The sequence below is a fragment of the Pituophis catenifer genome, unplaced genomic scaffold (assembly GCF_029215685.1).
Source record: "Pituophis catenifer annectens isolate HBS135680 unplaced genomic scaffold, rPitCat1.0.hap2 SCAF_7, whole genome shotgun sequence".
NCBI lineage: Eukaryota > Metazoa > Chordata > Lepidosauria > Squamata > Colubridae > Pituophis > Pituophis catenifer.
The window spans coordinates 64,416,586-64,524,589 of record NW_027256887.1 but is presented as its reverse complement, the minus strand read 5'-3'; the positions used below and the strand labels follow the sequence as shown (position 1 = coordinate 64,524,589).

Here is a 108,004-nt window from a genome sequence, read left to right as displayed (position 1 = left end):
TTGTTCTACACTCATTTAAAAAAGAGATATAAACATCTAAACTAAGGTACCAACTAATTTGAAGTGCTGCACTTTATTTTCAGATGCATCCTTTTCATTATTTTAAAAGGTATCCTTAATCATTATAACTGTTATTCTAATAGGATTATGAGGAATTGACCGATAAATTAAATTAGTATCATGATATCCTTCCCAGTGTGTTACCTAGGGTTTCTGAAAATTATAGTTCAGCAATATCTAGACTATCAGAGATTGTTTATTCTTTAAAAGAAATTTCTGTATTTGAATATGGCTGTATTGATTTTCATTACATTACTAATACTTGTTATCAACTAAAATATATCAAATTTAAAAAATCAAGCTCTAAAATATTGCTCTTCCTATTTTATACCGTATATCAAAATGACCAAAGGTTTTCAGTTAAAATGGATTATTTCATTTCTGCTATTTATGAGTACCAGTTTGGCAGTTAGAAAATAGAATTGGACTGTGCCACCTTTCTAAAGGAATCAGATGACCATTTCCTACAGGTATATTGAAATGGACTACAGGTAGTCCTTAATCCTAACCCTAACCTTTTGTTTAACAATGGTTCAAAGTTATGACCATCTCTGAAATAGTGAATTGTGACCCGTCCTTAAAATTACTACCATCACACCCCCCCCCCACCCCCCACAGTCATGTGAACTGGCTCACATTTGCAACAGGTTGCATCGTGATTTACAACCTTCCTAGCTGGCTTCTGACAAGCAAAGTCAACAGGAAGTTGGAGTCACATAACTGTTATTCCTTTAACAGTTGTGTGATTCATTTAATGACCATGTGATTCGCTTAACGGCAGTGGTAACATGGTCATTAAACTGGGTCCAGTCATGTGAAGTCTCACTTTACGGCCACACACACTGGAAATTCCAGTCCCAACTGTGATACTAAATCAAGACTGCCTTTTTGCCACTTGCAGTTCTTGGCTGATGGGTTTTGCAAAACAGCAGCATTACACACTATAATAATATCCAAGAGTTTGTTTTTTTGGAGGGGGGGTGTTTCCAATTATTTGCTAGGGAAGCATAAAGACATTTGCTTGATTGAAAACTTTCCATTATCTAGCACAGAGCTTCGTGTTCAGATCTTATTACCAAGTTAACACATGACGCTAAAGTTTAATGAAGTTTGTTGAGTTTTGAATTAAAGTGATATAACACATCCATTATGACTTATGGAAAGCAGAATAGAGTCGGTTGTTCAACAAGCCATGTTAGCAAATTCCCAGCGTTGCGTGCGAAGAAGTCACTGTTTGCCTCAGATGATTCCATTTAATATAACAAAACATTTTAAGTGCATAGTCGAACGTGTGATTTATATATAGCCCTTAGCCGCAGATAACAGATACAATGCCAGTACTGGCCTCCTTTAGTTTATAGTTGGGATTCTGCAAGAACTCTAGGAATGTTTTTTGTTTTGTTTTGTTTTTTAATTTTATTTTAATGCAGAAGGATAGGGCTACCATAATCATGCTGGATTATTTTATATCCAAACACATATTCCCCACTATCCTTATCTTATGTGCTGTTTGTGAGAAACCCTAGTCTTTCATCAGAAATTCTTCACAGCAAGACAGTTCTTATCCATCTCTAGCAATAGGTACCTGTCTGCATCCTGTTTAGTACAAAGCAGAGGCACGTAATTTGCTCCATTAGGGCAGCTCCTCTCACTTTCACTGTATTCCAACACATGGTAGAGAAGTACACACAGCAGATGGTAGTACATGGATAATCTTTATTGTTAGAGGAGCACCGGCAATCCATTACTGACTGTAGTGGAGACACATGCTAAGGCACTTATTATATAAAAAAAAGGTTTGCAAATTTGGTTTGGTGACAGCAACAAGGATAGGAGGTTCCTGCAGTGAGAGCAATAACCATACAGTATAGGATATTCTTATTTTAATTTGTCATTTACTTAGAAGTTTAAATGCAGCATATACAATATGGTTAAGTATACAGATAAATCCAGCAACCAGTGTATGGTGTAGAAAAGTAAAGACTATCTATATAATTGCAGTCCCCATAGAAAGGCAGTGATAAAGACCTTTACTGTATTTTCTTAATTACTTATAAACAAGAGATACCAAGGTCTTCAACATATCATCTGTGCAGATTAAACGTTTTTTTTTCTTATTTAATATACTCTTAGTCACTGTGCAGAATAACTAAACCTATCCCCTGATTATAGAGCTAGAGGCTTGGACATTATAGTAAAGAAGCACTTCCTTGCCCATACTCCATTCAAACCCACTAAGTTCTGTTTCTTACCATTAAATATATTTGGTCCCAAACAGGTTCTCCAATAAGAACATAGGAAAACTTGATGCTTTCTTGACTTGCCATTAACTATTGGTTCATTCCATCTTAGACATAAAGCCTGAGACACCATTGCACTTCAGAACTGTCCAGGTATTGGTTACAAGGAGGGATCGAATTAATAAAGTCTCTTGTAAGAGAAGCTTCCTTCTCCTTCATCCATTCCTGAGACTTTGTGATCTACATGATTTCAAAGACATTTGGAAGGCATGCTGGGAATCCTTGCTTTTCCTATTCAACATGACCTTACACTGCTAAGTGGACAGACTGAAGAAGTCAAAACTATGAGGTCACCGAACATGATTGCCAAAAGCAAACAAAAGAGGAGGAATAAAGGGTGGTTCCTTGCCTCTATCACAAACTCGTTATTAGAAGAAAATAGTTGATTTATAGCAATAAAAAGTACTCTCTTTCCCACCAAATTACAAACATTTACTGGCAGCTGTGGGAAGAACAATCAATGTTATAGGCATCTGTAGTGCCCAGTCTCATATCAGACTACAGACTCTTTGGCATTCAATACAAAAGAGTGTGATGCTGGGAGAGATGACACTAATGTCTGATGGCTCCAAATAGTCCAAGAAACATTGCAACACTATGATCTGCTTTCCCCAGCATACTTTAGAACGGTTTTGTGACAAAGGGAGGGTAGGTCATTTGATAATGGGTAACCTGGAAGCAATTCTATTCAGTAGCTTTGGCATCACCACCATCTGTCTTGCCATCCAATTCTTCATCAGATATTTCACCTGGTCCCTTCCTGGGAATCCGGCGTGTCATCACAAAGGGCAAATCTCCTCGTCTATTGGAGAAAGTAACACAAGTTAAATGGGAACACTGGTATTCCATTCTTAGGCAATCTACTCATTCAGACATTAGCATGCTCAAGGTAGAAACATTAAGTCAAGTTCATGTGAACAGCAATTTTACCTAAGTTTGCTTTTCAGGGAAGTAACCTCCCGGTTCATGGCATCAGCGGTTTCAGTGATATCCTCCAGTTCTCGTTGCAGCTTTCTGCGAGCTGCGTTGGCTCGTTGTGCTTCTTCTTCTGTCTCTTCCAGTTGACGCTTAAGTTGCTTCAAGCGTGCATTTATCTTATCTGCCTGTAGTGCAAAAAAGAGAAATCATCAGGGTCATAGTTTATTCACATGCAGGTATCAATCCTGACTTGGAATTTTTGATATGCTGCCTATAAACTAAGTGTGAATTCTTTAAAAGAGGTGCCTAACAAAACACTTCAAATTATTAAGTCATGTTTTTGTCCATTCTGACAAAGTTGCCTCACAATCTGAAATGGCATAAGTACTTCTTTTGAAGTACTAGTACACTTCTAATATAGAATAGTCCTGAACACGACTATGCAAAGTCAATTTCATTATTATTTTGAAATCCTTCCTTTCCCCTAATAGCTCACAGTACTACACAAGGACAATCTGTAACAAAGTAAGTGTTCTATGGGTATGTTTGGCCAAGATGCTAGTACCTGGCCCAAAGTCATACAATGAGAACTTGAACAAAGTTTCCTGATCCTAATGTAACATTCAGTTGTATCCGCTTTGAATACACTAGGTTCCTTCTTCTCTTAGAGATTGATCTATGATTCCAGGATTTAGAAGTTAAGCAATACAAATGATACCTCAATCCTAAAATTGAGAAGTTCCATTACTAGACATCCTGATTACCCAATCACATACAAGACTGACAAAAATGTATTAACGCAGGAATATTTGGTCGTAGCAAAAAGGTTGTAGAAATCAATAAAGGGCAATACTGCTAATATATTAACTTGCTAAACAGTTGAACTTTGTAGTGTGGTAGATAATGGTTTCTACCATGCAGCTTGGATTATCAAGCATCGGTTCTGAAAATGCACATACCTGATCTTTGTATTGTTCAGCATTGCGTCTTTCATCTTCCACTTGCAGAACAACATCCTTCAGTTTCTTCTCAGTACGTCGGACCTGCTTGCTGGCAGCCTGGCGTTCCCTTTAAAGAAAGCAGATAGGTCATGCATGTCTGCTTATTAACTGCACAAGTAGACTAAAGTTTAAAAGACTGAAAGGCTTTGAAGTTGGCACTGCAACAAGCTGCAATATCTAAGTGAAGTTTCAGTTAGGACCAAAACAAATAGAAAATGGGATGCCACTTGGTTACTCTATGAAGGCTTTCTGTAGTCTGAGCTGTGTGCTTGCATCATCAAGCAAGATGAAGAGCCCTGGTGGCGCAGCAGACTAAAGCACTGTTATTAACATCAGCTGCCTGCAATTACTGCAAGTTCAAATCTCACCAGGCTCAAGGTTGACTCAGCCTTCCATCCTTCTAAGGTAGGTAAAATGAGGACCCGGATTGTGGGGGCAATAAGCTGACTTTGTATAAATATAAATAAGCCGCCATGAGTCTCCGGAGAAGGGCGGCATATAAATCAAATCCCCCCCCCAAAAAAAGAGCACCCTGCTGCACTACACCGAACAGTTATGTTTGTCCTGCATGGCAAACAAGCTAACAGTAAACAATAGCCTAATCCAGAAACCACTACCACCAACACTGACAGAGCAAGCCACTAGTATATAAAATGAGAGCAAATCTGACTCCTAGCACTGAAAATGTTACCTAGTTTGGCATCTACAAGCTACCAAGCTCAGAGAGTACAAAAAATTTACAATTCGACCTTGAGCTATAAATATTCTCTTCCATTGAAACAACTTTTTCCTAATCCAAAAACTGCTAAACAGGAGAAACATAACAGTTTAATGTACAGTGGAACAATTGAAGGGGCTAGAAACTGGAGTCACTGAGGGCCAGTACACAATTTTCCATATACATCTACTTCAAAGATTAATTTTGTATTCTAGATAACTTGAAAGACCTCAGCAGTCACACTGACTGATCTGCCTTTCACTCAATCCTTTTCTAAGGACATCATTTCCAGGATTTAACGAAGGATAGAATAATCAGCACCTAAAGTTTAGGTGGTATGTGCAAAAGGCTGCTGAATTTTGACCATGTAAATCGCTCTCAATAACTCCAGCTTCTATCTCCTTCCATTGTTCCTCTAGGTAAAGACAAATCATGTCTTTGATTTGTCTTTAAGTGTTTTTAATTGTTTCGTTATCGTTTTTAATTAATGGGGCCAAATTTATATATCTTTTTAATTGTATTTTAATATTTGTAGTCTATGTTTTTACTTGGCTGTCCACCGCCCTGAGTCCTCAGGGAGAAGGGCAGTATATAAATTCAAAAATAAAATAAAATAAAATAAATGTACAGGGCTATTAAACTGCAACAACTGGAGAGTGAACTTGTGGAAGATTATCAATACCTACTTTGTCTCAGTGTCGAGCTGTTCCTCCAGCTGTACTATTTTTGCCTCAAGAGCAGTGATAGAAGACTTGTATTTAGATTTCACAGCACTCTCCATTTCCTGAAGTTTTGCCTTTAGTTCCTTATTCTGACGCTCTGCTTGCTGCCGAGCATTTTCATTTTTCTGGGCATTACTGCGTTCTGCATTCAGATCTGTATTTATCTGATCAATCTGGGAAAGAGAATAAGAGGTATGTTAACATCATGTATGTGAATATTTCTTCCTCCACATCCTTTAATCTTTCCTTTCCCCATTTTTGTCACTTTTACTAAAATCTTATCCTTTATGTTGAAATGATGCAGGGCAGGAGAGTATAGAAAAGTAATCTGTGTTCAGTGCCAATAAGGAAAATTATATACATATAATTATATAGATTATATATATTACACGTGTAATTTTCTTTTACTTTTATAAAGTAAACATTTATCAGAAGCTGCACAAGTTATCACTGCTTGATATCTAAGTAATATCTTGCTTATTGATAGTTTGTTGAATATATCACAATCAGCTGATATTGCATGATATATTAAGCCATTAACCATGGTTTAAAAGCCACTAATTTAGTTTTCACACAGCATTCTAAACTCAAACTAATTGAAACCCCTCAAGCAAATACCTGAAGATTTGCCTTCTTGAGACGATCATTCACCAACTCTGTATTACTCTGCTCTTCCTCCAATTCTTCTTCAAGCTGAGCTATCCGAGCCTCCAAGCGACGTTTTTCTTCCAAGGCCAAAGCTCTGAGATACAAAAGGAATATATTCATATACAACATTTTAAAGAAAAACATACTTTATCTTGTATAAGCAATTCTCAAAAAGTTATGAGCTAATCCCTCTACCTCCAGAAAAAGAACATTTTACATACTTTTTGGAGTATAAGACGCACTCCCCCCCAGAAAAAAAAACCATGGGTGGAAATGTCTATGTGTCTTATACAGCAAATATTGCCGAAGCCGCACCCACCCGCCGGCCCCCACCCTTTGGCCTCTGCCTCCCAGCAATTTACCTCCTTACAGCAAGCAGCAAACTGCATGGTCAACTTCAGCACAGCCTGATTTAGCACGAGCAGCTGTTTGGTGGTTGGATCTGCCTCCCAGAATACCTCCAATCAGCTGTTCCAGGCTGCAGGGATTGCCACCGCCCATCGTCATCACCTATTGCCACCTCCGCGCGTCCCATTTTCAGCCTCCATGCATCCCGTTTTCGGCCTGCATACGCCCCATTATCGGCCTCCGCGTGTCCCATTTTCAGCCTGTTCCAGGCAGCGGCGATAGGCGGCAGTAGCAAACACGCTGCCTGGAATGGGCCAAAAATGGGTGGCATGGAGGCCAAAAATGGGGGGCACGGAGGTGGCAATAGGTGACAGGGTGGCGATGACGGCGATAGGCAGCAGCAATCCCCACAGCCTGGAACAACTGATAGGAGGTATTCCGGGAGGCAGATCCAACCGCCAATCAGCTGCTCGTGCTAAATCAGGCTGTGCTGAAGCTGACCACGCTGTTTGCTGCAAGGAGGCAAATTGCTGGGAGGCAGGTTTTTTTTTCTTGTTTTCCTCCCCAAAAGCTAGGTATATCTTATACTTCGGAGCATCTTTTAGTCCAAAAAATACGATATATCTAATTATCAGCACTTAAGATACAGGCACTATGGAACATCGTTTGCAGAACAGCCTTATTGCTCCGTGAAAGAAAGAAAAAAGTGTTATTACTCACCCTTTACCACTACTGTTAGCAATCTCATCAGCCAGTTCATCCCTCTCTTGTTGAGCCTGGCGCTTGGCACGTTCAGCAGCTGCAAGTTCCTGAAATCAGAGTAAGGTGTACACAAACTCCTTGTGAAAATCAAGCTTTAAAAATCAAATATTCAACCGATATCCTTCTCCCTTATATCTAAAAATTATCCCAGCTGGTGCGTCCCACCGGAAGGGTATCTGTAAATTTTTCAATTCCTTAACAAGAAAACCAAATTCTTTTCTAGCTTTCAACATTTTAGGAGGTAATTCTTTAAAAATTTCAAGTCGTGAACCCCCCACTTGTACAGAAGTATGAAAAGATTTTTGCAGGATATCATTTCTAATTTCTCTGTCAGTAAAGTATATGACCACATCTCTGGGCAGTTGTCTTTGTCTGGCCACCCAAGAGTTCACTCTGTAAATTTTATCTATTTTATGAAATACCAAATCAGGATTAGCTTGTAAAATCTTAGCCAAGGCTTCAGAGCAAACTTGTCTCAAATCCTGTCTCTCCTCCTCTCGAATTCCCCGAAGCCGTATGGCGAATTCCATCGCCCGGAATTGTATCATAACAATCTCATCTTCAATTCTCTGCATTTTATTGTCAACTTCATCAGTTTTATAATCATTGTCTTTCATCTTAACATTAACTTCTGATTTAAATTCTTCAACTTTAAAATCAACTTTCCCAATAAATTCTGCCAGGCCAGACGCCACTTCTGATATTTTTTTGGTCACCTTATTTTGATTCTGTTTCACCATGTCTTTAACTTCATTAATTTCCTGCATAAATTCCTGATGTGATTTTTGAAGTTTATCATCTATCTCCTGTTGAGATTTTTGAAATTTATCATCCAAAGTTTTAGAAATAAATTCTTTTAAATCTCCCACATCAAATTCTTTTTTCTGAGTTTGTAGCTGTTGAGCAGGGGGAAGTTGCATTTCATGTTTGTGTGTGGGGGATCCCCCCCCTAATGCCTTCCCTTCCTGCTTCTTTGAAGCCATCCTGGCTCGTGATCTAGTTTTTCTAAAGAGGGAAGTTCCTTTTCCTTTCCCTCCTGCACAAAGACTTCTAAAAAAGTCCCCCAGATTTGATCAAATAAGAGTTAAAATAAATACCGTGGAGAAGGCACAACACTTTTACAGTACTATTCTTAAGGAAAGAACACCATCTCCACGTACATCTACAGTTTTGGAGATTAAGGAGAGTGAAGAGAGGCAATTGAAAGAACAGTCTAAGCAGGAATTAGAAATAGTGCAAGGTGCAGAAGGAGGTTTTCTGAGTGAGCCCTTGTTGGATTCTTCTCCAATTTTGGATTTGATTCAGTTGACTGAAGTTAAAGATCAACGTATAACTAGAGCTCAATCCAAGCTACTTAAACAAAAGCAACAACAACAACAGGAAAGACAAGACAAGAAGGCAGTTAAGAGTACCGTACAAGAGAGTGGCGCTATGGGAGGAGCGAGATCGAAGCTCTCGGATGAACTTCAAATATTTTGCTCTGCGCTCCAGAAAGAGGCTGATGACCTTTAAGTGTCTATCTTGGAATGTTAATGGGTTGAATTCAGCACAGAAAAGGAAGAAATTATTTACATATTTGAAACAATTTAATAATGATATAATATGTTTACAAGAAACGCATATCACAACTCAAGATCAAAAATATTTGATAAACCCAAAACTAGGAGCACATTATATATCTTCAACTTCGCAGAAAAAGAATGGTGTGGTTATTTATGTAAATAAAAAATTAACAGCGAAAGTTATAGAAGCAGATCAAGATGGTAGGTTTGTAGCAATTGAATTGCTCACAGCAAATGGCCAAATTCTTTTGATTGGAATTTATGCTCCCAACCAACAACAGGACTATTTTTATAAGATGTTACATACTAAAATATTGCAATGGGACTATAGATCTATTTTAATTATGGGAGACTGGAATGGAGTAATTGATTCTAAACTAGATAAAAAGAGCTTGGCAAAGTCTAGAATTAGACTACCACAGACTTTTTTTGATATGAAAGAAGATATGGAACTAAAAGATGTTTGGAGAATACATAATCCAAATGAATTGGATTACACTTTCTTTTCTGATAGACATAGATCCTTTTCTAGGATTGATTTTATCCTGTTGTCAAATGATCTACTTGTTAAGACAAAAAGAACAAAGATTTTTCCAAGAACTTTGACTGACCATAGCCCTGTATGGATAGAAATTGAGATGGATAAGGTTGAGAGACGTTCTTGGAGATTAAATGAGAACTTGTTTAGATATGAAAAAAATACAATAGAACTTAAAAAGCATTTGAAAGAATTTTTTGAAATAAATTTGAATAAAGGTACCCCAATTGAAATTGTTTGGGACGCAAGTAAAGCTTATATGAGAGGGGTACTTATCTATATGAATTCTAAACATAGACTGCTCCGACAAAAGAAAAGATCTGAGTTGGAAATGGAAATAAAGAATAAAGAACAGTTACTTATTAAAAACCCAACAGATGAAAGAATACGAAGTGCTATAAAACTTTTGAAAGACCAATTTCAAATGCTTATGGCGGAACAAGTTGCAACAAGCCTACAATACGCGAAGCATAACACATTTTGCAACGCTAATAAACCGGGCAGATGGTTGGCTTACACATTGAGGAAAAAACAAAGTGCACGGATTATTGATAGTATTGATATTGGAGGGAAAGAAATCTTTCAACAAAAATTAATTAAAGAAGCTTTTGTGGACTATTATACTAAACTATATGCCAAAGAAGAGGTGCAGAATGGACTTATAGAAAAATATTTAAATGATAAGAGAGTTACAAAAATTACTGATCAACAAAAGGAAAGAATGAATTATCCTATAACAGAGGAGGAGATAACAGCAGCAATTAAACAGCTAAAAACAGCCAAAGCTCCTGGCACGGATGGTTTGACTGCAGTGTATTACAAAACTTTACAAGCTGAAATGGCGGGACAACTTAGAGATTTATTTTGCAATATTCAACAAGGGGGTAAAATACCCCCATCTTGGACAACTGCTTATATATCTTTGATACCAAAAGAACAAGTTGGTCCTAAAAAACCAGAGAATTATAGACCAATATCTCTTTTGAACACAGACTATAAAATTTATGCGAAGGTATTAGCCAACAGGTTGATGCCAGTAATCCAAAAGGTGATTCATGAGGACCAAGCGGGATTTATTGAGGGCAGATATATGAAGGACAATGTAAGGCAAGTAATAGACTTATTGGAATATCTTGATAAGAATAAACAGATTCCTGCAGTGCTGGTTTTTTTGGATGCAGAGAAGGCCTTTGATAGAGTGGATTGGAATTTTCTACTAAAGACTTTAAAAAAGATGGGCTTTGGGGACCAATTTATACAGGCGATCTCAGCAATTTATCAAGAGCAAAAAGCACAGATTATTATTAATGGAAGTTTGACGACAGAGTTTAAAATTGAAAAAGGAACAAGACAGGGATGTCCGTTGTCCCCACTTTTATTTATTTTAACATTGGAAGTCTTGCTAAATACAATACGGGACTCTAAAATTTTGAAAGGCATAATGATAAGGCAAGAGGATTATAGAATAAAGGCATTTGCAGATGATCTGGTTGTTACCCTATCACAACCAATGGAATCAACAATCCTGATGAACGACATTATACAAGACTATGGTAGAGTTTCAGGTTTTAGACTGAATTCAAAAAAGACTAAAATGATAGTTAAAAATATGACACAAGATCGTAAACATGAGCTTGAAAGGAGGGCAGGTTTTGAAATTGTACCTAAGGTAAAATATCTTGGAGTTCAGGTTGCAGAATCAAACATGAAATTGTTTCAAAATAATTATGAGGTGTTGTGGCGAGAGGTCCAGAAAGACATGGAGACTTGGAAAAAGCTGCAACTGTCTTTACTTGGAAGAATAGCAGCAGTTAAGATGAACATTTTGCCAAGATTTCTGTTTTTGTTTCAAATGATTCCGGTGCTTAAAAGTGATAAACAACTGAAAGTTTGGCAGTCGGGTGTGAATAAGTTTGTCTGGAACGAGAAGAAGCCGAGAGTGAAATTGAAAATTATGCAAGATGTTCCAGAAAGAGGAGGCCTTAAACTCCCAAACCTACAGTTATATTATGATGCAGCAGCTTTAACTTTAACAAGTGATTGGTTTGGAAGTAAAAAGACTGGAATACTGAATGCAGAAAGTTTTGATCTTGAATTTGGATGGCATGCTTATTTATTTTATGACGACAAAGTAGATAAAGTATTTAAAAGTCATATACTTAGAGACTCTTTGATGAGAGTTTGGAAGAAGCACCGACTCAAATGGGATTACAAAATACCGTTATGGCTGGATCTTGGTCATACTATGTGGAATACAAATATAATGTCACTCGGGGGGTTTTTATATAAAGAGGTTCTTTTCACAGATGCGGGCAGATGGCAGTTGAAGACACTACAGATACTGTTGGATGAAGGAATTAATTTAACTTGGCTACAATATAATCAACTACAATTGAGATGGAAAGAGGACCAAAAAACTGGTATTATGTTGCATGAGGAAGAATTGGTTAGACATATAAGAGAGAAAGGTCCAATGCATATTAAAAGGCTTTATAATGTTTTGCTAGAAAGGGATTCAGAAACTGAATTAGTTAAAGATTGTATGATTAAGTGGGCACAAAATTTTGAAGAACCAGTGATGTTGGAAACATGGGAAAAAATTTGGGTTCAGAATGTTAAATTTACACAGTCGCAGAACCTGAGGGAAAATTTTTATAAAATGTTTTATAGATGGCATTTAGATCCTAAAAAGTTGTCATGTATGTACCCTAATGTTCAGCCAAAATGTTGGAGATGCGAATGTTTGGATGCTACGTATTATCATGTTTGGTGGACCTGTAGGAAAGTTAAGGCTTTTTGGATAAAAATATGGTGGGTCATGCAGAATGTTTTGGAGAAAAAAATTCAATTCTCTCCACAACTGTTTTTATTGGGTATAGTTAAGGGTTTTACACGGGGTGAAATAAAACTAATATTGCATATGATAACAGCAGCAAGATTGTTGATAGGTAAATATTGGAAGAATGAAGCTTTGCCTACTATCGAGGAATGGACTTTGAAGATGGCTAGTTTTGCAGAGATGGCGAAGATTTCAGCATATTTAAAGGATTGTTCACAAGAGACTTATGAATGGGAATGGAAAAGGTGGATAGAATATGTTCAGAACAAATATCAAACTAGAAAGTATCAAATAGCTTTTATTTGAAAATAATGTATTAGAAATATCTTAATGTAAAGAGACAAAGAGGAAAAATTATATAAGGGGAGGGATGGGTTCAAGTTTATATATCAGTGTTATTAGTTATGAGTACATAATAAGGAAGTCTGGGGGGCGGAGGGTTAGGGAGGGTTAGGGAGGATGGGAAGTTTGGGGAGGGAGGTGGGGGGGTGAAAAAAAAGGGGTGAAAATGTAATTGTAAAACTTTTGTAATTAAAAAAAAAAATCAAATATTGTAATCTAATTGTAACTAGGATAATCATATACTTTTATGTGTCAGAATAACCAATAGTCACTTACGTATAATATTTATTATATATATTTATTAAAAGACACACACACACACACACACACACATATATGTATGTGTATGTGTATGTGTATGTATATGTATATGTATATGTATATGTATATGTATATGTATATGTATATGTATATGTATATGTATATGTATATGTATATGTATATGTATATGTATATGTATATGTATATGTATATGTATATAATCAGAAAGGTTTTAGAATAAGATGCAATGGTTTGGTAGATAAAATAAATTGGCAACCTTTTAAGAAACCAAACTAATTTATTAGTAAAAACCTAGTATTAAAAAATTGACTGAACTAGCAATTACTTGCCAAAACAGCATCTAAAGCTACCAGGCATGCAATCACAAATCAACCAAAACATCCATGTTTATGTATGTATGTATGTATGTATGTATGTATGTATCTATCTATCTATCTATCTATCTATCTAATCTGATCTATCTGTCCATCAATCTCTGGAAAGAATCAAGAAAAATCTGGAGAAACAACTATTTTTAACAGCTCAAAAGTCTCCTGAATTCCTACTTTAACATCAATCTATTGATAAATGAACTCATTAGGTCACTGAATTTACTTCCTAACCGATGGAATGCAAGTAACAGTGGACTGGCCTGGAAGTTAACTTCATCCCAGCTTGCAAAGAATAGTGTGAACATACACGATATAAAAATTGGTATGTTTGTGCTTGTGGCATGCTGGCTAAAATATGCCAAAACTGACTGGTACTGTCCTTGACTAAATGAAGCACAGATACAACTAAGTCTATACCTTACCTATGTTACTAAAATAGGCAACATGAAAGCCTTACTTGACCATAGCAGGGGAAGCCAATGACTTATGGGTTAATTTGGTAAGATACATAATCTTATATAATGTTCAATATAAGAGGAATAAATGGTAAAAAGTATGGATTAATAGATGAAATAAAATTAAAATAATAAAGAGAAAGGATCTGATAAACGTGAATGAAGGTGGTCTGATCTTGCAGAGTAGTATTGATACGCACACAGAAGTGATGGTATAAGATTGATTATGAATTAAAGGATAAAATGTATGTTACAAAATATGTTAACTAGGTTTCTTTAGTTTGTGTGTAATGTAGTAATCCCTACATTAATGATAGTTGCATGCTATGCTGCAATGACTGGTGATAATGGAAGAATCAGATACCGTTTTTGTGAGAAAATGCGCAGTGTTCTGAATGAATGTGATCAATGGGGAAATTATTTTGCTTGACGACATGAATGACATCTGCTTGATGATGGATGGAAATGAGACAAGTACAAAAAATGATTTGGGACTCTAGAATAAATCAAAATGTGATTGGTGTTAACTGCTTCAAATACTGCTTCCAAAATGAAATCTATTCATACCTACACATATGGCAAAGGAATAAATAAAAATCCAAATGAATAATTGATTCAATTACCGGTACGTTGAAAGAAAATTAGTGAAGAATACAAGAATAATAATTTATTGTGAATGTGACATGGATGATTATTTGGTAGTGGCACGAATAGGAAAAAAAATGGACATTGCTATATGTATATATGTAAACACCTCGGCTAAATTAAAGAAACAGCGTCCAAACCACAGCGGATCGCTGTTGACAGATCGGCAAGGCGGCTAGCAGCCCCTTAGCGCCGCAATTTAAATCGGCAAGGCGGCTAGCAGCCCCTTAGCGCTGTAACTTTAAGCAAGAAAAATTTACTTCAGTACAGACAGCAAATTAATCAGACAGCTTCCAAACCTCTGCAGGTCGTTGTTGATTGAACGGCAAGGCAGCTAGCAGCCCCTTAACGCCGTAATTTAAATAGCAATCTTTTTTTTTTAAAAAAACAATTGTAAAGCTGTCAAGACAGAAGCCATTAACGCAGCCCTCTAATAAGTTATAATAATAATGATGAATTAGACAGATTATCTGTAGGACAAAAAGCACTCTAGACCTATTGAGTCAACTGAGTGAAAAAGACTGAGCATGTGCAGAAGGAAGGGGCGGAACCACACTGCAGAGGGAGATAAATATTTGACAAGCACTCAGTAAAACAAATCAAAGGAGTGAAGGTTCCCATAACTGAGGAATGTCGGCACAACGATGCATGAAAATGAATAAGGATTGAATTGCAAAAGAAACGTAAGGAAGACCAGGGAACAGAATGAGAAGGGAGAGGAAACTGTGACAGATACTATGACATCCTCAAAAAGAATGAACTGAGATATTTAAAGGACAAAAAGCAATGTAACGAAATAATTTTATGTAAGTGGTGGTAACAAAGGAGTTTGTAGGGACAGAAATATATGGAGAGTTATAATTAATGGTGCTAATAAATTATTTTTAACTGTTCTATTTTCAGGGTTTTTTTCCAGGCATGTATATTCTATTAGGGTTTATTAGGGTTCTCCCCCTCCAAAATATTAGATTACCTCCTGCATTTGAATCATTTCTGCTTCCATATTCTTCAACTTCTTTTCATTCTCTTTAGCCTGTGCCAAAATTTCTTCTCTTGAGCTACGTGTGTCATCCAGTTCCCGCATGCAATCCTTCATCTGGGCCTAAAAGTTACAGATAAATTCATGAGTATATGAAACTTATATAACAAATTTTATATCAGTTTATATAAATTTATAACAAAGTACACAGTGAATCTGATTTATAACAAATCAGATTCACTGTGTACTTTGCCCAAGAAAAGTCTTAACAGGCCTCCAAGACTTCAGACATCTAATATATTTCAACTCCGCAACCCAACGATTTTTAACTAGGGCAGCCAAAGATTCAATGTGAGAATTTCTACACATAATGCATTCTCTCTGTGAAATACTTAAAAGGGATGTTATCAGGTCAGTTCAGCCTAGTTGTCAAGGACTGGTTAAACTCTTCTACCTCTGAAGGAAAGACAAAAGCCGAATAAGGACAGAGTGGGTGGAGACCTCAAACACTAGCGGGCACACTGCTCACCTCTACACCCTCATGTTGTTCACCTCACCAGATGCCTCCTCTACAATTACAGTCCCCCACTGACATATGTACTAATGAGAAAGACCAGGATGGAACTGATTGTTGGCTAATGCAGGAAACACCCCTGTCTAAAAGGAAACAGACTTTTCATAAAACCCATCTGAAGATTTGTACATCTAGACTTCTTTCCTAAATCAAAATAGCAACTGCTAAGCCTTGAACAATGTTTGGACTGCTTATTTCACTTCATTGCTTGTGACACAGCAACAAAAAAAAATCAATATTACACAAGCGGCAAATCTCACCTGTAACTTCCGGAGCTGTTTAATAGTTTCCTCACGACTCTTATTAGCAGAGTCTATATGGGCCTCCAAATCTTTGAGGTCCATTTCCAGCTTCTTTCTGGCAGCTACAGCAATAGAGCGCTGTTTCCTTTCATCTTCCAGCTCCACTTCCATTTCTCGCACCTGAAAGGAATCAAAGCATAGACAATTTACATATTAATACAATCAAGGTCCCACATCCTAATGCAAGGGGACAAAAAAAATTAATGCTTACTAACTCATCAGAGAGTTCGTAAGTAATCTTATTGCCTGGCTAAAGTTTTCCACTAAAGGTTGCGAACAACAGTTCAGGAATTTTCAAGATCTCTGAAATGCTACCTGTCTTGTCAGTTGCTTTCTCTTTTCTTCATTTTGTTCATCTCGGGCCTGGAGGTCTCGTTCAAACTGTGCCTTCATGGCTTGCTGGTTTACTTCTAAGCGCAATTTGGCATCTTCTGTGGCTTGCAGTTCATCCTCTAGCTCTTCCAACTGAGTCTTCATCTCTTCTACTTGTTGCTCCAGAGCCCTTTTTGACTTTTCTAACTCGTGAACCTATAGCATACAGATACAAAATTAGCTTCCCTATATTGGCACAGCCATTGTTTTTATTGTCCAGTATTTTAAAAACTAAGGTATAAATCATTTATTTAGTTAAAACATTTATACAGCCGTCCATCTTATACCAAACTCTGGGCAGCTCACAATAAACAAAAAACCATATAATAATTAATTATAATTTGCAATAAAAAATTGCAAGACCACAAACAATAAAACCTAGCAAAACTTGGCACCATAGCTGAACTCTCACATGCAGCCCACAACAGGGTCATCTCATCAATCTTGCCCTATCCCGGTATTTTTTTTTGGGGGGGAGGGGGAGGGTTTGGGGGGGGATGATGCCTTAAATGCTTCTCAGAAGGTTAAAAGGGTAGAAGCCTTCCGACAGTGGGGAAGGATGCTGCAGAGAACAGGGGCTGCCTCAGTAAAAGGATTCTTCCTAGGTCCCATAAGATGCAACATCTAAGGGATAGAACCAATCTGATAGGATGGTAGATGTTCTTAGGGAGAGGCAGTCTGACAGATAAGCTGGTCCTGTGCTACATAAGGCTTTAAAGGTAGTAAGTCACTTATTAACAATTCTCTGCCTCTCTTAATACTCCTAGTCTTCTCTGGCTATTTTACTTTAAAAACAAAGAGAAATTAGCTTGATCAGGAGTTCCTGCATCTAGGTTCTTATCTCAGACAATTAACACATATGGAAATTAAAGCACTAAATAAATATTAGCACTTATACATATATAAGCAGGAAGCAAGGAAGCCTATATACAACCATTAAAACAGTTTCTGGCTTGGCATCTCTTTTTATAACCTTACTGAAAGTGCGAAGTAATCCAATTTAACTGCTAAGGCTTCTTATCACAAGCCTGTATTATGGTAATCACTTTCACTCAAATACTGTCAACTTACACTTTTGCCAACATCATCTTTTGAACTCATCAAATCCTCCATTTCTGTCCGGAACTGCTTATTCAGCCGCTCTAGCTCTGCTTTCTGCTCTATGGCTTCCTCCAAGGCTCTAGCCAAGGAAAGGGCTTTTGTTTCCTTTTCTCGTGCTTCAGCTTCAGCACGGTCCCGTTCTTCGGCATATTTGGAAGATATTGTTTTCTCCTCTGCTAACAGCTGGAAAAGAAACAACGATGGGACTATAAGATTTCCAAATGATATGTCTGGCTATCTGGAATGGTTGTCCCTCCAGGTATCACCAATGAAACAATATGAGCACCTTGTACAGGTTAGTCATCAATTCCAGATATGGGTTAGGATGAAAAGTTAACTGATCAACTGTTGCCCCAAAATACAGCAGTTGGCACCCTTTTACAACTGAGTTAGTACAAGTGTAGCTCATAGTTCCCTTTTCAAACCAAGAAAATGTGATAAAATAGTGGTAACTTTTCTTTGCAAGAGACAAATATAGTAAAATACTTTACTGCATAGACGCCTCCAGTCCTTCACTGAACAAGTATCAGGCCAAAATACGATGATATGTACCTGATCAAATTTCTTTTGCTTTTTCTCCAGGTTAGAAACTATTTGCCGCTGATGATCCAAATCCACAGCAATATCATCCAGCTCTTGCTGGAGCCTGGTCTTAGTCTTTTCCAGCTTGTCATAAGCAGCTGCTTTTTCTTCATAACGTTGGCTCATAGCCTCCAAATCTTTCTGAAGCTTCTTCTTGATTTCTTCTACTGATTCCAGACAGACTATGCTTTCATCCGCCTTCTTCTTCATTTCTGCAATCTAGATAAGGAAAGAATATTGTTTAACTAACTAGAAAATAAGAGATGGGATTTTAACACAATTTTGCAAAAATAAAAAGGAATGTAAAATAGGCCTCTAAAAAAATTGTAAGAAAATTGAAGAGGTGGGCAATTTTTTAAAACAGTGAAGAGGCATGATAGCATTCTCATGTAAGATGCAGCAGTATGGGCACAAAATACCATACAGCTTGCAAAGGTAGAGATCCAGAGTAGCTCTATATAAAACAGAAAAACTATTCAAATCATATTCCATTCCCACCCAACATATTAATCCAACATTTTACACAACAGAACAACGTATCTCTAAAAGCTTGATTTGGATATAATTTGCACAATCCAGCAATCCTCAAGGTCATACATTTTTCCTCACACTCCAACCCTAGCAGTATTAAAAAAAGAAATGGAAAGATTCTACTTCCATATCAGATTAATAGCATTATATTTTATTTTTTACCCTAAAAAACTCATGTACAAAATATTTACAAATATCATTTACAAAATATTAACACAGTTCCTGTTTGGATCTGTCCAGCTTCAGGCTAATTTAATATTAATAGATCTAGTCTATACATTTGTTCTATAGTACCTGGAACTGAAGGGCAGAAATCTGTTTTCCCAGGTTCCTCTTTGCTTCTTCTTCTTCCTCTAGTTGGTCTTTGAAGCTATTCTTCTCATCTTCCATCTGTTTCAGCTTGGTGCTAAGGCTCAGTTTTTGACGGGTTTCCTCCTGAAGCAGTTCCTATAATAATCAATAAACTGAAGAGTCATAAAAGTACTTTTATTTTACAGCTTAACTAGAAAGGGGATCCCCTGTTTCTTTCCTGGGTCCCAGCTTGAAATAAGAACTAAGGATCAAGAATGCTGCATTTTCTTTCAAAGTACAGAACAGAATTTGATTTAGAAAAGGTGCAGTTTTTCTGTTTTAAAGACATTCAAAGTTCAGTATGAATCATATGATCCTATTGCAGAAAAAAGAGTGAGTATTGAAGTTGGCTACGAAATGCAGTCTGCATTTCTCAGTCAAGCTAAAAGATCTGTCATTGGTAAATAGAAAATGTAATGATATTTTAAAATGTCACTGTGGTCAATCATAAAAAAAATATATTAGGCAGCTTACCTGTGTATCCTGCAGTTGTGATTCCAACGTAGAGAAATCTTTTGCTAATTTAATAGATTTGCTATCAGACTGATTCAAAAGGCCAGTGACGTTGTCTAACTCAACCTAAAAAAACATTGAAACCATCCATTATCAAAAGGCTTGTCATTTATTACTGGGTATCATCTTAATATAGCAGGGGAGATACATATAGCAAGCAGCTTATTTATATTAGATACTTATTATCCATCTAAACTGCAAACACACTATTTTATTTATTTACAGGACTTATATGGCCACCAATTCTCCTATGATAATTCTAGGCTGCTCAAAAGAATTCATAAAAAACATAAGTTAAAAACAAAAATGCTCTTTCCCTCAAGTGCCAGACCAATCATTCTCACAACTCTACACCCATCCTAGCCCAATACTTGAGAGAAGGGGTAGGTCTTCACAGCCCTCTTGAAGGCTAAAAGAATAGGGATCCCTCAGAGGTCAGGTGGGAGGCTATTCCAAAGGGCTGGAGGGATGGCTGAGCAGGTGTGCCTCCAAAGTACAATCAGGTAACAGCATTTAGGGAAAAAGCCTGGAACATACCCTAACAAACCTAATAGGAAAGGCAGATCCTCTCAGAGAGAGGCAGTCCCACAGGTAACCTGATTCTGTGCCTCGTAGGGCTTTAAAGGTGGTAACTACATAAACTCTTGCAAAGCTATTTAGTATATTTGATATAATCTGGAACTAGGGGTGAAGCAATAATTCTAGGGGTTTCAACACAGGTTTCTCCGCCCCTCCCTGCATTTGCAAGATAGCTAGATATCAAGAACCCAAAAAGGAATTTGTATTGAATCCTTACCTGCAACTTGTTAACTCTTTCAGTGAGTTCGGTCCGGACTCTCTCCCCTTCTGTGAATTTTACTTGCAGCTCTTGGAATTGAGTGTCAACCCTCTTCCTTTTGTGCTCAGAGTCTCCTTTGCTCTGCAGAAGTACTTTCACCTCATTGGAGAGTTCAGCACATTCACTCTCCAGGGATTGTTTTGCCTTTTCAAGATTCACTTTCACCTTTAGAAGACAAGAACACTTTATAGTGAGGCATGACTGCTCTAGAAATCTTAATTTCACTAATTCAAAATAAAATGTTGATGCAGGAGTCAGAATGCTGATATGGATTTGGACACTACTGGAAGAGTGAGCCTGTAGGTTTTCAATTCTGTGTTAATGAGATTTGTGTTACCATGAACTGAAGCTTCCTGCATGCTCACAATGTCTATGCCAATAAAGCCAACTGAAAAGATTCTGCAGATTTACCAGTTATAATAAGAAAAAATATTTATATAATACTCAAAATACCCATTCCCTCATAGGTAAAAGACAATCTGAATTAACATTAGCTTGTCTAATTATCATCTATCCTTAAATCAAGTATCTCTCTGTTGCTTTTCAGATATTGAAATGAGTGACCCATTTTCAAAACATTATGCGACAGCTTCACCTTTAATCTCTACTGCATCATTTCTGAATATAATTCATGCAATGGGCAATCTATTCTAAAAACAGCAAACTGCATCGGTGCTGTGCTCAGATTCAGGTACTAAAACACAATCTTGGCCCTTATCAGGATATTTAACTAATGAATTTTTTTTAAAAAAAACAAACAAACCATTACATACTCGTTTAGTTTGTTCTAGCTGTTCAGCCAGCTCTTCCAACGCCTGGCCATGCTTCTGCCTCATCTCCTGTATCTGAGCCTCATGAGTTTTTGCCTCTTCATCCAGGGTTTTCTTTAGGATAGTCACTTCTTGCTCACGTTTTGACCTATCAGGAAGTCACAAACACCTCTGTTAGACAACCATTAAGAGAGTTACATTATTTTTATCCCAAAGTTAATATAGAGATTGAAATGTAGCATATAAAGAGCTGCCCAGAGTAGCTTGTTGATATATAAATTGGATGGATGGATGGATGGATGGATGGATGGGAGGGGGGATATCTAAGGGAATTGCACAAGATGACAAAGTTTTCGGTTAGGAAAACTGCAAATCTTAAAACCCAAGTTGGGGGGGGGCTGTATTTTTTTTAATGTATTTAAGAAACAGATTGTTACAATCACCTGAGTTCCTGCTGTGCTGCAGTTGAGTCTAGGGTATCCTCTAGCTCAGTCTTAAGAGCCTCAAGCTCTTCACCCAGATCCCTCTTCTGCTTCTCTGCTTTGTTTCGAAAAGCTCGTTCAGATTCCAAATCTTCCTGCAATTCTGTTATTTGGGATTCAAGTTCACGGATCTTCTTCAGAGCCATGTTCTTCTGAGCAGCCTCCTCTTCCACTCTGCACAGTTCAAAGGCACAAACAACATGCTACATTATTTCATGGTTTTCTACAGAGAAGGTATCTTCTTAATACACATTTACCTGGAAGAAAATCCTTCTGAACTCACTAGAATTTACTTCTGAATAAACTTGTATAGAATTGTATGGTAAAAGAAACTAAGTGCTATTCTAACAGGTTATTAACGTGTGAACTTGTTACATCTATAATTGGATTCTATTTGAAATGCTTAGTTTCATTTTTCCATACCAGAGAACGTATCAATACTGGTTAATTTGAGAAGTCTAATTACTAGAGTGCTTTAAACTGATGCCAACTGATAGGTCATGAGACGTCATGACTCAATTTGTTTTTTAAGTTAGAGGTCTGCTATCTCCATCCCACCTCCAATTAGAAATACAACTAAGTTCACCTGGCCAAAGCTGCTTGAAGCTCCTCTTCTTTCTTTGCCAGCTGCATTTTGAGTTCTGCTATTTGAGCTTGCAGTTCAGCTATTTGATCGTGCAGATCTGTGGAGTCTCCCTCTAATTTTCTGCGAGTCTTTTCCAATTCTTGACGGTGCTTTTCTTCTCGGCGTAATCGCTCTGAAGGAAATAATAGATTTGAATGCATCTCAGATTTCAGAATACTATTCAAATATACGAATAGCCAAAGGATAACAACTTACACTTGTATGTGGCAGAGATGATGGCCTATAGCACAGTTCCCAGTTCAGGCTTCCACATTAAAATTAAATCCAAGAGTGAGAAATAATTGCCCTTGGACCTCTTTGGGTTAATTCATTCCTATCCATAAAACATCGAGGCTAAAGCAGACATTATCATCTTTATGGAGATGGTGAAAAACCATCACTAACATTCTGAATGTTAGATTGATACTCAATTTTGAAAATGTTTAACCCTTAAGCCAATATAATTAATAACTACAGACATCTCTCTTTTAGGGTTGCTAGCTGCAACAGAAACCTCAATATTCAGACACCACTGTATACACAAGAAGAATGTTATTCCCCCAGGAGGAGAAATTAAATTAGCCCTTCTTCCTTACTTGTCTATTTTAGACATTGTTTTTATTCAGAGCACAGCTTGCCTGAGTGTGTAACCTTCAACCAAGCAGCCACTGAATGGTTCTATCTGACTGATCAATATGTCACATACAAATACTCTATGACTGTGACATTAACTCTTTGAGATTCAGCCTCCAATAAAGATGTAACCACTTTTGTATGGCAAGTAAGAAATTCTGATGGGGAGAGGCTGAAGAAATCCATCTCTTAGAGGCTCTTTCTCCTACCTTCCAATTCTGTTATCATAGCTTCATGTTTGTTCTTGAGTTTAGCTAAGCTCTTTGATTTTTCTTCTTCCTCTGTCAAGTTAGTAGTGAACTCTGAAATCCTTTCTTCCAATAATTTCTTTTCCTAAAAAACAAAACGTGCATGATAAAAACATTTGCCATCATAAATCCTTCAGGATATCATGGTGATAAGTTATTTATTAAATGAAACTTTTTAAATGAAATTAATTGCACCCAAGCTGTTTCCTAGCACTATACTGAAATGCCTCAATAACTGAAAATCAGAAATATTATATAGCCACCATAATTTTCTAGATCAAGTATGGACTACTTTAGGGGGTCAAAGGGCATGTATTTTGTTTTTAATACTTTTTCAAGAACATAGCTGGTGACGCCAAAGTCAAAGGGATCAAAAATTTCAGAATATTGAGGAAGGTTAAGTGTTGATAGGGGTTGCAAGGCAAAATAAACACCCAAGGATTTTATTTTATCCTTTTAGCGAAAAAATAATATGGGGGGAAAAATCACATTGCCAAATCTCAATTGTAATCTAGAGAGGACAGACTGGAGCTCACAAAAATGTAGCTAGGGCAGCATATAGCACACCTGGATCCTTAATGTTTATTTAGTGCTAGGAGGCCTGAAACCAAATAATTATTGACTTCTTTTTTTTAAAGAAAGCCAACATTTAACCACTGAAAGACCCCTTTTTGCTATTACCTAGTTTCAATATTTAGAAATAACTGTACATAACACAACATATTTAGACCAGGACAGGGATCTTCTGCAATTTTTGCTGAAGCTCTATATTTCCACAAGAAAGAACTTCCCTGCAATTTATTGACTAAGACACCTCCCAAAAGCATTAAATACACATCAAAATTATTTAAAATTAACTGTAAAATTATCTAAACAAATAGAGGTTGCATAAAAACAAAATTCAAGCAATCTTTCAAAGTATTTTACTTGCCATGATCATGTTTTTGAATAATTGCCTTATACTTTTGAAAAGAGCCAAAACAATAAATATAAAACGTATCGTGAATTTATTTTTCCCCGAAAGAGCAACATTTGTTAATCATCATCTTGATATTCACATACTCTTCTCACCAGTGAGCTATAGCTGTGCTGTAGTTAGTCCCTGTACAGTTTCATTCTTAATGATGTTACTGGCTCTAGTATCAAAATTGATATTTCTAAAGAACTAAGGGAAGTAACAGCAATCATTGATAAATATTCAATCAACCAATTACTGAAGCAGCTTTTTCCAACTTCAGGCTTATGGAGAGTTTGTGTCGACACAGATCCTACCTCCCAACTTAACACTTGGATTAAAATCATAATTTGATACCCTGTCAAATCATTTAATGAAGCATTCCAAAAAAATGAATAGTGGGGGAAAAAATCTTCCTTTTCATTCTATATTAAGTGTACTCCTAATTGAATATGACCATGCAACTATAGTTTGATTATCTGCAATAATTGCATCGGGGGATGTAAGGAATCAGATATCAGAATATCTGTTCAAAGTGTTAATTGCAGAAATTACAAGCATTTAAGACCTTTCACATTTAAAGCCTTTCCCCATATCCATTTGGTACGTACAGAACAAAGTTATCTGTATTAACAATTTCCAGTTATTTAAACACTACTAGAGATTGGCAAAGGAAACTAGAAGTAATATGAATTCTCACATTCATGATGAAAATGATATGGTATGTTTCATCTTTTTTGCCACTTCACCAGATAGTAAAATTTTGTTTACCTTGGCCAATTTGCAGTTCTGATCTTCAAAGACTATCAAGTCTTCCTCCAGTTTCTTTAGTTTTGCTTCAGTGGTAACTTTCTCCAGCTGTAGTTTTTGCCTAGCACTTTCTTCTTCTTCCAGCTGCTCTTCTAGCTCCTGCACGAACAAGGAAACCACGGCATAAAGTATCCAGGCCAGCCTTAGATGCTGCCATCCCGTTCTAAGAATTTTAAGTTCATCTTTTTTTTTCAACAACTAGAATGTCTGAATGGAAATAACAAAACCTATAATGGAGGCATGACTTTACAGAACCCACTTTTGTCCATCACCCAAATTTTGCTCTCTTTTGTTATACTGTCTTCTTTCACCTCCATGACTACATCAACCATTAGGTATTGCAGTATGTCAACACTCCTATTCTGTACATTACCTGAATGTTTTGCTGCATCTTCTTTTTCTCAGTTTGTAGATGCTGGCACCGTTCCTCCTCTTCCTCCACCCTAGATTCCAAGTCATGGCATATCTCCTCCAGCTCTTGTTTTTTAGCTGTCAGGCGGGCTCTGATCTCCTCTGCCTCAGCACAGAGCTCTATCTCTGCTTGTAGCTGCTCTTGTAACTGCATTTTCTCTGTCACGAGCTAAACAAGAAAAATAATTTATAATTTTTGCTAAAGTTTCTGCAAGCAGAGCAATGGCAGGTTTTATTCACACCACGGATAGGCGATTCAGTCTTTTTATTGTCCATGCCATTAGCACAGTAGTGTAAATTCAAGTATTTCCATTCCTATGTTATTGGATTTTAAAAATTGGAAGCAAAGAGTTTTAAAATAATGTAGCATAAAAAGCAGCATCTTATTTCATGGTTTACTACACTGGTTTACCTCCTCAATTTTCTTTCATAATTAATTTTATGCTTTATATGATATTCATATGCAGCTTCTATTGATCCGTATCAGCAGCTATTCTAAGATTTCATTACTTCCTAGAAACAATTTTGTCCTTCATTTTAATATTGTTGTAGCACACCAGTGGCCAGTAGAGCTGGCAGCAGAGTCGGACAGTGAGGAGGTTGGGGAGGAACATGGGCCAGTCCTGGGGGCTGGGGAAAGCTTGGACGAGGGTTCTGCATCAGAGGCAGAGAGGGAGCAAGACAGCAGCAAGGCAGAGGAACAGCTGGAGCCTGTTCCCAGTGTGCGCATGGACAGAGCTGCCAGAAGACAAGAAAAAACTAAGAAAGCAGGGTCGACTTGGGAGTAAAGCCACACCTTGGAGGTGATTGGCCCCTCCCATAGGAAACAAAAGAGGAGTGAACAGGGAGTGGGTTTTTGCAGGAAACAATTTGTTCGTTCGGTCATTTCAAGAGTGAAAAGTTCTGTTCGTGACTCTAAGAGACTCTGTGCCAAGTTTTGCCTTACACTACATTTGGAAACTAGTTATCTGGCAGTTTTCCAAGCGAGATAAGGTTTGTGTTGATAAATATTCCTCTGAAAGACTGTTTGCCAAGCCTTGCTAACTGTGAATGAAAGGAATTCACAGTCATGTAAATGAAAGGGGTTTTGCCGGCAGAGTGCTCCTGGGGTCTGGGGGAAGGCAAAAACACAATTTTTTCAAAAAATGGGTGAAAAACGGGCCTGTTTTTGCGAAAAACAGGGCACGCAGAGGGTTTGGAAGGCCTGCAGAGAATGCTCCTGGGGGCTGGGGGAAGGCAAAAATGCCCTTGTTTTTGTGAAAAACAGTTTTTTGCAAAAACGGGGACATTTATGCCCTCCCCCAGCCCCCTGGAGCACTCTGCAGGCCTCCCAAACCCTCTGCGCACCCTGTTTTTGTGTAAAACTGGCCCATTTTTCACAAAAATGGGACGAGCGGAGCGGGCCTTGAGGAGGCCAAAAATGCCTGTATTCGGTGTATAAGACGCACCAACATTTCCACCCTTTTTTTAGGAGGGGAAAAAGTGTGTCTTATACTCCGAAAAATACGGTAAGTTTATAAAATGCTACCCAAAGTCATTTACAGTACTTTAAAGAATATGAACAAGTAACAAAGTAGCACATCAGAAGGCTAGCCACTTATTCACCTGTGTATGGAGAGTTTCCATTTCAGTCAACCTGCTTTCGGCAGCCACCTGCTTTTCCTTCACCTTCAGCAACTCTTCATCCTTGGCCAGCATTTCTTCTTCTTGCCTGCTCACTTGCAGCAGTGGCTTTACCTGCCGAGAGACCATTTCAGGAGTAAGTTATTTCACAGTTACAGATTTATCTCTGGAGGAGTATTTGGCCTAATCTGTACAAAGCTTAAACACTGGACAGAGCAACTAGTGAAAAATGGATGCCTATCTAGTGCTGTGGCTGGCCTTCCTATTCCTGAAGTTTCTTCCAAGTCATACCTTTGTAAACAGTCGCCACCATTGCCAGTTGCGAAGCTTTAAATAGGCAGCACAGTTCCTCTGCAGCACCTTCATTGCTGTTAATTGTTGCTGGCGTTTGGCAAAAGCCCTGAAATGGAAAAAAAGAAGTGACCTCAGATTCTTTCATTCTTACTAATTAGTAGAGCTGTCACACAATTGCACTTTTCCTTCCCCATCCTTGTGTTTAATTCTCAATCCTTTCCTTTCCACCATGATAAAATTTTATACACGCACACATACACACTGGTTCCATTTACCTATCTTAAAGATCTTGTTTGCCAATTTTCAAAGTTGACAAAATTCAGAATACCAGTAATTTGTTGCCAGCTAATGACATTAATGAGAAGGGATTGTGCATTAATGTATACGTACTTTCTAGCTAAGTAGCCTCTACAGCATGCCTGGAACCCAATGATGACATCGGTGATCTTCAAGTCTCTTTCTTCTTCAAGGTGAGCAAGGACACCTGCTCGGAAAAACACTTTGCTCTGTCCAATTCGATAAAGATTTGGGTCTAGTTCTAAGGCTTTGATCTAAAATGAAAGAGAAGAACGTTAAGTTGTCAATATTGAAAAATCTATTCATTTATCATCAAGCTCAGTCTTTAAACAAGCCAAGGGGACTTTGCACAAGCCTCTCAAATATTCAAGTATGCAGTCAAATACTCAGCAATCTTCAGCTAATTAGCATAGAACTTTGCTAACTGAGGCAAACTCCTTAAAAAAGAAGTTTCAGGACATATAATCTTCTGTTCTGAAACTATCAACAAGCAGAACATACACCTTAAAACAGCTTCTTCTTTTTTCTTTAGAAAAACTTAATTTTAGAAATGATCCATGAGCAATAAGAGATTCTGCTCATTGTCACCCATGCCCTCTCGCTTGGATAACCTCAACATGTTCTAATGGAGCTGCCCTTAAGAAGCATTTGGAAGCTTCAGCTACACAAGCTGTAAATAGTGTGGCCTATTCAGCACACATAACATCACTGCTTCAGGAGCTGCATTGTTGTTGCCAGTGTTTTTCTGGATGCTGGTGGTCACTTTTAAAGCCCTTCATGGCTTGGGACCAGACTACATGAGGGACTGTCTTATTCTAACTGATTCTAGCCCTCTAATCTGGTCTGGCACAATGGACATCCCACCAGTCAAGGAATGTCAGCTGGTGGGGACTAGGTGATGCCATAGCCTCTGCCTCTGGAATATTCTCCTTCTTAGAGATTAGAATGGCTCTAACCCTGCTGACCATTCAAAAGATCTTGAAAATTTGGCTATTAATGGTCTGGGGTCCTTAGTGTGTGAAGGGCCCCATTTCCTGGTTATATTGACACTGACTGATTATAATATTGCCTGACTATTTTAATTCCTTGTTTGTATTGTGTTTTAACTGTTCTGTTTAATGATTGTTTGCCGCCCAGTGTCACTGGTTTGAGGTAGCTGGCTACTTTGAATGAATGAATGAATGAATGAATGAATGAATGAATGAATGAATAAATGAATGAATGAATGAATGAATGAATATCATTAACTGGGATTAATTCAATAGATAAAGTATTACATGCATTTTCCACAAGTTGGGGCCCTCCAGATTACTTTAAATGGTCATGTACTTAGGAAATTTTATTTTCTCTGGAACACATCAGTTGGGAGGACTGATTTAGAAATTTTAAACATTCAAATTTCAGACTATGCCAGATAATGAAGGAGTAAATTTAGCTTCTCTGGTATACTTATTACAACTTTATTTCAAACAGGAGACTTACCATGAGCACACAAGCTTGTTTTCCATCCATGAAACCTTTAGGAATGGAATTTGGAGTCAAAATCTCATATCTAGGAGGAGAAATAATATAGTTCTGTCATTAAATTGTATTCAAGTGCACAAAACATAAGCTAGGAATAACAAGACTTTTTTTCCAATGGTATTCTGGAAGAAGATCCAGTTTTTAATTACAAAAAAAAAAAATGAAGCAAAGTTGTTTTATCAAATACATGTCATAACTGACATTACAGCTTTTGAGGTCATACTTAGTAGCACAAAAAGACATGTTAATAGGATGTGTCTGCAGGTATGATCCTGCTTATACCTTCCCCCACTGAAGGGCACTCAGTATTCACATATCTCTGATACTATTAAATGCTGAACAGAGATTGTATATTACCATAGAACAGAGGTCTTCAAACTTGGCAACTTGTGGACTTTAACTCCCAGCTATGCTGGCTGGAGAATTCTGGGAGTTGAAGTCCACAAGTCTTAAAGCTGCCAAGTTTGAAGACCTCTGCCATAGAATGAACAACAAACCATTATTTAATGCGGTAGCCAAGACATTCTAAAAAATGAACACAGAAGCCAACAATCTTGAGTTAATAATCCACCATACAATCTGAAACTATGACTCAGTTTTACCTTTGTCTGAACTCCTGGAAGACAACTCTGTTAGGGAAGCCTTGCCGGCAGATACGGATCCCTTCCAGAACTCCATTGCAACGAAGCTGATCCAATACTAAGTGTGGATCCAATTTTCCAGACTGTGAATAAAGGACACATATTAACAGAATCTCTGTATTTCACATGGTTACCAAGACACTGCAGCCAAGTATCTAAACTGTGTGTTCCGATTTACACTTTAGAGAACATCTCTGGCTAAAATCATACTAAAACATCAAAAGCAGATTACTGTAATATTTATTAAAATGGGCCTCCTTGAGGGATGGGATGGAACATATGACTTCAAGATGGTTTCAATAAACTTACTTTCAGGCCCAAATTAATGTGTTTTTCTAAGTTATCTTTTTTTTTTCCTACTAACTGTTTCATCACATACTGACAAAGTCACGCATTCCTCCCCACCTATCCCTGAATCCCCTATCTCCGCATCTGCACCCATCTGGGGTTCAGCAGCTATGTTTCTTCAGTTGTGACTTTTTAGTTACCAAATTATCTCTCTGGGTTCCAATATCAACTGCCTTCTGCTGGATGAAGAAACCATGTTTCTTTTGGACATTTTTTAAAATAAAAGTATGTGTATTTCAGCAACTAAAAGGTATGGAAAATGTTACTTCTTGCTTTTGGTGCCACATTTTTTTCTTGCTCTATTGATTTATAATTCTATTTCTCAGCTTCATACATCTTATGTGCACATGTATATCCCATTATCTATTGTCATACAAAACTTTGCAGGCTATATTCAAGTAAAGAGAGATCTTGTCTGATATGTATATTCCCTGTTTCCCATAGAAACACTTTTGACATTTAGTACTCCTTTTAGAAATTTTAGGAACGGCAACTATGTTCAAAACAGAAATACAATTATCAATATGCCAAAAAGAATACCAATATTTATACTCCTCATTAAATCACTTCTAAGCCTCATATATGGTCCATATATGGTATTACTTCTAGTATCCAAAATTTGAATTTTACCTTCTTCTCGTGATTAGGGATGATACAACGGACAAAGTTGGGGTTGGTATTCCTCAGAGTAGCCATCAGTTTGGCTAGTTGTTCTTTATACAATTGTCCTACTGTTCGGAACATGCCTTTCCTGGTTTTAAAGGCTCCAGGTAATGCTGAATCTGAGATGCCAGCAACCTGATCCAGTCCAACTATGCGGTCAACTGTAGGAAATACACAGGACTATTAGATTGTTCTCCCCAATTTTCATGATTAAATGCATAACTTAACAAGGATGCAAAAGGAATTTGCTTCATCTCTTTATAGATATAGAACTCTGATTCATAATTTATATTGGAACAACAACAAAAACAGAAAGCAAACAGTCACCAACAAGTACAGGTTGGATCCACCTCATGCCTGACAGATCCAGCTGGCAGATTAAACTGCAATATTAGGTCAAGGAATAAAACAGAATTTGAGACAACAGGGTTGACTTTAGTTAAAATATTGTTACCATGATTGCTTTAACAAGATGCCAAAAATGACTCGAATAAAGTTTGTCTTTAAAAGTTAAAGGTGTTTTTTTTTTCCATGCAAACCACTTGAAGTACTGGTATCAAGTAATTCTAAATTATGACAAACAGTCAAACATAAGCTTATCGCTGGGGAATAGTTCCATATACTTAAACAGGTTGGAAAAAAAATCAAAAGCAGTGTGTTTAAATTTCTTCTGTAGTACAAAACTTATATCACTACTATAATTTGTTTAATATGTAGAATTTATGAAACTGTAACCAAATATTCCAGGTGGTATGGAGAATGCATTTTAGCTGATGTATGCACGAAGAGAAAGTTTTTCAATACTATGTATAATGCCCTTGCACTAAGCAACCAAACCCGTTCATTCATTTTATTTTCTTGCTGTCAGTGTACCAGAATGCTAAGATGATTACAAGAATATATCATGCACTGACTGCTTTAATAGGAAAAAAAGTATTTTTTATAGAATTAGTCAGGATGATAGGCATTGTAGAAGACTGAATCTTTTGGAATTGGACAAATTAAAAAAATGGAACTAATCAAGTCACTGATGGTTGATAGCAGCCAAGGCAACTCTTCTGTTCTCAATCATATGAGAAAAATTATTAAAATCAGTAAAAATACCCAAAGGAAGCCTTTAAAGTTGCTAATAGTGAAATGAGGAAATGACAAGAAGCATGATTTCGTATGGCTTGGTTATAAATTAAGATATTGGTTTTTTTCTCTTAAAAGTAACTATTCAATTGACTCAAGAGGAAGAAAGTTTTCAAAACTGATGTAAAATAATGACACTTGTACTATTATTGAGACCTGGCCAAAATGCTCTTTGGAAGAATTGATGTCCAAGTAACTATTTGGAGACAGAAAATATTTAATATTTCAAAAAAGAAATTTACCAAAGATGATCAGCTATATTATTTTGACCAGTTACAGTAGTTCTTAGTAGCCATTAATGTATTTCATGCACTTTATGCACACAATGATCAGGTTGGAGCACATATGGTTGCCAATCTTAATGGTGTCACTGGCTTCATAATCAGTATTTAATGATTTCAAATCAGAAACCGCTTCCGTTGGCGAGAGAATTAAGATATTATCTATATATGTCTGTTCTATCTGCAAGATCACAACTTGCTTAAAAATCAGTTTTTTCAATGTTCAAGAGGAAGCTACTAGCAAAAAGCAGAGGAACTGAATGAGACAGACAAGCAAAAACAGGAAAAAATAGGAAGATTTAATGGAAGCATTTCTTGCATGGTTCTAGAAGGAATCACACACAACACAATAGCTGCATTGCTCAGTCACCTGGTTCTAGATGAAGAATAGGAAAATGTTGATAGAAATAGGCTCTCTGAGCGTTCTGTATCTCTGCAACAGAGACGTCAAAGAAAAACCCAAGAAAAGAGACAGTAATAGTAAGATTTAAAGCAAGAAATATTCTGTAGAGAAAGATATCTAAGAACACTGGAATAGGCAAAAATAGACTTTTGGTCCCAAATTTGGATGGGGTGTTCTGAGGAACATATGCTTGAAAGTTATTCTGCTGCCTGATGAACTGGAAAAGGGTCAAACGTATTTCAGTAACAGGAGAAATACCATATTGTCAAACATTTTAAGAGAAATGAAAATGGCAACTGTCAATTTTAAGGGGAGGCTGCTCAAACTCATGCTTCCAAACAAAGGACAACACTCTTAAAGAAAACAAGAAAAGCAATATGATTACATACCATCTTTCCACAGGTCAGATACAAACTTATCAGAGGACTGGTGTAGCAGAGTAGCAACATTATCATTGAGAGGGTCCATGTTCTTCATCAGCCACTCATCAGCTTTATAATCAACCTAGACAAGACATTTGTTGCCGGTATTAACTACACATTATCAAATTGCCTCAGTAATGTCGAAATAGACATGGCTAAGAATCTCTCTGTTTTGAGATTAAACACTGGTCTAGATCCATTGCACAAACAATGAACTCTATGTGAATGACCTAAAACCCCTTAAAAATGCTGGAAGCATCAAGTTAACAATAATTACTAGTCAAAGGCATAGAATCCATAAAAGTCATGATTCACACAGCTTTCTGCTCTTCCAAAATGCAGGCTCACAACATGTTTTAGCCATTACCCTGAGAAAATAAGACTTGTTTCATGGCAGGATTTTATATTAGTGCGCTACCACAAAAATTTGTGGTCAATATGCTTCCTATTACCTTGTGGGATAAGTGATTATGCACCCTCTTCCACTATTGAAGAACTCTCCTCCCACCCCCAAATCCTCAAAAGTATCAATCATCTTAGATTACTGCCACTGCAGATTTAGAAGCATTTTAGTCTCTCTTTACACTTGGAGTACTTACTCTGCCAGCATAGTGTATAATGCAGAAGTCAGCTTTATCTTTCAGCTGTTTTGGTTTCTGGAATTTAGGATGAGAGCCCTGCTCTTGCACCACCTTCTCCACAAAGCTTTTGTCTGTAGCCTTTGGAAACCAGCACTCTTCATCCAACAGGGCCAAAATGCCGGGTGGACCAGCCTAATTTAAAAAAAAAGAACAGTAATAAACATTCCTGCCAAGATCTAACACTTCAGGATAAAAGGCACAAATGCTATTTTCATTTGTACCCAAGAGTGGCTTCCTGTATAGGTCAGAGTTGTTTTTCAGCACCCCTTTCACCAAATCTTGTCTTAATTTTTCATGTTGTCCAACCTAAGGTGCTTTCCAATTAGAAGAATTGAACTCTACAACCTTAACATTTTTTCTCCGTCCCTACAATATTATTACGCTATTGAACATACACATATATGTAGATATACATGCATACTGGCTCTCCTTATTGATCTGGCTACTCTCTGCTAACAATCAACAAGATGCCTCACTCACTGGTTTTTCTATAAGATCAATGCAAGGCTGTAAGTCCAGGCCAAAGTCAATGAAGTTCCACTCTATGCCCTCCCGTTGGTATTCTTCTTGTTCCAAAATGAACATGGTGTGGTTGAAGAGCTGCTGCAATTTTTCATTGGTGTAATTAATGCACATCTGTTCAAATGAGTTCAGCTATTGCAGATAGAAAAGAAAAGGCATGTTTAAATTATTAACTGTTACCTATTACCACATTCAGCAAATGACTGCCAACTTCCACTCTGTTCTTTTGTTTTCTCTACAGAAAAGAGCATTATTTTTACATGCTTAGCCGTACTTTTTTCTACTTGAAACAGCATTTTTTACCATCTACCATGTTTCCCCAAAAATAAGAACCTGTCTTATATTTTTTGAACCCCAAAATAAGCACTTGGCCTTATTTTTAGGTGAGGTCTTATTATTTTGGGGCACGTGAAGCAATATGGGGCTCCTCCTTGCCATCTTACCTGATTTCCAGCTCTGCATTTAAATATTTTCGAGAAGGGCTTATTTTTTGGGAAGAGGGTTATTTTAGCGCATGCGCTCAAAAGCCCAATTGGGCTTATTATCAGGGAATGTCTTATTTTCGAGAGAACAGGGTACTGCCATTCCTCACAATCAAGATTGTCATTTTTATTGACACATTATTTCATAGCAACAAATCTATCCCCAAATGCAACATTTCTGCTACAAAATGAAGTTTTTTAAGCAAACATTTTTCTTTAGTATATTAAATCTCACAAACATAATCTCCCAGAAAAGCAATTTGCACTTTATTTTCACATTTTAAGCAAATTTATCCAGTTTCTTCAAAAGAATCATTCCTTCTGACTTTCCAGCTGTACCATAATATTTTGTCCCTTCTCTCCAAGATTAAAGAAAATATATATCATAGAGGCATTACATCATAGTGCTTAAAGTTAATGAAGGTGGACCTCTTTAGCATTTCAGGAAGGTTTGGAGGCAAAATAGGTAATGAAACATCCTCTTACTGTCGGAGACCATAAAAATGCAAAGGTAATTCCAATGAGTTCTTCGGGAACCAGTATGTAATTTATGATTCTTTTATGTTTCAGCCTAAAGCATCTACTCCAAGTCCTCACTTATTTAGGCATATATTATTAACTTAATTCAAGCATATTTGATACATTTTTAAATTAGTAACTGAATATAAATTTGACTGTTAAGTTCTATAAAAACACTTTTCTAATAAATTCTCTGTTGCAAAATGTATCAAATATGCTTACTTCATGGAGATTTTTAGATTATGTCAGATGGATTAATTAAACAGCTGTTCCGTTTCACTTACTTCAAAGATTTCAAATCCGGCAATGTCAAGGATTCCTATGAAAGAAGCTCCCTGCCTCTTTGTCTTATCCAATGCCTTGTTGATGCGCATCACCAGCCAACGGAACATGCGTTCATATGTAGCTTTGGCCAGAGCTTCAATAGCAAAATCAGCCTGAAAAAAGGTAAGAATATTGTACACTCCAGATAGCAAAAAAAGAAAAGAAAACTAACCCTCACCCTCCAATAAATGAATCTATGTTTGCAGATCTGAATTTCTGAAGTTATTTCAATTTCTTTCCAGTCCTTCTCTACATGCAACATCCAGGGCCTATTTAGTGCAGTGGACTGGTTAAGGTATTGGCCTAGAAACTAGGAGACTGTGAGTTCTAGGTCTCTAGGTTAGGATGAAAGACAACTTATATTTAACAGCATTATTTTTAAGTATTGCGGTCACAGACTAATTAATTAAGATGGACAGCCAGGTTCATTCTTTCTATTTACTTTTCTACATCTAAGTGGCTTATTTCTACAAAAAAAACTGGTTTTAAGTATGTTGCATCTGCATAATACACAAAATTTGTACCTATCAGAGATCAATTTGCCAAGTTCAAATGCAAGAGCCAGTCAGTCCTTGTCCAGTTGCCTATGAGCTGCTGAGAATAATATTACAAAGCAATTCAATCTGCTTCTGAAGATGTGGATAAAATTCAGGATACCAGAAAAGTAGACCACGGACATTCAGCTTGAAAGTTCATTGCTATCTGATTAATGCCAGCTGAGAAAGCTGACATCATATATTGTATAATACATACTTGTTCTTTAGTCTGAGCCTTTTGGACATAATCTCGGCCCACTTTGATGCGAGGGGTGAGAATGCCTCTGGTGAAGTCTGTAACATTGATTCCTAGAAGGTGAGAAACTTTCTGAGCAGCTACAAGAGAGAAAAGCAAAAGGAGCTTAGTATTTTAACTTCTTATATTCTATTCAGAAAAGATGAATACTTGCAGCAAACTCTCCTAATCCCTAATGACAGCCAGCCCATCTGGGAGACTAGAACTGGACAGAAAGGATTCATCTATAAAAGGGAACAAATGACTCCTATACATCGTCTGAGGATTGTATATATCAAGACTCATTTCAGATTGAGCTACTCCAATGAAGAACAATAATTTCTCATAAAAAAATATTACGCTCAAATAGCAGAAACCACAGTCTTAATACAGTACATATTCAAGTCCCCCAAGACAAGAGTTTCACATCTGATGGTAGAGTCCAAATGTGGCATTTAAACTTAAACCATTTAAACTGGTTTTGGTCTAAACCTGCAAGCAAGATTAATTGTTCTTGGCTCCCAAATATATATCAGCTCTTATAACACAAAATAAACTTCTGAAAAACATTCTCCTGCTATAAGGGATCCGCTCATTAAAATTAAGATGACTTTTAAAGCATGGACATCTTTGTTTTCAGCATACATGGAAGCTTGAGAAAAACAGGTGAAGCTATTCCAATAAATATGTGAAAGGTGTTGTACTCATGAAAGGGCCAGAGCATTTCTTCCAAATAGTTTTTAATGAATGTGTTGTTTAAATAGAGATGTGATTTTTGAGGATTTTTGCTGAGAACTTCTCCACTGGAGAACCATCTCTAATTTTTTTTCTGTAAAATGCTTACAGAATATTATCTTCTATTCATTAAAAGCATTCATGCAGTCTGACATGGAGAATTCAAACTTAACCTCTTCACTGATTTCAATATTCAGAGGAAAATACCAGCTGATCTCATTTAATGATGAGACAACCATAACAATCATTTAATGATACACCCAGGACAATTCCTCATTGTTTTTAAATGGGCTCAATTTTACAATATGAAGTATACAAAGAAAAGAAAACATCGCTCCCTAATCGATATCTAGGGAAATGTATTTACCTGTATTGTCTGGCATGGAAGCCTGATCTGTGTTACGTTCTTTCTTGAAAATAATATTCCCAAGCTGAAGAACACCAGAAATAACCCTTAGCAGTCCTGGGGTGGGAAACAAAGCAGCAATACAAATTTCTTAAGAAGTGCTCAGTTAGATTTTTTAATCTAAAAAATTTCATTCTCTTGATAGTTATACCCATGTGACCTGTTCATGGTAATTCCATTCTCCTTCCCATTCTGTTTTATCTTATCACACCAGCTGGCATTTTGCGGCAACTGAGCTGCCTCAATTCTCAGCAGATTGTTTTTGCAATCCACCCATCTCTTAGATCCACCCTTTACAAAATCTTGTTCTTTTACAATCATTGAGATTTTTCCAGGCCTATTTCCACTTCTAGTCTGTAGAAGTTTAGCAACAAGCAAAAGCATTTTCCTTTCAATAAAAAGCACACCTTCTGAACAAAGAAACACAGGAGTCAATAAAAGAAGCACCTGAGCTACAACAGGAATTTTCCTGTGCCTCATTTATTATGCAAAATTTGTTTCCAATATAGAATTGCAGTTATATAGCTCCCCACATGAGGTACTAGTGAGCAGTTTCTAATAATCTCTCTACAAAACATATTCTAAGATAGAAATAACAAGACCTTATTGGAACATTTTGTGCATGAAATGTCCCAGTAATTAGCCAACAGATTAGTTCCATTTCCCTTTTTAAACAAATACTTTTTTGATGGGTAGAACTTTTAGCCTAAATGGCTTCCATATGTTGCAAGTTTGCCTGTTTGACTAATGCAGTTCCTAATGCAACTCAAGGGTTGAAACATGGCAGAAATAGAAACATACATCCTGTCTTCTCAATTACCCATGAGAATATCTCAAACTTTTATTAGTGTTCAGCAAACATTGAACAGCTGTTAAGAGTGACAACAAACCTGGAGTTTTAGCTATGCTTTCAAGCAAATATAATAAAAAGTTTGCGGTAACCAGCCCACCCACATACAGCTTTCAATTTTCTCCCTCATGAAAATAATAATTATAAGGCTGCCTAAATCTATATTGTGCCACTTTTTATTATTTTTATTTTTATTTTTTATTTTATTTTATTTTATTTTTTTATACCGTCCTTTTCCAGCAGGACTCAGGGCGGTGAACAACCAAGGTAAAAATATAGCATACAAAATTTAAAACAATTTAAAAAGATATTATATAGTTTAGGCCCACAATTTAAAAACACCCCAATAAAATCAATACGAATTAAAACCAAAAGATGGGATCAAGCCAGCCCGGCTGGATGAAATAAGTGAGTTTTAAGGGCCCGACGAAAAGTCCGGAGATCCGGGATCATACATATCTCTGGGAGTAGGTCGTTCCAAAGGGCGGGTGCCGCCACAAAGAAGGCTCTCCCCCTGGGGGTCGCCAGCCGACATTGTCTGGCCGACGGCACCCTGAGAAGGCCCTCTCTGTTAAAATATGCTTGATGAAGGGACCACATAATAACAAGCAGTGCTTCAAAAAACTGGTGATTTTTCTCTCCACAGGTAAATCACAGCAAGTACTGAAAGTATTAGACACACTGAAAAGTTTGGAAATGAGAGGAACCCCACTAAAAACAAGCAGTGTTTGTTGCTAATGAGTGGTAAACCAATTGTAGAGAAATGTGTGTTATTTCTTAGAGTGGGCATCTTGTTTATTTTATTATTGCAAATTATTTTATTTCTATATTAAACCTAATCCCCCTCATTCCATGTTTAAATGAAAACAGATAACATGTTTTAGTTGACTTCATATAAGGCTGTATTCATTATTTTCTATTATTCACCTATTATTGATACTTGATTACTTGTAATTGTTCCTATTTTGTTTTTTCAACTGTTGTAAGACTAATTTCATTACATGATATACATACAGGCAGTCCTTAACTTATAAGAGTTAGTTTAGTGACTGTTTGAAATTACAATGGCATGGAAAAAAGTGACTTATAACAGTTTTTTTACACGACCGTTGTAGCATCCCCATGGTCACATGATCAAAATTTGGATGCTTGGCAAACTGGCTCATTTTTATGATGGCTGAAGTGTCATGTAATCACTTTATGCAGCTTTATGACAAGCAAAGTCAATGGAAAAGCCAGATTCACTTAACAACCATGTTACTAATTAAACAATTGCAGTGATTCACTTAACAACTGTGGGAAGAAAGGTTGCAAAATTGAGCAAAACTCACTTAACTGTCTCACTTAGCAACAGAAATTTTGGGTTCAAATCTAGTTGTAAATCGAGAACGACCTGTATATAATTGTCACAACACTTGTTTTTGTGGAGCCGTTTCTAGAATTCCTTACCCATCTGCTCATCATCTGGAATACCCATTATCCTCATTGCCTCCATTGTCTCCTGAAACATGTCCTTGTCTTGCTGGCCCGGAATTGTAACATGTCCATTGGAAAGGAAACGGTACTTATTGTAGGGCTCTAAAAGCAAGTCATCTAAAACAGTAAAAAGGTAATGAAATCATCATTATTGGGTTATATCTTGTTTGGATAGACATTCAAAGGCAAGACTTTAGATTTAAATCTTCCCTGACAAGAATGGCATTATATATCACTACTCGAAAGTAAGATGGCTTGTATTAGGTTTCCTATAGCAAAATTTAGTTTCATTAAGCTGTTTTGTGGTAAGAGATTTCTTCAATATTAATTACATTTTTAGTAAGGAGCAAATTTTCAACTATGCCATAATTGAATATTACTTTTTTTTCCCTATTGCTCAGTCAAATAAAAGACAATAATTGGACCTAATAACAAGCAACTATATCCAATATTTACAAAATGGTGCAGGTACTATAAATAGGGAAACTATGGAACAGAAAGTCAGCAAGATGAAAGGGGTGAGGACACATTTGATAAATCAGAATGCCTCGGTCAAACAGCAAAATGATTATAGTCCAAATACTCACTCTTCAAGTGCTCTCCTGCTCCAGTCAGCAGGTAGTAGAAAATATGGAATGTCCTTTCTTCTTTAGCCTGTCGTATTGCTCTTGATTTCTCTAACAGATCTTTAGGAATGTTAAGGAATGTAGGAAATCCTAAATGTTACACATAGATAATCTCATAACTGAAGCACTTGTCAAGTAAAGTATCAATGGACATGCCGCTTTAAAAAAACTCCAACATTCAAAAACTGAGCTTCTACACTGGGATGGACTACTATAAAAAGATACAACGGATAAACCAGCAGGAAAGCGGCATACTACAGTCAGGGGCGGGGGGACGGGGCAGGGAGAGAATGTAAAAGCTTTGAGGAAAGATTGTAAGCCAGAGTCCTTGAGACAGATGGGCCAGACTGGTACTTATCACAGCACTTCGGCATAAACACTAGAGTTAGAATTATCTTCATTTTCAATCACCATGTTATTTTTTAAAAGATACTCAAAAGATTTTTCAATGTTTGTATAACTTTGACAGATTATTTTTTTTAAGATATGCCCCAAAGCTTTAATTTAAAAAAAGTTATCAAACATATTTGCCATATTTGGGATTTTCTCCAGGCATGAGTCTTTGTAATCTCACCCACAATAGTCTTAAGTATAATTTTCACAAATAGACAATCGTGAACTGCAGGGGGTGGGGGGGGAGAGAAATATCTAGAATTCAAAAGAAAAATGTTTTCATTTACAGAAAGCACAGGGCTAAAATTAGAAATTTTCCAATACTTCCATCTTAAGTGATTATGATTTTCCACAAAGCAGAAATTCCCACTCTTTAAGACAATCTGCCTCTTCCAAGTAAAATCTCAAAATGCTGTCTAGCTACATTTTTATTTTTATTTTTGTAAGCCATTATACAATTTCATTATGTCTGTATCAGTGTTACTGGTGAAAAGGATACAAGTCTCAATGTTGGCTCCAACAATGTATCCATTTACATCGAAGTTGATTCTAATGAACTTTCCCTTAAAGGAAAAAAAGGCATAGGAGTTAAGCAACTGCCACTGAAACAATGCAAGACAGTATCATATCATTCTTCTAAATTCCCACAAATCAACAACCCATTCCACAGGATAGCCTCAAAGGAACCTGATCAGAGAGTTTCCCTTATTGGCAGTAAGTAGTTCCTGGAGTTAGTTACAGAATAGCAAGGACAAAGATCGTATCTGCTTTATACCATTTTAATCAGCCTAAAATACTCCTCGTGGCAATAGGAAGAAATGTACAGTAATAACTCTGCTTTTTATTGTTACTTTCTAGTATATAGATGCATATATTTCTATCTTCAAAATGTTTCTAAAGTGAAGCCTATCTTATTTTAAAAGGAAGCTTAATCCTCACCCAATTTATAGACATTCCCTTTATAATCTATTATATATTTGAGGCAATCAATCTTTTCCTTAACAGAGGGCATTATTCAACAATGATGCAATGAAGCAAAAAAAACAAACAAACTTACAAATCTTGAAGAGTTGTCATTTTTAACAGTTTTGGCATTTCCAAAAGCCTCCAATATAGGGTTGGCCTGAAGCAGCTGCCTCTCTAGCTCTCCCTAAAATAAGAAAATCAAATATAAATCTCTCAATTGGTTACTTTCCAGGAGCTACTAGCCAAGTATGTCATTATCTCTTGACTTCAACCTATATTGATCTTCAGAAGCTATAAATGTGAAGAGTTATTCATCTATTACCAAGATTAATACTTCATAATCACCAATAATTTTATCAAGATTAAATTTTAATTAAATTTTATTAAGATTAAGACACAGTTAAGACAAATTAAATTATATTATTGAATCGGGGGAGGGGGTTGGTTTATTATACACAGGTTAATTGTAAGTTTAAAGATTTATTGAGGTTTTGCCTTGTTGGTGCTTTGGATATTAGCCTTCAAGATGTCTAAATATTCTTTAATGTCCATAGTGTGTCTCTAAGTCCTCCCATAGACTAGAGTCAGCGATGGGTTGTCCCCGGTTCTGACCGGTTCTATAGAACCGGTAGTAAAACTGTTGGGAGGCTCCGCCCACTGACCCTCATGTCATCAGAAGCGATCTGCGCATGCGCAGAAGGTGCACACGCGATCCCGTTGTGAACCGGTAGTAAAGGTAAGTAGAACCCACCCCTGACTAGAGTGCCTGGTGAACAGAATTCTATTATTGTCCAACTACTGGCTTTTTTAACCAAACAAAACAGGAGTAAAAGCTGCTACTAGACAACTTGGAAGATTATATGGGTATATCAAGGAAAGACTGTACATTGAGAAAAAGAAATCAAATGACTGGAATTAGGGGTCTTGTGTATCACTAATGCTTTTGAGGAATCCTGCATAAGAAAAATGTATTGGTTGGAAGAAGTGAGCTATTTCTGGATCATGTGTTTTTGTGGTAACTGTTTATCTTTTAACAATTTTTTTAATAAACTGAACATTTTGCAATTTGATTCCCTATGGCAGCATCCAGTTTGGTGACAATTTTGTAGTAGCACCTATTATAAAAATTCCTACTTTATTTACTGATCTAGCAAACTGAAGACTCATACTTTAGAATCAGGCTTTAAAATAGGTCTATTTTTGACCTATGTGTCTATGGTTTTAGGGGCCATGGTTTATTCCAAGAGCCAGATATAAAGCTAACATATAAACATTCTGAACAAAAACTCACTTTTATAAACTTAACTACAATTCAGTATCAGGTCACTGAAAAACCTCAAAACAGTTTTCTCAGAACAAAAATAGAAAAACCAAATTGCTGTCAAAAAACAGGCGTGCCAAAGCTTTAGTACTGCGATCCAGAATATCCAGGAAATCCTTTTTCTTATGTGGTAAAACAGGAATATCATATCCAGACAGCTCTAAATAGCAGCAATGAAATAACTTTTAACTCTTTGTTGCTATCTTATGGACAGCTGGGTATTTCAAGCTCATATATGATAGCTCTAAGTATAGGAATCAATGAGGGACAAAGAGCCATATTTAAGGGTGAGTGAGGTATTTTCAAAGATAAGGCCATTTGAGCAAGGAGTAGGGAATGATTAATTTTACAAAATAAATGTTTCCCACTTACGCGCATGCTCGAAGATGGCGGTGCTGGGTGAGCTCCCGATCTGATGATGGGGGCTATTTGGCCTTTTCGAGGGGTGTAGGGGCGCTAAATCCTCTTGCGACCCCGAGCCCCAGTGAGGAGAGCCCCTGCCCAACCTGGGGAGGATTTTTGCTCCCCTTGTGACATCATGGTTGGAGCGAGGGGCTAGCGGTTTGGGAGAGGCCCTGAAGGGTGCTTGGGACGCCGAGGACGCCGCGGAGCGCCGCAGGGTTGGTAGCGGCGGCGGCGGCGGCGGCGGCGACGCTGTGAGACCTTCCTGGGCGCTGTGGGACTGCCTGGAGCCCCGCGAGGTTGTGGCGGCGGTGAGGGCGCCGTAAACAACTGAGGGCGCCGAAGAACAGCTGAGGGCGCCGAGAAAGCATCGGCGGTGATGGCGGCGGCAGCAGCAGCAGCGGGAATGGCGGTAGCAGCGATGGTGGGAGCAGCTTGGCGTGGCCGCAAAGAGTCATCTAGCTGCGGTCCTTGTTTTTTCCATCATTTTTTCCATCGGAGAAGAGGGGCTGGAGGGGGACGGTGGCTCCGGCGGTGGTATGAACTGCCGTGGGGCGATGCCCCCCCCTCCTCCCCCTCCCCCCCCCACTCAAAGCAGCAGAACCAAGGCGGTGCTGGCGGTGGAGGCCAGTTGGCGGCGCTGGTTCCCCCCCCCATGCATCTGTTATGGTGCTGGGGTGGGGGGTGACACTGGCTCCGGTGCGACGTCTGCCACAGAATGCTGCAGTGGTGGCTTGCTGAGAGTGGAGAGGAGAAGCCGAAGTGAGGGGGCCTGGACTTACAGATCGGCAGAGGAGGAGATGTTACCCTCCTCTGGGGATATTGTTTCCCCCCCCCCTCCTTCCCCCTGCCTTCCCCCCCCCCTTTTTCATGGGGGGTGGGGCTTACGAACTACTATGCTCTGGACATCCTGGCCCCCCCCCCCCACTATGTTCCACTCATGCCCTCGCTGGTAGGAGAGACTGAACACCATTTGAAAGAACTGAGGGATTTTTGTATCCCAACGGGGAGGATAGAACATTGTTCCCGTTAACCCTTGTAACGGGACCGGCCATCGTGAGAGGATGGTTGGCTATTAGCCTCTGTTGGAGAAAAAGAACATTGGACCTTCTCCCTGTCGTGAGAGGACAGTGGAGTCCAGCTCTACAAATGGACATTTTTGTGATCTGTATGTTCAGTCACCCCTTTGGACTATGATAGACCCCCGGACTGGCCTTTTTCCCATCTTGGTTCGGTTGATGCTCCAAAAAGCCGACCTTCTTGCGCTGCGAGACTCCCCCCTCTCGCAGGCCTGGCCCTCCACATTATCGAGGGCCTATCTTGATGACGGGCTTTGGAACCCCGAGAGATGGCATGTAGCGAAGAGGGGGTTGAGGGGTTTTTTAGGAAAATTTTTTAAAAAAATTTTAAGGGGACCCGGGAGGGAGGGGGGGGGGTTGTAAAAGCGGACCTGGGGGGGTCCAGATAGCAACCGAGCGGGATGATGGGTCGATTAGTTGCAGCAGGAGGGTCGCGAAAGGAAATTCAACCGGGAAGCAGGGGGATGACAGGAAGGGCTGTGAAATTGAAATAATGAGTGGGAGGGGCAGGTATGACGGACGCAGGGGGCCATATCAAGTGTCGGGGGTGCGCATACGCTGTTTACGAGCGATTGCGCACTCCGGCCCCCGATGCGTGACTCGTGTCCTGGGTTGTGTAGAGTCTCAGGCCCTGGGTCCGCGGCTGATGTTGTGTAATGCCAGGTCGGTGGTTAATAAAGCCCCCCTCATTTGTGACCTTATTTCGGAGGGGGGTGCGGACCTGGCAGGTATCACGGAGACCTGGTTGGGCCAGGAGGGGGGGGGTCCCCCTCGTTGAGATGTGCCCGCCAGGTTTCCGTGCATTTCATCAGCCAAGGGCCCAGGGGAGGGGTGGGGGAGTGGCGGTGATTATTAGGGAAAGTCTTTGTCCGAGGGAGACCACTGTTCCTCAGATAGCCGGATGTGAGTCCCTCTGTGTAAAGTGGGGCCGTGGGGTGCAGATGGGCTTGCTGACTACGTACCTGGCTCCCTGCCACGTGGCAGCGACCCTGCCCGAGCTACTCGACGTCATTGCCGGGGTGGCGGTTGATACCCCCAGACTTATTGTCATGGGGGATTTCAACCTTCCATCCGCGGGTGAGGCGTCAGAGGTGGCTCGGGAGTTCATGGCTTCCATGACGGCCATGGACCTGACCCAGTTAGTTCAAGGCCCCACTCACATAGGGGGACACACTCTGGACCTGATTTTTGTCTCTGGTCAGTGGTTGAATGATCTTGGTAGAGGGGACCTAGATATTAAACCCTTGTCATGGACAGATCATTCGCTCCTCCAACTAGACTTTCCTACCGCCGCCCCCCGCCGCAGGGAGACGGAGCCAACTAGATGGTTCCGTCCCAGGCGCCTGATGGAACCCGAAAGGTTCCTGACGGAGCTTGGGCCGTGTCCTGAGACCCTAGCACACGACTCGACTGAAGAGCTGGTGGCCGCCTGGGAAAGGGCGGCCGCTGGAGCTTTGGACCGCGTCGTGCCTTTGCGGCCTCTGACCCGATGCCGATCTCAACTGGCTCCTTGGTTTTCTGAGGAGCTGAGAGAGATGAAGCGTCGGAAAAGACGCCTAGAGAGCATTTGGAGGACTAGCCAATCCGATTCCGACCGGACACAGGTGAGGTCTTATATCAAGACCTACCTAGTGGCGATAAAAGCGGCAAAGTCTAACCACTTTTCCGCTCTTATCGCATCTGCAGAGAACCGCCCAGCCGCCTTGTTCAGGGTGACCCACTCCCTCCTCCGGGGGGGAGTGCGGGAAGATCCCTTGCAGGGTCGTGCTGAGGATTTTGTGCAATTCCTGCACGATAAAGTCGCTCGGATTCGGGATGGCTTGGACTCCGACTGGATGAGTCCACGGGAGGAGACGAGGGCAGGTCTTGAGAATGTTATCTGGGAGGAGTTTGATCCTGTGACTCCCGAGGATGTGGACAGGGTTCTGGGTAAGATTAGTGCCGCCACGTGTTTATTGGACCCGTGTCCCTCCTGGTTGGTGCTGGCCTCCCGGGAGGTTACACGAGGCTGGCTCCAGGGGATTATAAGTGCTTCTCTGAGTGAGGGTGCCTTTCCTGCCGCCTTGAAAGAGGCGGTAGTGAGGCCCCTCCTCAAGAAGCCTTCCCTGGACCCGGCTGAATTAGCCAACTATCGTCCAGTCTCCAACCTTCGTTTTGTGGCGAAGGTTGTTGAGAGCGTGGTGGCACGACAACTTCCCCGGCACCTGGATGAAGCTATCTATCTAGACCCGTACCAGTCGGGCTTCAGGCAGGGGTACAGCACTGAAACGGCATTGGTCGCGTTGGTGGATGATCTCTGGAGGGCTCGGGACAGGGGCTGCTCCTCTGTCCTAGTCCTATTAGACCTCTCGGCGGCTTTTGATACCATCGACCATGGTATCATGCTGCAGCGGTTGAGGGGGTTAGGAATAGGGGGCACCGTTTTGCGGTGGTTCTCCTCCTTCCTCTCCGACCGCTCGCAGTTTGTGTTGGCAGGGGGACAGAGGTCGACCTCGAGGCATCTCGCATGGGGAGTGCCACAAGGGTCGGTCCTCTCGCCTCTCCTGTTCAACATTTATGTGAAGCCGCTGGGTGAGATCATCCGTGGTTTCGGGGTGAAGTGTCATCTGTACGCTGACGATACTCAGCTGTACATCTCCACCCCAGACCACCCCAACGATGCCCTTGATGTGATGTCCCGCTGCCTGGAGGCCGTGCGGGCCTGGATGGGGAGGAACAGGCTCAGACTCAACCCCTCCAAGACCGAGTGGCTGTGGCTTCCGGCGCCCCGATATGGTCAGCAGGTGCCATCGCTGACTATTGGGGGTGAATCTTTGCCCCCCACAGAGAGGGCTCGCAATCTGGGTGTCCTCCTGGATGCACGGCTGTCTTTAGAAGAGCATATGACGGCCGTGGCCAGGGGGGCCTTTTATCAGGTTCGCCTGATTCGCCAGTTGCAGCCCTTTCTGGATCGGGACGCCTTGCGCACGGTCACTCACGCCCTTGTCACCTCCCGGTTGGACTATTGTAATGCTCTCTACATGGGGCTCCCCTTGAAGAGCACTCGGAGGCTCCAACTGGTCCAGAATGCGGCCGCGCGGGTGGTTATGGGTGCAACCCGTTGTGCCCATGTGACACCCCTCCTGCGCGAGCTGCACTGGCTCCCAGTGGTCTTCCGGGTGCGATTCAAGGTGTTGGTTACCACCTTTAAAGCGCTCCGTGGCATAGGACCCGGGTACCTTCGAGACCGACTTCTGCCACCAATAGCCTCCCACCGACCAGTTCGCTCCCACAGAGAGGGTCTCCTCCGGGTGCCATCAGCCAAGTTATGTCGGCTGGCGACACCCAGGGGGAGGGCCTTCTCTGTGGGAGCTCCAGCCCTGTGGAATGAATTGCCCCCCGAAATACGAAAGATTTCCGACCTCCGGGTGTTTCGCTGCGCTCTGAAGACCCTGTTGTTCCGCCAGGCAGGGCTATTAACATAATGTTTTAAATTGGGGTATTTTAAATTTCTGGGATTTTAATTGGAGCCTAATTATTTAATGATTTTAAATTTTAATTGTTGTCGTGTTTTTTGTGTTTTTAAATAGGCTGTACACCGCCCTGAGTCCTTCGGGAGAAGGGCGGTATAGAAATAAAATTATTATTATTATTATTATTATTTTAAGTTTGTATTCTTTTCTTCATTTTTATCTATTCCAGAAGTCTGCAGAAATTAAGGAATCCTTTTTTATACAATGCCTAAATGTTTCATTTTGATTCAATCCTAAATTCCAATTATTTAAGATTTTTAAAATAATATTGTAACATGATCTTGTAGTAGCATTTTATAACTGACACATTAATCACCCAGACGTGCAACTCTGGTGGTATACAGTAAAAGAAAGTGAACTCACAAATGTAGTAGTAGATGGTTGCAGATTATTTATTTTGCAAATGCTACAATGCCAATTTAAACTTCTACTTATTCAGAACCTTCCTCTCTTTCAAAACCCGAGGCAATTTATAACATCAGACTTATGTTTGACTAATGTTATCGCTCTCACATTCTAACATTCATTCTCAAAATGCAACAAGAATATTAATGGTGAAACATTAATGTTCCTGTTGCATTAATACTTGTTGTACCATTACTGCAGTAAAATCACTCTATTCAAGCAATTCAGGTGATATTAATAAGCCCTAAAAATTTTATTGGGAGAAGGCAGTGGCAACAACAGTGAATGCAGGATATTATTCAGCCATGGGAATTGATAAAATTTAGGGACACATTGCTGCTATCCATCAAAGAGCATGATATCAAGTGGGCTAAAGAAAGCAAAGTCATAAAGTCTCAGATGGACTTCAAAATGTTTATTTTGTCAGCAATGTTGATTTTCGTCTGTTTTGCCTTTCCCGCTCATACACCCAAAGGTTGTCCTTCCCCTATTCATTGTCTTCTTTGATCCAGCAATTGAATCCCAACTCTTGCTTCTGATTGCAATCTGTTGCTATGGTGATGAGCAATATCACAAAATGAAACATTACCACTTCCATTCTTCTTAACATCTTAAAATCTATGTTTACAACAAAGAGCAGATCCATTACAGGAATGCAGCATTTGGCTAAAAGAAACAACAGTTTCCATCGGATGCCTTGAGTATTTCATGTAGTTATTATTTTGTAGCTATTATTTTGTAGTTCTTTTTCCACTTTAAGAAAATAATGGCCAAGAGATGTGAATTAATCCAGGACAAGTCCACAGCATAAAGGAAAACAGGAAAGAAGGGTCTTTTTAAGGCATTACTACTTCCTTGAGTAATCAGCAAATGGGAATCTAAAGACAGTCCATATCTTCCTATACATATATTAGGACTGTGCAGCAAGACAAAAAAAAATGTTTGGGAGCATCCTGTAGCATCTGCTTGAAAATTCTTAAAGTACCATATCTATGTCTTTTCTTGAAGCCATGCAACTCTGCCTCACAGTTGCAATTTAATTTCAGGAAAATCAAGGCAGAACATGTTTCATGGTACCTCTATGCACCCCCAAGTACTTTTTGTTTTCAAATCCAAAGTGTTGCACAGTCATACTAAATGTGCTGTCTTGTTGAGCTTTTGGAGTTAGGGTGGAGGTGGGGGAGAAAATTGCAAGTTGTTCTCCATGTTTTGAGACAGGTTATTTTTGTGCTATATCTCTCATTCACCTCTTAGTTACTCTGCTTTGGTTCCTTTTCTTACCTAAGATAATAAATAATGAATGAAGAGGATGACAGTATACTATGGACACAGTAGCACTATTTTAAGAAATATCCACTCATATCGTAAGAATAAGAGCCTGTTCATAGATTTTCCTATTTGCGAAGAAAGAAATCAGATTAATTCTTTCATGAAAACCTAGTACCACAGAGTGAGATCTATCCCAAGCTATTATGGGATTGATTTTCCCTTCTTAGTAGGGGGAGAAAAGACCTTCATCTTCCCAGATTTTTCTTCATGGACTACCATAGGACTGATATAATATTCAGAAACGATCTTTATAGAGTCAGTTTCAATTTTTCATGGTTATTCATGTCTTAGAAATGGTTTAGTTTCTGCATCAGTATAGCCTTTTCAACTATATAGAGTTATTAATACTTTTAGCACATTTTGTAACATAATCTATTCAACTTTACTTACTGTTCATATTTAATATTCAATATTTGTTTGCATTTACTTGTGAATGTTTTCCTAAATTTTTATGAGAGATGTGAAATACATAGGATAGTTGTATTCTATTTTTGTATATTCAGGAAGTGCAGTACTTTTTCTTTTAATTGCAATCTGAATTATGCAGTGAATCTAGTTTTGCACAACAAAATATTACCTTAATGCCAATAAAATCTAGACTTGGGAACACTGCTATACTTCTAGTCCAACTTCCTACTCTGTTAGACCATATTCTTAAGCTTATGCCGATCTCTCTGCCTTCAATAATTTCAGAAGATCTTACAAGCAGAAATCTTCTTAATTTTTCCACAAAGCAGTTTCAACTATTTCCTCTAGGAAACAATCCATGAACAGTATCACTCTTGGGAGATCTCAAATTGTTAACTTCTGACCTGGAAAAAGCTTTCAAAAGCTTCACCAGCCTACTCATAATTCAAACCAGTTGAAAGATATTGAAAAGTTCAGGTGCCATGAGGCAATTTTTGGATTAAATCATTAAATCGACACAATCTGTTGAAGATGAAAATACTGATTTTTCTCTTCCACTAGGGCAGATATCTTAGCTAACAATCTTTAACAAAAATTATGATCTCTGAAACTTAGAAACATAGAATGTTCAAAAAATATTTTAAGTATATTTGCTGGCAGTGAGGAGAAAAAACAGTCACGAGAAATCTACCTTTTTTTTCTTCCAAAAGCCACTCATTAGAATGTGCATATGCACACGCACTCCATGCAGAGATACTCATAGAACTAGTCTATAGACACGCATCATGCCAGTGTATTTAATATCAAAATCAAGATTTTACAGAATGGAAATATCAAGTGTACTAGAAAATTATAATGGTTTGCAAGATTAATTCTGAGAAAGAGGCTTGGAATTGGAACATCCAGTCTATGCAGGAGCAGTTTCTTTTCAATATTTTTCAGCATCTTGCACCCACAGCTAGTATACCGGGTGGGGCTGGAAATCCTGGAAAAAATTGGGTCCATACTGTTGGCCAAATCACCACTGATACCAGATACCCTGTACTATTTTAGAAGGACATCTATATTGCTGCTTAGAATGCCTTACTTAGTGCACGTAAGAAATTGTATAAGGCAGATCAAATGTGATTACTAAGTTTAGATAATAAGCAATCGTGTATTTATTGTAAAAAAAAAAAAACAACCTACAGCCTTTCATTCAGCTCACCTAAAAAAAGCCAATGTGAATTGTGAATAAAATAGTTCTAGCAGCAAAAAGTGTGATACAGGTGGAAGTGAAAAGCTGCTATAAATCACACAATGGAGCAACACACACACATTCTTGGTGCAGATCGTGCAGTCAAACGTGCAGCTCACCTACGAAGTACCAAGGGATGAATTCTGACATAATCCGCCAAGAGAAGGGGAAACAGTAAGTGAGACAATATTTCACAGACTCTTATTGGCACAAAAGATACACATTGTCACAGAATTTATATGACTATTCATAAAAATAAAGAGTCTAGCAATGAAATATCTTTACTGAAAGACAAATAAAAAACCCATAATTGTAACTGGTGACTTCTACATGAAGTAGTTCACTAACTGTACAATGATAGCAAAATGAAGACAAAGCTTCTATTGCTCAATCTATAGATAAATATTCTTTCTAATTCTTTCAGGCTTGGAATAATTTACATAGGTTGCAAATTCAGATAAGGAACATCACAAAGAATCAGTGAACACTCCAATTGGTAATAAAGGATCAAGTTGTGTAAAAGTATCTCAGGTAAAGAAGTCAAATTATGTTTTCAATTCAAGTAGGTGAGCAATATCTTAACTGAATAACAGAACTTACTTGATCTTTTTTGCTCTTGTGTGATGAAGCAACATGAGCCAAATACTGAATGACCTTTTTAGTATTTTCAGTCTTACCAGCACCTGATTCACCTCTGGAAGAGAGAGAGAAAGAGAGAGAAAACCCTAGTTAAGACATATTGCATACATGAAAGCTCACACTCAAATCCAACAGGTCTAGTTTTTAAAAATAGGACTCTAGTTTTCCCAACCTGGTATCTATGATGGATAACAACTTTCAACTAAGGCTTTTGGAGAAAACTTCTTAAATATTTTGCTAATATGAACATCACCAACAAAATTTTGGTTTCTAGCTTCCCAAACCATTTTTAAAGAAATTAATGCTTTGACCAATAAAAAGCCTTAAACACCTTCTCCCGAACTTTATCTGTCTTTATTTCCATTGAACATAAACAGATATATGACTCCATGCATACATACTTTTTGAAATATTAGTTAAAGCAAAGACATTATGGCTTTTTTGGTAAATGCTTCTGCTGGCCAACTATGCTTTAATCATTTTTCTCCATTTTAAACAACCAATCACTTAAATACTTACGTGCAGAGAATGGATTGGTCCTCTCGATCTGAAATTAAAGAAAGGAAAGAGGTGACTGAAACAAAATCTCTTCTTTTGCTGTTATCTCTCCACACACACAACTTGACAATGTTCATGCATCTACCCGCAAAGTCTACAGCTAAGTTTTTATGTTTTTTCCTGGTGAAATTTAAAGGTGAAACAGAAAGGCTATGAGTTAAAAACTGAATGGATTATAGAATCGTATGATGTTATAATATTCATGTAAAATTCATTTAAAAGTATAACTTTTTTGCCACCTTGCATTCTCTGTAGAATTCCTGGTACTGAGGGGAGGGGGGGGGCCTCTATCCCTTTTTTGTTTTTGCATCTCTCTCACAACTAAACTTCATATGGCATCATGCAATACAGATAGTCCTTGAATTATGACTGTAATGGAGACTGCCCATTACAGTCATAAATTGTGATGGTTGTAATCATGTAACCAGACCTGATTTTATAACCTTTTTTGCAGTGATCATTAAGCAAATGCCATGCTAAGTGAACTCATTGTTCACTATGGGACACTTTTGTAGAAAACCAGAAGTAAACACTGATTTTCAGCAAAAACGTAAATTGCAGTTCCATGATACAGGATGCTGAAAAGATCCATAAATCGGGTCAGCTGCCAAGTGCCCGAAATGCAGTCATCTAACCAAGGGAAACGGGGCAGCGGTCAGAACTTTGGAACTGAGTCGTAAGTACCTTTCTGGGTTGTCCATTGTAACTTCAAATGGTCGCTAAGCGACCAGCCGTAAGTTGAGGACTATCTGTACCGATTACAAAGCCAAGTTTCAATCCAGAGCTCTTAGATAATCTGGCTGAACTTTTTTATAGCAAAATAAAAAGTAAAGACATCAAATCAAGCTTGACTCGTCCATGCAATCTTACTTCACAGCAACATAGAGCTGCTTTCTTTATACGTGTGCAGGTGTGTGTTTACCTCTAACTTTAGCATATTGTTTCCTGATCACCTTTCACTCAAACATTAATCAGCCTTAACCTTGCTTAGCTTTTCTGAGATCAGCCAAAGTCAGCCAGGTGACTGATAAAAATATTAACCAGGCTCATTCCTGATCATTTTCCAAGTTCAAACATGTTTACCCATTTGCTAAAATCCAGCAAAATATTATTTAGTCATTGCTAAAAGATAAAGTTTCATAATTTGTAATTTGGCATCTCAACATATTTGCATGTGCAAATTAACCCTAAAGTATGTACTCAGCTTGTTTGATATTTTGAATATCAAACCTAAGAGTTCTCAAGAGTTCAAGTTGAAGCAGGATCTCTATGATCACATACACGATAAGATATAGATTCTATAGATGATAACTACAGAACTCTTTATGTAGAATTTCTCTATCATATATAGATCTTATTCATTCTATACAAAATTATTCTATACAGATCATACTTATTCTTCTATATATTAAGCAGAAGGATTTTCTATGACTGGACAGTTAAATGGAAAATCAGACCACCTACGAATAATTCATCTGTATTTAGTAGCACAGAAACCTAGCTGAATCCAGGGTGGATTTGATTTAAATCGAGTTGATTTAAATCACAATTTAAATCATGATTTAAATCACTAAGGAGCCTTGGTAGTACAGTGGTCTAAAGCACCCTGTTATTAAGACCAGCTGCCTGCAATTACTGCAGGTTCGAATCTCGCCAGGCTCAAGGTTGACTCAGCCTTCCATCCTTTCTAAGGTAGGTAAATTGAGGACCCAGTTGTGGGGGCAATAAGCTGACTTTGTATAAATATACAAAAGTATGAAGGCTATTGCTTAGCACATTGTAAGCCGCCCTGAGTCTCCGGAGAAGGGCGGCATATAAATAAATAATAATTAAAAAAAAGTAGTAAAAAGCCTTGATTTAAATCAACTCGATTTAAATCATAATTTTTAAAGAACAACTGTCATCTCTGCTACTCCTTTGACCCACTGTTGACTCACCAATAGTCCCAGTGTTGCAGAATATACAGCCTCATGCTACATAACTAAGCTCCATTTCATGCTGAATAAACTAAATTATTTATGTATCTTAAATAGAAAACTATCTTACGATAGACTTTTACCCCAAAAGTTTTTTATTATAATAAATTCAATAAAAATAAAAAAAAATCTGATTTAAATAAAAAAAATCCGATTTAAATTAAAAAAAACTGATTTTTTTTTTTTTTTTTTAAAAATCATTGATTTTTATCCACCCTGGCTGAATCTATATTTTACAAGCCGTTCCAGAAAAATTACTAGGAAACTATTCTGAGTTATTTTTTTTCAAGCTGCAGGAGTTTAAATATGTTTTTTCAACATTACAGTTAAATCCTGCTTCTATAGTAGAGGTAAAACGAAGCTGCACAGTAATTTTATATTTATAGTTTCATTGTACACCAATATCTTCAGCAATGTCTACTGAAAATTGTAACAGCCCCCATACATACAATTGTAGGAGATGATATACTACATGGACAAAACTTTTTTTATTTCAGCACAAGGAAGAAACAATGGCTCACCAGCTGATTAATTAGCTATTGATTGGGGAGGATTACAATTTTCATTTTTTCATGCCACAAGGCTACTTAGAGGCCAGTCAGAAAAATCCACATGACTTCCAAGTATGGGCTGTTTCTTCCAGCAATTCATTCTTCACCTCATACCCTCCCCTCTGATCTTCAACTTTTATTAGTTGCTTGCTCCATACACTCTAAAGAATGTACCTGCATGTATGGGCAGATCACATGGCTGAATGCAGACACTACCATAAAAGGAAACATCCTTTTTGGAATCCAGGAAAAAGAATTTACTCAGCCCTTGTAGAGCATACATCATTAGGATAGCTGGGATTCTTTTGCATACTGACAATTGACAACTGTGGTGCAGTCTCTTATTTCCTGTTGTTCAGTATTAAGAGATGCTTTTTCCTGCACCCCCCCCCCCCACAATAGAAATGCATTCTCACACAGCTGGCATATAATGATCTTAGCCAGTTACTGAACATTCCAGAATATACATTCGTTTCTAAATCCAGACACTATTCTGTTCATACCAGCATCAAAGACACCCAAATAGTTTGGCTAACTGATAATGCAACAGACTCTGCTCCTTCTCTGCATTTGGAATAAGACCAGGACACTGCAAAAAATTTTCAGTTTGGATTGTGTGTGTGTGTGTGTGTGTGTGTGTGTGTGTGTGTGTGTGTGTGTGTTTGAGTGGGTGAGGGAGATTGCTGTATTTTTGTGGAGAAGGAAGAGAAAAACATACATCCAAATCATCACAATAAGAATATTTACAGAATGTAACTGAATTGAATGTACAACAGCTTTACTAGGGAGGAATGCTGCTCCCTTGTGACTGCTTCTTGAAAGAAAGGACACATTACTCTGGCTGTAAAAGAAATTTCATATTTCAGCACACAAGTTAATACCCAATAACTGTAAGGCTACTAATTCCCTTTGCAGCATTAAGTAACATGCGTACTTTCCGGCTTACAGAAATTCAAGGAGTAATACAGGTTTTCAAAGTACACAAGTCATCTTATTCTAGGCTATAGAGAGACTTGTAGGCTCACTTGCCAAAGCTCATCTTATTAAATAGATAATTAAGGAACAACTGTACAAATTACTGCATCACGCAACCTTAATTGCACTTTTACTGGTGGAGTCCGAACAGTTGAATATATAAGTGCTGTAAAAGTCATGCATCATAAAGACCCAACAGTTTCATTGCTATCATTTTAAATGAATGTGATTGAGTTACTCTCACATTGTAAACGTTTGCAGTTGAAAGAGCTTATTTAAACCATAAAAGAAGAGTGGAGGTGGGGAATGAAAGCAATATGTAGTTGGGTGCTTCACAAGCCAATTAACAAACATCCTTATCACCCACTTCCTCTGCATGAGCAACTCTTGAGTTGACTCTGTTTAGCTCCATAAAAGGAGAATATAGCATTCAGAGAATGGTGACATCATCTCTCCAGCCAAGAGGAAGTGGAACAACAAACAAGGCAAAAGTTTTTATTCTTTGCTTATGGCCGATTCATCAACACTGATATTCTTACTACTGAACCCTCATGCAGGCATACACAGACGAACATCTACAAAATTGTCTATGTTTGTCATGTGGAATTCCTGTCGGCACTGAAAGGGTGGAACATCATAGGATCAAAACAGAGGAAGACAAAAACTTTCTGGAGTATTTCCTTTTTTTTTTAACAATTTTGAAAAAGAGAAATGAAATAGCAAAGCAATTGTCACTTCTCTGATATTTCTTATATGGGGTGATTTTGATGGGGCTGGTAAAATAAGCAGAGATCAAGGAGATGTGAAGGATAATGCTTCAAGGACTACTTTAGCTGATTTGTCTATACTTGAGAACGCTGCTACGGCTAACAAGTTGTATAATTTATAGTGGGGCTTGCAAAGGTTTACCCAGCTAATGCATACCATTTCAAAATTAGTATTAAGCTATAAGCATAATTCAGGCAAGCACCGAGTAATAGAAGGTCAGTGTTTGTTCTTGTCAGTCCTCATTAATAATACATGAAACTTCCAAACAGATGGAAATTTTACAGAGTATAATCTCAGTATTTCTGGATGTCACTAAACTGAAGCATACTATGCTAACTATGAACAGATAATTTGGAAAAAGGCCAAGCTAAATCATTTTTAACACAGCAGCTCATTCAGTTTCCCATTAATTGTTCTAAAGCTGTACTCGCATGAAATAAATTATTTAAAAGCCACTATCATTCCTCTTTGAATGTGTCACAGCTCTGTTATATTTTGTGGTTTCATTAGACAAAGAACACAGCTGTTAATCATGAAGACCTATGACAACTAAAATGCATTTCATGCGCGTTGAAAGGCCATCTATAGTTTAGTCTTGATCAGCACTCAGACAAAATAGATTTAAAACTGTAAAAGTTTTTTTTTCTTATTGTATGTCTCACTGTCTGGCACATGCAATGTGCTAAGACTCTTCAAGATTTTTTCCTTAAAAAAGAACTATTCTAGATGTAAAGTAAAAAAATTGGATGGACAGAATCCCACTGTAAATTCCCCAAGGCAGAATAATAAATATCAGACACCCCTTGGATCTATGCAATTTTCCTATTCTCCCTTGTAAAATCCTAGAAAGAACAAATAAATCCATCCAGTTATTGGTTTGGGGGTAGGAGTAGGGCAGTCACTGTCAGTACAAATACAGTTGGCAGACGTGTATAGATCAGAGTCTCTTTTTTAAAAAAATCAGACTACAGAACCTCTTTAAAAAAATTAGAAAATTGGCTACATTTGAGTGAATTTTTTTTTCTGTTTGCTCTTAAGTCTCTCACAAAACCCCATCAATTTCTCATAGGTTGTTAAGGTTTCACACTTTCCATTTGAAAAAGCTTGTTTTAGATGACCAAGATGCACCGAGTAATAGCTAAAGTACCTTCAGTGTAATACTTTCAGAAAACAGATGTATAAACTACATAAACTTAAAGCAGAAGAGCTGTTGTGATTTTAATTTTCTTTTGAAATTATAGTTATATTGTCATAATACACTCAGTCTAACTATATAGAAATTGACATTATTTTATAAAAGAAATATCAGTGAAGAAACACAAAAGTCATGGATTTTGACAGTTATAAAATGAATTTGTTTTTAAAAAAAAGTCCTTAGACAAAGGCTATTGCTGCAACTTGTGGTAATACCAACAGTTCAGCAAAATCAGAATTGGGACACTGCAATCTTGCTTGCACAAAATTTTATGCCCCACCCCTACCAGTTACAGTTTGGCTCTGAGGCAGAAAGTTTCTTCTTTGCAGAATCACCCAGATTATGGAAAGAGATGCTGACTTTAGAAAACGCTGAGTGTAACTTCGATTTTAACTGAGGTGAGATAGGCGCCAAGTAAACCAAATAGACAAATAAACCAAGGGGTCTCAGATTCTGCTACAGTGCCTGCCAATTAAGAAGCCCTAAACCAAATGCTGAATTTAATCTATGTATTTAACATGCAAAACTTTATTCTCTGATAGAACGTTTTCTTCCAAAGTGCTGACCATTTAACAGTCAATTTTTTCTGCTCCATTAACTGAGGGAAATAAGAGCATCTTTTGCTGACAGTGTGTCAGTCATTTGCTTGTCTTTTTAAAAATAAAATAAAAAATAGAAGCATGCTGAAAACCATGAAAGTTTTCCTGCTTGTCAGGCTCTGAATGGAATCTAGAGCACAAAAGCTAATCCTCAATGCCCTGAGTTCTTGCAGAGTTGCTGGCATTTCAACACAGATTCCTCCCATACCAGTGGCCACTGCGTGAAATTTCTCCATGGTTTAAGTAAATTCAAAGGAAAAGAAGAATGCTGCTTTCCAGGGACCAGAAGGTTGATTAAAATAAAGAACTAAAGTTTATAGCAGAAGCTACAACATGCTGTTTCCACGCATTTGTTGACGTTTTACAGGCCCAAGTCTCTGAGCAAATTATTTAGTTAACTGAGCATAAAAATGGTTCATGTGCACAAATATTTTTTTTATTTTAAGGTACATTACCTTGCATCATACTTCTGTAGGCTGTATCTGTGATAGCATAGATATGTGGGGGCATCTCATGCCTTTTTTTGCCTTTGTACATTTCCACAATCTCTTCTGAGTAGATTGGCAAATTCTTGTAGGGATTTATGACAACACAGAACAGGCCTGAGTAGGTCTACAAAATGAATTGCATGAAGATTTATTTAATAATTTATTTGCACACTTCTAAGACTGCCCAACTCTAAAACTCTGGGCATTATACAATAAATACAATCATAAAATAAAATTGTAAAATCCAAACCCTGGAAGAAAAGAAACACTGGGAAACAAACACACAGGACCTGCCACCCCCTGTAACCTAAGTCTTGCAGAAAGACCCAGTTTTTCAAGGCTTTTTTTTAAAACCTGGAACCACACTTATTTTAGTGGAGACAGTGTTTCCCGAGAATGCACATTTCTTAGTTCCATTAGGTGGCGCTGCCTGATGGATGAGGCCTGGAGCATGCTGACTCTGCCTGATTGTACAAGCTGGACAAAACTCACAGAAGAGAGATGATCTTAACGTTTGTATTATGTATATTTTACTTTCTGGCTGTTCACCGCCCTGAGTCCTTCGGGAGTAGGGCGGTATATAAATTTAATTATAAATAAATAAATAAATAAATAAATAAATAAATAAATAAATAAATAAATAAATAAATAAATCTTTAGAACAAGCGCGGGAACGATGGCCCTTTTATGATTTGTGGACTTCAACTCCCAGAATTCCTCAGCTGTCATGGCTGGCTGAGGAATTCTGGGAATTGAAGTCCACAAGTCATAAAGGGGCCATTTTTCCCTGCCTCTGCTTTGAATCAAGAGTGCTCAACCTTTTTTTGTTCATGGCTCTTATTTGAGCCTATTTACTTCCATGACACACATCCCTCCTCAGTTGCTTTTATCTGGGAAAAAAAAGATAATTTATAATTTGCACTGTTTATACATCTATAACTGTATCATATGAAGACAAAATATTTATTCATCTAAAAATTAGAAGTGAGGGTTATTAGACATTGATCATACGTCTGGAAGTTCAGTTTGGATGCCCCTGCAAAATATGGCACATATTAAGAACCAAAGTATTAGATAACCGGATCTGTATTATGAAGGGCTTTACAGGTAATAACCAGAAGTTATTAGAAGTTGAATGCAATTTCACATGCACTCAGAATGCCTACCCAGAATATATGGTCTCTACAATGTGCCCTACATGACCACACATTTATTTCAAATAATCTTACTATTTACTGGGTATTAGCAGATTTAAATTAAAGTTGTTAGAATACTACTGATAAGAATGTGAAATATTTAATGCATGTTTTACATGAAGATTTGGTGATCAGGATTGTCACTGTATTGTGCTAGAACAAGATATAACAGCAAGATTCAGAGCAAACTTTATTGATTTAAGTGTACATTATCTAGCTTAACCATAGCCAGATGATCCATGTTAAAGTCAATAAAAAACCAGCCAACTACAGCTAGTCCTTGATATGTAACAGTTCATTTAGTGACAACGGCACTGAAAAAAGTGACTTATGACCATTTTTCACATTTATGACCCTTGCAGCAACCCCATGGTCACATGATCAAAATTCAGATGCTTGGCAATTGGTTCATATTTATGATGGTTGCAGCCCGCCAAGTAGCCTGAAATAAATTCAAGACTGATGCCCCAAAAAAGGTTGCCAAACTCCTCTAACACCTCCAGGTATCACCACCATCACCACCTGCTCTAGCAATTATTTTGCTTCACTAGCTGCCAAACAACTGACCAGCAAGTCAGGTATTCTTCCATGATCCATGTGTTGTGGTCTGCTGGCGGCCTGCGGATCTGGCAGCAGAGTCAAAAAGTGAAGAGGCTGGGGAGGAACATGGGCCAATCCTGGAGTCTGGGGAAGGCTTGGACGAGGGCTCTGCATCAGAGGCAGAGATGGGCCAGGGCCATCTGGGAGTTATGTGCGGTCTCCAGAGCCTCCAGAGTCAGACATCAGCGAGGCAGAGGAACAGGGTGAGTCTGTTCCCAGTGCATGCATGCGCAGAGCTGCCAGAAGGCAAGAACAGTTAAAACCAAAGGGTCGACTCAGAGGAGTAGGGCTTGGAGATGATTGGCCCCTCCCATAAGACATAAAGGAGGAGCAAAGGCATGTGGGCCTTTGCAAGAAACAACTGTTCTTGGGTGCTGGTCGGTTTCAGGACTGCAGCTCCGTGTTGAATCTGTGTTCCATGTGGGCTTGCAAAGTTAATTGCCAATTAGGTCTTGGCAGCGTGTCAAGGGAGATAAAAGTGGGTGTTTATCAGCATATCAGAAGAACTGTGGCAGACTTCTGTCAGACTCTACAACTATTTGGGACTCATCTGTGAATGAACAGACTGAGAATGAACAGGTTCTGAATGAGCAGAATTCACAGCCGTTGAAATAAGAGGGTTTTTGGGGCTCATTGTGTGCTTTTATTGTATCAGGAAGCCTAGGTCAGAGCACCATGCACCAAAAAAAAAAAAAAAAAAAAAAAAAAAATACAGGTAGTCCTCAACTTACGATCACAACGAGCCCAAAATTGATGTTGCTAAGGGAGAAATTTGTTAAGTGAGTTTTGCCCCATTTTACAACTTTTCTTGCCACGTTCGTTAAGTGAATCACTGCAGCTGTAAGTCACATGGTTGTTAAGTGAAGCTGGCTTCCCCGTTGACTTTGCTTGTCAGAAAGTTGTAAAAGATCATCACATGACCCCAGGACACTGTAACCATGATAAATGTGAGTCAGTTATCAAGCATTTTAATGCAAATCATGTGACCATGGGGATGCTGCAACGGTCTTAAGTGTGAAAAACGGTCATAGGTCATTATCATTTTCTCCAGTCTAAGGCTAGGGAATAATATCTAGAAAATTGCTTTTCAACACCACACCCAAACTATTATTCAAATTCATTCTTCATTAATGAGGAGGAATTAATCTGGAAATGAGAGGAATTTTCTGACAATAAGAATGCCTAATCAATAGAACAGCTTGGTTCCCAGTGTTGTGGATGTTCTATCACTGTAGGTTTTCAAGTAACATTTGTCCAAAATAGCATAAGGATCTAGGATGGGGGTTGGACTATAAGACCTCCAAGGTTCCTTCCAGCCTTATGATTTGGATTCTAATCCATGAGATGATGGAAGAAGAAATATATTTTTAGCATTATATTCATGCCAATTCTCACATAAGCAATTATATATTCTTGTTTCCATAGCAGCAATCTCATGAGGACTATTACCATTTGACTTATGAGCAAATGCCAAGTCACCTACTCAAAATCTGTTCTAAGCAAACTCTGCTGGAGGCCTGAAATTAAGAAAAACTAGAATAGCTGAATTGTTCTGAAATTCTTTGTTCTGCATTAAATAAGTTCATTAGATCAAAGTAGATTTCAGAGAAGACATATATCCACAAAGCTTTCTGTGCAGCCGAATTTGATTATGTAAAAAGAATATTTTTCTACCTTGATATAAACAATCACTACCACCAAGGTTTTAAATACAGGAAATGCCTACAAGATAAAATTCATTTTAGGATCAAATGTAATAATTTCTAAAACATTTTCCAAAATGCTTCAGTCACAAAATGCTTTTCAAAACATCAATCATAAATAAGTGTGCCATCCCATTTTAACACTGATAAAAAATTAAAATAATCTCTCAGAGAAAAAATATTACTTACATAGATTAGCCCTGAGTAGTATCGCTCTTTTAGATTATGTAACACTGAGGCCTCATTCAAGCAGGTCAGTTCAGCCATGTCTTCCACTTTAGAGAACTTGGGTGGGTTCATCTTTTGGATGTCATCTTTGTTGACTCTCACTTTCTTCCCATTCTCAGCAAGCTCCACAATAGCTTCATCTCCAGCTTCCTCCTTCAAGCTAGCAGGCTCAAATCCATTCTTCTCTGATGGTACCCATACCAGTTTCTTGGCAGCCCAATCAGCTTGAGCAAGCGGATTGTTGATGACATTTCTATCCACATATAGGTATTTGTCAACATCTCTCTGAGCCATGGTTGTTTAAGGTAAGGGACCTGTTAAAATAATTAATATAATTATGCAAAAGATTATATTATGCAATCCTTTCACACGCATGTTCTATAGCTGTTGAATTCCTAATATTTATATGTTTGGACATCTCATCTTACATAACAAACACAAAATCATTTAATGTAAGGAAATAGGATCCATAATCATTTTTGTTTAAATAATAGAGGCAAGATCACTTAATGTAAGAAAACAGTATCCATAAATACTTAGGGTTCTAATGTAGTAATCTGATCAAAGCATTCATGTAATCCAAACCTACTGGCCAAAAGGTGAAAACAGCCATATACTGTCTCCTTATAGCTCCTATGAGCTATAAACGGGAAAAAGTGTTCTGTATAAAAACAATGTGATTTTTCAAGAAGCTTATGGAAGTCAAAAATTGGGAAGACTAAGTTAACAGCCCCAATGTTTAATAACATACCAGTAAATACATACATACTGGTATGTATTAGTACCAGTACATACCAGTAATACAACCAATCATATTCTAAATAATGTGACTAAACTAAAGCAAGACTTGCTTGATCCTATAATAAGACAAATATATTTCTTTTATGATACGTTTTGACCCTAGATACAGCTTAATCCAGAGGTCTTCAAACTTGGCAGCTTCAAGGCTTGTGGACTTCAACTCTCAGAATTCTCCAGCCAGAATTCTGGAAGTTGAAGTCCACAAGTCTTAAAACTGTCAAGTTTGAAGACCTCTGGGTTTAATCTAACAAAACCCCACTTATTTTAGTGACTAAGCTTGCAACTTAAATATGGAAACATTTATTAGCTATGAAATGAGAGATTGTGTCTTCTTATTGAAAATCAGATTACAGATGCAATTTATACAAGAATAAATTAGGGGTTACAATCACTTATTACAAGCTGAAGTAAGTTTGAATATACTATCAAAAAGACTTTCTAATACGTTTATTTAAAAATTCCAGATGACAGACTTGGTAATTCTATCCTAGAGACAGGTCATGATAATAACTATGGGCCCATTTTATGTATGAAAGACTTAAACTTAGAATGTAAAGGGGGCAAAGGGTAGAACATATAAATTATCAAATAAAATTCAAAAATTAAAAAAACATTATCTATCTCTGAAACACAAAGGGGAAGAATCTAATAATTCTGAAGGTAGCCTGCTGTTATTTATTTATTAAACATCTTTCAATGTTACTGTTATCAAAACAACTCTTGGCAGATTACATAAAAGTATAATAACAGATGGATAAAGAGGTTCCAAAAAACACTCGTTCAGGCTGCACTGAGTGAAAGGAACTGAGCCTCAGCCAGTCCCCGGGGGAGGAGTCAACAGACCTTTTTAAAGTGACATCCACTCAGTATTCAGGCAAGCTGAGGGATATTACCCACGCTCTTGGATTCTTCCAAGCAGCGCGCCAGAGAATAAAGTCTATTTAAAATACATCATTTATGCATAAGTGAAACCATACAAAACATAGCAAAGAAGCAACTATAATCTATAAGTCTGAAAAATTACTAAATATTTGAAGGAAGAGTAAAAGGGTTGAGAGTAAAGTGACGATAGGGAAAGTTTTAGTTGAACAGAGTTGAGAATCTAAAAATTTAAGAAACAAAAGATAATGTATGAATCATTATTTTGTACAATGAAGATCTACATATATTTTTCCGCTTATCTCATGCCTTTAATTTCTTTTGTTTATAGAGCAGTGTCTATTTTGAGTATATAAATGTTTTTCAACTCGGTGGGAAAAGAACAGGAAGTAGATAAAATTTCTTCTCATTGTGATATTAATTATATCAAGACAAGAGGTGCACATGAAACCTCCAACTTTATTTACTATATAAAACTGTTTCTCCTTGTTTAGCATATTGAGCCTGAAGCTTCAGAAAATGAGTGCTTCCAGCTGAATTTGGTTACTTTCAATTTCAACATATTCTGAAAATCCTAACTGATCAGCCTGAAATTTTTGTCTATTTCTTTTCAACATTTCTGCTTAGAAGACTTCTGATGTGTTTTATCATTCCTCATGCCATTCAGAAGAGGATATCCTTGGAGAAACAAATTATCCTCCTTTATACTTCTTTAACTTGTTATCTGAAAGAGCAAGGACTCTTTGGCCTTGAAAGAGGGCAGTTGGCAGGCCAATCTCTTTCACCTTATGATTGTACTATATAAAGGACCAAGGGTAAAAGAAGACTAGTGCCACTCAGTATCAGACCATGATATTAAATAAAATTAAATAAAAATACATTTCAAAACCAAACAATTCATTCCATGCAACAAAGGGAAAGTAAATTCAGAAATCCAACAGTCCAGTAAGAATATATATTATGTGATTAATATACTTAAAAAGACTGAAACCAGATTAAAATAACATATACCATTTAACGGTGCAAAAGCAACTAAGTTGTTTATGAAAACAACTGAAATAAAGTTATTAGCCTGAAATAAAAGCTCTGCAAATAGGAGAGTGATATTTCAATTATCTTTCCAGAAAAAAAGTTAAATGGTAAATAAATCTTGAGGTTTCATCTCTATAACATGGTCGCAATAGTAATATATGTAGTAGAGCAAGGGTGTCAAACTCAATTTCATTGAGGGCTGCATCAGGATTGTGTTTGACTTCAGGGGGCTGGGCGTGGCGTGGCCAGGGTGGACATCAGTGGTGGGTTGCTACTAGTTCGCCCTGTTTCAGGTGAACTGGTAGCAGCGGTGGCGGGAGGCTCCGCCCACCTACACGTCATCAAATACGCTCTGCGCATCTGCAGAAGCTTCTGCGCATTTGCAGAAGTGGTGCGCACACGAGTAAAGGTAGCAAAGGTAAGTGAAACCCACCACTGGTGGTTGTGGCTAGCTCAACATCACTCTGTGGCGGCCCGAGGGCTCTGCCAGCAAAAACAGGCTCCCGAGCTCCGTTTTTGCATGCGATAGCCTCCTGCAGCCCTCTGCCAACGAAAACAGAGCTTGGGAGGACTGCACATGGCTTCCTAAGCTCCATTTTTGCTGGCAGAAGCACCACGGGCCAATCCTTTGCTGTTTCCAGGGTGGCCTCGCGGACCTTGAGTTTGACATCCCTGTAATAGAGTTTCTAATTCTTCATTAACAAATGCACAATTCACCTGCAAAATGCTCATAACCTTTGTTCCAAAAAAGTACCAGGAAACACAAAAGTATTTTTGGATGATTATGATCTGTTTCTTTTTTTTACTTCTTACTTTTTATAAATGTAAAATGCCCAGATTATTTGGAGTTGGGTAACCTCAAAATTGTATTATATAAAAATAAATAGTCATTTTGGTCTAGTGGTTAAGGCACCAGCCTAGACCATGAGTTCTAGTCTCACCTTAGGCAGGAAAGCTAGCTGGGTGACTCTCAACCTAAATCACCTCACAGTATTGTTGTTGGGAAAATATGAGGAGGAAGGTATATTGGATATGTTTGTTGCCTTCTTTGTAAAAATAATAAAAGTGGGATACAAATAAATAAATAAAATACAAGACTAGACTGTAAGACAAATAGCTTCACTTCATCAGCAGAATCCTACAATCCTCAAATGAAAAGCTACTTAATGCAGTCCTGATTATCGAATTATCATAATGAATAAACACAATCAATTCTAAAGTAATCAGAGATAGCCAGTGTGGCGTAATAGTGGTTAAGGCACCAGGCCAGAAACCAGGAGACTGACTTCCAGTCACGCTTTAGGCATTAAAACCGGCTGGGTGATTTTGGGCCAGTTATTCACTCTCTGCCCATATGGCATGCTCAAGTAATAAGCCGGTTGGTCAATTCCAGTCACAACCAATGGATCGGGTTGATTTAACAAAAGATCTTGTACTTGTAGGAAAGTGCTAGGAAGAAAAATATATTCAGAGTAATCACAGGAGTGTTGCTCCACAAAATACTCAAATAGTACTTAGTTGGGGTAATACTTTTATTTATTTTACTACAAGTAGTCCTCAACCTATTAATGGTACGCAGAAAGGACCTTGGGAGAGGAGGCTAGAGATGCTGACTAGAGAACAGTCAGGTGAGAGAGGCATAGCCTGCAGCAGGAATGTGGGTAGAGCAAGAGGCTCAGAAGAGATCCTCGCTACTTAAGGAGACTGTGAGAGATTTGTACTTTCCGATTTGCAGGATTCTGTTAATGTAGCTTTACAACAAAATATAATCAATTAATCTGAACATATTTCCTGTCTTGTCTACCTGGGAATGTTGACAACCTACAACCATTCATTCATCATAAACAAGTTATCATAACCGGGTTCACATTTATGAATGACTGCAATGCTCCAAAATCACACGATTGCCATTTGCAACTTTCCACAATGGCTTCCCCAGAAAGGTAATGGGTAAGCTGGAAAGGAAGAGTGCAGATCATTGGGTTACATTTTCCTCACCTGTGCACCCTACTGCAGCCTTTCTGGGCTCACTCTTGCACCAGCCACTTTCTGTGTACCAGCCACTGTCACTTTCCAGAGCACCCTCCCTGACCTCAGCCATACCCTTGTACACCCTTCATACCTCTCTTTGCTCTCTTCCTCATCTAGCAGCAGCCACCTTCTACCTGCCAGCCTTGGACTAACTTTGGTAGTAGGACACACATATACACATTTATTTATGCAAAAATCTATCATCTTTCCTTTCTAAACAGCCAAGCTCTACTTTAGAGGAAGAGTCTCCATTTAAGGGTGAAACACAGTGCAACAGCAATTTATATTGACCTTCAGTATACTTGCAACTAAGTAAAGCATCTATTTATTAATTGACTACAGCTGTTTACAGGAGAGAATGTAAGGTTGTTATGTCTAGGGGATCTCCTGAGCATTCAAGAACTCCTCCTCCTTCTAAATGTATACAGCATAGTTTATATGCACTTTCTGTTCCAAGACCCTTCTGCAAGACAATTCCATTTTGGGTTAATTCGTCTCATTAAAAATATTTACCAATTGAATACAACAGATATTTGATGAAGGACTGCCTGTCCCTCTCTCCACCCCATGTAGTGGAGAAAAAAAACAATTACATGTGCTAAAGGAAGATAAATTCTTTTAAATATGGAATAGGGAGTTAAATATAAATTTAAAGAATGAAACTTAAGCTCCTTAATAGCATTTATACATGCCAAAAAATCTAATTTAAGACTTAAAGGGAGCTTCAAGATCATTTTAGATTCAGGTTGATGATAACATGCCCTTTATCATTTCTTGTTAATACAGAAGTACTTTCCACAGCAGTTTCATTTTTTTCAGACACTCATATTCCCACCAATGTGTGATTAATTGTACAAAATTCAAGTCTAACTGATCTATTTCATGTATTATAATATTTCTGAAAAATATTTAATAATTTTTTCACTAGGACTTTAAGCAGTGAACAGTTCTTCTAGAGGAAATCTACTGCCCTGTGTTAATCCTGGCAACTAGTGAAAAAAAAAATGCTAGCATTTTACATCAAGTGCCATAACCTAAATTGATGAAGTTAAATATGATAACTGGAACTAGATGTGGAACAATTCAAGACAAATATAATAAGTAAATAAATAAATAATAAATTACTCAGCGAGGCAAAAGAAGAATTGATACAAAACTCAGAAGTCTCTAAAAATGAAACTTTGTAAGTAATATTATTGCTAACATGCAAGGAATTTTAATCTTCCTATGTATATACCATACTTTTAGAGGAGTATAATACATACTTTTTTGCCCCTAAAAGAGGATGGAAATGTTGGTGTGTCTTATACACAGAATACAGCCATTTTTGGCCTTCCAAAACCCCACCCTGTGCATCCCATTTCCCCAAAAACAGGCCTGTTTTTTGCAAAAACGGGGCCTACAGGTTTGTGAGGCCTGCAGAGTGCTCCTGGGGGCTGGGGAGGGCAAAAACGCCCCCATTTTTGTGAAAAACAGGCCCATTTCTGGCCTCCCAAACCTCCCATGTGTTGCGTTTTTGCCCTCCCCAGCCCCCAGGAGCACTCTGCAGGCCTCCCAAACCCTGTGTGTGCCCCATTTTTGCAATTTTTTTTTTTCTTTACCTCTTCGAAATCTTGGTGCGTCTTATACTCTGGTGTGTCTTGTAGTCTGAAAATTACGGTATACTTATGATACATAGGAAAATTGATTTGATCTGAACAGGGTGGATTTAAATCAACTCAATTTATATCATAATTTTAAAAAAGCAACTGTCATCTGTCCCGCAGCAGCTCCTGCTGACCTGCTGTTGATGCACCAACAGTACCGATATTGTAGAATATAGTCTTATGCTACATAGCTAAGCTCCATTTCATGCTGAATAAACTAAATTATTAATGTATCTTAAATCGAAAACTATCTTTAGATAGATTTTTTTACTCCAAAAGCATTTTATTAAAATAAATTTGATAAAAATAAAATCTGATTTTTTAATTTTTTTTTAAAAAAAAATCATTGATTTTTATTTACCCTGGATATGAAAATGATCTCTATTCTTATTTTTTTTTTAGACACACATTTTAAGAATTCACTGAAAACAATTATGTAGGGACAAAGTATTTTTTAACCTATATTTTTCCACACAATATCATCTGTCCCAAGCTAACTTTCTCATTAGTGATAGCAACGTAAAATAAGGAAAAAGTACCCAGAAAAAAAGCTTCAGATTACATGAATGGATACAAGAAGGATCCATCATAAAAACCAGCACCCAAATCTTTGGGGAGGGGAATGATAATTTGAATTAAGATTGCACCACCAAAGTTCATAAAAGTGAGACCTGAACATAGAATTCCTACTTCATCAGTTTCATTGTGTCACACACCCACACTGTTCTATCATGGATCCATGCACTGCAACACTTGTACTTTTGTGTTCCAGACTATTTTAAGAAAGCCTGGTTAAAAATATATATTCCCCAGAAGTCTGAATTTGACATTTACAAGATGTTTTTCAGAGAAACCAAAAACCAAATATGATTTCAGGGCCATAGGAATAATGAGAAAGTAAAATAGTTTCATCAGGAAATCCTAAGATCTCATTTACTTATATTTCATTTCATTTATTTTTTTATTTTATTTTATTTCGAATTTATATACCACACCTTCTCTCGAGAGACTCAGGGCGGTGTACAGCCAGATAAAAACATACAATACAAACATTAAAAAACAGTTAAAAGGATATATATTAATTTGGCCCCAGTTTAAGATAACAAACCAATTAAAAATTAAAAATATGTTAAAAAATATGTTAAGCCAGCCCAGTAGCACAGTTATCAGAGAAACAACGTAAGTTATCTATTTATCTTGTTAGAAGTATTTGTATTACCCTACTGGCCTCCTGGTTGTTTAATAAGAGGTATAAAAAAAGAAAAAGTGAAAAACTGGGGAACTGGTAGTGGTTATATGGTGTGACAATGGTCCCCAAACCTTTTGGGCACCAGGGACCAGTTTCACGGAAGATAATTTTTCCATAGACAGGGGCGGGGGTGGGGGTGGAGAGAGAAGGAGAATGCAACCTAGGTCCGGTGCATCCTGTTGCTCACCTCCAGTTGTGCATCCTGGTGCCACAGACCAGTACCAGTCTGCAGCCCAGGGGTTGGGGACCCATGCAATCCTGTATCAGTTTTCACAATCAGAAGCTATTTCATCCAATAGTTTTCACTTAATCTACATAATGGCCCCACCCCCAGCTATAAAATTCACTGAATGATTTTAGGCCAGTCATCTTCTCTCTGCCCAGTTTATAGCTGTGATGGGGAGGCGGGAAGAGGGGGGAGGGGGAGGAGGAAAGCACTGGGTATATTACCTTGCGTTCTTGAATGAAAGATGGAATGAATATAAAACTACTAAAAATAATTATATATTGGGGACTTTACTATTGCTTGATAAGGATAAGATATTAATAAGATATGAATTAGACAGATTATCTGTAGAACAAAAAGCACTCTAGACCTATTGAGTCAACTGAGTGAAAAAGACTGAGCGTGCGCAGAAGGAAGGGGTGGAACCATACTGCAGAGGGAGATAAATATTTGACAAGCACTCAGTAGAACAAATCAAAGGAGTGAAGGTTCCCATAACTGAGGAATGTCAGCACAACGATGCATGAAAATTCATAGTTTTCCTGGTTAAGAATCGTTTTGTTTGCAATAGATACAAAATACCATAGGCAACCTGCTGGAAAAAGATACAGTATTTTTTCCTGTTACACTTAAAAACTTTCAAGGAAACATTACGTGATAGGTTGGAAGATTGAAATAATCCTAGCTATTTTTCATACCCTAAAAATGTTTTTCAAATATTAAGTCATTCTGAACTTTGTGCAACCTATAAGGTAAAAATTATTTATTTGCTTAAGATAGTTAGTTCTGCTAATGAAACTATACTTCTTTCTCTAGGTACCTAAAGGTAAGAAAAAACATAACCATATAGCAACAAAAAGAAGCAGTAAGTTGTAACTAACAGATGCTGTCAAATTAATAAGGCCATTATGTAGATTAAGTGAAACTACTGGGTGAAATAGACTGATTATGAAAACTACAGGATTAAAGAGCCTGATTTATTGGCTATTCTATAGCAATTGCATGAAAGTTGAACCTCTCATTTCTGATGACTATATCTAGATAGTTATTCTCATCTTAAAGGCATCAAAGCAGCATTTGCTCACTGCCAGAGATGCAAGATTTTACTGATCGGCCAGCAGTACTTGAGTATTTTAAAAAGTCCATACTTCCTGGGAAGTCCATAAAAGAAATGCAATGTACAAGTTCCTAGTATAAGGTGACCAGACGTCCCGCTTTTGGCGGGACAGTCCCGCTTTTGAGCAATTTGTCCCGCGTCCCGCGGCGTTTTAAAAAAGTCCCGATTTTTCATTCTGCCTCCTGAGTCCCGGCTGCCTCCTGAGTCCCGGCTGATGGCTAGAGGGAAAAAAAACTGTTTAAACTCTTGCCGTGGGGCTTCAAAGGGCCGACCTACAGCTGATCAGTGTTTAAAAAAAAATGAGTAGACCCATGCCTGCAAAAATAGAAAAAACAGCCCCTACAGCTTCCGCTAGGTTAATTAGCTGCAAAAAGTTCCTGGAGCAGATTTTTTTCCCCCTAGCTATGCTGAAAACAAAGGCGAAAGCGAAAGTAAAGCTGCAACGTGACAAAATGAGGCAGAGAGAGATTTCTTTCTTTTTCTTTTTCTTTTTCCTCACCAAAAAAGGTAGGTGCAAAACTGCAAATAATGGGAAATTTAGGGCAAAAGAGGAGAGTTCAAGATTTTAAAACACAAAAGGAAAAAAGCTCTATTTAACTAGGGAATTGTAATAATTGAGATACTATTAATAATTGTATATTGTGTTGAAAGCAGAAATGATTAAGTTGTGGTTTGGAGGAATATATGGGGGAAATTATTTGGTTTATTATTATTGGTAAATATAATTAATTGATTTGTAAGAAATTGGATTGCATGGAAATAATTGGAATATTCATGTTCATATTGATTAATATACAAAAAAGATAGTTATATAACTAATTGATTTATATTAAAATGTTGAATTTGTATTAAACAACTGTATTACATAATTACATAATTAACCAATGTGAGGATGGATATAAAAATAGATGACAATGGGAAGGGGTATAATATAGAAGGGAAAAATTGAATTTGATTAAGATTAGAGATGAGGATGAAAGGTAATATTGTTTTTTTTTTAAAAATAGATGAGGAATAAATATGGCAAAAAGGAAATATAGAAATTGTAAATTTAATTGAAATGACTAAACGCTGTTTAAATTTGTGAACCAGCCAAATATTCTGTTCAAAGAAAATACATTGTATGTTTGTATGTGTGTTTCTAATTATTGCTATTTATTCATATTTGTTCTCTTTTATTCTTTAAAGTTTAACAATTCATTCTTTATCTTAATATCTTTATATTTGCTTGGGGTTGGCTTTCTTCCCTTTCATCTTTTTTATTGTACAGCAATCTTTCTCCTCAAACCTACCACCTCTCTCTTTTCTTTCCTTCTTACTTTCTCTTCCCTCCACGCTCTTTTTCTCCTCCCTACTTCCTCTTCCTTTCTCCTTCTCCTCCTCTCTTCCTCCCTCTCTTACCCTCACTCCTACTCTAATTTCCATTCCCTTCCTTCCTTCCTCTCTATTGCTGTATCCTTTTATGTATATGGACTACTCAGAGGGCTGAAAAAGTTGTTTTTGACTGGTCCTCACACTTTTGACCAGTCCTCGAACTTATGACTGTCCTCACATTTTACATTTTTGCCCTATCTTGTCATCATGGTGAAGAGAAGCAGTTGTGAAATGAGTGACATGGTTGTTAAGAATGCTGCACGGGCATAAATGTGAGGATGGTCATAAGTGTGAGGACCAGTCAAAAGTGTGAGGACCTGTCAGAAATGACTTTTCAGCCCTCTGAGTAGTCCCTATACACATAGCCATGGCCACCCGGTCACATGAACAGCTAGCCATGCCCACCCAGTCACATGGCCTCCAAGCCACGCCCACACAATAAGCCACGCCCACAATGGTGTCCTTCTTACCAATGTTAAAATCTGTTCACCTTACCCTATACACATAGCCATGGCCACCCGGTCACATGACCAGCTAGCCACGTCCACCCAGTCACATGATGAGCTAGCCACGCCCACAAAATAAGCCACGCCCACAATGTCCCTCTTTACCAATGTTAAAATCTGGTCACCTTATCCTAGTACTAAGTTAGTCATTAACGGAGATGACCAGCACAGCAATAAACTCCTTGACTTTTCAAACTATGAAACAAGAATCAATTAGATTACTAATATCCTGTTAGTAATGATGCAAAGCAAAAGTGATCCTAAGGCAAGACTACAGCAGGCAAAATTGAACAAGTGGGAAAATCCATTCCTAGCATGACTGATACAGTAGTAGAAGCCAACAGTATCTGGAAGACCATGTGTTTGCCATCACTGGTTTAATCATGGGCAATTCATACCCTTGATGAAAAATTTTAACTTTTCAAATCTACTTGGCATCAAAGCAGCTTTGTGGATAAGAACATCTATTGTTTATTAAAAAAAGAACTGAAATAAGTCTGTCATTTAAATATTTTACAATTGTCTAAAAATTAATATAATTTTATCTACATTCTGATCCTACAGGTTGTTTGAAAAACAAATATTACTTCTTTTCTCAATGATACCATGTTGGGCTTTACTTCTTTTTTGGTTAAAATGTTAGATTTCTTTAACTATTTACTTCAGTTTGCTACTGTGTTTCCCTGAAAATAAGACAGGGTCTTATTTTCTTTTGAACCCTGAAATAAGGGCTTGGCCTTATTATCGGGGGGGGGGGGGTTGTCTAATTATTTTGGGGGTGCAGGAGGTGGCAAGTGTGGGACTGGATGTCCTGTCGCCGCTGTCACCTCCCCTCCCTGTTGTTCGTGCCAGCTGCTGCCTCGTAGAGGCTTGTTGTGCCGTTGCACCCACGAACTGCAGCACCACCGCAAGCTTCATCATACCGACACAGCTGGCGTCCTGCTGCTCACAAGCCTTGCAGAGTCCTACTCCATGAGGCAGCAGCGCGGCGAGTCTCACAAAGACTCATTTCTGGCATTTCTGGCAGGTGTGGCGGGGGAGAAGCAAGATGCATGGAGTGAGACATGGCTCCCCTTGCCATCTCTTCTCCCCCCCTTGCCGGGCATAACAGGACTCCTGCCCCTTCCTTAGCCACCTGCCCCCTTTAGGGATACAATTTGGGGGTGTGGCAGGTGGAGCAGTTAAGAAGCGTGTCACGTGTTTTACCTTCCCAACTCCACTGCGTTCCTCGCCGTTATGTCCAGGGAAACATGTTGTAAAAGAAAACTTCTCGCGAGTTCGAGAAGTTTGAACTCGCGAGTTTTCTTTTCCAACTTGTTTCCCTGGATACAATGGTGAGGAACGCGACCGAGCTGCAAGTCTCTGGTAAGACGCACATCTTGCGGTGGGGTGCAATTTGGGGGTGGCAGGTGGGGTGGGCCGCAAGACGTGCATCTTATCGGAGACTGGTAGCTCCGTCGCGTCTCTCGGCTAGTCTGTGCAGGGAAACACCTTGCATGGTAAATGAAAACTTCTTGCGAGTGCAAGCAATTAACTTCTTGAACTCGCGAGAAGGTTTTTTTTACTGTGCAAGGTGTTTCCCTGCACAGATCGGCTGAGAGATGCGACAGAGCTGCCAGTCTCCGGTAAGATGAACATCTCGCGGTGGGGTGCAATTTGGGGGTGGCAGGCAGGGGATGGGGCAGGGCAGGCTGTAAGACATAAACCCCAGCTGGAAGCAGAGAAGAGGCCAGTCAGGCCAACCGTCTGCTGCTGTGTCTTCTGGCAGCCAGGGCAGAGGGGCAGTGAAGGGCAAAGGGAACTGCAGCCCTGCAAGGAGTTGGAACCATAGAGCGGGAAGCACATTCCCAGAGTGGCCACTGCCAGAAGACTCTCTGCCCCGGCTCCTGGAAGATTCAGCAGCAGGTGACTGGTCCGACGGGACACTTACCGCTTGGTCAGTGAGTGGCACTCTGCCCAGCCGGAGGGGGGTTGTCCACTGGGTGGGCACTATGTGGCAAGAGGTGCCGGGCAGCTGCTCTCTTGCAAGTGGTGTGGGAGTTTGCAGGCAAGGGGGATGGATGGATGGATGGGAGGTGGGCGAGCGCCAAGAACACTAGAGAGAAACAGAACAGAGAGGCAGCTCCCAATCAGCTCAGCTGACCCGCAGGTCATGATTAAAGGGCCCAGCTCCCATTAGCTGACCAGGAAAGGGAAGGGCTGCCTCCTGTGCTGGCCATGCCCACCCCTTCACTAGGGCTTATTTTCAGGGGAGGGCGTATATTTTCACCCATCCCAAAAATCAGGCTTGGCCTTACTTTCAGGATTTGTCATGTTTTTGGGGAAACATGGCATTCAAGCTTCTGCATTTCCTTTAACTATCTTGGTCTTCATTTTTTCCCAATACATTGCAATCCAGCAGGCAGAGAATGTTTTTCTACTCTTATATCTTACCTAATGTAGATTAATAGTTGTCTATCCATGATAAACGCAAAGGTGGATTGGGAAATATTGATTTATTCGCTATCTGGGAAGATTATCACAGGAACAAATGACAGAAATCTCAAAAGACTCTAATGTTGACTAACTAGGGAGTTATCTAGTGATTTTGCCCTAACACTGAGATGGCCTGCATATTTTCAGTAAAGATACGCAGTAATTTGACCTGAAAGATTCCACCTCAAGGCCAACCTGTGACTGAGACTGGATCAATGATATCTGGAAGAAAATTAGTATTTTCTCAGTATTAGTACAAATTAGTATTAGTATTTTAGTCCAATCAGTAGTAGATCCCTTTCAGTCAAGATTCAGGCCAGGTCATGGGACTGAGATAACACTGATGGCCGCTGGAGTGGAATGCATCCATCCTTCTTGTTCTTGCTTTCTCAGCAGTCTTCAATACCATCAATCATGCTGTCTTTTCTTGACTGCTGTTCCAACTCTTGAATGAAAGGGTTTGCAAGGGAATGCAAAGGTTGCACTTTGCTGGCCTTGCTTTCAAAGGGTGGCAAAAAGACCACTTGGAGGTAGTGGTTTTCTATTGCCATTCTTCAGGAGCAAACAGATTCACATTAAATGGCTCTAAAATAATTTAGGAAAATCTGTGCAGGGGTAAGTAAGAAAAGTGAGGAAGAGAAAAGAATGACTGCCACGTTACAGTAGTCTAATAAGCTTAGCTGTATAAGCCAGCTTTATTAAAAGCAATGCTTTGTGATGCAGTGGTTAAGGTGTTGGATTAGAAGCAAGGAGATCCAGGTTCTAGTCTATCCTCAGAGATTTAAACTCATCGGGTGACTTTGGGCCAGTCACATTCTCAGAGCTCAGGATACCCCACAGGATCGTGGTTGTGGGGAAAACAAAAGCAGAGAATAATATGTATGCTGCCTTAAGTTCAAAAATAAAAGGTTGTTATAATTCAAATCAAATAACATTACATACTTTTCACCAAAATCACCACTAAAGAAAAATATGACATGAATCAAAGAATTCTTTTTACAGTACACAGAATCCATGAAAAAAGCAGTTGGTGGGGACAAAGTAGGGCAAATTAATGTGACAGCAAATGGCAATATAAGCAAATGTTAGGCCATGTTGTACTCAAAAGTGAAACTGATAAGAATTGACTGAACTTGCAAAGCATAGAAACTGTTAAAAAGAAATGGCATCTGGTCTTTAGAAGACAGGTTATAAAAATAGTTCAGACTTCATTTTTAACACACTTAAGCTCAACTTTTAACAACCCAATACTTTAAAAGCCTGGAATATATTTTATTCCAAGTTAAATCTAACATAACGTACTTCCTGTGACTCTTATTTTCTGTTACTATATGTGCAGTACATGCCTTCTCGGTAGAGAAGAGACAGCATTCCACAAGGAAAACATTCCAGAGGGAGAACACATTCTTTGTGACCACTCTCTTGCTTCAAGACTAGGACAGCACTTTCATAAACTACAGCCCATCCCTGCTGCTTTAAGGATTTGGCTCAGAACTCCCAAGTCTCCCAAGCAATAGGGGCTCCGAGATTAGGCACAAGGCATTGTTTATGATGGAATAAACAAAGCAAAAATTCTTTCTTTCCTCACAGACTTTAAGCATATCTAAACTACTGCCAACAACAACTACACAGCACACTACCAATCAGAGCCAGTAACTTAATTCTATTCTTTGCATAGGCAACAACTATATTCCCATTCATTTAAATTTGAAAACTGGACTGCCCTTTTTCTTGCTAATCCCCAGTGTCTCCATAATCTGTATCAACATCAAATTTGCTACCCCTAAATAAGTATCTCTGAACTTAAATCTCTCCTACAACTTCTCTTTATAATTCATATCTGTTACACCAGTACAGGTACACGCAGATGTGGCATTTCTTAACATGCTTCCTAGATTCCAGCTGGAAATGCATATAATGGTAGCAACTCCATCTCTATTTAGAGTTTATTTCCATTCATGGGTATAAGCAAGATGGGACAGGAGATTTTTGGAGATGAGAAAAAAAAATAGGAGAGTGATGCCTCTCTTCATAGGAGGTCTCCACCATCAGCTACAGTATGTGGTTATAGTAAGTATATATAAAAGAACATTAATTGGAAGAAGGGAGTTCAATGGGCAGAATGTAGCAGCAGATCAGCTACAAGACTTCAAGACTTCCAGAGTTCAGATTATTTGATTTCTATCTTGCCTTTTGTACAAGAACTCAAACAATATATACAGTGGTCCCTAATAAAACAACCTTATGAGGATAGGCTGGACTGAGAGAGAATTTCTAGGTCAAAGTTTCAGGGGGTATCAGTGGCAGAGAGAGAAAACTAAAACCTTCATCCCAGTAATCTTCATCTACCATCTTAAACACACTGGGTCCCATGTAATTATATTTACTGCCCATATAATTTGCACAATAGAGATAAAGGATACTATGACATCAAATTCTACAAAACTTCAAGACTACATCATATGAAAAAGAACTTATCTTTTTTAAAGCTCAACAAAGGAAGTCAAGATACTTTCCTTTTCAACAGCCACAATTCCTCTATTATAAAAGGGCTAGGCAAAATGTCCAGTGTTATCTAACACTTTTTACTACTTCAAAATATCTTCAGCTATGAACAAATGGTATGAAACATGATTTACACGTCAATTTTTTATAATATAATATTATACAAACAATCTAGAATTCAAATCCCGTATGTCAAAAACTTTAATGGCTGGAGATTAGGGGCAAAGTTCAAGGTCTTGAAAATGCAACTGGGTGTTGGCTACAGAAAGCTACTTGATATAATTGCTTTTGCAAATGGAAAATCAAGAGACACTTTCAGACTCATTAGCAATTACACTTGGTTGTGTCTACTATTAATATGAGTCACAAAGCAACATGTTTTGAGTCCATACTAGTCATGATCCATACAACTATCCACCATCTGCTGGCTGGGTTCGCAAACCAGACTAACCTCAAATCAAACCAACAATTTAGCAACGTAAGGTGAGAGATATTTTAGAAACAGAAAGGATGGTTCAATCATAGGCTTGAGTCCCACAGGCCTTCCCCTGCTTTTTTCTGCCTTTTTAATCTGCCAAATTCACTTGGAGCTCTGAGAATAGCATTGAGTTGTCTTGCTCCATGCTAAGCAGGGAGAACTGCTACCGTCTTTTGTAATTTGGACTTTAACCCAGAAGACAAACAAGAAAATTTTGGCCAATCAGCCAAATACAGCTCATTTGTTTAAACTCAGGATTTCCTACTAAATGTCACTTGGTTTGCATCAAAAAAAAAAATGCAATAACAAATGTAAGCACTGCTTGCATCTGAACTGGAACTATATTTGCTACAAAAAAACCTGCATTCTTTAACTGAAGTTTCTCTAAAATAATACAATTCATGTTATATTTGCATTGTAACACATTTTTGCTGATGAATTTAAAAGTAACTTTTTAATCTTTTGTTTTAAGTACTTCCCCTACAAGATGAATATGGATTTTGTGTTGTTACAAAAGTGTCAAAGAAGCCTTTGTGTCTCATCTGAGTAATCTGCCTGCTCCAATACTTGTTTATTTGACATGTTGACTGAGTTAATGGGAACTGGGGTCCAGTAACATCAGGAGAACTACAGATTGTCTTTATGGCAAAAGTTAATCATGCAGCAACAGCTATGGACATTCTTAAAATTGTACATTAAATAGTGCATTGCTAATACCAATATATATTAGTTATTTCTTTTATGCTGCCTTATCCAATTGCTGATTAAGCAATAACCAGCTTCCAAAATATTTTTGCATTGATTTCTGTGACAGAAATTTTTTTTTAAAAATCATTTAGAACTATATTTGCTTGATGGAAAACAGTTTTGTTTGTAAAGCACTAGTTGATCTTAGATTGTATTGAAAAAGTAGAGTGGGGTTAACATGATTATTTATATTGGTACCTACTCAATACTTGCTTGCTTTTAATCTAAGATTATCCAATATATCTGCTCTAGAAGAAGCAATATTAATTGTGTGTAATCTGTAGCCTATGAAGTGTGTGTGTGTTCAAGAGTCCTGGGCAAGAGGATTCAAATGGTTTCAAATTCTCTTAATTCAAACTTTTGATTTTCAGTATTAAAACAGTCTAAAATTTCTCTTAACTGATTGCTACAACTATACAAAAATAAAAAAAAATATTTTTAACTATACCATTGTGTTCAATATTTTATAAGGAAGCTAAATGCAAAATTGCTTCAATTAACAGAGCAGATGAAATGTTCTGTTTCATGACATCTCTCCCCCCAAAAACAATGTTTCAATTATTATTTGGAAAACAGGCATCCAGTCTACCGTCTATAGAAAATTTTACTACTCTTTTTTAACCAAATATTAAAGCTTTACAAAGGTTATGTTTAAATAATACCTAAATACATAGTTAAGTGAGTCACGGTATTCTGATTTAACCAATTATCTAGTTTTGCACAGCATACTGTACCACTAACTGATCAAAGGCTGGGTTTGCAAAGCCCATAAGCTAGCCAACTTCATTTTGGCCTAACAGGCCATATAAACTCAGACAATACATTATTACATCATTGCTTCTTTAATGGGTTACTGCTGGTAAATTCCATCTCAGAGAATCCAGCATACTCCAGGGAGGTCCAGTCATAAGATTATTTTTTAGCTGCATACGTTGACCATTCTTGCTCTAGCTCTTTAGAGTTTTCTTGGAAGGTGGCCTCCTGCTTTAGATTTCTCAGATAAGAAATAAATGCAATCATAAATCAGTTATAATGCCATTACATCACCACCCACACCCCATAAATGATATTTATTGACAGTGACAGAAGCAGTCAAACCAGTATGCCAATTTTATCAGAGACTATCCAAAATGGTAAGTCTGGCACCACTCTCTCTTCCTGATTCTGAAGAGGTGTTCCTGCCCAGGCTCACACCTCACCTTCCATCTACCATGTCTTACATAATTTCTTTCCTTCCAGCCTTCCCTAAGTATTGGGGAAACCCTTCCACTTTTCAGCCTTTCTGGCCACTCAAAAATATGTAACTTTCTTCAACCCAAAATTTGAGCACTCCAGGTATACAGGTGAGAAACAGTTTTTCCTCATATACCAGTACTGAATATTCTATCTCAGGCACACAATTAAATAAGAAAACTAAAGAAAATGCTTCCCACATGGAGTTATTAAAGCTAAGTTCTACTAGAAAGCAAATCCTACGTTGAAAATATCAATTGGCTTCTGACATTTCTGAAGACTTGTGACAATAAAGTTCTTCTGAATTCTAGGCTAGTTTGTTAAGAGCGCACATTCCAAAAGAAAATATTGAGTGCTGTTACAGAGTTAAGTATGTACCCTAGACTAAAAAGGAAGAATGAAATTCCTGCCTACTTTTTTCCTATTCAACACTAGCTGCCTCTGGGAACACAAAGTAAATTGAGACACATGCATTTTAAGGCAAGTACTTCTAGCACTCCTTCACTTCAACAAGAGGCTAAAACCACTCCATTCAGTAGCACTTTCCAGTCAAAGATGTTTTTGAAATCACAAAGATTTGCCATATCTGTAAAGTAAGTGCAGATTTATAATATCTTAGAACAAAGTTAGCATCAGCCCAGCATCCACCCACGGTGGAAAAAAGGGGAGCAGATACTCTCTCATGTACCCTAGAAGCAATCTTTCTCCAATATGGCACCTCATAAAGATCTACTGCAATGAATTTCCCATGTGCATTTTTGTTTCCTGCATTAGTGCAACACTGACTCATTTCTTCCCAGAATTTAAGATAATACCACATAAATCTGCAAGCTATCCTTTCTCAGTACCTTGGCAAGTTCTGAGAGTGACACAAAACACTTAAATGTTCTCTATAGTTAAGAAAAAAAGCCACTGGATTAAGTCACTGAAATAGTGTATCTAACAAAAGCAAAAATCAGCATAATTTCAAAAAGTACTTCAAGCACACTTATGTGTTCTGCAATTTGATCTTAAGACCAATAGTTGGAATCTTTTAAATAAAAAAAAACTAACTCCCAACGGAATCATATCCAAAACTAAAGTAATTCATTTCTCCTACCAAAAAAAAAAAAAAGACAAAGTTTTACACCTGCAATTGTATAAGTATATAACAGAACTATATTTATGCTATAATTCTGTGAGTTAATTTACTGTCTTGTAATTAATGCCAAAGTATCAAAAACTTTGTCAAATGCTATTCAAATATTCCACAACTATCAACACTTAGGCTTTTTGAACAATGCAGATCTCATGCTATCTTGAGAAACATTTGGAAAAGACAAATTTTATATTAGTTTTTTTCTTGGTCTCAAATTAGTAGTAATACATTTACTGGCAACCATAGATTTTAGTATCAAATTAATTTCTGGGTTTATAGTCATATTTTTTTAAAGTAACTAGGGATTGTGTAAGTAATTTCCAAACATTTTTTACATTATCACCAATCAGAATGACAATTTCATATTTAAATTATGAAGTGCAATGATGTGCACATGGCAAAATATACCAGTGATCACTAGGACTATTCCTTTACTATCAATTGTTTAAATCAAGGCAAATTCACACAAGTTTTGGATAGAGGGGAGTGGGGTAACAGTTATGGTTGTGTATTAAAATATTATGAAGGCCAAAGATTATCACTCAGATATTGAGAAAAATGGATTGACACATAGTAATTCTTTGTACATATAATAATTAAATACTGCCTAGTCTCTTTTGGATGTTGTAACTATTATCTACACTTTGCTAGAGAGTTACCTATTGGCAAAGTAATCAGAAATAGAATACTGCTCTATCAAACATAAAAGTGTAGCCCTATAGATGTTTTTTTGTTGTTGTTGCCTTCATCACAGTAGGTGGCAGCACCTAGCCAACCTTGCCTGGTTTTGAAAAAGCAAAGCAGGATTGAACCTGGTTAAGACACAAGAAAATTGCAGGGTATAAATATTATATTCAAAAGAAAGAATATTTTTTTCAGAAGAATGCAATAACAAAACATACATACAAAGAATGGGATTTATTGTAGCTATGCTGTTGTTAATATAATCCTATCTGCTAAACAGTTGCTTCCAAAACTATGTAAACAAAGGTTTAGTTACATTTCCCAAACTTTAATAATAAGCACGCTCACATCAACTTCAAATATATAAAATTATATTTGACCTCATGAAAGGATAATTATATTATATATTGGAATTTTAAGCCATTCAGCTAACAAATTAATGAATTGATTTTAAAATTATTTTATTTCAGTTGAATATATAAGTATTGTATGGCACCAAATTTCCAGGCAGCAACTTTATATATTAAACAATATTAGTCTCCACACACAGCAACTGCATGAGTCAGACAGTTTGAGCCTATGCAAAGATCTGCAGTTTTCATTGGAATGGCAAAGTACCTAAACCTATTTTTCACCTGGTGACTAAGTTAGAACATACCTCTATGCAAGCAGCAACTGATTATACAATTGTTATTTGCAGTGAATTGTAACACACCTATCCTTGAGGGGAGAAACTATATTTGCAGGATTGTGTTAATCTAAGAATCTGTGTTCATTCACTAGCTTTTCTCAAAAAAGGGAACATGCTTATTTTATCATCCCAATTTTTCACTTACATAATTTAAAGGGTAGCATTAGCAAAAATGCTCAAAAATTTATCAGAAAAAAACATGTTTTACAATTTGCAAAAGCTATTCCATAAATCCTGATTTACGCTGCAATATAAACAGGTTTATATATACACAAGGGTTGTTTGTGACCAGTTCAGGTATTAAATTATACACATGGAAGTCACTATTCCAGATAAACACAACTGTGATGCTATTTTTCTCAAATGTGCCAGCAAGTTAGACTGCACATTGCTAAATACAGTTATCCTTGCAGAAATGAACTACATTCAACAACTTTTTAAACACTGCATGAAAGTATTCATTTTAACCTATGCCACTTAGGTATGTGACCTAAAGTGTGTAAAAGGCAGGATACAAGCCTTAAATTATATACTGAAAGAAAATACAAGCAAGATAAAATGTAAAGTTCAACCAATCCATTTTTGTTAAATAGCATATAAACTCTTCTACTGGAAGAGATTACTGTGGCAATCAAGATATGAAACTACCATAGTATCTATGTTGAAAAGATAACCAATGTGCATTTGACATGGATCCTAAAGGGTTTCTGTGCAATTTGAAGGATGGCTTTCTCTCAATACTTTTAAGCATCCAGACCACAACTTTAAAAGCTGCAACAATGGTAAAAGTGCCAAAATACACACAAAAACTTGTGTTAAAAAGCCTTCTTCCAGTCACACAATGCATCATGAGCAAGCAATGTCAGATAGGGATAAGCTAGCATCTCAAAGCATATGAACTGATGTTTGATTTTTATTCTAAATATACCATTTCTTTTAGCAGCCTATAAGCAAGAAAATCAACTCCAATGTTCTTTCCTGTTTTCTCTCTCTATATATATTTTTTAATCAATCATTTTCTCGTTTCTATGATGGCTTTGGCACGACTTAGCTATGCATGCAGATCCCTACCAGATGTGAAGAAAACCTGATCCAGCGCGCCTATTTCACCGCCTTTTTAATCAACCAAAAAAGTGAAAAGCTGCGAGAGACACAGAGCGAAAGAATGAATCTGGTCCGACTTAATAATGGGGTAAGTAAGCTGCAGGCTTCTAACTTGCAAGCTTCGTCTTGCCCCGTCACTCCTTCCTCCTTCCCTGCCTTGACTAACGCAGAGCCAACGAGGAAGTCAAGTTGGGCGGGCGGAAGCCGAGCCCATTGCAATGCCTGCAACGAGATTGCCAGCCCGTGACTCAGATCGCCGACCTGACAGCAGCTGCCACCACATTCAGCGGTCTTTCTCTCCGCTGGTTTCCAAAAAGGGCCTTCCCAGCAACTTAAGGGGGAGGGTCGCAAAGCCTACCCCCACCCCCTCCACAAGATCACTAAGGTGCGGGGACCAATTGCAAGCGCGGACGCGAGAGGAAAGCAGATTCAACCGTTCCCAAGGAAGCCTTTTAAAAAAAAATCTAAGCATTTAAAAAGAAAAAGAGAGAGTAAGAGAAAGGTAAAGGGGGAGGGGGGGGGAAAGAATCACCTGAACAGCTGCTTTTTTTTTTTTTTTTTTATCTCAGCCCACTTTTCAGTTTAAAATCCTTTCTTGCCCGGTTGCCGCCGGGTGGGAAGGGTGAAGCCGGAGCAAGGCAGGAGCAAGGCATATGCTAGGTAGCGCATCCAAGAAAGAAAACGTGAGATCAACCCTTCCCTTGGCCCTGCGCGTGGAAGACGCTTCCTTAGCCCCAGGCAGAGAAGGTGAAAGGCTACACCTTCCCCAAAAGGCGACGTCCTCAATGGAAGTGGGTGGCACTTCCTGGACTTCCAGCGCACTTGGCATAAAAAAGGGAATTTAGAAGTTAAGCCACACCCGCCCGCCTCTCAATGAACCTTTAACCCGCGGGCGCCAAACTGAAAATCATGCGCCGTATTGTACGTTTCCCGTCCTTTCCCGCACCAATTCCAAACTGGGACTTCACCTGAGTCCGGCCAAAAGCCTTAAAGACGACGACGACGCGACTCCTTTTTCTTACGCCAGAAAGACTAGAGCTGATAACTAATACCTTCTCGGAGAGCCCCAGCGCCCCACCCGCTGCGTTGTTCCAGCTTCAACGCCTCTAACTCACCGGCAGCAGCGAGGTTTCAAGCCGGGAGGGAGCGGCCACCGCTAAGGTCTGAAACATCCACTTGCGGCATCCTCAGCCAATAAGAAGAGGAGTTTGCTCTGACAGAGAGCCAGTTTCAGCCAATGGAGACTCAAGTGGAGGGCGGTGTTTCAAAGGAGGCGTAAGACTTTTTTTTTAATCTTCTCAACTGACGCCCTAGCTCCCGCTCTTCAATTAGTCTCCCCCCCCCACGCCAGAAATGGCCACAGCCAATGGCCTCGCGTTCGAGAAAGAGCAAAGATTGGCATCTTAGGCAACCAATGCATTTTGGAGAAAGAGGGCGGTTCTTCGTAGGTCAATCTTTAGTGCTTCGGTGATTGTTTGAGGCGTGGCCACCAGTAGCAGAGTGGTGGGAAATGACTGCAGAGGGAACAAACGCCTGTCATCCATGTTTAGCTCAATTCACCTTGGCTGCTCAAATTCTATCCATGCTTACTCAGAAGAAAGACCCATTGTTTTAATGGGGCAAATAAGTGTAAGGATTGCCACTTTAAACAACCTAAAAAGCAATCTATCCAGTTAGATACTGTTCGAAGATATGATTCACTCTTCTCCTAGAAAAAGGAAAAGAAACTCAAAAAATATTAAAAGAGCAGGAAAATTCCCCCAAAAGAAAATAAGCAGAAACTCAGGCAGAGTTTCAGCCCCCACTTTTGTCAATGGGCCATTAAGGAGCTGAAGCCACCCAATTTTCCACAACAAAGGAAGGACAAAATTACAGGGGCCTGCAACATCCAAACAGGTATGGGACACAGAAAAAAGCAAACACCCAAAAAGGAAAAGAAATCAAGCCAAAGTAATTAGAATTTTAAACACATGAGAAAAGGAGATATTCACTAAAACACAGTAATAGCAAACTGATTAATTATAGGGAACGAACAACTACAAAGGGCTAGGAAAAATAAGAGATTGGACTATAAAACAATTATTTGCCAGATCCAGGACGGAAGAACCCAATCACAAAAAAGCAAGATTTAAACGCCATAAAACAATCACACACACGAATCAAAGGATTCACGTGCCAAATCAAAAATAATTTCAAAAAACTTTAAAGGGTCACATAGAAAAATCAAAAGACCTTTTAGGATATAAAAAGCGTTTTTCTTAACAGCTCAAACAGTCTAGCCTCGGAACACTCTGCTTGTATTTGTTTCTTGCCTGCCTTCCTATAAACAATAAACTAATTCTGCTCTCAAGCAGCTGACCTCCAATCATTTCGAAGTAATCTCCCAGCCGGGAGTTTTGAATTCAAGAAGGGAAAGCTCTGCTTTCCAACAATCCTTAAAGGGAAAGGCTTCTTTTTCTTCCAACAATTGGTGACTCTCCCAGCCAACCCAGCCACCAGACGGGGCCCAGAGATCAAAACTCAGCCGGCACAGACCTTCTTTGTCTGGGGAAAATATCTACGGACCCTGCCCTGGAGGCATCAGGTAGTAAAGAGAGTCCTTGAGCTTTGCATTCAACAGCTGCTTGAAAGCAGGTGAGTTTTAAATTTAAAACCCTGGAACTCTGTGGGGAGTGGAAGCGAGAGAGGAAACGTGTGTGTATGTGGGTTTTACCCAGTGGTGGGATTCAATTTTTTTAACAACCAGTTCTGTGGGAGTGGCTTAGTTGGGTGTGTGGCTTGGTGGTAAGGTGACTGGGTGGGCGTGGCTATGTGCATAGGGACTCAGAGGGCTGAAAAAAGTCATTTCTGACTGGTCCTCACACTTATGCCCGTTGCGGCATTCTTAACAACCGTGTCAGTCATTTCATCACTACTTCTCTTCACCACAGTGACAAGATAGGGTGCAAAACGCAAAATGTGAGGACAGTCGTAAGTTCAAGGACTGGTCAAAAGTGCGAGGACCGGTCAAAAATAACTTTTTCAGCCCTCTGAGTAGTCTGTATGCACATAGGGACTACTCAGAGGGCTGAAAAAAGTCATTTCTGACTGGTCCTCGCACTTTTGACAGGTCCTCGCACTTTTGACCGGTCATCATTTATGCCCATTGCAGCATTCTTAATTAAATAAAAATGACCTGCTGGAGCGGTCAGAAGCAGTCCGAGGCAGGCATTCGGGCCAGCTGCATGTGTAGAGGCCCATACGCGCATGCACAGGAGGTGAGGCATGTGTGCGGAGTGCGCATGCGTGGGGGCAGAGCACATGCAGGAGGCCGCACGCATGGGTGGGGGCCGTGTGCGCATTGCATTTTGGGGGTTCGGGTGCGCTTTGACCACTCGATCCAGAAAAAGTTAGCCATCACTGATCTATGTCCATTTTAAATATTCAGATGTTGATAACCAAAATTTAGTAGAGCAAATAATAAAACAAATGCTACAGGGCGGCAGTCCCCAACACTTCTGGCTCAGAAAAAAAAATGACTTCCACAGACCAGGAGGCGGTGGGGAGATGATTTTGGGGGCAACCTAAATCCTATGCATGAACCAATGAAGCTTTGCTCACTCATCCGCTGCTTGTTCAGCCCAGTTTCCAACAAGTCACAGGCTGGTACTGGTCCAGGGCCCAGGTGTTGGAGACCCCTACTGTAGGAGCAAGGGAGTAAAAAAGTCAAGGTGTTGCTTCTTGCTTCCCTCCTGCATTTTTGACACATTTTGACACTATAGATGCCCCTGAAATTATGTAGAGGAGCCTTTCCAAGACAGCTGAGCTACCTATAAATCTGGAATTTGTTATCACCATATTTGGTGAGACACCAGGTTGTGAGTGGGGGTTAGTATTGTGAAACCTGAATGAATAAGGAATCATGAGAATAAAACAATAGGCATTGTTTTATATGGCAGGTTTCCCTAACTCAGTATTCTCCAAATTACTTCAGCTACCATTATAACAACAGGATTAATGGAATTTGGAAACTCACAATGATGCAAAACCACATTTTGCAGAAGTCTGAAGTATAATACCATATTATTCAGTTGAGTTGTGCAGAGGAGTTTTATAAAACAAGTAGGGAAGGAAAAGATTTGAGAAAGACAATAAGAATTGTAAAAGTAATTTAAAGTGTATAATTTGACTTAGGGGAAGAGTCATAAATAATGACCTGAAGGAAATAACTGGAATTCTGGAATATTATTTAGCAAGCCAAGGAAAATAATATTATTAAATGCTACCACTACAAACTACTCTGCTGCTTTGAATTGGCAAATGTTGATTTACATTTATTTTACATAGGAGATAATTTATACTTTTCACAGTTCTGTTTCCATCACATGGTATAAAGAGTCATGAGGGGCAACCATTGTACAGCAAATTCAGTCCAAAGAGCAGTTTGTTTAATCCATTCTGCTGTCATATTTATGACAAATTTGTTTTCACAGATGTTGTTGGCAAATAAATTGTCTATAATATTGGTTTTAGCTGGTTAGGGTTTTAACAAGATGCAACAAATCAGTAGTGTTAATTAAGTTTTCCTTTCTCAGTATTGTTGCTATAATATATTTGCATTGCTGAGACAAAGTAGTAAAAAATGCAATGCAAGAAAGTTTAGAGGCTGAATAAAATGGGAAAGAGTTTGTAAGGCCAACATAACCCATTTGCATCTGAGAAAGAAATGATTGGCACCCTATAACTTGTCATGCTGATAGTTGCCAATTAACACTAATGCTACAACAAATTTATCTGAGACTACCCTTACTTTCTATGAGACTTGCCAAATTTATAGCAAAGTATTGCGAAACCTGACACAATATCATGACACTTAGCTATATCACATAATATCTGGATGATTGCAAATAAGAGATATTCTACAAGGACTTTTCTCTACATAGTCTAACTATAGTCTTTAGGAAGTTCCTGCAGACTGGTACTTGAACTACAAGTTCACCTAACTCTGCAACTTATTTGAGAAGCCAGCAGTCGTGTAAGTGTGAGCATCTTGCATTGGAAAAAATAAAGTTTTGGTAGTGAGCGTTTACAACTAGGTTCATGCATTACACTATAATTTATCTGGTTTTGCTTAATATGTTCGGAAGCCCAGCTATTGTAGTTTAGTGAATAAACATTGTTAAGCAAACCATGGGGAGGTAACCCCATCTTATGTTCCAAAATGTGAAAGCTCTGCTTACTTGGTGGAGGTACAACTACAGAATAGGAAATGTTTGTAGGATTTTCATATATTACCATCTAGCAAGTTGGTTCTATTTTTTCCCCAGATAAAACGATATATACTTAAGTTAGGTACATAAATTTGCAAGATTGTATTCATATATTAGTCTTATGTTTTTTGTAAAAAGTATATGAGTTAAATAAGATATGTTTCTGAACTTGTTCATGCTCTTTCAGACCATAAACAGTGATTCTGCTCCTCTTATTGGACTTAGTTTTAACTTTTTAATATTTATGGTTTTAGGTTTCAAAACAAAGTCAGGTTCATAATAAAGAATTAAATGTCCACACGTCAGTCTTCTGAATAAAGAAAAACTCATAATCTTTTTATTTCAGTTGTCTCTCTTATTCTGTGATATTTGTGACAAATTAGGAAAGTGACGTTTCAATAGAGGAGCCATTTGTAAACACCAAAGTATTTTCTTTATGCATTAAGGAACTGTGAGACAGGAAGTTGCAAATACAACTCCCTGATACTAAAAATGACTGTTAGTTGCTCTAATTATAACTGAAAATATAGTAAATGAAGCAGGTATCCACTTGATATTTAGTTGCCTGCTTTTGGGGAAATTCTGTAAATTAAATCCAGCCATGTCTAAGATTTCTCTTGTTTCACAATATCCACAATTGCTACAATGTTCTTATTACTAGGTTCAAGGACTACCAAAATGTTCTGTCAGTTCTTTTCCACCCTCACAATTAAAAAGCATCAGTACCATAAAGACCGAGTTCATATTACACTAAGCCATGCTTTATTATTCATAATTTACTGAATACACTGGTTTTACTGAACATGATATTCCAAAACCAAACATTATGACTTTGAATGTCATGTGAACACAATATCCTAGCATAAACCAGGCTTTTATGTTGTAAACCAGGCTTCTCCGACTTAATGACCTCTAGATAGTTGGCTGAGAATTATGCAAACTGAATCCAAGACTACAGAAAGCTACATTGTATGCACCAACTGGTAAGTCACTTATTTTTTTAATTTAACTGGAATGCATTTTCTTTCCAGGAAAACTTGGTGTTGCCTCCATCTTAATTGTGTGACAGGTGAATTAGACATTTCAGTTTGTTCAGAAACCTGTGAGGGGATTATAGCTAATTTATCAGCTCCAAGACATCACATTCCTAATTTAACACAGGAATATTTCAAAGCATTTTTACTATGTAGTGTTCTCAGTAGATTTGGAGCATGCTGGTTACCATGGTAACTAGGTCAGTGTGGTGGGGAAAGAGGGTGGAAATGCTTGTGGTTTCCCTCAGCTTGTACGTGTCCTTCCTTTTTCTTCAGACCTTGCCTGTTGCACTGACATTTTTTTCTGGCTGCTTTCTACATTGTTAAATAGCTCCAATGAGATTGCTCAGTGGGTATTACCCAAGACTTGCCCAATTCAGCAGCTAGAAGCCCAGTTTTGGATAGCACCAAAGATCTAGCGATTGTAAAAGTGTTCCCTATAATGAGAACTGTTTTATATTAATAAATGATTTTATCCACCCAATATATAATTACAGTTAAAGTTGTCTCAATGATGGTAGCTATTTTTTTAGATAATCACATTCAAACTGAAATCTGTGATTCCCTTTACTGAGTCACCTACTCTTTTTATAGTCTCCTGGCAGATTAGTTATGTGAGCTGATACATAGAATGCTAATAGTGTGGGGTTGAAGGACTGACTAGATTGCTTTTTCAACTCTAAACTCTGATTCACATGATCATATACCGCCCTTGATTGCAGGACATGCAGGTAGTTCCTGACTTGGTTTACTGACTGTTTGAAGTTACAAAGGCACTGAAAAAAGTGACTTATGGCCATTTTTCACACAACTGTTGCAGCATCCCTGTGGTCACATGATCAAAATTTGGATGCTTTGCAACGGACATGCATTTATGACTGTTGCAGTATCCCAGGGTCACGTCAACCATAACCCTAATCTTTTGCAACCTCCTGACCCACAAAGTCAATGGGGAAGCCAGATTCATGTACAAACAGTGTTACTAATTTAACAGCTGCACTGATTCACTAAACAACAGTGGCAAGAAAGTTTCTAAAGTAGGACAAAACCCACTGAACAACTGTGTGGTTCAGCAATGGAAATTTGGGGTTCAATTCAATTTGGGTCATAAATCAATGATTACCTGTATATGCCTGATTCACGTAACCGTACTGAGCTTGATATAGACTTTTTTAGAGTGAGTGTGTTGTGTGCATTCAGCCACTAAGGTTTAGTCAATATAGCATGGTTAAGTGAAGCATGACTCAATATGATATATCAGCCCAGCCATGATAACTTAGTTATAGAACTGAGCTAACTCCATTGAAAAATAATCTCTCTACCGTGTTTCCCCAAAAATAAGACCCTGTCTTATATTTTTTTGAACCCTGAAATAAGCGCTTGTCCTTATTGCCATGCACTCAAAAGCCTGACTGGGCTTATTATCAGGGGATGTCTTATTTTGGGGAAAACGGTATTCATACCACATGCTAAGCCTCAAAGCTCAGTTGCCAAGCACATCAACAAGAATCTTTAGCAGGATGTTTGGTTTACTCTGTTACACAAACCCAAAATGAATATCACTTTACTTGAAGCTGAAATTTGCAGCCAAAGCTGCTATGTTTACATTTTTATTTTCTGCAAATAAAAAAAAGCAGATTCTGAATTGGTTAACCCAACATTCTGGAACCACACAACACCCAAGATATATTACGCTGCATTTTAGCTTGATGTATTGTGCAAATCCATTCTCTTTAGCTAGTTTATGGCTCAATGTATCATATACATTAATTTGGGTAAACTTTAGTATGTTTAAAACCATCATTGTTATGTGTGAGATTAGACTAAATGAGATACCAATTTAAAAACTACATACTGTATAATGCCAAGACACAGACTTGTTAATCAGCTTTTTAGTTTAATGTGATGATATTGGAAATGATATAAAATTACACATTTCTTTCTGATGTCATATACTGATGAGCCATTTAAACCTACAAATTATATACATACATACATACATACATACAAAGTGTTACATAAAGTGGACCCTATTTTACCAACCTTACCTTAACTAATAAAAATAACTATAATTGCCTACTGATGTCATTTCATAATCTATACTTCCTTGCTTTTCTATTTAACCCTCTAAATTGTCTTACAATTAACATTTAAATTTCATTTATTTAGTATTGTATTATTGTATTATGGGATACGTTATTAATATCATTTGTGCAGTGAATATTTGCCCGCTCCCCCCCCCCCGCCCTCCTGAAGACACTCAGCAGGACGCACTACACCATCTCTGACAGCTGACCCCAGCAGAGGAGATCTCACCTTTCATATGGCAGTCTATTCCATTAGATGACAGCTTGTACAGTCAGGAAATTCTTCATGATTTTTAACCTGAACCTCATTCCTGGTAATGTTAACCTATTGGTTGTAATCCAGACTTCTGAGGCAATATAGAATCACTCTCTCTTCCGTGTGACAACCCTTCAGATATTTGAAGACTATCGTATCTCCTCTTTGTCATCTTTTCTGGAGGTTAAACATATTGACATTCTTTAACCACTCATTGTTTCTCGACCATTCTGACATCTCTTAACTTGCTCTTAATTCTGCTTTTAACTTGCTCTAGTCCATCACTGTTTGAACTATGGTGCTCAGAACTATGGTGCTCTGCCCCAAAGTGGGGCAGAATAGAACAATTATTTCCCATGTAATGGACAAATGTTTTTCTATTAATGAACCCCAAGATTGCATTTGGCTTTTAAGTACCTGCTTCACTCAGTTGAGTGAAGAAGCAAGGAGCACCAGATCCTTTTCACATCTGCTGCTGCCAAGCCAGGTCTTCTTCGCCTCCATCCCATACTTGTGCCTTTAATTTTCCTATCCAGATTTCATCTTTACTAATTTCAGCCCACTGCTCAAGCCTCCCTAGATCTTTCTGAATCATGTCATTCCGCTACTAGTGAGTTCTCCCAATTTGACAGTTTGATAAATCATCTTCAGACTTATCAACTGTTCCTTAATCCCCTCATCCAAGTCATTAATAAAAATGCACCCAGGATATATCCCTCTGGTGCTCCATTGATGCATTCTGCCCACAGCCTGGAGTTCGACCTGATGGGGTTCAAGGTTGATTCAGCCTTCCATCCTACCGAGGTTGGTAAAATAAGGACCCAGATTGCTGGGAGCAATATGATGACATTATAAATTGCCCAGAGAGGGCTGTAAAGCTCTTTGGGGCAATATATAGGTCTAAGTGCTATTGCTATTCCTCAAAGCTGAAATGGTACAAATTCTCCTTAGATGTGGTCATTTATCTAAATTACAATCCATTGAATAGTGATAACAACTTTACCACACGGTTAAGGGAAATATGAGAAATTTTGTTGAAAGCTTTGCTGAGGTTCAGGTATACACTATTTGTGGCTTTTCCACGATTTTTTTAACCAGTAATTTTGCCAAAGAAGAAAATAGAGTTAACCTGCCATAATTGTATGCCAAACCCATGCTGACTTTTATTAATTACGAAAGCATGCTCACAAATAAAGCTGTTTCATAATTGTCTGAGAACCTGCCCAGTATAGATTTCAATTTGACAGATCTATAGTTTGTTTGTTTTTTCAGATCTTCCCTTTCTCATTTTTGAGGATGGGGGCATTTGTTCTCTCTACTTTTCCAAATCCTTGAAAGTTTCTTTAAATACAGGTAAGCCCTGACATATGACCATAACTGAGTCCAAAATTTCTGTTGCTAAGCAAGACAGTTGTTAAATAAGTTTTGCCCTACTTTAGCACCTTTCTTGCCACCATTGTTAACTGAACCACTGCAGTTGTTAACTTAGTAATACCGTTGTTAAGTGAATCTGTCTTCCCCATTGACTTTACTTGTCAGAAAGTTGCAAAAGGACATCACATGACCCTGGGACACTGCAACCGTCATAAATAGGAGTCAGTTGCCAAGTGTTGGAATTTCGATCACGTAACCATGGACGTGTTGCAATGATCGTGTTAAATACAGTCAAAGGTCACTTTTTTCAGTGCCGTTGTAACTTTGAATGGTCAATAAACAAATTATTGTAAGTCTAGGACTACCTGCACTACTGAGAGTGGTGTTTCCATCAGTTTCTCCAGACTCTAGAGACCCAAATTTGTTTAAATTAGTAGTTCTCTTACCCCTTTTCTCGCTTCCCTAAACTGTAGTTCCATCCTTCCATTTGTGCAAGAATAACCAGCTAGATGCAATATACTGTAAGAATTAAGAAGTTGTTTAAGCCTTGCAAGTCTAGAAATGATTAGTCAATAAGCAATAGACAGGTTGATTATTTACTATTAGCTAATATTACAATTATTCTATCAGTTCTACAGTCAACAGATCAAAAGACGGGATGCCATATAAAGTATGTTTGCTCAGAAACATTTTTTTTTCTATTTAGCCAATGCAATGAAGTGCTTAAAGTATTAGGCAGCAAAATAGCATCTGCCTTACTATTTCTCTTAGTTTATTAAAATCAGCTGTACTAAAATTCATGGTTTCACAGTTTTTAATAACGCTTTTGATTAAAATCAAGAATTTCAACAATAGATTTGAGAAACTGTATTCAAAGTTCTCACCATTTTAATTAAAATGGTTTCTCCTCCAAATTCCTAGGAATTGTAGTTATTGAATGCCAAGAATTGTATTAACAATTTGTGTTCACTACATCATCAATTTCTCAGCACAGCCAAATCGCAATGAGTGTCACTTATGACACTCAGTGTCATGTTCCCAGTAATGCACTATATACTTGTCTTCAAGGTCACAAACTTTAATCAATATGATCCTATCAAATGTACTGAATTTTCACTCTCAATTTAAGTACATATGAATATGCTTTACACTTTCTATTCTATTTTTTTTACATTTAGCAGATTGTTATCCAATAGATTTTAGAGGGAATTAAAAGCGCACCCAGAACTAAGATGCTTCATGAAAGTTTTTTAAAAAATACAAATAGACTAGCCTTCCCAAGAAATTGTAATATTATTCTATTATCAAATTGCAACTTACAAAAAATAAACACCGAAGATACTTTCAATTTACAGATATTTGTACCAAATAAAGTGATTAAAATATTTCCACAGTTGATGTTATTCAATTTATAAGGCTACCCAATCAAATATGACTTCCACAGTGATTGGCAGGAGTAAAAATGGAAGCAAATGACCAAGGTATCTTCTGGGGAAGGGGATCAAAAAAGGCAAGATGTTGGGCACAACAATATGATCAAAGAACTTTTTCTGTGTTCTTCAACACTATTAGAGAGCCAAGGTGGCGCAGTGGTTAGAGTGCAGTACTGCAGCTACTTCAGCTGACTGCTAGTTCAGCAGCTCAGTGACTCAGCCTTCCATCCTTCCAAGGTGGGTAAAATGAGGACCCAGATTGTTAGGGGGCAATATGCTATTTAGTATACTGTCTTTGGTGTAAGCTACCCAGAGTCTCGGAGAGTGGGTGGCATAGAAATATGACTAATAAAAATAATAAATAAAATAATAAAAAGAGACACTGTGCAGTTGTGGCTGCCATCTTTTGTTTTTAATTCATCCAACATCCCCATAATTGACAAAAATGAATGGTACAGGTAGTCCTCAACTTATGACCACAATGGAGCCCAACATTTTTGTTGTTAAGTGAGAAATTTGTTAAGTGAGTTTTGCCCCACTTCTTTTGCCACATTTGTTAAGTGAATCACTATAGTTGTTAAATTAGTAATACGGTTGTTAGGTGAATTTTATTTCCTCATTGACTTTGCTTGTCAGAAGGTCGCCAAAGGGGATCACATGACCTTGGGACACAGCGATGGTAATAAGTATGAGTCAGTTATCAAGCATTTGAATGTAAATCACATGACCGTGGGAATGCTACACCAGTCTTAAGTGTGAAAAATGGTCAAATGCCTTTTTTCAGTGCTGTTGTACCTTTGAACAGTCACTAAATGAACTGTTGTAAGTAGAAGACTAGCTGTATTGATATGTAAGCTTCCTAAATAAAATTTTCTCAAATACTATATATGACAAGGGTGTCAAACTCAAGGCCTGGGGGTTGGATCTGGCCCACAGGGTGCTTAGATCTGGCCTGCGGGGCTGCCCTGGAAACCGTGAAGGACTGGCCTGCGCGGCCCTCCCAAGCTCTGTTTTCACTGGCAGAGGGTTGTAGGAGGCTGTCACAACCCTTTTGTCTGGCAGAGTGCTCAGGCCACTACAGGTGACCCCGACACGAGTGACGTTGAGCTGGCCACGCCCACCCTGGCCATATACACCCCGGCCCCTCTGAGGTCAAACACAACCTGATGCAGCCCTCAATGAAATCAAGTTTGACACCCCTGATATACGATTAAGAAACTGAATCTGCAGTCTCCAAAACCTGATTACTTTTTTGTCTTAACTGGTTGGAATACCGTGTTTCCGTGAAAATAAGACCCTGTTTTATATTTTTTTGAACCGTGAAATAAGCGCATGGCCTTATTGCCATGCACTCAAAAGCCCAATTGGGCTTATTATCAGGGGATGTCTTATTTGGGGGGAAACAGGGTAGCTAGTCCTGTGTTATCTTGGAGTGCTTTATGGCGTATCAAAAGTGTAATGCAGATTTTTTTAAAATAAAAAGGATTACTCACCCTAGTTAAATATTCATTTGGCCTCCCAATGCAATAGGCTCCCTGGATCAGGTTGCTAAGTTCCCTGGTCTTAAGCAAAGGGAACAGTGTGCCAAAAACTGTTTTTGTCAGAAGGGAAGACGCTGTCAGGTCGTGTGAGGCAAAAGACAAATCGCTCTCAGGGACAGGTGGCTGTTTCAGTGATGACAATAATAGGAGAACCACTACTGGCATGTCACTAATCTTGGGGTACTTTTATGATCCTAGCATTTAAACTGCCTGGCTTTTCAATCTGTCATTCTGAATAATATCCTAAAAGTGCTTATATCATCCCTTTACCTCATGTTCCTGTACCAGTTCTCACTGTTGTTTTATTCTTTCATACACTACACAGGGAAGCCAAACAGTGCTCACAGGCTGGAGGTAATGGCATCCTGCCAGATGCTAAGCAATATGTGGTGGGGTTTTTGCAGCTTGAAGCAAACAGTAACTACAAAAAGAGAAGTTTGGTAGTATTTCTGATAGGCTGCTTTTCTGTTTGGTGGACTTTGCCTCATGTAGGGCAAAAGCTCTTTCCAGACCTCACATAGGAAAGCAAATTATAGGGAAATGGCATTAATGTTATTTAGTGTAATTAGGGAAAGTCCACTTTGGCATACTGAATGCAAACAGGCCTCCCCTTGGGGATTATACTAGAGAATCTTTAACAAAAGTGTTCTTTTGGGGTGCTAATTAGGCAGGGAAGTTAAATTGGTGGTAAACAGAATAAATAAACCCTAAAGGATTCCAATTAAGTAGTGTAGCCAGAAACCCTTTCTTCTGTTAAGTTTGAGAATCTTTCACTCCCTTGATTATTTGACATTTTTCCGGTTGTCATGGAAATCTTCATGATCAGAACAAATAACAGCTTTCTCTTTGGAGAAAAAAATTAAAACTACCTCAAGAGACCTTTTGTTAAAGAAAAATATTTTCTAAAAACCATATAAAATCTCTACATGTTAACATCTATGTTAAAATGTAACATAGATCTTCGCCCTGTGGTAGGAATGATTCAAGTGGCAGTTTTAGATCAGGAGACTGCATGTAAAACCCTTTGCTAGGAGATATAAATTTCTTATATATTCAACAAAGAATAAGGCAGTTTATCACAATGTGGCTTCATTCACATGACATTCTCATGGTTAACTTAATCATAGGTTACAGTATTTCAATTTTCTGGATTCACCTGTAACAGAACTACAAACTGATGCAAGGGCTGAATTTGAATGAAATGGCTGGGCTAAAATATGGTTGATTAATTATTGGCTCAGAGTACTGTGTGAACATCATTATGTATGAATTAACTCATAAATTATGTATGTACTATATTGTGCTTTGTGAATGGCCACTATCTGTACATAATTTTCATTGTCTGCACTTTTGCATTTAAATTCCCCTAATTTCCTTATGCCTCTAAAGCAGTGATTAACTTTTTTTTTTTTTTGCCCTGGACCCATTTGAGAGTCTAGTCTAGTGAAATCTACAAACCACTTAGAAAAATATGTTTAAATTAAAATGCATACATGTTGTATTACCAGTTATGCTCAGATAACTGATAATCAAAATATTAAAATATTTTAAAATAACAAACTACCGGTAATAATATATGTGAAACTATAGTTGCAATTTTCCATCCATCCCAGTTTATTAACTCCTAAAATCTATACACATAGCATAAATGTCAGGGAGTTAAGAACTCCTGCTGTAATGTAATAAATAGTACCGGTAAATTAGTGCTGTAAAGCTCCATGAAGTGGTATATAAGTCTAAGTGCTATTGCTAATGTTATTCACAAAAGTTTATGGTATAAAATGTGTTGTTTTTGACATTGCCTAAATTCTTTTTTTTCTTCTTTTTTTTCTACAACAGATTGGCTGTTCCCTAAAAATCTGGTATTAATTTACCAGTCATACTTTACTGCGTTGTTGCTAACATAACAATGGGTGCATGTATGGCAGTGGTGAAATCCAAAAATTTTTTACTACCGATTCTGTGGGCATGGCTTGGTGGGCATGGTATGGCTTGGTGGGCGTGGCTTGGTGGGCGTGGCAGGGGAAGGATACTGCAAAATCTCCATTCCCACCCCACTCCAGGGGAAGGATATTGTAAAATCCCCATTCCCACCCCGCTCCTGGGGGAAGGACATTGCAAAATCCCCATTCCCACCCCGCTCTGGGGCCAGCCAGAGGTGGTATTTGCCGGTTCTCCGAACTACTCAAAATTTCCACTACCGGTTCTCCAGAACCTGTCAGAACCTGCTGGATTTCACCCCTGATGTATGGGCATCTGTGGGGTGTCACCTACAAAAGGGATAGAGATTTTTTGTCGCCACTCCCACTTACTTGCAGATTTAGATGTTGGCCCCCATGCAGATGCCACTAGACTGTTGCTTTTCCCAAGCTGCTCTAAAAAAATAAAACTGGTAATAATATAGTAGTATATTAGTATACTACTAATATACTATTATATTATCCTACTAGTATACTAGGAGAAACAAAATAAAAATACGAACAAGATGCAAGACATATAAATATATTTTGGATAAAGCATCTGAATACTAAGGAGAAGAATCCCAGCTGAATGTTTATCTCCATTGGAAAATGCTTAGCATGCTACCTGTAGGAAATAGTGAACAAAATAAAGAAAAAACTAATTCAAAGCTTTATTGCTTCCTTTTCCTTCCTGCTATGAGTTTTATGTGTAGGATAAGGCCAGCATATGCATTTGCTTTCTCACTTTTCTGCATGTCCAGCATACTTTCAGGTACAGAAAGTTATAAAGGTGCAGAGAGGCATCTATACTTTGTCCTAGCAAAGAAGTCAACAGTCAATCTTGATAATGCAACAATTACTTCATTGCTTGAAGTAAGTGCCAGGAACAGTCATACTAACAGTAATTCCTTCAAAGGAATGTAGAAACCATAATCCAAGGTTACTGGGAATCAGAACAGTGTCATCATTTCTTCTTGCACAAACTTCCCTGTTCCATGCTTCCTAAAGCTTCAAAACTGGTCTGTGCTCAGTCGCAAAGCAGTTACACTCCAATAACTCATGAGAATGGGGTTGAAATTTTAAAATCAAAACTATGCATTGAACTTCTGTTAGAATCTCCGCAGAGGTTTCCCCGAAAGGTTGAATTTCCCGGGTGAGAAATCGTCCCAGGCACGATGAATCAATTGATGAGAGAAGCGAGCTGCGTGAAAACAGGATTCTTTTTATTATGTTTCAGGAAGACGGATCCGGCAAGTGCACGAACCAGCGTTCCTGGGTGAGCTGACATCGTTACAAGGTAAGCATGCATTCTTATACTTTTTGATACAAAGGAAGTTCTTTGTTTCTTTTGTTACTTTTGTGGGTCTTCCCTTTGTGTGTGTGTTCTTGGATTGCCCTGTTTTCTTATTCTAGTTTTTCCCTACTTGAAACTGGGCTATCTGGTCTCATGTTCTTTTGTTTCCTTCTGTTCTTATTATTTGCTCCTTGCCTTAAGCTGATCACGTTGTTATCAAGTAAGCCCTTACCCCCGGCTTGACTCTTATCAGATTGCTTGGGCTATTGATTAAATCTTTTCCTTTTGCTAATCCTCTGCCATTCCTTTTGTTTTGCTCTCCTAGTTTCTGCTGTCTTGATAGTTCCTTTTCTGGCATGTCCTGAGTCTTTTGTGTGTGTCATTTCCCTATGTCCTCTTTTGTTCCTAAATGGTCCTGATGTTCATGTGTTCTATTTTGGGAAGGTCATTTCCCTATGCCTGTGGCCTTTTGCCTTTCTAAGTTTGTTTGTACCTTTCTGATCCTGGCACTGTCTTGGTGGTGTTCCCTTCCTACAATCCCCCATTTTTTTTTTTTTTGTTGTTGTGTGTGTGTGTGTGTGTGCATGCCAGCGTTAAATAGATGTTTCTTCATCCTCCTTTTCTTTGGCAGGATCTAGGTCTGAATAAATTTGATACTCGTGGTCAATTTGGACCATCATGAGGGCTGTTTGATTATGTCCTGCCTTTCTCTGGGGGAGATCTGGCTTACATGCCCTTATGCAGCTAAGGCAGGGAGGGATGCAATGACAGAGACAACACAAAAGGCCTCCCAGTACACAGATAGTGACCGCACCTGTTAGGGCGATTTTGAGCCAAGAGAAGTCTGGTAACCAAGAAAAAAGCCAAGAAAGATCTATGGATGGCTGGCTATGGCCAATGTTTTGTGCCAGTTCCTCTAGGTGGTTGACTTCTGTGTCTACAATTTTTGAGTTTTGTTCCAAGTCAAAACAGCACAACCCTTTAAATTCTTCGCAGCCATGATGGTGTTTTAGTAATAAATAATCAATCGCTGCGCGATTCTCAAGGGTGGCCTCCCTGACTTGTCTCAATTCTCTGTTTAGGGCATCCAATGCGTGGGAAGTCGAATTTAAACTTTTTGCTAGGGTACATGCCAAGCTATTTAGGTTTCTGGAATTTCGGACTGCTAGTCCTGGCACTCCCACTAGCGAAACAGCCAATGAAACATATTCTGCTTTAGTGAGTAAACTTACTTGAGAGTCACAGTCTGCCTCTAGGGAGTAAAAAGCTCTCCTGTGTCGTCTCTGTAGGGATGGCATTAGCATGGTCAGTTTCCCTAAGGTGCATGGCCCTCCTGTTGAGTTGGCTGGCAGATATGAATAGGCTTGAAGTCCACATAATATGAACCAGCCATGAGGCAGCCTTAGATAACTGTAAGAAAAGGGAATCTGCTCTGTCTTATTGCATGTCAATTCTGTATTATTTAAATTGAGGCAGTTCCCTTTTGTTGATTCGTGGCACCCATAGACTTCAAAGCACCAAGGTGAAGCCGAGACAGCAGTTATGTGGAGAGTGTACATGTCTAGGTTTTTCAACGTGGAGATGTTTCCCCACTCGTAAATGGTTGAATATGGGTGTGTGATGGGAAAGTGTTTAAGCCATGTGTGGTTAATTAAGGCCTGCGGTCCCATTGCTACCCCCATTAAGCATGTTTTTAGAATATCTTTCACTGAGTTTCCTCCTGTTAGGCAGAATTCTGTAGTGTTCAATATTTCCCTCGCTAGGTACTCCCATATGTTGCCTTTGTCTGGGATGAGGTTTGGTTCTAAGAATGTAGTTACCTGGTTTACAATCAATAATATACAATAGAGATTACATATGATGCTTACAATCAGTTTCCGTTTCCCCATTGTACAGTTTGATTCCCCCCCCTTTTTTTTTTTTTTTTTTGAAACAATTATAAAAGGAAAAAAAACAAAAGAAGAAAAAAAGGTTAGTAGATATATCCCGGTGGTCCGGAAAAAGTGTCAATAAATGGTGTTAGTGCTCGGGTTCGTTGTTTTCAAAAAATGCTTGCAAGGTCCATTCGTCTGTGTCCGGATTTTTCGTCAATCTTATTGGAGGGACTGCTGGGCTATGGTCCACCACTGCAGGCTTGGCGTGTGTCCAGTGTAGCCAACAGTCTTTTTCCGCGATCCGGATGGCCGTCTGGGTAGTCAGTAGAACTTGGTACGGTCCTGTCCACCTGGGTTGTAATGGTGAAGTTCTCGTGAAGGACTTTATCCACACCCAATCACCTGGCTCGAACGGATGTAAGTTCTCCTCCAGGGGCAGCGTTTGCGTCAAGGCGCTCTGTGTCCACAGCTCCTGTAATCTTTTGTGTAAAGCTGAAAGGTAGGAAGAAAGGACCATATCCCCCCTGTCTAGGCTGAGGGATTCTGGGTCGAGACCGTGTAGTGTGTCGGGTGGGCGGCCAAACAAAATTTCAAAAGGAGAGATTCCCATATCCCGTCTAGGTCGTGTTCTTATATAAAATAGGGCGATGGGCAGGACTTGGGGCCAAGAAAGGTGTGTTTCTTGGCAAAGTTTAGCTAGCAATGTTTTTATCTCGCGATTCGCACGTTCCGTCCCGGAACACGAACGTGGAGAATAAGGACAATGGAGGTTTTGGGTTATGCCCAGAGCTTGGTAAACATTTTCAAGGACCTGCGCAATAAAGTGTTTTCCCCTATCTGTGTCTAGTATTTGTGGTACTCCAAATCTGGGTACAATGTCTTTAATGAGATGTCTAGCTGTCTCCAAGGCTGTAGCATGGCGACAGGGAAAAGCCTCAATCCAGTGTGTCAGCTGATCCCTACAGACGAGAGCATATTGATACCCATTAGCCTTGGGCAGTTGGATATAATCCAATTGTATAGCTTCAAATGGTCGCTGCGCCCATGGTCTGCCTCCCTCATAGATTGCCTTTCTAGATGTGCTGTTGTTGGCTTGGCATGTCTGGCAACTGCTGGTTACTCTGGTTGCCTCTGTGTATATACCTGGTGCATGCCATACTCTCCTAGCAGCATCCACTATAGCCTGGGTCCCACAGTGACCTTTTGCATGTAGCCTCTGACAGATTAATCGTATAAGGCGTCGCGGGGCAATGGGTCTGCCGTCCGGGACTCTCCAAAACCCGTCTGAAAACGTTGCCCCTAATTTATCCTCCCACATCTGTGTTTCCCCCTGTTCCAAGAAGTCCCTATACTGAATCTCAGGATCAACTCTCATAGCTGGGACAGTGATGTTGCGAGGAAAAGGTTCTGTAGCTACCCATTTGGCAGTTGCATCAGCATAATGGTTTCCTTTTGTGACTGCGGAGTCATCCGTTTGGTGGGCCTTACAATGGATGACTGCGATAGCTCTTGGTAACTGGATGGCTAGTAATAATTGGGATACTTGGGTGGCATTCGCGATTCGTTTCCCTGCTGATGTAAGGAATCCCCTCTGTTTCCATAAGGCTCCGGTAGCGTGGCAGACTCCAAATGCGTATTTGGAGTCTGTATATATATTAACAGATAGGCCCCTAGCTGCTTCACAAGCTTTTGTTAGAGCTATGAGTTCAGCAGCCTGGGCGCTAAGGGAAGGGGAGAGTGGTTCTGCCCAAATGATCTCATAGAGGGATACTACTGCAGCCCCAGCGGCTCTGTTCCCTTCATGGATAAAAGAGGAGCCATCAGTAAAAACTTCCAAATCCGGGTTTTGCAAAGGGGTGTCTGTTAGGTCCGGGCGGGGTAGTTCTGCGTCTTGTATTAAGTGGAGGCAGTCATGCAATGGATCATCTGTTTGATCTGTGGGTAGCAATGTAGCGGGATTTAAGGTGCTACATCTCTCAAATGTTATGTGGTCGGAAGTAAACAATTCAGCCTCGTATTGCGCTAAGCGTTGTTGCGTGAAGGCTTGGGTCTGGGATTTGAGGAGAATGGCGAAAACCTCATGAGGTACCTTTAACGTTAGAGGTCGCCCCAGAACTAGGTCCCTAGTTCTCCTTACTATTTCAACAGTTGCTGCTACTGCTCGTAAGCATGGCAGTGTCCCTTGGGCCACTGGATCTAGTTTAACAGAATAATATGCTATTGGTCTATGTCCTGGACCGAAACGCTGGGTCAGGACCCCAGACGCGATGCCTAATTTTTCGTGGATGAATAAGGTGAAAGGCTTATTGTAATCAGGAAGACCTAGCGTGGGAGCTGAAGCCAGTGTCTTTTTAATTGTTAAGAAGTTCTGTTCTAGGGATTTTGTCCATGTTACGGGGTCTGGCATGTCCTGTCTTGTTAGTTGTATTAAGGGGTTCGCCAGTTCCCCAAAAGATGGGATCCAGGGGCGGCAGAATCCCAGGACTCCCAAAAGTGCCCTGACCTGCCTTTTAGTTCGAGGACTCTTCATTGACAGGATGGTTTCTACCCGGCTTGGAGCCAATTTCCTTACTCCGGGACCAATAATGTATCCTAAGTATGTTACCTCCTGTTTCAGATATTGTAGTTTTGAGGGGGAGGCTTTGTGTCCCTTCTCTGCTAGTGATTTTAAGAGATGAAAAGTGTCAGTCCTGCATGACTGTTCGCTCTTTGAGGCCAGTAAGAGATCGTCCACGTATTGGATTAAAGTGGATCCTTCTGGCAGAGTGACGGAGGATAAGTCTCCCTTTAGGATCTGGGAAAATAGAGTGGGAGATTCCGTGTAGCCCTGAGGCAGGCGGGTCCAGGTATACTGCTGGTCTTCCCAAGTGAAGGCAAAAAGGTATTGGGAAGCGTGATCCACGGGAATACTAAAAAAAGCGGAACACAAGTCTATGACAGTAAAATGTGTAGCCGAAGCCGGCACTTCCGTAATTATTGTGGCGGGATTCGGTACGATTGGCGCTCGGGGTATCACGTGATTGTTAATGAGGCGAAGATCGTGAACAAAACGGTAAACTGGGTTGCCGTCCTTGTCTACCTTGGGTTTCTTTACCGGGAATATCGGGGTATTACACGGAGAAGTGCACTTGCGCAGAACTCCTTGTTCCAAGTAGGCTTTTATTAATTTGCGTATGGGTTCAATGGCTTCAGTGGGGATTTTATACTGTGGCATACAGGGGGGTGGTCCCGGCTTCACTCGAATCGTGACTGGTGTGGCTCCTTTAAGGAGTCCTACTTCCGTAGCATCCCATCCCCATAAAGAGGATGGTAGGGTGGCCAAATCCGTGTGTAATGTTGTGTACTGGGTGGCTAGTAGGAAAGTTTTTAGCCCTTTAGGAATATCTAGGGCTAGTCCCTCTTTTCCACACCTGATGGTTGCTCCTAGTTTACATAGGAGGTCTCTTCCGAGGAGAGAGACTGGAGATTGAGGACATATGGTGAATGAGTGTTTCAATGAGAAAGGACCTATTTCTACGGTTACATCGTTTGTAAATTGTACCGGAATCACTTTTCCTCCTACTCCCATTATGTTATCCTGAGCTCCAGGTTTTATTGAGTCCCTGTGTGGTGGTTTTACAATCAAAGAAGCGGTAGCTCCGGTATCCACCAGGCAGTCATATTCTCTCCCCCCTATGAGGAGGGAAATCATGGGTTCTCCTTCCGGACCGTTCCTTAAGGGAATGGCTAGTCCTTGGAAGGTGGCGGCGAACTCTCCCTCATTTGTCCCTAGTCACAAAAGCCTTGAGTCTCTATTCTCTTCCCTTTCCCAGCGAGTGTTGTTTGGATTGGGTTGTTCATTGCGATAGAATGGATTGTTTCGTGGCATGGGTGCGGTTGGTGTTTCCCTGTAGCAGTTGTTTCCTTGCACATTTTGATTAAAAGCACCATCTCTTTGTCTAAAATCCCTGGGTGGTCCTGGGTTTCGGTAACGGGCAGAGGGTTGGGTACAGTTCCGGATTGAATGTCCTAATTCCCCACATCTAAAACAGTGGTGGCATCTATATGGTGGGCTCCCTTCCCTTTCACACCTCGTGCATCGCGGTCCATTATCGGAAAACCGTTTTCTGGTTTGCCCGTAGTTATTGTGTATGGCCGCGAATATTTGCAGTTCCTCTGCCCTTTCCGTTTTCCTCCTTCTCTCTTTCTCTATTTCCTTAAGTTTGTCTCTTTGGTCATAAACGAAATTCGCAATCCTGCGCAATTCCGAGATGTCTAATGTGGACCAGTTAGAAACTATTTTGTGGAAATGTTCTTTAATATCTCGGGCGGATTGGTCAACAAAGGCCGAGGCTAAAATCCTCTGGTCCTTCTGGCAGTTCACATCCAGATGGGCATAAGTTGTGGCTGCCTCTATAAGCCTGACCCAGAAGGCGTCGGGATTCTCTTGGTCCCTCTGGGTAACTCGCTGGAATTCTGACCAATTTAAGGGCTTTTTCCCGATTTCTTCCAAGGCTTCCATTAAGTTTTGCTTTGCCCTGGTGTAGGTGTCCCAATGATTAGTATCATTATAGTCCCAGTCTGGGCGTTCAATGGGCCAGGCGACCTTGGGCCGGGCAGCCTGGCCTGGGACCCTTATGATTGGTCTTTTAGCAATCTGGTCCGTTTTCTCAAAAAGGCTTAGTAATTCATCTTTGGTCAGAAAAACTTGCAGTAGTTGATTCATGTCCCCCCATGACGGATTGTGACTGTCTATGATTGCTTTAAGGGTCCTGATTACAGTTTGGGGGTCTGCCCTGAAGGTTGGGGCTTCTTTCTTCCAAATTACTAAGTCTGAGGCTGAGAAGGGTGTGTGTGTTAAAATGTATTCAGGTTGGCCCCTCTGTCTCCCTGCTATGGGTCTACTCA

The 108,004-nt window shown here is 38.7% G+C and overlaps 1 protein-coding gene across 2 annotated transcripts; it reads right to left on the bottom strand.

The window, feature by feature from the left end:
• Window positions 1-1,762: 1,762 nt before the first annotated feature.
• On the bottom strand, window positions 1,763-85,905 carry MYH9 (myosin heavy chain 9). Of its 2 annotated transcripts, XM_070947350.1 has the most exons (42): window positions 85,547-85,905; window positions 63,060-63,412; window positions 59,339-59,495; window positions 52,781-52,808; window positions 52,223-52,316; window positions 42,021-42,113; window positions 41,463-41,526; window positions 40,532-40,630; window positions 39,918-40,061; window positions 37,580-37,675; window positions 36,460-36,578; window positions 35,667-35,819; window positions 34,340-34,513; window positions 33,818-33,991; window positions 33,186-33,300; window positions 32,764-32,826; window positions 30,946-31,139; window positions 29,929-30,050; window positions 29,285-29,354; window positions 27,896-28,056; window positions 27,503-27,611; window positions 27,194-27,325; window positions 25,551-25,757; window positions 25,139-25,276; window positions 23,374-23,497; window positions 22,493-22,664; window positions 21,868-22,080; window positions 21,428-21,572; window positions 20,613-20,819; window positions 19,778-19,882; window positions 19,247-19,399; window positions 18,392-18,640; window positions 17,810-18,022; window positions 16,682-16,894; window positions 16,325-16,486; window positions 15,485-15,613; window positions 7,436-7,524; window positions 6,338-6,461; window positions 5,684-5,892; window positions 4,238-4,346; window positions 3,291-3,463; window positions 1,763-3,162 (listed from the first exon to the last, which is right to left on the bottom strand). In XM_070947350.1, the coding sequence occupies exons 2-42, from the start codon at window positions 63,390-63,392 to the stop codon at window positions 3,045-3,047; spliced, it is 5,946 nt and encodes a 1,981-aa protein (XP_070803451.1). In that variant the 5' UTR covers window positions 63,393-63,412; window positions 85,547-85,905; the 3' UTR covers window positions 1,763-3,044. The 2 variants fall into 2 exon arrangements, with proteins under 2 accessions (XP_070803451.1, XP_070803452.1); XM_070947351.1 differs by lacking the exon at window positions 32,764-32,826.
• Window positions 85,906-108,004: the final 22,099 nt, after the last annotated feature.

Bases quoted from the DNA above. Each gene is read 5' to 3' on its own strand.
- MYH9 (XM_070947350.1), bottom strand. From the start codon at position 63,392: ATGGCTCAGAGAGATGTTGACAAATACCTATATGTGGATAGAAATGTC. The intron at 23,498-25,138 runs GTAAACAAAATT...TTTGTTTTTTAG, and splicing joins AGAACTGCAAATTGGCCAAG to GAAAAGAAATTATTGGAAGA. The intron at 3,163-3,290 runs GTAAAATTGCTG...TTTCTCCAATAG, and splicing joins TCCCTGAAAAGCAAACTTAG to ACGAGGAGATTTGCCCTTTG.